A 144179-nucleotide genomic window follows, 5' to 3' on the forward strand; every position below is an offset into this window, starting at 1 on the left:
TTGTTTACATATAAGAACAGAACTCATGTTTGTATAGTTTTTATAAACTGACACATTACTGAACTGATTTTTTTTATTTATCTTAGTATTGGAGACTTTAGAGTTTTTTAAGTTATTATGTTAATTACAAATAATTACAGTATTATTTCTTCCCCAATTTGGATTCCTCTTATATTCTTATCTTTACTAAGTTCTCTCATTATTTTTTCCCATATTATGTTGACTAGTAATAGAGGAAGTGGGCATCCTTGTCTAATACCAGATCTCAGTGTGAAATCCTTTTTATTAACTTTGAAATTATATTTTTACATTGCTTTCATAACGTGGCACATTCCTGACCCGATGTGTTTCATTAATTTCTTTATTGGAATCTTTTGGATATTCTATGTATATCATCATGTCATCTGTAAATAGTGATAGTTTTACATCTGTTTTTCCCATGTCAACTATATTTACATACTTTTTCTCGACTAATTGCTTTAGTTATGACTTCCAATACTATTTTGAATAGTAGTAGTGGTTTTAGACACCCTTGTCTTGTACCACATCATAGTGGGAAATGTGTCAGTGTTGTTTTGCTTGCTTTTGTTTTTACCGTTGAGAATACTGTGTGTTTGACATTCATGACCTTTGCTATGTTTAGCTATGTTCCAACTATCTCCATTTATTAGAGGTTTTAATCATAAATGGATGTTGGATCTCATCAAATATTTTCTTAACCTTAATTTATATGATTTTTGTCTTTCTATTTGTTGATTATTGAGTTACATTGATTATTATCTTCAAATATTAAGCCATTCTTGGGTTTCTAGAATAAATCATCCTTGATCATGGTGTCTGGTCATTGAATAAGGGTTTGTCATAGAATTTTACATTTATGTTCTTCATAGAAATTGACCTGTAGCTTTTTTTTTTTTTTTTGGGTTGGGGTGTGTGTGTGTGTGTATGTGTGTGTGTGTGTGTGTGGTGTTTTTGTCTGTTTTTGGTATCAGAGTAATGTTGGCCTTATAATGTCTGTTTTTAAGTAATTCCTTTTCTCTTAATTTTTGAGTGATTTTAATAAGGATTGGTATTATCTGAACTTTGAAGATTTAGTATTGCTTACTAGTTAAAACATGTGATCCTGGACTTTATTTTTAGGAAACTTTTGATTGCTGATTCAATTTAATTGCTTGTGATGGTCTGCATTTATATACTGTTTCTTACTCATTCGGTCAGAAAGTTTGTATATATTTTATTTATTTAAATATTTATTTATTTATTCATACAAGAACTGGGGTACAAGCCAGAGGTGCGGGGAGGGAGAGGATTTACCAGAATTGCAGTAAATTTTGCTACCCACTCTGTCTTTGGTGAATCGTTTCACACTTTCCCACCTGCATTTCTGGTCTCTATCTTAGTTCTTCTATGTAAAAATAAATATAAAAATAAGACTGTATCCCTATCTTCTAGAATATTGAATTTGTTCACATAACAATATTCATAGTAATGTTTTATGAACCTCTGAATTTCTAAGAAGTCTGTTGCACCCTCTCATCTTCCACTCCTGATTCTTTTTTTCTTTTTTTTTTTTTCATTATGAATCTAGCTAGGGTTTTGTCTTTTATTTTTTCAAACAGGTTTTCTTATTTTATTGATATTTTGGTGTGACTTTTTCATTTCTATTTGCATACATTCTTACATGTCCAGATGTCAACCATGAAAATATGAATGGTCTTTATTTTGCATCATATAAGAGTTCAGAATTGCCATTATAAGAAAATTCATAGAGATGTAGGAAAACACAGAAGAGAATCAAATGTATATAAGAAAACTCAAAAAAACAAATGAGTGGTCAGAGAAATAAAATAAATGAGCAGAAAATAGAAGCTGAATATTAAAGTAAGAATATCACTGAGATGCATATAAAGTGATTAATTGAGATTTTAAAAAGTTGTACAGTAAACTAGGGAAGTAGAAAATAACAAACGGAAGATCATATCACAACTACAGAGATAGAAATGCACAAATAATATAGGTAGAAGATGAAATACAATGAAATAACAATGAAGACGCTGTTAAAGAATTATTTGGCTCCAAGAGTAAAGACTTTAAGAAAACAACGGGCACTCCAAGAAAGAATGAATAGAACATAGAACTTATTCCAACAAATGACAGAGGAAAACATCTCAAAATAAAAGAAAAAATACAATTCCATGAAGCTATAAGAATACCTGATTACCAAGGAGAAAGAGGGAAAAGGAGCGAGAGACCTACATTAAGACACATATTCATTAAACTTTCAAGCATTCAAATCAGAGCCTCCCTGGTAGTGCAAGGGGTTATGTCTCAGCATTATGAAGTCTATCAGCAGCCAATGCAGCAGGAGTTCAATCCCTTACCAGGAGCTAACCCACATGGTGCAGCAAACCTCTCCTGCCTTACCTGCTGTTCCCCTCAGCAGTGTATTTCAATCAGTATGTTCTGCTCCTCACTCTGTCTCTGGTGAATCATCTCATCCCTTGCACCACTGGCTTACACCCCAGTTCTTGTTTACATAAATAAATGAAAGAAATCTTTAAAAAAATGAAAGTTCAATCCAAAGAAAAATATTAAAACTGGCTAAGGGGGAAGGAGCAGATAAAATAAAGGTATCCCTATCAGAATTATATATGACACTGTCATGAAGGAGCAAATGCAAAAATGTGATCAAAATAATTAAAGACAAAATAATTAAAGGCTCCTTCAGCCATTAGTGAAAAATAAATTATTTTTAGTTAAACACAATCTGAAGCAATTTGCAAACACTAGACCTACCTTCCAGGAAATGTTTAGAGTGCTTGCATCTAAATTAAAGAGAAGAACATCCACAAAGAACTAAGCACAGAAATATATAAAACCAGAAAAGTATTGACAAAATGAAAATACCAGACCCTCATGTATCAATACTCACCTTAAATGTAATTATGTTGAACTCACCAATCAAAATACACAGAGAACTTAGTTGGATGAGAAAATAGACTCCAACTCTATGCTGGCTCCAAAAAAAAAAAAAAAAAAAAAAACTGAGCTCCAAATACAAATATAAGCTCAGAGTAAATGTTTGGAGAAAACCCTTAAAGAAAATGAGACCTAAAAGAAGACAGTGGTAGTTATGCTTATATCATATAAGATAGCATTCCAGCCAAAAGACCATAAGATACAAGGATGGACAGCATACAATGATTAATGAAATTACATATCAACAAGATATAACAATCAGGAGTATATATTTATGAGTGACGGAACATCAAAATATATAGGGCACTTAATATCAAATCTCAAAACAGACATTGAGAAAACTATATTTGTGACTGGGGAATTCACCACTCTACTTTCATCAATGGACATATTGACAAGACAGAAAACAAACACAGACACAATTGCTTTAAACAAAGATTTAGGCCGCATGGGCTTAATGGGCAGTTGCTCACTCAAAATGCTGAATATATATTCTTCTCAAATGTACATCGGACATGCTCCATGATTGATCACATATGGTCAGTCAATGAACATTATGCATCAATAAATTAATGAAAATTGAAATCATAGTAAGTTTTTCCCTGATTATAGTGATATCAACCTAGAAATCAAACACAACAAGAAAGTAGGGAAACAACTCTAACATGTGGAGACTAAATGACACAGTAGTGAATGACTGTTGGGGTAAAGAGAATGTCAAATAAGACAAAGAAATTAAAAAAAAATGGGAAAAAAAAAGTATGCCATTAAGCCTATTCCCTTTCAGTTTTATTAACAATTTTATTTTCGTGTTACGTCTACTCCATTTTTTTTAAATTTTAACATATACAACTTTAACATATAAAGGGTATAGTATTTTATGTGATAGCTTACTAGCTACAGGGTTGGAACATGTAGCCCTACCTACTCTGTGTATGTATGTGTGTGAATATGTGTATACACACACACACACATATATGTATAATAAGAACAAACCTAAAATGGCTTCTTTTAACCACTCTGAATGCTGACACATGCATTGCACATTAAATAAACTAGAAACAAAACTGATTATTTGTTGCTTCAAGACTGGGAGTAGAAGTTGTTTTCTAACATCGTTTAGAGAGTTTTAATTATTCGTACTTTGATCTTATGGTCCACAGTCTGAATTAGAAAGAAATAGAAAAAAAAAAATCCCTCATTAAAAAAAAGAAAATCCAGGTGAAATGTTTAAAAGTAACACTGAATAATTTCCTATCACTGCAAAGGGAACTTTTTTTTTTTAGTTCTTTCCCACTAAATCCTCCTCCCCTGACTTTAAAGAGCATTAATTACTATTCAGAAAATTTAGTTTAATTTGGCTGATTTTCCTCTTGCATTTCACTTTGAACCATGAATACAGATTCTTCATATCTTAAAAGTAAATTTCTGATCAAATATAAATGATGTTTGTAGTATTTTTCTAGGCTAATATAATAAAACACCTCATTATTGGAATTTAAAATAATAGAAAGTTATTATCTAAATTCCATAAGCCAAAAATCTAAAAGATGTTGGCAGACACAATCACTTCTGGAATTTATAGGAAGTAATACATTACCTCTTTCATTCAGATTCTGGTGTCTCCAGATTTTCTGATATTTGTAACAACATAATAATAAGCTCTCATCACTCTTCACATTGCCTTTTCCCCGTGTCTTCTTCTCCTTTTTTATAAGGGTACATAACACTGAATTAAAGGTACACTGAATTAATCTGCTTTGAGCTCACTTTGATTTCATGAAATGAATTATATCAGATGTATTTCCAAATAAGGTCACATTTTCATATTTTGCGTAGTCATTTTTTTTTTTTGTAAGCTCCTTCCAGCCCACTATATTGCTAAGATATGATAGGGGAAAAAAAAAACTTAGATTAAAATTTTGCTTATGCAAAGTTTATTATACTTAAAGTGATGCAAAATTTTACTCTTATTTTATGTTATAGTAGATTTACAGAGGAAGAGGGTATGCATGGTAAATGAAATCCAGTGTTATTTTTCTCATTTCAAGACAAAAATGACTATGTTTTATTATTATTATTTTTTATGTATTTTACATCATTTTTATTTTTGCACAATGTATGCATTTTCATCTTGGTTATAGTCCCCATACAATTCCCACCACCCTTGTTTTGATCTACTCCCTTCTCCCACTTCTGTAGTATTTCTCTGGTTTAGATTTGCTTGTTGATTTTGCTTTTTATTTTATTATAATTAGTCTAAAAAAGACTATGTTAATATGCTGTGAGATTCAGCTCAGACAACACTCTACAAATTATGTGTAGAGATTTTTTTTTTTAAGCATAGGACTTTGTTATTAAAAAAAAAAAAAGTGTGTTTCCAATTGATGGGAAATCTAAATCAACTTTCCCACACTATATCATATCATGAAACATCTTTAATAGTAAAGTGTTAAAAAAAAAAGTCTAGATTAGCAGAAACGGAAGTGTTTTGCCAACACTAGTTCTCCACTACAATAAATGTTGAAAGCAGCTATCTTATAAAATTTGTATAGAAGAAAAACCATGAAGGGGGCGGAGCAACATGGCGGCGAGGAGACGCTGCGAGTAAGATCTCCCATTAAAAAAAGTTAATAGGGAGGAAAAGCGGCAGGTCCCAGTGAGAACTGGGACACGGAAGATAAACAGACGACTCCAGCAAACTGCCCGAAGAAGAAAGTGGCCATAAAAGAGGACGAGAAGGGAGGGAAGCGCAGAACCCTGCTCCCCTCCCCCGCCCACAGAGGCGGCACTCTCCGACCGCAGAGAAGAGGAAAACAACAAACCAAAACGCCCAACAAGAAAAACGGACGCAGCAAGTGGGACTGTGAGTGGAAAGGAACTATTTCAGCCACCACACCCCGTGAACGGGAGCTGAGGCGAACCCTGCAGGATCCGCTGCGAGGTGACCTCCAGGCGCCATTAAAGAGCCCCGCCCCCCAGGAGGAGACCAGCACCAGCACACAGCCCCGGCCGCCCAGTAAGCTTGCGCGAAAGTGGCGCTCGGATTGCAGCTGCCCAGGTCCCCGCGCCTGCGACCTAGGCTTGCGGGGAGACCGCGGAGGCCCTCCCTGAGTGAGCAGGAACAAGGTGCCCAGGCAGGGGAGCGGGATTCAAAAGGCGCCATTCCTGCGCCACTGATCTGGGCTACAGCCCGCGTCCTGGAACTGAGGGCTTTGGAACTGAGACCCGGGCGGAGGCCCTCCCTGAGTGAGCAAGAACAAGGCGCCCAGGCAGGGGAGCGGGATTCAAAAGGCGCCATTCCCGCGCCACTGATCTGGGCTACAGCCCGCATCCTGGAACTGAGGGCTTTGGAACTGAGACCCGGGGCACGAAATTAGGGGCGTGGGTTCCCCACGACGGTGGGGCACAAGGCAGACACAGCACCCCAAAGCCGTTGAGGTGTACCCTACCATCCCCGCTCTGCTCCCTGTCCCATGGGGTGGAAAATCAGCTCCCCAAGGGCTCTAGGAGAGATCTCTGGCGCCACCTAGCGACTTGACCCCAGCACAGGCTCCTGAAGGAGCTAGTGGCCAGCTGGGGAGTTAGCCCACACAGGGCCCCTTCCGAACAAGGAGTCTGAGCCCACAGGGAGAGCGAGCACCCACAGCCGGGGCAGACCAGGCACGCAGAAGAGTGTGCCTGAGACCAGAAGCGCAGGGAGTGTGTCCCACATCACCATTTTAGAACAGGGACATTTCTTCAGTAAAGACTACCTGCAGAAGGCTTCCTCAGGAGCCAGAGGTGAGCGGGGGAAGTTCGCCCACGCCAGACCCCCTCTGGCCTGCAGTCCAAGCCCAGAGGGGAGCAGGAACCCACCGCCGGGGCAGACCAGGTGCACAGGGGAGTGTGTCCCCACATCGGCATTTTAGAACAGGGACCTTTCTCCAGTAAAGGCTGCTTGAAACTGACAGATGACTCCTGGAAGAACCAGAGGGGAACAGAGAAGCCCACCCAAGATGCCGGCCAGTCCCAACAACACAGTGTCCCAAAGCATACGGCAAATTAGAAAACAGACAGTAGGGAGGAGAAGAACCACACGCAACCTAGCAACTCTCCAGAGAAAAAGCACACCACAAAAAGAAAGCCAGCCCCCAGATTGCAACGACAATAACTTGGAAGAATTTCTGAGCCTTCCAGAAAGAGAATTTAAAATTGCCGTGATTAAAAAACTGACAGAAGTCATAAAGGAAAACAATGATAAGGGAAAAATAATCAACGATCAGAAGAATGCAATTGAGTCCCTAGAGAGGGAAAACAATGGTCAGAAGAAAGAAATTGAGTCCCTAAAGAGGGAAGTAAAAGAAATGCAGGAGATCAAAGAATTAATGGAAGAACTAAAGAATTCTGGGAAAAGCAATGAAAGCAGAATAGATGAAATGGAAGAACGAATAAGTAATCTTGAAGACACAGAAATAAAAAGAACCAAAACAGAAAAGGAAAGAGAAGTACGAAGGAAAAAGAACGAAGAAAGACTTCGGGAACTATCTGACTCCATGAGGAAAGGAAATATAAGAGTTATAGGAATACCAGAAGGAGAGGAGAGAGATGTAGGAACAGAGAAAATATTCAAAGAGATAATTGAAGAGAACTTCCCAAATGTGAAGAAGGAGCTGAAAATTGATATACAAGAAGCAAGAAGAACACCAAACTTCCACGACGAAAGGAAAAATACAGCAAGACACATAATAGTAAAGCTCCCAAGAATCCAGGACAAGGAAAAAATAATGAAGCTGGCAAGCGGGAAGAAACAGATAACATTCAAAGGAAAACCAATCAGGCTGACATCAGACTTCTCCGAAGAAACACTATGGGCAAGGAGAGAGTGGAGGGACATAGTCAACAGACTCCAAGAAAACAGATGCCAACCAAGAATACTCTATCCCGCAAAGCTCTCCTTCCTCTTTGAAGAAAGAATATGGACCTTCCCAGACAAACAGAAACTCCGGAATTTCATTGCAACTAAACCCCCACTCCAAAAAATACTACAAGGAGTCCTAAAGCCAGAACCTCAGAGGGACGAATAACAATGAAAGAAGGCCAAAAAAAAAAAGTTATTAAAAGAATAAATAAATAAAATCAAAGGAAAGACAAACACAATGGCAAATACAGATGTTAACATATCAATATTAACTCTAAATGTAAATGGACTAAACTCTTCAATAAAAAGACACAGAGTTGCAGCCTGGATTAAAAAACAAAACCCAACCTTTTGCTGTATCCAGGAAACACATTTAGCTACAAAAGATAAAAATAGGCTCAAAGTTAAAGGATGGAAAACAATCCTACAAGCAAATGGACCAAAAAAGAAAGCAGGAACAGCTATACTTATATCAGATAAAACAGATTTCAAACTCAAAAAGATAAAAAGAGACCCCAATGGTCACTACATTATAATCAAGGGGACAATACTTCAAGAAGAAATAACACTCATTAACATATACTCACCAAACGAAGGAGCACCAAATTATATCAGACAACTGTTGTCCTCTCTGAAAACAGACATCAGAGAAAACACATACGTAGTGGGAGACTTCAACACACCACTATCAACAATGGATAGATCAACAAGACAAAAAATAAGTAAAGAAACCAAAGCTCTAAATAAAGACCTAGAGCAATTGGGCTTAACAGACATCTATAGAACACTAAACCCCAAAAAAACGGAGTACACATTTTTCTCAAGCGCACACAGATCATTCTCCAGGATCGATCACATACTGGGGCACAAGACAAACATCAACAGATACACCAAGATTGAAATCATACCAACCATCTTTTCTGACCATGAAGGCATCAAACTAGAAATAAACCATAAAAAGAAGGCAAGGAACTTTCCTACCTCATGGAGATTAAAAACCACACTACTGGAAGACCAATGGACTAATGAGGAGATCAAAGAAGAAATTAAAAAATTTTTTGAATTGAACAACAAGGAGGACACCAATATCCTAAATGTATGGGATGCAGCAAAAGCAGTAATAAGAGGAAAATATATAGCAATAGAAGCTCACATCAAGAAACAAGAAAGAACGCAAAGAAACAACCTAATCTCGAAGCTCAAAGATCTAGAAAAAGAACAACAAAAAAACCCCAAAACCAGTAGAAGAAAAGAAATAATAAAAACCAAAGCAGAAATAAATGAAATTGAAACTAAAAAAACAATCCAAAAGATCAATGAAACCAAGAGCAGGTTCTTTGAAAAAAATCAATAAAATAGACAAACCCCTAGCCAGGCTCACAAAGGAAAAAAGGGAGAAAGCACAAATAAACAGGATCATCAATGAAAGAGGAGAAATCACAACGGACACAGCAGAAATCAAAAGAATAATCAGTAACTACTATGAACAGTTATATGGAAACAAGTTTAACAATCTAGAGGAGATGGACAAATTCCTACAACTCTAAAATCACCCAAAGCTAGATAAAGAAGAAATAGAACACCTAAACAGACCAATTACAATTAGCGAAATTGAAATGGTAATCAAAAACCTCCCCAAAAACAAAAGCCCAGGACCTGATGGATTTACAAATGAATTCTACCAAACATTCAGAGACGAATTAGTGCCTATCCTTCACAAACTCTTCCAAAAAATTGAGAAGGAAGGGACAATACCAAACACGTTCTATGAAGCCAACATTACACTAATACCAAAACCGAACAAGGACAACACAAAAAAGGAAAACTACAGGCCAATCTCCCTAATGAACACTGATGCAAAAATCCTCAATAAAATTTTAGCTATCAGAATCCAACAATGTATCCATAAGATAATTCACCACGACCAAGTTGGATTCATTCCAGGGGCACAAGGATGGTTTAACATCCGAAAATCAATCAACGTTATCCAACACATCAACAAAAAGAAATATAAAAACCATATGATAATATCAATAGATGCTGAGAAAGCTTTCGACAAAGTGCAACACCCATTCATGATAAAAGCCCTTGAAATTCTTGGGATACAAGGAACATACCTCAACATCATAAAGGCCATCTATGACAAGCCAACAGCCAGTATCATTCTCAATGGTGAAAAGCTGAAAGCAATTCCATTAAGATCTGGAACAAGACAAGGATGTCCACTCTCACCACTGCTTTTCAATATAATACTGGAAGTCCTAGCCAGGGCAATAAGACAAGAGAAAGACATCCAAGGAATCCAAATAGGAAAAGAAGAAGTCAAACTATCACTATTTGCAGACGATATGATATTATATATAGAGGACCCCAAAAACTCCACAGAAAAGCTAATTCAACTCATCAATCAGTTCAGTAAAGTGGCAGGATACAAAATCAACACGCAAAAGTCAGTAGCCTTCCTATACACAAACAATAAATCTGAAGAAGAAGAAATCAAAAAGACCATCCCTTTTGTTATTGAAACAAAAAAAATCAAATATTTGGGAATAAATCTAACAAAAGAGGTAAAGGACCTATACAAAGAAAACTATAAAACACTGTTTAAAGAAATAGAAGAAGACACAAAGAAATGGAGAGACATCCCCTGCTCATGGATTGGAAGAATAAACATTATTAAAATGGCCATCCTTCCAAAAGCAATATACAGATTCAATGCTATTCCAATCAAAATTTCAATGTCATTCTTCAAAGAAATAGAACAATTATTGATGAAATTCATATGGAATCACAAAAAACCCCGAATAGCCAAAGCTCTCCTGAAAAAAAAAAGAAGGGAATGGAGGCATCACACTCCCAGACTTCAAACTATACTACAAAGCCATAATCATCAAAACTGCATGGTATTGGAACAAGAACAGACATACAGACCAATGGAATCGAATAGAAAATCCAGAAATAAACCCACAGATTTATGGTCAACTAATCTTTGACAAAGGAGCAAAGAATATGCATTGGAGCAAAGAAAGTTTGTTCAATAAATGGTGCTGGGAAAACTGGGTCGCTACATGCAAAAGAATGAAGCTTGACCACCACCTCACACCATACACAAAAATCAACTCAAAATGGATTAAAGAACTAGACATAAGACCTGAAACCATAAAATATATAGAAGGAAATATAGGCGAAACACTACGTGATTTGCACATCAAAGACATCTTTACAGACACATCACCCAAAGCAGTGATAGTGAAGGCAAAGATAAACAGCTGGGACTACATCAAATTAAAGAGCTTTTGCACAGCAAAAGAGACAATAACAAAAACAAAGAGAAACCCCACCAACTGGGAGAACATTTTTGCACCCAACACTAATGATAAAGGACTGATCACAAAAATCTGCAAAGAGCTGATGAGACTCAACAACAACAAAGAAAATAATCCAGTCAAAAAATGGGCAGAAGAGCTTAAAAGAAACTTCTCTGAAGAGGAAATGCAAATGGCCAACAGGCATATGAAAAAATGTTCAACATCACTTGTCATCAGGGAAATGCAAATCAAAACTACCATGAGATACCATCTTACACCAGTGAGAATGGCACATATTAAAAAAACTAGCAACAACAAATGTTGGCGAGGGTGTGGCGAAAAAGGAACTCTTCTGCACTGTTGGTGGGAGTGCAAACTGGTCCAACCACTGTGGAAAGCTGTGTGGAGATTTCTGGACCTACTAAACATAGAGCTTCCATATGATCCAGCAATTCCACTCCTAGGTATTTACCCAAAGGACACAGAAACATCAATTCCAAAGAACACCTGCACCCCTATGTTTATAGCAGCACTGTTTACAATATCTAAGCTTTGGAAACAACCCAAATGCCCAAAAATAGATGACTGGATCAAGAAGATGTGGTACATATATACCATGGAATATTACTCAGCATTCAAAAAAGATAAACACATGCAATTTGCTGCAACATGGATGGCGCTGGAAGGGATCATGCTCAGCGAAATAAGCCAAAAAGAAAAAGAAAAATACCGGATGGTCTCACTCACAGCAGGAATCTAGAAAACTTAAATAAGGGACCAGGAAAATGAATAACTATAAGAAAGTGAAAATCAAAATCAACAAAAAATTATGAACCAGAGACACTTTTAGGGGGGCGGGGCGGGAGGGGAAGGATTGGGGTCAGAATGGGGGGCTGCAATTGTATGGGGAATATAACAATAAAATTTATAAAAAAAAATAAATAAATAAATAACAATTATCAGAAAAAAAAAAGTTAAAAAAAAAAAAAGAAGAAAAACCATGAAAAGTACAGAAAAGAAAATATATAGCACCAGAAAGCTAAAGACAAAATGGAAGCAGGTAATCCTCATATGTCAATGACAACTTTAAATGTAAGTGAACTGAATCCACTGATAAAATAGAACAGAGTGACTGGTTTAATCAGTAAACAAAACTCAACTTTCTGGTGTCTCCAATATATACACCTGTGCTCCATAGATAAACATAGGCTCAACGTAAAAGGTTGGAAAGCAATCCAAAAAGAAAATGGGACACTCCCCCCAAAAAATTAAAGGAACAGAGATAACCATACTTATATCAAATAAAATAGATCCAATTAAAATAGTGAATAGAGAGTGATGGAAATTATATAATAAAGGATCTATAAGATTTGTCCATCAGGAATACTTTTCACCTCTCTCTCTCTCCCTCTCCACACACACACACACACACACACACACACACACACACACACAAACACACATGAGCACACACACACATCAAATGTCAGCACATCTCATGTACGTTTGTGTGCATATATATATGCAAATTTAACAATCTGAAAACAGTTATTGGCAACAGCACAAAAGTATTAGGGGCTGCAACACCTCACTTTCACTAGCAGATCAAGCAAAAAAGTAAATAATAGATTTAAACAAGGAATTCGAGCAGATAAGCATAATAGGTATTTATGGAACCCTGTACTCCCCCCAAAATGCTGAGAAAACATTCTTATCACATTCAATTCAATTCAGAGTGCCTGCTTGTGATTGTGGTACCAGCAATTTTTATCCTCTCTAGAGTTATAAACATGAGACTCTAAAGTCTGTGTTTTCTCAGTACACAAGGTCATCCAGTCCTAGGAATTTGTAGAAGGAGAGTGCAGTCCAAAGTACCATCTCTGATCTAATCAAATTTAAAAAGAAAAAGAAAATCTTATATACTGTGAAATAAATTATCTCTAAACTAAATGGGACCCTATTAAGTGCCAGAAAATATTTGCACATCATACATCTGACAAAGGGTTGATATCAAAGAATGTCAAAGAACTCACATGACCCAACACAAATAATGAAAATGTCCCATAAAATGGGCAGAAGAGCCAAAGAAACACTCCTCCAAAGAAGGCATACAGGTGGCCAAAATGTGCATGAAATATGTTCATTATCATTTATGATCAGGGACATGCAAATCAAATCTATAATGAGATATCACCTCACTCCTATGTAATGGTCCATAACCAAAGACCAGAGTCTAGTGCTGGCAAAGATATGGAGAAAAAGGTACATTTTTACACTGTTGCTGAATGGGCCAACACTTTGGAAATCAATATGGAAGTTTCTCCAAACATTAAAAGTGGGTCTACCATATGACTCAGCAATTTCACTCCTAAGTAAATACCTAAATGATTAAAAAAAAGTACTAATTTGAAAGGAAATATTCATACCCACTTTCATTGCAGTCATATTTACAATGACCATGCAATAACAACATAGCAGGAGATATGCCACTTTTTTTTCTCTTACATAATACCCACACATATACACACACAGACAGAAATAAAAAAAAGGCATAGTTACACTTATGAGGCATATATTTAAGCTTCTGAAAACAGTTGCTGGCAACAACACAAAGTAAAGTATTAGGGTATTCAACTCCCTACTTTCAATAATAGATCAAATAGAAATAAAATCAATAACAAAGCAATAGACTTAAACAAGGAATTTGAGCAGATGAGTTTAATAGATATTTATAGAACCCTGCCACCCCTGAAAAGCTGTGTTAATATTCTTCTTACCTGCACATAGATGATTGTCCAAGGCAGACCACATTTTGTATCACAAAACGAGTGTCAGTAAATACAGGAAGATGGAAAGTATTATCAACTATTTCTTTTAAGATTTATTTATTTATACAAGAACCAGGATACAGGCCAGATGTGCAGGAGGGTGAGAGGATTAACCAGAGACAGATCAGGGAACAGAACAGGCAGACTGACTGAATTACATTACTAAGGGGAGCAACGGGCGCAACAGGAAAGGTCTGCCTTGCCATGTGGGTTGCTCTGTGGCCAGCAGGATCAAAACAGCACTGCAGTGGCTGCAGACAGCTTCACAGTGCTGTGCTCAACTGCCTGCACCACTAGGGAGGCCCGGAAGTGTATCAAGTATTGTCACATATCACTATGGCATTAATCTAAAAATCAAACACAATACGAAAGTTAGAAAAGCTCTATTAAAGAAATGGGGACCTCTCTGGTAACACAAAGGGCTAAGATGCAACCTGTGAAGCTATCCACAACCACTGTAACACAAGTTTGATCCCTGGCCAGGGATTTAAACACATGGCACAGAGGACCTCTCCTAACTCGTCCGCTGCTCCCCCCAGCAGTGTTTGTCAGTCAGTCTGCCTGTTCTGTTCCCTGATCAGTCTCTGGTGAATCATCTCACCCCCCACACCTCTGGCCTGTACCCCAGTTCTTGTATGCATAAATAAATAAAACTTAAATATATATACACACATATATATGTATGTATTTATATATGGAGAAAAATTAAAATAAAGACACACCCAGCAGAAACTATGGAACACTGCTAAAATAGAGAACCAAACAGGGAATTATATAGCAATACAGGCTCTCATCAGAAATAAGAAAGCTCAACTAAGTAATCTTGCCACCCATTTTAGGAACTTTCACCAACAGACAGATCAAGTAGACAAAAAATCACTAAGAAAACAATAGACTTAAACAAGGAATTTGAGGAACTAGAAAAAATAAAATACAAAAATAAAATTTAATTGTAGAAAGGAAATAATAAAAACTTGAGAAAAATAAATGAAATATATATGAAAAAGAGGGTCAACAATATCAATACAATGAAATATGTGGCGTTAAAATTAAAGAACTGCTTTTAAATAACTAAGAAGTCTAACTGGGCTAATAAAGATAGAAAGGTTAAAAAAAGCTAATAAGGGCCTCGCCGGTGGCGCAGCGGTTGAAAGCTGGGTTGCGAAGCTGCCCGCAGCCTCTGCGGCACCGGTTCGATCCCTGGCTGCTCCCTGGCCACCAGAGGAGGGTCCCACATTGCGCGCAGACCTCTCCTGCCGCCCGCTGCTCCCCTCAGCAGTGTACTTCGGTCCTTCTGCCTGCTCTGCTCCCTGTTCTGGCTCTGGTGAATTCTCTCACCCTCCGCTTCTGACTGTACCCAGTGCATGTATAAACAAAACAAACAAACAAACAAATAAATAAATAAAACATGCCTTTATTAAAAAAAATTTTAAAAAAGCTAATAAATAGAATAAACAGAACAAGATAATTTTCAACAGAAATCTCAGAAATATAGATGACTAAAAGGGATAACTATGAAAATCTAGTTTTCTAGTAAGTTAGATAAACTAGAAAAAAATGGACAAATTATTAACAGTATATAACCATCACAGACTGAATCAGGAAAAATCAAAAACCTGAACAGGTTCATTATAGACAAGGAAATTGAAAGTAATCAAAGGTAATCCCCCAAACAGAAACCCAAACACATTGTTTACTACTGAGTTCTGCCAAACCATCAAAGAACACTGAAACCTACCCTTCTCAAACACCTCGAAACTTTGAGAAAGGGGGATAGCTTTAATACCCATGTGATACATTCACTATCAGCCTAATAACAATAATAATAGAAAAGGGCATCACAAAGAGAGAAAATGCATGGTTGTGACTAATGAACTTAGATCCAAAAAAATATATATTAGAAAACCAAATTTTTTTTTGAAAGATTTATTTATTTATGCATAAAAGAACTAGGGTCCAGGCCAGTGATGTGGGGTTTGAGAATATTCACCAGAGACTGATTGGGGAACATAATAGGCAGACTGACTGAAATACACTGCTGAAGGGAACAAGCAGACGAGACAGGAGAGGTCTGCTGCACCATTTGGGTAGCTCCCTGGCCAGCCAGGGATTGAACTCATGCTGCAGAGGCTGCAGATAGGTTCACAGTCCTGTGCTTAACCCCTTGTGCCACCAGGGAGGCACAAAAACCAAATTGAACAATGCATTAAAATGTTCATAAGAATGAAGCTTGACCACTACCTCACACCATACACAAAAATCAACTCAAAATGGATTAAAGAACTAGACATAAGACCTGAAACCATAAAATACATAGAAGGAAATATAGGCGAAACACTACGGGATTTGCACATCAAAGACATCTTTACAGACACATCACCCAAAGCAGTGATAGTGAAGGCAAAGATAAACAGCTGGGACTACATCAAATTAAAGAGCTTCTGCACAGCAAAAGAGACAATAACAAAAACAAAGAGAAACCCCACCAACTGGGAGAACATTTTTGCACCCAACACTAATGATAAAGGACTGATCACAAAAATCTGCAAAGAGCTGATGAGACTCAGCAACAACAAAGAAAATAATCCAGTCAAAAAATGGGCAGAAGAGCTAAAAAGAAACTTCTCTGAAGAGGAAATGCAAATGGCCAACAGGCATATGAAAAAATGTTCAACATCACTTGTAATCAGGGAAATGCAAATCAAAACTACCATGAGATACCATCTCACACCAGTGAGAATGGCACATATTAAAAAAACTAGCAACAACAAATGTTGGCGAGGGTGTGGAGAAAAAGGAACTCTTCTGCACTGTTGGTGGGAGTGCAAACTGGTACAACCACTATGGAGAGCTGTGTGGAGATTTCTGGACCTACTAAACATAGAGCTTCCATATGATCCAGCAATTCCACTCCTAGGTATTTACCCAAAGGACACAGAAACATCCATTCCAAAGAGCACCTGCACCCCTATGTTTATAGCAGCACTGTTTACAATAGCTAAGCTTTGGAAACAACCCAAATGCCCAAAAATAGATGACTGGATCAAGAAGATGTGGTACATATATACCATGGAATATTACTCAGCATTCAAAAAAGATAAACACATGCAATTTGCAGCAACATGGATGGCGCTGGAAGGGAGTATGCTCAGCGAAATAAGCCAAAAAGAAAAAGGAAAATACCGGATGGTCTCACTCATAGCAGGAATCTAGAAAACTTAAATAAGGGACCAGGAAAATGAATATAAGAAAGTGAAAATCAAAATCAACAAAAAACTATGAACCAGAGACACTTTTTGGGGAGTGGGGGGCGGGAGGGGAAGGATTGGGGTCAGAATGGGTCGTTTGCAATTGTATGGGGGAATATAAAAATAAAATTTATTATTTAAAAAAAAATTAAAAAAAATAATAAAATAAAATGTTCATACATCATGATAAAGTAAGATTTATTTCAGGCATAAGGGTAATAAAACATCTTAAAATTGGTAAATGTAATTCACTTCATTAACAAAAATCATATGATTACATAAATAGCTGCAGTGATAAGTTCAGTGTCATTTATGAAAATCTTAAAATACATTAAAGTGGTGTTAGATGGAGCATACTTCAATATAATAAAGTCCACATATTAGAAACCACAGCTAACATAAATTCAATGGTGAAAAAAACGAAATAGTTTCCTCTAAGTTCAGCTACAAGACAATTATATCCACTTTTGCTAACATAATATTGGAAGTCCTGCCTGGTCAATTAAGCAAAACAAAAGTATAAAAGGAATCCAAATTGGGAAAGATGCAGTAAAATTATCACTATTGTAGATCACATGAGTGTGCACTTAGAAAATCCTAAAGCCTCCTAAAAAAAAAAAAAAACCTAATTGAACAACAAACCAGTATAATAATATACATTTACAAAAATCCATTGCAGTCTTATATGCAAATAAACTAGAAAAAGGAAAAAAAAATCTCAAAAACAAAAATCACCTATTTGCAATAGTATCAAAGAATTCAAATTCTTAGGTGTAAACATAAAAAAGGAGATGCAGGGTCTGTATAGTGAAATCTAAAAGGCATTGATAAAAGAAGTAGAAGACACAAAGAAATTGAAATACTTTCTCTGCTAATCAGTTGAGAGATTTACCATTGTTAAAAGTGCCATCTTACCCAAAGCAATAATATATATATTTATATATATATATTCAATGTAATCCTTATCAATGTTTCAATGAGATTTTTCAGTGAAATATATAAAAGATTTCAAATTTCTTTTGAAGTAGTTAAAGCACTCCTGACCTCCCCGCCGCAAAAAAAAAAAAAAAAAAAAAAAAGGTGATAGGACATGACCAGGCTTTGAAATATTCTACAAAGCTAAAACTTTGGGACCAGACCACTGCTCAATAAAAATAGACATACATGTGTTTATCTTTTTTGAATGCTGAGTAATATTCCATGGTATATATGTACCACATCTTATTGATCCAGTCATCTATTTTTGGGCATTTGGGCTGTTTCCAAAGCTTAGCTATTGTAAATAGTGCTGCTATAAACATAGGGGTGCAGGTGTTCTTTGGAATTGATGTTTCTGTGTCCTTTGGGTAAATACCTAGGAGTGGAATTGCTGGATCATATGGAAACTCTATGTTTAGTAGGTCCAGAAATCTCCACACAGCTCTCCATAGTGGTTGGACCAGTTTGCACTCTCACCAGCAGTGCAGGAGAGTTCCTTTTTCTCCACACCCTCGCCAGCATTTGTTGTTGCTAGTTTTTTTAATATGTGCCATTCTCACTGGTGTGAGATGGTATCTCATGGTAGTTTTGATTTGCATTTCCCTGATTACAAGTGATGTTGAACATTTTTTCATATGCCTGTTGGCCATTAGCATTTCCTCTTCAGAGAAGTTTCTTTTTAGCTCTTCTGCCCATTTTTTGACTGGATTATTTTCTTTGTTGTTGCTGAGTCTCATCAGCTCTTTGCAGATTTTTGTGATCAGTCTTTTATCATTAGTGTTGGGTGCAAAAATGTTCTCCCAGTTGGTGGGGTTTCTCTTTGTTTTTGTTATTGTTCTTTTGCTGTGCAGAAGCTCTTTAATTTGATTACTCAGCATTCAAAAAGATAAACACATGCAATTTGCAGCAACATGGATGGCACTGGAAGGGATCATGCTCAGCGAAATAAGCCAAAAAGAAAAAGAACACACCGGATGGTCTCACTCATAGCAGGAATCTAGAAAACTTAAATAAGGGACCAGGAAAATGAATAACTATAAGAAAGTGAAAATCAAAATCAACAAAAAACTATGAAACAGAGACACTTTTTGGGGGGTTGCAATTGTGTGGGGAATATAAAAATAAAATTTATTATTTAAAAAATAAATAAATAAATAAAACTGCTAACATGAAAAAAAAATATAGACACACAGACCAACGGAATAGAATTGAGTGCTCAGAAATAAACCCTCTCTTGTATAAACAGGAAAGCTACAACAATGAGCCAAGCATATACTTTGGAGAAGGAAATTCTTTTCAACAAATGTTGAAAGTTGGCAGCCACTTTCCAAATAATGAAAGTAGAGTACTATATCATACTATATTTATTTACATTTAACTTGTAAGTGGTGCAGTTATTATTTTTAAAATTGAATCAACCATTTTACCAACCATTACTATTTAGAATATATAATTGTTTTTAAAAATAAGCAATATTTATAAATATTATATAATCACAGAGAAATTGAAACTTCATGTAAAATTTGAGTTCTTTAACTATGTTCTCTTTTTTTAAAAGATTTATTTATTTATTTATTTATACAAGCACTGGGTACTGTCAGAAATGCAGGTTGAGAGAATTCACCAGAATCAGAGCAGGGAACAGAACAGGCAGACTAATGAAATACACTGCTGAGGGGAGCAGCAGGAGGGGCAGGAGAGGTCTCTCATGCCAAGTGGGACCCTTGCCAGCGGCCAGGGATTGAGCCAGCACTGCAGAGGCTGCGGGCAGCTTTGCAGCCCAGCACTCAACTGCTGCGCCACCAGGGGAGGCCCACTATGTTCCCATTTTATAGATGTATATAAGAAGCAATTATAAGGATTGAAGGAAATAATTCTTACTACTAACCCCATAGAACTTAAGTGAAAATGAGAAGGAAATTTTCAGTGGAGGGACTGCTCAGATCCACTTTGTAACAAAAACATAACTACCTCACCTACTGTCCTCTTGTTCTCTTTATGATTTCCTTGGGCTCAGAAGTGGGGCAATCACTTCTTTATGGATAAAAAGCAGCTATTAAAATGTTTAATTTTTGAGCCTCCACAGTTGTGCAGCGGTTGAGTGCTGGGCTGCGAAGCTATCCGCAGCCTCTGCAGCACTGGTTTGATCCCCGGGACCAGCGAGGGTCTCACATGGTGTGCAGACCTCTACCTCTCCTGCTGTGCCCACTGCTCCCCTCAGCAGTGTACTTCAGCCCTTCTGCCTGTTCTGCTCCCCGCTCTGGTCTGGTGAATTCTCTCACCCTCCTGCGATTCTGACTGTACCCAGTGCTTGTATAAATAAACAAATAAATCTTTAAAAGAATGTTTAATTTTTATGGTCTTTTTGTATTATTTCTCTGTTAAGTGGAGATATTCTTCCATGTCCATATTATCTGGTTCTAGAGATGACTTTCTGTAGTGTATTGTTCCCAGAACAGTCTGTTTGATCATTTGGAATTTTCTTTCTTATCATTGTTAGCCTTTGGCTTTGTTCTGTTTGTAGTGCCCCTGTACTGCTGGTGCTGGTGGGCATGAATTCTAATTTCTCCTTTTGAGGCATGCATGTGTCTGCTTAGTGTCTGAGCTCCTGTATAATCAAAGCAATGAAAGAGTTAAGAGAAAATATGGAAAGAGATAAGAATATAATCAATGAACTGAAGAAGAAAGTAGAGCACTTGAGAGTATTCAGAGATAAGCAGAGTACCTCAAGAATTCTGGGAAAAGCCAAGAAAATAGAATGGAAGAAATGGAAGAATGAATCAGTACTGTCAAAGATACAGACTTAAAAATAACCAAAAAAGAATGGGAAAGAGAAGTACAAAGAAAAAAAAATGAATGAGCACCTCAAGGACTATTTGGCGCCATTAGGAAAGGAAATATAAGAGCCATAGGAATCCCAGAAGATGAGGAGAGAAACAAAGGAACCAATGAACTATTCAAGGAGAAAATTGAAGAGAACATCCCAAGCATGAAGAAGGAAGTGAAAATAGACAGGAAGCTGGAAGAACACCAAATGACCACCTTGAAAGGAAAACTACAGCAAGACACATAATAGTGAAGTTTCCAAAGGTCCAAGACAAGGAAAAAAAAATAATGAAACTGACAAGGGCAATGAAAATGTTAACCTTTAAAGGAAAACCAATCAGGCTAACATCTCCAAAGACTTCTCTGAAGAAACACTCAGGGCAAGAAGAAAATGGAGTGTCATATTTAACATTCCAAGTCAACAAATGCCAACCAAGAATACTCTACCCCACAAAGCTCTCCTTCATCTATGAAGGAAAAATAAAAACATTCTCAGACAAAGAAAATCTCCAGGAATTCATTATTACTAAACCCCCCATTCCAGCAAATATTACAAGAAACCCTAAAGACAAAACCAACAGAGGAATGAATAGGAAGAAGAGACTAAGTTAAAGAAAAGAATCACAAAAAGACAAACAAAATGGCTAATATGGATGCCAGTGTATCAATATTAACTCTAAATGTAAATGGACTAAACTCATTGATAAAAAGACACTGAGTAACAGACTGGATTAAAAAAACAGAATCCAGCCTTTTGCTGTCTACAGGAAACATATTTCACTACAAAACATCAACATAAATTGAAAGAAAAAGGTTAGAAAACAATCCTACAAGCAAACAGGCCAAAATAGAAGGGAAGAACAGCTACGCTTATGTTAGATAAAATAGATTTCAAAATTAAAAAAAGGAAAAAGATAATTAAATGATCACAATATTATGTATCAGGAACAACACATGAGGAAGACATAACACTCATCAACATATATATAATAAATGAAGGGGCACAGAAATATATCAGACAATTATTTTCATCTCTAAAGCAGACATTAGGGCCTCCCCGGTGGCGCAGCGGTTGAGCGCTGGAATGTGAAGCTGCCAGCAGCTTCTGCAACGCAGGCTCAATCCCCGGCTGCTCCCCAGCCACCAGAGGAGGGCCCCACATGGCACGCAGACCTCTCCTGCTGCCCGCTGCTCCCCTCAGCAATGTACTTTGGTCCTTCTGCCTGCTCTGCTCCCTGCTCTGGCTCTGGTGAATTCTCTCACCCTCCCGCACTTCTGACTGTACCCAGTGCTTGTATAAATAAATAAATAAATAAATAAATAAATAAATAAATAAATAAATAAATCTTAAAAAAAAATAAAAGCAGATATTAGAAGAAGTAGTAGGAGACTTCAACAAAACATTTTCAGCAATGGGCAGATCAATGAGACAAAAATAAGGACACAGAGCTCTAACTAAGAATCTAGACCTCATGGGCTTAAGAGACAACATACTACAAAAAATCTGGGACACAAGACAAATATTCACAGATACATTAAGTTCAAAATCATACCAATTTATTTTTTTCTGATCATAAATGCATCAAACTAGAAATAAACCATAAAAAGGAAGTAAGGAACCCTCCCACTTCATGGAGATTGAAACCCACACTACTAGAATACAAATACCATTGGATCAACAAGGAGATCAAATAAATTAAAAAATACCTTGAGATGAATGACAATGAGCACACAACTCTCCAGAATATATGGGACACAGAAAAGGCAATTATAAAAGGAAATATATATATAGCAATACAGGCTCACATGAAGAAACAAGAAAGAACTTAAAGAAACAACCTAATTTCCCACCTTAAAGAACAGGAAAAAGAACATCAACAAAACCAAAATTTGTTTTTTATGAAAAAATAAACAAATTTGACAAACCTTTAGACAAGCTCATGAAGAAAAAACAGGAGAATGCACAAATAAATAGGATCATAAATAAAAAAAGGAGAAATTACAACAGACACGGTAGAAATCAAAAGAATAATCAGAGATTACAATGAACAGTTATATGTAAATAAGTTCATCAATCTAGAGGAGATGGACAAATTCCTAGAACTAAACAATCACCCAAAGCTAGATAAAGAAGAAATGAAACACATAAACAGACAAACTATAAGCAGTGAAATTGAAACAGTAATCAAAACTCTCCCCAATATCCAAAGCCCAGTACCAGCTGGCTTCACAAATGAATTCTACCAAATACTGAGAAATGAACTAGTGCCTATTTCACAAAATCTTTCAAAAAAATGAGAAGGAAGGAATACTACCAAATACATTTTATAAAGCCAACATTACACTAATACCAAAACCAAATAAGGGCAACACACAAAAAGGAAAGCTATAGGCCAATCTCTCTAATGAACATTGATGCAAAAATCCTCAATAAAACCCTAGCTTACAGACTGCAAGTTCATCAAAAAGAAAATGCACCAGGACCAAGTGGGATTTATTTCAGGGCCACAAGAATGGTTCAGCATCCAAAAATCAACTAATGTAATCCAACACATCAATGAAAAGAATAACCAAAACCATATGTTCATATCAATAGATGCTAAGAAAAGCATTAGACAAAATTCAACATCCATTTATAATAAAGGCCCTCGAAATTCTTGGGATAGAAGGAAATTACCTTAAATAATAAAAGGCAAAAGCGAGTATAATTCTCAATGGTGAAAATCTGAAAGCCTTTCCCTTAAGATCTGGAACAAGACAAAGATGTCTACCCTCACCACTGCATTTCAATACAATACTGAAAGTTCCAGGGAGAGCAATAACAAGAGAAAATCATACAAAGAATCCACATAAGGAAAGAAGAAGTAAAGCTATCATTATTTGTAAACACTATGATGTGCAAAGAGAAACCTAAAAATTCCACAGAAAAACTAATCAAAATTACAGACCAATTTAGTAAAGTAACAGGATACAAAATCAACACACTAATATAAGTGGCCTTCCTATATGAAAATAATCTATCTGAAGAAAAAAAATCAAGAAAATTGTCCCTTTAATAATTCAAATGAAAGAAAACCAAATATCTGAGAATAAACATAACAAAAGAGATAAAGGACCAATACAAATAAAATTATAGTACTTTGTTAAAAGAAATAGAAGAAGACACAAAGAAATGGGAGGACATCCTCTGCTCATGAATCAGAAGAAATAACATTATCAAAATGGCCATCCTACTGAAAGCAATTTACAGATTCAATGCTTGTCAACAAAAATTTCAACAATATTCTTAAAAGAGATAGAACAAATATTGATGAAATTCATATGTAACCACAAAAAACCCTCAAGTAGCCAAAGATCTCCTGACCAAAAAGAAGAAGAATGAAGGTATCACACACCCAGACTTTATACTACAAAGCCATAATCATTAAAACTGTATGGTTCTGGAACAAAAACAGACACAGACCAATGGAATTGAATACAAATCCCAGAAATAAACCCACATATACATGGACAACTAATCTTTGACAGATAGGTGCAAAGAATATGCAATGGAACAAGAACACTTTATTCAATAAATGATTCTGGAAAAATTTAACTGCTACATGCAAAAACAATGATGCAAAATTACTACCTTACACCATGCACAAAAAACAAAATGGATAAACGGCTTGGACATAAGACCTGAAACCATAAAAGATATACAAGAAAATATAGGCAAAACACTACATGACATACATCTCAGTGACATTTTTTTTAAAGATTTATTTATGCATACAAGAACCGGATTAAAGGCCAGAGGTGTGGAGGGTGATAGGATTCACCAGAGGCAGAGTGGGGGACAAAACAGGCAGATCGACTGAAATACACATCTGAGGGGAGCAGTGGGCGAGTCAGGAGAGGTCTGCTGCTCCATGTGGGTAGCTCCCTGGCTGGGGATCAAACTCATGCTACAGTGGCTGTGGATAAATTCGTAAGTTGCATCTTTTTTTAAGATTTATTTATTTATGCATACAAGAACTGGGGTACAGGCCAGAGGGGTGGGGGATGTCTCTGTCTTCACCAGAGACAGAATGGGAAACAGAACAGGCAGATTTCTGAACTACAGTGCTGAGGGGAACAGCGGGCGAGTCAGGAGAGGTCTGCTGTGCCATGTGGGTAGCTCCCTGGCCAGAGATCAAACTCTAGCTGCAGTAACTGTGGATAGTGTCATAGGTTGTGTCCTAACCTCTTGTGCCACCAGGGAGATCCTCAGTAACATCCTTAGAACAAATTCCCTAAAACAGAGAATGTGAAGGAGAAGATGAATAGTTGGGATTACATCAAATTAAAAATGTTCTGTACAGCAAAAGAGACATTAACCAAAACCAAGAGACACCCTACTGATTGGGGGAAAAAAATTGCACACAGTACAACTCATAAGGGACTGATCACAAAGATCTAGAAAGAAGCTGATGAGACTCAAGAAAAGCAAATAAACCAGTCAAAAAATATGCAGAAGAGCTAAAAAGACACTTTTCCAAAGCAGAAATGCAAATGGCCAATAGTTATAAGAAAACATGTACCACATCACTAGTAATAAGAGAAATGCAAATCAAAACCATATGAGATACCACCTTACACCAGCGAGAAGGGCACCTATTAAAAAAATAGGAAGCAACAAATGTTGGTGAGGATATGGAGAAGAAGGAACTCTCCTACACTGCTGGTGGGAATGCAAACTGGTCCAGCCACTATGAAAAGCTGTGTGGAGTTTCCTCAAACTACTAAAAATAGAGCTTCCATATGACCCAGCAATTCCATGCATAGGAATCTACCCAAAGGACACAAAAACATTAATTCAGAAAGATACCTGTACCTCTATGTTTATTGCAGCATTATTTACCATAGGTAAGATATGGTAACAACCCAAGTTCCAAAAAAATAGATCACTGGATCAAGAAAATGTGGTACACACACACACACACACACACACAATGGGATACTATTCAGCAATCAAAAAAGATAAATTCATGCTATTTATAGCAACATGGATGGAGCTGGAATAGATCAGACTCAGTGAAATAAACCAGAAAGTAAAAGAAAGGTATCAAATAATTTCACTTATAGAAGAAATGTGAGGGAAGCAAATAGCGGATTTGTTAAAAAATAATTATAATAAATTAAAAAACAAAATTAATAGGAAATTATTAATCAAAGACACTCTGCAGGGGAGAGAAAAGGATCAAAACAGGGGAGGGAAGAACCCAAGGGACTAGGGTGACAGTGCACAAGTGAATTGGTGGTGGGATTACAATGGGGACTAGACCAGAGAGGAAAAAACATGCATGTAAAATACACACACACACACACAGGTATATATAATAAAACAAATTTTAAAAAATGTTTACTTTTATATACAAAAGTAAAATCTTATATGTTATTTGCTTTTATCAATTATCATTCTACAAACAAGTAATATTTATTTAAAATTAGACCTAAAAGTTATTTTTTGAAGGAAAATTGAAATAAGGATATTTTGAAGTGATTCCCTAACAACTAAAACTGATTACACAAAGTTCTTTATTAGTGACCTCAATAAAAATTATATTTTTACATCTACTCTGTACTAGAAAAATGATCGTTGATATAATGACTATTACCTCAGCTACCTTGGATTTAGAATACAAAGAATTATTTTTTTTAATGGAATGTGAGCCCCAAACCAGTTCACATCTGTGGTGTATTGCTTGGTTGCCTATTTCAAGATTCATTTTATAATTCAGTCTCAGGTTTTTTAATCACCAAATACTTATTTTCATAGCAGATTTAGATGTTTGGGAAACTAGTCAAATGTTTGCTCTGGATTTTTTCTTCATAACTGGTTTTTTTTTTTTCAGTAACAAGAAATCAATTCACACAATTGAGTAAGGAAATTTCTTCACCTGTAATAGCCTTATAAAATAATACCACCACCACACACATATAAAATGAAACTTGCAATACCTCTAAATTGCCAAAATGCTTTTGGCTTTTATTATTGTTGTGATATTTTTAGTGATCTCTCTAGAAATGGAACAGATGGCTTCATGTTATAATGGAAGAACAATTACCATTAAATAGGTAATGATCTACAGCATGTGAGAAAGAAGGAAAAAGTCTTTTTATAGGTTTCCAAAAGATGTGTCTCTCATGTATAGGTAATAATTCTGTGCACTTCTCTACACTTCTTTGAAGCAAAAAAGGCAAAAATACAAATAAAAATGCATGCATACACAGGAATTTGTCCAGCTGTACATCCCTTCCTCCCACCTTCTCACACTCTATGACACTCTCCCTCCAATTGGCATGACAAAAAATCATGCAAACCAACCACTATAGGACAGTGTGATCATGTCTGAAAATTCTTGTACAATGTGTAGCACACAAGAAAAATTTAACTCTCTGAGAGATTTCTGGCTGGAACAAACTGAAGGGTAAACTTTCGAAGGCATTTGGTAGCAGCAGGATAAAATAAGTCAGCTAAAGAACATTTGATCAAATCATTCTCAGCTACTGCAAATAACCAGATATTGACATTAGAACACAAAAAGTATTTCTGAAAGAAAATATTTGGGGGAAAGTGAGATAATGGCATAGACACAGTTTGCTTTTCCAAATTTCTCTGGGTTTAGTGATAACATTTGGTCACCTGCCTCAGCAGAGATTATCTCTTTGGCTAAGTCTCAACTCCCTAAATACAGCTGGGACATCATCAAAGGGTGTCTCAGCACCTACTACAGATCATGAAAACTATAGCTCATTCTTTCTTATTCAGAAAGAAGAAGAGATGATTAATGGAGCCAGAAAAAAAAAATGATTAGATTTATTCTAGTGTTTTGTTTTTTTTTAAGGTCATGTTTCTTATGACTGTCCTCGGTTACCATTATAATAATTAAATATTCCTCCAAGACTACTAATTTTATCCTCATGTTAATCTCTAGGTATAACCCTATTTCTCATTTCCCACCTATATACAAACCTTTCAAATTATATTGTGCCTTCTACAATGCCCACCCCACTAAATAAAAACTTCTACAGCCTTTCACCACTTTGGCAAACACTCACCAAAGCTCCTCACTTTAGCTTTCACATTATTTTGACTAAAAATACTTGAAATGAATGTGCATTATCTCACTCTTCAGATACCGTGTGGTTGGGAAGTGGCACTGGATGCTAGTAAGTGGCTCTTGACATAGTTAAAATGTGTCAGTTGAGCTCATGCAGAAATACTACCTTCTCGCACAACCCATCTTACTTTGTTCCTATACTATTTTTCTCTCAGTTATTTCCCCATAGCCAAATTTTTCCTCTGTACCTTTGCTTTTTTTCGCTTAAATATTCATTATCTCCAGCTTTCAGAATTCCTAAAATTATGCTTCAGAAACTCTTCCTTAATCCATATTCTGAAACTTGTCATTCTAACAGAGTTTCACTTATTGGCTCTTTGATTCCTAAGAATTTCAGTTCTCTAATAATTTTATTTTCATCCTTCAAAACTCTAATCGTATGTTGACCACTGTGGGAACTTACTATTTTTTTTTAATTTTTTTTTTTAAGATTTATTTATTTATACAAGAACTGGGGTAGGCCAGAGGTGTGAGAGGGTGAGAGAATCCACCAGAGACAGGGTGGGGAGCAGAACAGGTAGACTGACCAAAAGCACTGCTGAGGGGAGCAGCGGGTGAGATAGGAGAGGTCTGCCTCACCATGTGGGCATCTCCCTGGCCAGCCAGGGTTCAAACTCATGCTGCGGAGGCTGTTAATAGCTTCACAGTGCTGTGCTTAACTCCTTTAACCACTAGGGAGGCTCTCATTTGTTTTGCTATAGTCCACATATGTATAAAATCTCATGGTATTTTTCTTTGTCTGATTTATTTATCTTAGAATTATCCCCTCCAATTCTATTCAGGACGTCACAAATGCGGAATAGCATTTTATTGTGATATATACCATGTTTTCTTAACCCATTCATCGGTTTTTGGGTACCAGGTCAGTGAGAGAAAACACGGGCCTTCAGGAGTATACAGGAAATGACAAGGTCCCTTCTAATTCATCTCATACTACTCAACCTTCTTTGAAACAAACACAAAGAAAATCTGCAAACACCAGGCCTTAGGCTAAAAAAAGTATAGTAGCACCAAATCTATTAGCAAGAAATATTTAACTTGGGAGCCAACTTGGGAGCCATAAGACAAATGAAGTGCAGTTATTACCATGTAAAATTCCATCTGGGCCTCCCCGGTGGCGCAGCGGTTGAGCGCTGGGTTGCGACGCTGCCCGCAGCCTCTGCAGCGCCGGTTCGATCCCCGGCTGCTCCCCGGCCACTGGAGGAGGGTCCCACATGACGTGCAGACCTCTCCTGCCACCCGCTGCTCCCCTTAGCAGTGTACTTCGGTCCTTCTGCCTGCTCTGCTCCCCGCTCTGGCTCTGGTGAATTCTCTCACCCTCCCGTGCTTCTGACTGTACCCAGTGCTTGTAAAAATAAATAAATAAATGAATGAATGAATGAACAAACAAACAAACAAATAAATAAATAAATATATAAATAAATAAATCTTTAAAAATAAATAAATAAAATAAAATAAAATAAAATAAAATTCCATCTGATGCTTTAAAAATAGATATACTGGGAATTGTGAGCTATGCTTCTTCCACAAAGTAGGTAGTGAATTACCCTGGAGAGTGTTAACCATGAATGCATGAAGGGTTAAGTGGACTGGAGCTTGAGTTCTGGAAAGTTTAAGAATATTCTGTTTTTCTATCACAACCCATCAGCTAGCTTTCTGACTCTTGGCACTATTTGTCTACCAACAATCCTAAGCACCCTTCCTGTTGTCTGTTGTGCTTTACATCACTCAGCCAGTAGTGACATTCAATATTCGGTGCATTTGCTAATGTTTACCTGTAGTCACAAGCTGTCAATGCTGTCACCTCTGTCCTCAGATATTATTTATTCTTTGAAGGTTTAGACAAATTAGAATGCAGATAAATAATGCTTTATTTATAAAAAGTTTCAATATTTTGTCATTGTGGTAGAAAAAAAAAACAATGTAGGAAGATGCTATGTATTTGCCAAATTTCAAATCTCTTATGATAAATGCAGAGAAAAAATGAATTCTGAATTTGAATGATATCCCAAGTTTCTGTATAGTAGAAACTTACTCAATGGTGTTAGGGGAATTACCATGTTCTCTGCCCCCCACCCATACATCCAGTCACCTTGGACAATGGTCCCCAGTAGGCTATTGGGAATGAGGAGAGGAGCTGAACAGTTAGGTGAAACTATGTAACATGGACCACAGGCAAGCTAAAAAGAAGGCTCTTGCTTCTCTGGCTTTGACTTGCATGCAGGGACTTGGGGGACTTGGAGGAGAAAAGGGGAGGAGAGACATCAGGTAGAAATACTTGAAAGAGACACATGGGTGGGAGATATGTGGGAAGGCTGTCCTTGAAGGCACACTGGCAGCCATTATATTTATTTGTACTTTTATTTTGCTACTTTTGTCACAGACTTATCTGACTCCTTTCACCACTTTCTCTTGCTTCTTTTCTAGAAGTGATCTTAGACTTAATGGCAAGATTTGGGGCCTTAGCATCCCCATTTCTGGCTGACCCTATTTGTCAAGGCACTTGCCCATAAGGGGATGGGTCATTTTGTGTTTTATTCATTTTTTTTAATAAAAACTTGGGTGTAAGCCAGAGGTGAGGGGATGGAGAGGATTCACCAGAGAGAGTAGGGAGCAGAACAGGCAGACTGAGTGAAATACACTGCTGAGGGCAGGAGGAGCACGCGAGACAGGAGAAGTCTGATGCACCATGTGGGTCAGCTCCTTGGCTGGGTATTTTTTTTTTTTTTTTTTTTTAGAGGCATGCTTTATTTATTTATTTGTTTGTTTGTTTTTGTTTATACATGCACTGGGCACAGTCAGAAGCGCGGGAGGGTGAGAGAATTCACCAGAGCCAGAGCGGGGAGCAGAGCAGGCAGAAGGACCGAAGTACACTGCTGAGGGGAGCAGCGGGCGGCAGGAGAGGTCTGCGAGCCATGTGGGACCCTCCTCCGGTGGCCGGGGTGCAGCCGGGGATCGAACCGGCGCCGCAGAGGTCGCGGGCAGCTTCGCAACCCAGCGCTCAACCACTGCGCCACCAGGGAGGCCCTCCTTGGCTGGGTATTGAACTTGTGCTACAGTGATTGGTAACTGAGCTACCAGAGAGACCCCCCATTTTGTGTTTTATTGGATAACACTTAAATAGGAATATATTCTCTTCCCTTCCCTGTCTATGCATGCTAACTCAAAGCTCTATCATATGAATGAGTCTGCTTCCTTTGTCATTATGTGGCAGATGCCAGGACCCTATTTTAGAGCATGCACCCATTTTTTGCGATGCTTGAGTTTTCCCTTGGTCACATGCAAATAAGAAGACACTAGGGCAGCTACATATGCTGTTTCTTTAATTTGGCTATTGTACATAAATCTTCAATGAACATAAGAACATGTAAATCTTTTCATATTAGTGGCTTTGCATTTAGTTGATAGATACCTATGGGTATGTTTATTGAATCATATGGTGGGTAGATTATTGTTAATAATTTAAGAAAACTCCATCTGCTTTCCAGAGTGACTGTACAAGTCTACATTCTCACTAACAGTGAAGAAGGTATCATTTTTCCCCATGTCCTTGCCAATACTTGTTTTTAGTCTTTCTGACATGCACTATTCTCAAAGGTGTAATGTCATATCTCCTTGTGGTATTGTTTTGAGTTGCTTCCTGCAAGGTTTCTGACGGATGGCTTCACCCTCCTCACCTTATCAGTGGTCTTACTGGGGGATGTGCTGCTGCTGCTGCTGCTGGCCACTTTCTTCTGGACCTGGTGAGGTTTATTCAAGTTTCCATTCCTTCTTGTTTCTTCTCTGAAGGTTACATGCATTTAGAAACTTGTCCATTTTTTCCCAGGTGATCAAATTTATTGGATTAAATATATTCATAGCACTTTATTATCATTCAAAAATATTTAAATTAATTCTTTCACAGACTTTGAAATTAAAAATATGACAAAATTTCTCAAATTAGGAAACTAAATAATTAACAACTCATTTCAAATGATATAAATTAGGGCTGCCTTGGTGGTGCAGGGGTTAAAATCTCAGCACTATTGCAATCTCCAGCCACTGTGGCATGAGTTCAGTCCCCAGCCAGGGAGCAAACCCACACGGCACAGCAGACCCCTCCTGTCTTGCCAGATGCTCCCCTCAGCAGTGTATTTCAGTAGATCTGCCTGTTCTGGTCCCTACTCTGTCTCTGGTGAATCCTCGTACCCCCCTGAACCTCTGGCCTACACCCCAGTTCTTGTATGTATAAAGAAATGAAAATAAATCTTTAAAAAAATGATATGAATTAGAAAGTAGATATATATTTTCATATTAATAACTTACTAATATTTTATTTTATTTAATTAATTTATTTTTTAAAGATTTATTTTTATTATACAAGAGCTGGGATACAGGCCAGAGGTGTGGGAGGGTGAGAGGATTCACCAGAGACAGAGTGGGGAGCAGAACTGGCAGACAGACCGAAATATGCTGCTGAGGGGAGCAGTGGGTAAGACAGGAGAGGTGTGCAGCGCCAGGTGGGAATCTCCCTGGCCAGCCTGGAATCGAACCCGCACTGCAGAAGCTGCTCACAGCTTAACAGTGCTGCGCTCAAAAGGCTGCACCACTGGAGAGGCCCCTTACCAATATTTTAACACAAGAAAATATAAATTTGAGTAATTATTGCTATATACATTGTGATAAGAATAAAATTTATACAATTAATTAATCACCTCTTTAAGTTTATTTGTTTAATTTACCTAAGCAGCATTTCTGTTTGAGCTCTTATCACTCCTCTCTCCTCCTTAGTGGCACTTCCAAGAAATTTGTGATGAAATATCTTGAAGCTGGGCTCAGTGAAATGGTGGATAATATAGGAGTATAAAATTGTAGACCAATATACCTGGTGAAGAGAGATGAACAAATTCTCAAAAAAATTCTAGCAAGCCAAATATAACAAACATCACAATGAAAAATTAATTTATCACTGGTTTGTAAGTATGGTACAGTAAATGCAAATAAATTAATGTGATATCCCATGTTAAGAGAATGAGGATAAAAGTCATATGATCATTTCAAGAGATTGAAAAAAAACAATTGACGAAATTCAACTTTCTTTTTATGATAAACATTTAATAAATTCAGAATACAAGGAGTACACCTCAACATAATTAAGGGCATATGTGACAAGCACACAGTTAACATCATACTCAATGATCAAAATATTATTAAAATTGCCTCTGATTACAGATAACATGTCATGGACAAACTTGAGTGAAAAAATAAAGCTGTTGGAATAAATAACAAATTAAGTAAAATTACATGATAAAAATCAACATGCGTACATTAATTTTGTTTCTATCCACAAAAAAATGGACCACCCAGAGGCCTCCCTGTTGGCACAGCGAGTTGAGCACAGTGCTGTGAAGCTATCCGCAGACTCTGCAGCATGGGTTGGATTCCAGGCTGGCCAGGGAGATTCCCACATGGCACTGCAGACCTCTCCTGCACCCACTACTCCCCTCAGCAGTGCTTTTGGTCTATCGGCCTGTTCTGCTCCCCACTCTGCCTCTGGTAAATGCTCTCACCCTCCCACGCCTCTGGCCTGTAACCCAGCTATTGTATATATAAAATATTTATTTTTTTTAAAAATGGACCACCCAAAATATAAATTAGAAAATCTATCCCATTCACAATAATACCAAATATAATCACATATATTTAATCAAGATGGTGAATGGTCTGAACACTGGAAACTCTAAGACTGTTGAAAAGTATAAAGAAGATATTAATAAGTAAAAACTGTCCCATGTTCAATAATTGGAATAATTGATACTGATATTATTTAAATTTCCGTATTAACAGAAGCAAGTTGTTGATTCAATGCAATCACTATTAACTTTTCAAATGAAAATATCATTCAGTGTCACGTGCAACAACAGCAACAAAAAAAAGTCTTGGCAACTATGTAGAGAAATGGAAATCCTTATACACTGTGGAAATATAAATGGAATGGTTACAATAACTGCAGAAAACTGTATGGCATTTCCTTAAGAATTTAAAAATGGAACTAATATTTGACCCCAAAATGCATCACCATATCTACAATGTAACTGCATTTTGATGTTTGTTGTACCATTGCTTTTAATAGCCAAGGTATGGAAAATTATATGTGAAATAAATAATTTTAATTTAATTGCAGGTCCTGCTATTTGCACCAATATGAATGAAAATGGGGAATGGGGTTGGGACATTATGTTAAGTAAAATAAAACAGACAGAGAAAGACAAGTAGCGTATGATATCAACTATATGCAGAATCTAAAAATAATACAGGGCCTCCCCTGGTGGTGCAGTGGTTGAGCGCTGGGCTGCAAAGCTGCCTGCAGTCTCCACCGGCAAGGGTCCCACATGGCGTGACAGACCTCTCCTGCAGTGCCCACTGCTCCCCTTAGTAATGTATTTCGTCAGTCTGCCTGTTCCGTTCCCCGCTCTGGCTCTGGTAAATTTTCTCACCCTCCCACGCTTATGACTGTACCCAGTGCTTGTATAAATAAATGAATAAATCTTAAAAAAAAGTAAAATCAAAATAATACAAATCAAAACTGATAAAAAGAAACTGGAATTGTTGCCAGAGACTTGAATATGATGAAAACAGGGAGAAATTGGTAAAATGCTACAAATTTTCAGTTATATGATGAAAATTCATAGAAGTGAATAAATTTAATTCATGTTGATTATAGTTAATAATATTATATTGTATATTTGAAAATTGATAAAAGAGTATACCTTGATAGTTCTCAAAAGAAATAAAAAGCAACTCTATGAGGTGAGGTAGGAATTAAATTAGATTATGGTAATAATTTTACAATGTATGAATATATCAAGTTATTACAATGTATAACTTAACATTTATAATTTTTGATTTTTTCAGTTATTCCTCAATAAAGTTGGAAGATAATAAATAAAATGACATAAAAGTAAAATAAAATAAAAAGCTTATATATATGAATAACAAACAAAATGATTACAGCATTTTTTCAATATTTTATTTTATATAATTCTTACATCAATTTTCATTTTTGCATAATGTGTGCATTTTCATTTTGGTTATATTCCCCATACAATTGCACCCCCCCCTTATTTTGACCCTAGTCCTTCCTCTCCCCACCCCTCCTCCCACTCCCCCTTTCCCCAGGTAGTATGTCTCTGATTTATAGTTGCTTGTTGATTTTAATTTTTACTTTGTATTAATTAGTCTGTTTCCTGGTGGCTTATTTAGGTTTTCTAAATTCCTGCTATGAGTGAGACCATCTGGTACCTTTCTTTTTATTTCTGACTTATTTCGCTGAGCATGATCCCTTTCAGCTCCATTCATGTTGCTGCAAACTGCATGTGTTTATCTTTTTTTGATTGCTGAGCAATATTCCATTGAGTATATGTACCACATTTTCTTGATCCAGTCTTCTATTTTGGGGCATTTAGGTTGTTTCCATAGCTTAGCTATTGTAAATAGTGCTGCTATAAACATAGGGATGCAGGTGCCCTTTGGAATGAATGTTTCTGTGTCCTTTGGGTCAATACCAAGGAGTGGAATTTCTGGATTATATGGAAGCTCTATATTTATTAGGTCAAGAAATCTCCACACAACTCTCCATAGTGGCTGGACCAGTTTGCACTCCCACCAGCAATGCAAGAGAATTCCTTTTTCTCCACAACCTCGCCAACATTTGTTGTTGCTAGTTTTTTTTTTTTAATATGTGCCATTCTCACTGGTGTAAGATGGTATCTCATTGTAGTTTTGATTTGCATTTCCCTGATTACATGTGATGTTGAACCTTTTTTCAATGCCTGTTGTCCATTTGCATTTCCTCTTTGGAGAAGTTTCTTTTTAGCTCTTGTGCCCATTTTTTGACTGCATTATTTTCTTTGTTTTTGTTGAATCTTGTCAGCTCATTGTAGATTTTTGTGATCAGTCCTTTACCATTAGTGTTGTGTGCAAAAATGTTCTCCCAGTTGGCAGGGTTTCTCTGTGTTTTGGTTTTTGTCTCTTTTGTTGTACAGAAGCTCTTGAATTTGATGAAGTCCCAGCTGTTTATCTTTGCCTTCACTATCACTGCTTTGGGTGATGTCTTTGAGGTGCATGCCATGTAGTGTTTTGCCTATTTTTCCTTCTATGTATTTTATGGTTTCAGGTCTTATGTCTAGTTCTTTAAATCATTTTGAGTTGGTTTTTGTGCATGGTGTGCGGTAGTAGTCAAGCTTCATTATTTTGCATGTGGTGACCCAGTTTTCCCAGCACCATTTTGAACAAACTTTCTTTGATCCAGTGCACATTTTTTGCATATTTGTCAAAAATTAGTTGACCATAAGTCTGTGGGTTTATTTCTGGATTTTCTATCAAGTTCCATTGGTCCATGTGTTTTGATGCAGTTTTGATGATTATTCCAATACCATGCAGTTTTGATGATTATTGCTTTGTAGTATAGTTTGAAATCTGGGCATGTGGTGCCTCCATTCCCTTTTTTTTTTTTTAGGAGAGCTTTGACTATTCAGGGTTTTTGGTCATTCCATATGACTTTCATCAATAATTGTTCTATTTCTTTGAAGAATGTCATTGAAATTTTTATTGGCATAACATTGAATCTGTTAATTGCTTTTGGTAGGACGGACATTTTAATAATGTTAATTCTTCCAATCCATGAGCAGGGGATGTCTTTCCAATTCTTTGTGTCTGTGTATACATAAGATAATTCACCATGACCAAGTAGGATTTAGTCCAGGGACACAAGGAAGGTTCAACATCTGAAAATCAATCAATGTTATCCAACACATCAACAAAAAGAAATATAAAAACAATATGATAATATCAATAGATGCTATGAAAGCTTTCGACAAAGTACAACACCCATTTATGATAAAGTCCCTTGAAATTCTCGGGATACAAGAGAATCAACATCATAAAGGCCATATATGACAAGCCTATAGCCAGTATCATTCTCTAAAGATTTATTTATTTATTTATACAAGCACTGAGTACAGTCAGAAGCACGGAAGGGGCAGAGAATTCACCAGAGCCAGAGCGGGGAACAGAACAGGCATACCGACAAAATACACTGCTGAGGGGAGCAGCAGGCGAGACAGGATAGGTCTGTCATGCCATGTGGGACCCTTGCTAGTGGCCAGGGATCGAACCGGCGCTGCAGAGGCTGCAGGCAGCTTCACAGCCCAGCACTCAACAGCTGTACCACCAGGGGAGGCCCACCAGTATCATTCTCAATGGCGAAAAGCTGAAAGAATTTTCTTAAGATCTGGAACAAAATAAGGATCCACTCTCACCACTTCTTTTCAATATAATACTGGAAGTCCTAGCCAGAGCAATAAGACGAAAGAAAGATGTGCAAGGAATCCAAATAGGGAAGGAAGAAGTTAAACTATCACTATTCACAGATGATATGATAATATACATACAGAACCCCAAAAACTCCACAGAAAAAAATAATTAAACTAATCAATCAATTTAGCAAAGTGGCAGGATACAAAATCAACATGCAAAAATCAGCAGCCTTCCTATACACGAACACTAAATCTGAAGAAGAAGAAATAAAAAAAAAAAAACCCTTTTATTATTGAAACAAAAAAAATCAAATACTTGGGAATAAACCTAACAAAAGAGGTAAAGGGCCTATACAAAGAAAACTGTAAAACACTGTTATTACAGCATTTTTAAGATCAAAGAAATGAAACACACAATCTGAAGCCACTCTCCAACCTTCATGGTTTGATTTACTTCATCCAATTTTCAGTCAAATTGCCAATTCAGTTTAGACACAATTGTTACTTGATGGACCATGTAACTGGCAATAGCACACATCTTAAATAATTTTGTTTTTAATTGATAATGTCTTCAGGATATAGTTTTTTTTTCCCAAAAATCTCAGTCTTAGTATGAATAAACCATGTAATTTCTTCACAATTAGACTGAAGAAAAAAAATGAATATTCTACTGACCGTTTTGCAGTCCTCAATACAAACCATCATCACTTCTACTTCTTTACACTTTGGCCTGTTTGGAAATATCAGCATTTTTTTTTTTTTTGCAAAACCAATTAATTCCAATGTTGGAACAATTTGTAATTATTGTTCAGTACAACTTTAGTCAAAATTAAATATTACATTAATGAATTTCAGAACCCATTTTTTTTTCTTTGACTTGAATTGCATTTTCCTTTTTTTTTTAAAGATTTATTTATTCAGTTATACAAGAATTGGGGTACAAGCCAGATGCACAGGAGGGTGAGAGGATTCACCAGAGACAGAGTGGGGAACAGAACAGATAGACTGATGAAACACACTGCTGAGGGGAGCAGCAGGAGAGGCAGGAGAGGTCTGCCACGCCATGTGGGACCCTCGCTGGCCAGCTGCGATTGAAACGTTTCTGCATAGACTTGGGACAGCTTCTCAGCATGGTGCTCAACTGCCTGCACCACCAGGAGAGGCCCACATTGTATTTTCCTTTAATCTAACTTTTGTCAGCTTTCTTTTACCTATTTAAGTTTGTTATGTTTACCTGTATTTATATTTGCCAAAAAAAATTAATTTTTTGATTGATGAGTTATAATAGTGAGATATAGTCAGATATTGACATCATTTAATTCACTTAAATTTCACAACATATTCTAATAAGATTTTCTAATCAGCTCTTTTTTGTTCTGAGAAAGTCACAAGTAAAATATCTAATTAAGAAGTTAATTTAGTTCCCTAAGACTGTTTCATGGGCCAGTGGTACCCACTTTAATGTTATGGACTTAGATATTCAAGATTAGTTTTCAAGGAGATGGCTTTTTATCATTCTGGCTACATTGTGAGTAATAAGAACTAAGCAATGATTTTGTGCCATAAGTGAGCAGAAAAAAGAATATTTAGAAATTCCCATGAAATTAGAATTCTAGAAAGATGAAAACATAAATTATAAAGACAAAATGGTGCATATAGCTAAAACATTTATTTTATTCTGTTAAACACACTTTTCACTAGTACGTAATTAAGACTTGGTGATAGAAAGATAGGAGTTCAGATTTAGGAATCTGCTTTCAGTTATTGGTACTTCTGTACAATTCCACTTATACATAGCCTTGTCATTATAAGTAATACATGAAATTCATTATGTGATTCACTGTGTGGTACTAAGACATATGAGCAATTAATTACTCTTTCTCCATCAATACTGATTAGTATCATCAGTCTGCTTTTTACCTGAAAAGACAGCCTTTCAATTTTCTTTGAACAGTGTCTGATTTTCCTACATCATGGTTCACCGAGTATCAGGAAGTTTTACATTTGTTAAAATATCATACCCTACAGTTGACATTGTGATTACTAGAGAAATTATTTATGGTTTTACCATTTAACACTATTCCAAATATTCTAGCATGAAAGGTAAAATAAAGCAATAAAACAATTAAAAATAAGAGAGGATATTAGGAAAGAAATAAAGTCATTATTATTTCCTGTGATAAAAGCTTTACTTCCCTACTGCTGAATAACAATAGTTCGAAACAATGAGTTAAGGGGTGGCTGTGAAAACAAGGTCTGACATGGCATCTTTTTCTATCCCTTAGTAAACTCAGATTGTACCTGGTAGTCTTCGCCATCCCAGGTTATCGTATAAAGGAATACAAGGTTATATTATAAAATATATAATAAAATAAAATATTTGTAGGCAGAAAAGATTGTGACTTAGGAAATGCTTTTGGCAAATATAATATTCTGCCAAAAAAAAGATACATTGAAATGTTAATAGATCTTTTATACGGACTTTGCTATCACAGATATAAAATAGACAAACTTCAATAATTTTCTTGCTAACCCGGAATAATCAAGTAATCTATAATAGAGAGGAAGGAATCCAATTTTATCATAACTAAAACTGAATATATGTGAGCATTATTCATGAATATTATGATACATTCATATATATATATGCATACATATGTACATATATGTGTAATTATATTCATATCATGATGAAAAACAAAATTATTATTGAAATAATTTTCCTTTTTTGGAAGTAGAATTTGTACACAGGCAAAAACACACCACGTTTCTAAATGAAATATTTGCGTACAAATGCACATATTTCATGATGGTCAGTGAATTTCAAAGGATATTTAATTGTTTAATGAGTCAAATTATTCTAAACTACATTCACAACAAAGCTATGTGCAGAATGAATAAGATCTCCTTTTCAAAAAGACTTTGATGACGCAGAATATGTATTATCACATAATAAATGTAAGCTAAAACTAAAATTATTAAAATTATGCAATATCTGTTAAGGAAATGTTCAGCTACCCAGAATAAAAAAAAATGCATGCACAGATGCAAGTGCATGTGAGAATTTGATATATGATAGAAATGGCATTTGTAATCAATAGGGAATTGAAGGGATTATGCAACAAACCATTTAATGTATTATAAAATAAAGTTTACTATTTGTAAAAAAATATACAGAGATGTCCTTCTGCAGTAAATCTAAAAAAGCAAATGTTATTTTATAAAGATAAGAATATAGAGAGGGAAATACAATAAATAGCATAATATCTGTATATGTGTTGAGGCAATCACAAAAGTGTAGTCACTTTAAAGGAAAACAATGATTACTTAAATAATAGGTTTTACAGACAATTATTAATCAGAGACACACTGCAGGGGAGGAGGAAGATGAGTGATCAAAGGGAAGGAGGAGCACAGGGGACTGTGGTGATGGAGCATGGGCGCACTGCTGAAGGAAATTCTATGGGGACTACAACTGAGGGGGTGAGGGGAAGCAAATATTGTTTAAAAATGAACAATGGTGTAAAACATAAAAATTAAAAAATATGGTTTAGGAAAATATCTATGTAAAATTAAAATATAAGAAAAAGAGAGATAAAATGAAAAGATTAAGAATATTTAATGTCATAAGAAGTCTTAAGGGCCTCTCTGGTGGCACAAATGGTTAAGTAGTAGCACTATGAAGCTATGGGCAGCCACTGCAGCACTCTAATCCCTGGCCAGCAAGCTAATGCACATGGCACAGCAGACCTCTCCTGTCTTGCCCTCTGTCCCCCCTCAGCAGTGTATTTCAGTCAGTTTGCTTGTTCTGCTCTCCACTCTCTCTCTTTTGAATCCTCTCACTCCCCTGCACCTCTGACCTATACCCCAGCTCTTGTATGCATAAATAAATAAAAATAAGTCTTTTCTTTTTTTAAAAAAAAAAAGAAGTCTTAAAAGTAAGATAGAAAATAATAGTAAAGCTCCCAAGAATCCAAGACAAGGAAAAAATAATGAAATTAACAAGAAGGAAGAAACAGATAACATTCAAAGGGAAACCAATCAGACTGACATCAGACTTCTCTGAAGAAACACTACAGGCAAGGAGAGAGTGGAGGGAAACTCCACTCCACAGATGCCAACCAAGAATACTCTATCCCGCAAAGCTCTCCTTCCTCTTTGAAGAAAGAATAAGGAACTTCCCAGACAAACAGAAACTCTGGAATTTTATTACGACTAAACCCCCACTCCAAAAAATACTACAAGGAGTCCTAAAGCCAGAACCTCAGAAGGACGAATAACAACAAAAGAAGGCCAAAGAAAGTTATTAAAAGAATAAATAAATAAAATCAAAGGAAAGACAAAAACAATGGCAAATACAGATGCTAACATATCAATACTAACTCTAAATGTAAATGGACTAAACTCTTCAATAAAAAGACACAGAGTTGCAGGCTGGATTAAGAAACAAAACCCAAACTTTTGCTGTCTCCAGGAAACACATTTAGCTACAAAAGATAAAAATAGACTCAAAGTTAAAGGATGGAAAACAATTCTACAAGCAAATGGACCAAAAAAGAAGGAAGGAACAGCTATACTCATATCAGATAAAACAGATTTCAAACTTAAAAAGATAAAAAGAAACCCCAGTGGTCATTACATTATGATCAAGGGGACAATACTTCAAGAAGAAATAACACTCATTAACATATATTCACCAAACGAAGGAGCACCAAAATATATCAGACAACTATTGGCATCTCTGAAAACAGACATCAGAGAAAACACATACGTAGTGGGAGACTTCAACACACCACTATCAACAATGGATATATCAACAAGACAAAAAATAAGTAAAGACACTAAGGCTCTAAATAAGGATCTAGAGTGCTTGGACTTAACAGACATATATAGAACACTAAACCCAAAAAAATCTGAGTGTACATTTTTCTCAAGCGCACACGGATCATTCTCTAGGATCGATCATATACTGGGGCACAAGACAAACATCAACAGATACACCAAGATTGAAATCATACCAACCATCTTTTCTGACCATGAAGGCATCAACCTAGAAATAAACCATAAAAAGAAGGCAAGTTACTCTCCTACCTCATGGAGATTGAAACCCACACGACTGGAAGTCCACTGGACTAACGAGGAGATAAAAGAAGAAATTAAAAAATTTCTTTGAATTGAATGACAAGGAGGACACCAATTTTGTAAATGTATGGGATACAGCAAAAGCAGTAATATGAGGAAAATATATAGCAATAGATGCTCACATTAAGAAACAAGAAAGAACTCAAAGAAACAACCTAATCTCGAAGCTCAAAGATCTAGAAAAAGAACAACAAAAAAACCCCAAAACCAGTAGAAGAAAAGAAATAATAAAAACCAAAGCAGAAATAAATGAAATTGAAACTAAAAAAACAATCCAAAAGATCAATGAAACCAAGAGCTGGTTCTTCGAAAAACTAAATAAAATAGATAAACCCCTAGCCAGGCTCACAAGGGCAAAAAGGGAGAAAGCACAAATAAATAGGATAATAAATGAAAGAGGAGAAATCACAACGGACACAGCAGAAATCAAAAGAATAATTAATAACTACTATGAACAGTTATATGGAAACAAGTTCAACAATCTAGAGGAGATGGACAAATTCCTACAACTCTACAATCACCCAAAGCTAGATAAAGAAGAAATAGAACACCTAAACAGACCAATTACAATGAGCGAAATAGAAATGGTAATCAAAAACCTCCCCAAAAACAAAAGCCCAGGACCTGATGGATTTACAAATGAATTCTACCAAACATTCAGAGACTAATTGGTGCCTATCCTTCACAAACTCTTCCAAAAAATTGAGAAGGAAGGGATAATGCCAAACACGTTCTATGAAGCCAACATTACACTAATACCAAAACTGAACAATGACAACACAAAAAAAGAAAACTATAGGCCAATCTCCCTAATGAACACTGATGCAAAAATCCTCAATAAAATTTTAGCTATCAGAATCCAACAGTGTATCCATAAGGTAATTCACCACGACCAAGTAGGATTCATTCCAGGGACACAAGGATGGTTCAACATCCGAAAATCAATCAACGTTATCCAACACATCAACAAAAAGAAATATAATGATAATATCAATAGATGCTGAGAAAGCTTTCGACAAAGTGCAACACCCATTCATGATAAAAAGCCCTTGAAAGTCTTGGGATACAAGGAACGTACCTCAACATCATAAAGTCCATATATGACAAGCCAACAGCCAGTATCATTCTCAATGGTGAAAAGCTGAAAGCAATTCCATTAAAATCTGGAACAAGACAAGGATGTCGACTTTCACCACTGCTTTTCAATATAATACTGGAAGTCCTAGTCAGAGCAATAAGACAAGAGAAAGATATCCAAGGAATCCAAATAGGAAAAGAAGAAGTCAAACTATCACTCTTTGCAGATGATATGATAATATACATAGAGAACCCCAAAAACTCCACAGAAAAACTAATTCAACTCATCAATCAGTTCAGTAAAGTGGCAGGATACAAAATCAACACGCAAAAGTCAGTAGCCTTCCTATATACAAACAATAAATCTGAGGAAGAAGAAATCAAAAAAACCATCCCTTTTATTATTGAAACAAAAAAAATCAAATATTTGGGAATAAATCTAAAAAAGAGGTAAAGGACCTATACAAAGAAAACTATAAAACACTGTTAAAAGAAATAGAAGAAGACACAAAGAAATGGAAAAACATCCCCTGCTCATGGATTGGGAGAATAAACATTATTAAAATGGCCATCCTACCAAAAGCAATATACAGATTCAATGCTATTCCAATCAAAATTTCAATGTCATTCTTCAAAGAAATAGAACAATTATTGATGAAATTCATATGGAATCACAAAAAAACCCGAATAGCCAAAGCTCTCCTGAAAAAAAAAGAAGGGAATGGAGGCATCACACTCCCAGACTTCAAACTATACTACAAAGCCATAATCATCAAAACTGCATGGTATTGGAACAAGAACAGACATACAGACCAATGGAATCGAATAGAAAATCCAGAAATAAACCCATAGATTTATGGTCAACTAATCTTTGACAAAGGAGCAAAGACTATGCATTGGAGCAAAGAAAATTTGTTCAATAAATGGTGCTGGGAAAACTGGGTCGCTACATGCAAAAGAATGAAGCTTGACCACTATCTCACACCATATACAAAAATCAACTCAAAATGGATTAAAGAACTAGACATAAGACCTGAAACCATAAAATACATAGAAGGAAATATAGGTGAAACACTACGTGATTTGCCTATCAAAGACATCTTTACAGACACATCACCCAAAGCAGTGATAGTGAAGGCAAAGATAAACAGATGGGACTACATCAAATTAAAGAGCTTCTGCACAGCAAAAGAGACAATAACAAAAACAAAGAGAAACCCCACCAACTGGGAGAACATTTTTGCACACAACACTAATGATAAAGGACTGATCACAAAAATCTGCAAAGAGCTGATGAGACTCAACAACAACAAAGAAAATAATCCAGTCAAAAAATGGACAGAGGAGCTAAAAAGAAACTTCTCTGAAGAGGAAAGGCGAATGGCCAACAGGCATATGAAAAAATGTTCAACATCACTTTTCATCAGGGAAATGCAAATCAAAACTACCATGAGATACCATCTTACACCAGTGAGTATGGCACATATTAAAAAAACTAGCAACAACAAATGTTGGCGAGGTTGTGGAGAAAAAGGAACTCTTCTGCACTGTTGGTGGGAGTGCAAACTGGTTCAACCACTATGGAGAGCTGTGTGGAGATTTCTGGACCTACTAGACATAGAGCATCCACAGGATCTAGCAATTCCACTCCTAGTTATTTACCCAAAGAACACAGAAACCTCAATTCCAAAGAACACCTGCACCCCTATGTTTATAGCAGCACTATTTACAATAGCTAAGCTTTGGAAACAGCCCAAATGTCCAAAAATAGATGACTGGATCAAGAAGATGTGGTACATATATACCATGGAATATTACTCAGCATTCAAAAAAGATAAACACATGCAATTTGCAGCAACATGGATGGCGCTGGAAGGGATCATGCTCAGCGAAATAAGCCAAAAAGAAAAAGAAAAATACCGGATGGTCTCACTCATAGCAGGAATCTAGAAAACTTAAATAATGAACCAGGAAAATGAATAACTATAAGAAAGTGAAAATCAAAATCAACAAAAAACTATGAACTAGAGACACTTTTAGGGGGTGGGGGTGGGAGGGGAGGGATTGGGGTCAGAATGGGGGGGCTGCAATTGTATGGGGAATATAACAATAAAATTTATAAAAAAAAAAAAAGATTTATTCACTTATGCATATAAGAACTGGGGTAGAAGTCGGAGGTGTGGGGTGAGAGGATTCACCAGACATTGAGTGGGTAATAGAACAGGCAGACTAACTGAAGTATACTGCTGAGGGGAGCAGCAGGCAAGACAAGAAAGGTCTGCTGCACCATGTGGGTACCTCCCTGGCAAGATGGGAAATGAGCTCATGCTGCAGAGTCTGCGGATAGCTTCACAATGCTAAGCTTAACCCTTCGCACCACCAGGGAATCCTACACTTCTATAATGAAAACTATCCAAACCAATATTAACTCAAAAATAGTATTAAAAAAGCATTAGCATGGATAGAACAAAATCATTCACCTAGAAAAGGTTAAAGAGTCAAGATGTAATATAGAAAGAGTTTATTTTTCTATAAATTAACTATATATTTTTATTTACCTAGAAACTCTGGGTAGTGCATATTTTACATTTTTAGTATTTTCAATAAAGTAAAATTGCTATTGAGTAATACAGTTAATGATCTCTTATGTGCCAGTCCCCCTGGACCTTTTGTTATTAAACATACATAATTACTCACCAGTATGAGTCTTCATTCTACATTATAAGTTGACAGGTATGGATGTTTCTTCAATTCTACATTTTATTTCATTCTCTCCAAAGATCATTTATATTTTTATGTTAACATAATAAAAATTATGCACATCTAATAGTGTTAAAAAGTTAGTGGAATGGACATTTCACTAAAATCAAACTTACTGTATCTAGGGCTGATTTACATAAATAAAGGCAGATGAGAACACATTGACAATTTACAATTAGTTGAAAGCTTTATATCACAAACAAAATAATGCAGTTATAATTACAATGCAGAGTGGTTAAATATGCTGGGTGGAATGTAAATTTTAACACATACTATATTAATTTCCTATTGCTACTATACAAAGTTACCACAGATTTAATGGCTTAGCACAACACTAATTTATAGTTTTTAAATTCAGAAATCTAAAATTGGCCTCATGGGCTAAAATAATGGTTCTGAGCAAGCTGTAGTTTTCTGAAGACTAGGGTGACTTTTCTAGTTGCTGGTGACTCCAGCATTCCTTGGCAGGTGACCCCTCCTCACATCACCCTAATATCTGATTCCATCATCAACTCTTCTATGCAGATGTCACCCTATGCCTCTCTCTCATAAGGACACTGATGGATTACACAGGAGTCATTCATAATTCAGGGAAATCTATGTCAAAATTTTTAGATTGGTCGCATCTATGAAGTCTCTATTGTTATGACATATTCACATGTTCTATGCATTAGGGATGGGCAACCTGGGGGTCATTATTAAGTCTACTAAAAATTACCAGCATATATATTCCCATTTAACAGTTAAGTGATATCTTAAGGACTGGTTTGTATGGGCTTATCATTGGTGACAATGGCATGACAATCAGGAAATAAATCAATCATGTATGCATATATTCATTTCAAACTACCTACCATTATTATTATTTTACATAGTTTATTTACTCTTTCTTAAATTTAGACATTTAATTTATAATATAAATGATGTGCAGGTCTTAAGATCTATAAATGTTTCACATTTGTCATATCATAAATGAAAATAAAGTACAATGAACATAAATTTATCAGTTATAAAATGTATAATATCAGTAACTCCATGATTGCTGAACTTATCATTAATTTGTAATTCACCAAGGTTGCATGTGCTAGTATCACTTTTACATTGAAAGTGGATAGAAGCTAAATTATAATGAATTATTTATTTATTTTTGATGATACTGATTTAGTTATTTGTTACTATTTTGATGTATATATTTTTAATTTTATTTTCAAAGCAATAATCATTTAAATGAGCTAAACTTTATTTGATTTACTCTTTGTTTATTCATCCTTCAGGACTTAGCATAGTGCCTTCTACATCCCAAATGGTCAATTATCTGTTTGAGAACAATGAATATGAGTTCTCCAAAGATTTTGGCCTCCTTCTTCCCACCCCTAACCCTTCATTGCTTTAATTCAGATGTAATCACTGTTGCGCTTCCACCACCAGAATACCCACCGTCCTCCACCAAAGTGTGCTGGGCTCTGGCAACCACAACTATCCTGCCATCCTCAACTATTTCCATCCACCTCTCCTCTCTGAAAACCAGACAACTACAGTCAGTTTTCAAGGGTTGATTTTAAATTTTATCTTCATCTGACCTTTATTTATTCATTCATTTTAACTATACTTTACTTATAAGTGACACCATCTAGTATGTAGTTCTCCCTTTCTGATTTATTTCACTTAGCATAATCACTTCAACTCCATCCAGGCAGGCCCCTAATGATATATTGTTTGATTACTGAGCAGTAGCCTGTTGTGTACATATACTACATCTTCTTGATCCACTCATCTGTTTTTGGATCCTTAGGTTATTTCCATATCTTGGCTATTGCAAATAGTTCCGTTGTGAACATAAGAGTACAGGAATTATGCATTTTGGGATACATAGGAGTGCAGATACTGGGTCATTGGGAAGATCTATTTTTAGTTTTTTGCAATCTCCACACTACTTTCCATAGGAGATGCACCACTTGATATAACCAGAAAAAAATGTAAGTAGTTTCCTTTTCCTGCACACCCTTACCAGCAGATGTTTCTGGTATTTTTGATATGGATCATGCTCTCACATGATAGGTGGTAACTCAATGTGTTTTGATTTGTATTTCCCTGATGACAAATGATAATGGACATTCTTTTCATATCTTACTGCCCATCTGTATCTCTTTTGGGGAAGTACCTATTTAGGCACTCTGGCCATTTTTTGATTGGGTGATTCCTTTTAGTTGAGTTGTAAGTGTATTTTGTAGATCTTTGATAGCTTTCCCTTGTCAGATGAATAGTGTGCAAATATATTTTTCTCATCCAGGAGAGTGTCTTTCATTATACTTAAAGTAATTTTCACTGTACATATGCTTTTTAATTTAATGTAGTCCAGTTTTTTATATTCCCTTTTGTTTTCCTTGAGGCTGGGATAAATCCTCAAAGATATCTCTGAATCTTTTGTCATGGAGTATTTTACCTATGTTTTCTTCTATGTATTTTATGATTTCAAGTCTTACATCCAAATCTTATTCATTTTGAGTGGATCGTTGTGTATGATGTGAGATAGTTTCCTAGTTTCATTTTTTTGCATGTGGCAGTTCAATTTTCCCAACTCTATTTAATAAAGAGACATTCCTCAATTCATGGTATATGCCTTACTCTCCTATGTCATAAATATATGTGTGATTTTATTTTTGGATTTTTAATTCTATTCCATTGGTTTGTATGTCTGTTTTTGTTCCAATACCATGCTATTTTAACTATTATGGTTTTATAATACAATTTGAAAATTTGAAGTGTAATAGCACCAATTTTCTCCTTTTATGTAGGGATGGCTTTGATTACTTGGAGTCTTTTATGGTTCCATATGAATTTCAGTAAACATTTTCTCAATTTACTTCAAGAATTCCATTGAAATTTTTGTTGGAATTACATTGAATACATAAATTACCTCATGTGTATATAATGTTGATTCTTTCAATCCATGAGCAGGGAATCTCTGCATTTCATTGGGTTTTCTTTTATTCACTTTAACAATGCCTGGTAGTTTTCCTTTTATAGGTATTTCAACTTCTTTATTAGGTTTACTCTGAAGTAATGTGTGTGTGTGTGTGTGTGTGAGATTGCAAAATGGATGCTTTTTTAATGTCTTTTTTAAAAAGATTTATTTATTTATGCATATAAGAACTGGGGTACAGGCCAGAGGTGTGGGGGGTGAGAGGACTCATCAGAGACAGAGTGGGGAACAGAACAGGCAGATTGACTGAAATACACTGCTGAGGGGAGCAGCGGGCGAGTCAGGAGAGGTCTGCTGAGCCATGTGGGTTGCTCCCTGGCTGGCCAGGGGGTCAAATTTTTGCTGCAGAGGCTGCAGACAGCTTCATAGATTGTGTCTTAACCCCTGCACCACCAGGGATGCCCCCTAAATGTCTTCTTCTTATAACTTATTGTTTTCATGTAAGAAGGCAACTGAATTTTGCACATTGCTTTTCTAATCTGAACTGGCTTATTGTTTTAATTAATTTTTCTGTTGAGATTTTAAGGTTACCTATCTTCAAATAATGATATTTTTGCTTCTTCTTTCCCAATATGGATTCCTTTCACATATTTCTCTTGTTTAATTACTCCAGCTAGGACTTCCAAAATCATGTTGAATAGTAAGAGGGATATCCTTGTCTTGTTCTGGATGTTAGAGGAACAGCTTTCAGTTTTTCTTCAGTAAGAATGATGTTAGCTGTGGGTTTGTCATCTAAGGCTTTTACTATGTTAATGTATGTTCCATTTATTACACACTTTTTCAATGGTTTTCATAATAATTTCTTTCTTTTTTTTAAAGGAGAACTCTTATTTTTTTGTTTATTTATTTATACAAGCACTGGGTCCAGTCAGAAGAGCGGGAGGGTGAGAGAATTCACCAGAGCCAGAGCGGGGAGCAGAGCAGGCAGAAGGACCGAAGTACACTCCTGAGGGGAGCAGCGGGCGGCAGGAGAGGTCTGCGCGCCATGTGGGACCCTCCTCCGGTGGCCGGGGATCGAACCAGCGCCGTAGAGGCCGCGGGCAGCTTCGCAACCCAGCGCTCAACCGCTGTGCCACCGGGGAGGCCCTCATTATGTATAATCCTTTTAAAGTATTGTTGGATTCAGTTTGGTAAGTTTATGGTGAGGATTTTTGTTATCTGTATTCATTAAGGAGATTATTCTGTGCCTTTTTTTTTCTTTCTTTTTTGTCTTTGTTTTGTTTTGGTAGTAGAGTGATGTTGGACTCATAAAATGTTTTCAGAAATCTTCATTCTTTTTCATGTTTTGAAAGTTTTCGAGCAGTATAAGAATTATTTCATCTTTGAAAGTTTAACAGAACTCTTACAAAGCAACTTGGTGCTGGAATTTTGTTTTTGGAAAAGATTTGGTTTTTGTTTCAGTTCCCTTGCCTATGATAGGAACAGTCCCATTTATAACAACATCAAAAAATATTTATTACCTAGAAATAAAGTTACTAAAGGATCTGTACACTGAAAAACACAAGTTAGTGTTAACATAAATAGAAACCACAAAGAAATGGAAAAATATTTAATAGTCATAGATTGGAGGAATTATTATTGATAAAATGGTATTCTTTTTTTTTTATAGAGGCATGTTTTATTTATTTATTTATTTATTTATTTATTTGTTTGTTTGTTTGTTTGTTTTGTTTATACATGCACTGGGTACAGTCAGAAGCGTGGGAGGGTGAGAGAATTCACCAGAGCCAGAGCAGGGAGCAGAACAGGCAGACTGACGAAATACACTGCTGAGGAGAGCAGCGGGCGTGGCAGGAGAGGTCTGTGCGCCATGTGGGACCCTCCTCCGGTGGCCGGGGAGCAGCCGGGGATCGAACCTGCGCCGCAGAGGCCACACGGGGGCAGCTTCACAACCCAGTGTTCAACAGCTGCGCCACCGGGGAGGCCCATAAAATGGTGTTCTTTCCCAAGGCAATATAGAGAGTCAATGCAATTTATATCAATGTTTTAATGTCATTATTCAACAAAATAGAAAAAAATATTACTGAATTTATATTAGTGTTTCAATGTTCTTGATTGAGACTGATTTAAGTTTTCTATTTCTTATTCACCCTTGGATTATTATATAATTCTAAAAATTTGATTTGATTCTAAGAATTTGATCATCTGATGTAGGTTGTTGAACTAATTTCCATATAAATTTTCATAGTAATCCTATATCCTCTGGATTTCTGTGTTGTCTTCTGCAAATTCTCTTTTAATTTTGATTCTTTTTAATTTGTGTTTTCTGTCATATATTCTTGGTTAGGCTAGCTAGATGTTGGTCCATTTTTTTTTAATTTTTTTTTTCAAACAACCAACTTCTGGTTGCATTATTCTTTTTACTACATTTTTTAAAGATTTATTTATTTATTTATACAAGAACCGGGGTATAGTACGGATGTGTGGGAGGGTGAGACGATTCACCAGAGACAGAGCGGGGAAAGGAACAGGCAGATTGACGAAATACACTGCTTAGGGGAGCAGCGGGTGAGACAGGAGAGGTCTGCCTGCCCATGTGGGTATCTCCACTACTGGCCGGGATCAAACCTGCACTACAGAGACTGTAGTGCCTACATACAGCTACATAGAATAAACAAATCCTTGGTATACCGTTTACCTATCTAGTTGAACACATCTTGCTGCCTGAAATCATAAAAAGTATCTTCACTGACTATAAACATTGCATTAGAAATCAAATAAAATAAGAAAGCAAGAATACCTGCTAATACATGGAGACTGAACAACACGCAACTGAAAGGCCACTGGATCAATGTGGATATTGATGGGAAAAAAAAATATCAATAATGATATTAATGATCAGTAATGATATCAATTCTCCTACAAACAAAACACCGGGATGTGGACTTTTGACACATTGAGGAAATAAGGAAATAAATGGTTTTCATGATGCCAGATAAAAGAGACTGTCCCAATACATACCTATCTTCTCATGAAAACATGTTTTTATCCCAAAAAGACAGCCAGCAAAGTTTTACTTTTTTCCATTCAAAGAATAGACTATAAATCAGTACCTAGACTGTGAGATGTTTCACAATAACCCTATGATATATAAAATTATTAAAGTCCTTACTACAAAAAAATCAGATTATATATCACATAATGCACTCACACACATAAGCCATGTTGAGATTTCTTGATGTAACAAAATCAGCATACTGAATGCTTTTTTAAGTCTTAAATGACAAGGTTAAATGCTGAGGGGAGCAGCAGGTGAGTCAGGAGAGGTCTGCTGCGGCATGTGGGTAGCTCCCCGGCCAGGGATCAAACTTGGTCCGCAGTCTGTGGACAGCTCCACAGAGCTGAGCTCAACCCCTTGCGCCACCAGGGAGGCCCCTCAGCAGTGTATTTCAGTAGATTTGTCTGTTCTGTTTCCCACTCTGTCTCTGGTGAATCCTCTCACCCCCACACTTCTGGCCTGTATCCCAGTTCTTGTATGCATAAATAAATAAATCTTAAAAAAATAAAAGCATGGTAGTAACTGAATAAGTAGAAAATGTGGTATACTTCCGTTAACTCAGTAGAAATGTAATTATGTATACTTAACTGAATAAGATTGTTGTGTATCTTTTAGTAAATTCAGTATGTATTAATATATTTATTAATAACCCACAATATTCAAATATGAAACAGAATGTTAAAGTGTGTTTCAGTAAGATGCAAAATAAAATTGATACAATGGCTCCTTAAAACAACGTATGATGAGCCTCCCTGGTGGCACAGGGGTTAAAGACACAGTGCTATCCAGTTATCGCCAGCTACTGCAGCACAAGTTCAATCCCTGGCCTGCCAGAGAAATATCCTGTATGTCACAGCAGACCTCTTCTGTCTCACCCACTGCTCCCCTCAACAGTGTATTTCAGTAAATCTGCCTGCTCTGCTCCCCATTATGTCTCTGGTGAATCCTCTCATCCCCTCAGCTCCTCTGGCCTACACTTCATTTCTTGTATGCATAAATAAATATTTTTAAAGTATAATATAACATAACAAAAATCAGATGTTAGGTGACTTCTGTGTGTGTGTGTGTGTGTGTGTGTGTTTAAGATTTATTCATTTATGCACACAAGAGCTGAATACAGGCCAGAGATGCGGGTGGTGAGAGGATTCACCAGAGACAGAGAGGGGAACAGAACAGGCAGATCTACCAAAGTACACTGCTGAGGGGAGCAGCAGGCGAGCCAGGAGAGGTCTACTCCACCATGTGGGTTGCTTTTTGGTGGGCCAGGGATGGAATTCGTGCTGCAGAGGCTGCGGGTTGCTTCATAATGCAGGGCTTAACCCCTTGCACCACTACCATACCACACCCACCACCAAAAAGTTAATATCTGTAAGGAAAATGAGTTAAAATCAGGCTATTTTTTGCCCTCCTCACAATAGACATTAGTACCTTGAAACGCTGTATTTTCCACCATTTGGACTACTAGCAAACAACAGATGGGCCTTGCATTTGCAACCATGTTCCACTTGTGTGGCTATTAGCACAGGCGGGTGGCCTTGAGGAGAGCTGCCTCCGCTGAGGGAGGTCGGTAAAGGGAAGTCATGGCATAGTTCAGGTCACAAGCAGGCAGGAAGGCTGCTGCCCTGCAGAGGGAGAGAGTTGGTGAAAAAAGCACCTGCAGAGTCACAGGTGGGCAGAAGGGCCACTGCCCCGTGCCAATGAAGAGGCTGCCCGGATATGGTATTCTTCTCTTCCACTTCTTTGTGGAGTGGCCTGTTTGCTCTTGATTTTGGATAACTATGTAGAATTTGACAGGGACTGGAGATTCTACAATGGCTCTCACTCTCCATATCTTCTCCTCCAGTCTGTGCCCTAAGACACTAACAGCAGTCTGACACCTGACACTTTGCTTGGGTCTGTGCCTTGGCACCTAAGGATTTTTAATTCCTATAGCTGGTTTAACAACTATGTTAATCACTTCTTCCCCCACCTCCATCTCCTGGCATTGTAAGAGCCAGGTTTCTGTAGTGCCTCCTTTCCAGCTTTTCTATCCTTATCCTCCATCAGTTCCAGGACTTTAAGCACCATCTCTATGCTGATGCCCCTGTGGGTATATCTCTAGTCCAGATCTTCTTTTGAATAACTGATTAGTACTGTATATCCAGGGACCTACTTGACATCTCAACTTAAAAGTCTCATAAGAATCCCAAAGACATGAAGCAGTTGACCAAAGATATGTAAGCTTGAAAAGAATTGTGTCCTCTGAGTTTAAACAAATCAGTCAAGGTGACTTCCAACTTTAGGATATCCCATGCTCTCCCCAATTTACACACACACACACACACACACTTATTCACAATTAATCAAAATTTTATGGTTATAGTTTGAATCAACTAACTCCATAATTCCCTGCTTCTCAGAGATAGTTTCTTTTAACAGATATAGTTGATTCTATTAATATTTATTCCTGTATTTGTAAATAACATGGTTATAAAGCTACTTCTTTGACTTCTCAGTTTTACTGACTTCCAAATACGAAGAATGAAGATTGAGTCCTCTTTTGCTATCTCTCAAAATACACTCCCTATTCTCTACTTTATCAGTATAGCTATATCTTATTATTTCAGTTCTGTCAAAATCATTTCACATCACTGGCAATAAAGGTTTTGCTCTTAGAGTTGATAGAAAATTCATGGATGTGGTAAAAACCACTGAGAAGGGATACAAAACAAAAATCTGCTATTGGATGAGCCTTGGAACTGCATTATTTAAGGCTAAAGCAGATGAAATACAATCATCAACAAAAATACTAAATATTAACATTTTGAGAAAAATATAGCAAAAAAAATTAGAAGCAAAAATAAAAGAGGAAAAAAAAGTGTGTAAAAAGACTATAATATTTAGTAGGGTCAAATATTGCAGAATGAACTATTAGCATGAAACCTCTCTCAGGAGACCAGTGTGTTTTTGATAATTATAAGGTCATTAAGAACATTTAATTTTGCTAGTCACCACATAAATTAACTAATGGAGGCAAAGATGTCTAATGCTCCCAGTGTACCATAATATCAGTCCTACATGAATTATAGTATCCACAGGGTAACACTTAATGATGAATCATATTATGATTAAATTATTATAGAATATCAATAGGAAAGCTCACTGCAACCCTTTACCAACAGAACAATAAATCCTCTAGAATAGACTCAAAAGCAAAGGACAGTGACTTGCTAGTTATATTACTGTCAAATTTTATGTGATTTTTGGGGGGTTTATTGGTGTGAAATGAAGTAATTTACTCAAATAGAATTAATTCTGCTTCATAAGAAATTTTTTAAAGTGGATGATTCATATGGGAGAAAAAGGAAATATTTTCTAATATTTGTGTTGTTGTTCTTCTGCAATTACCAAGACTTTTTTTTTTTGTAATTTGGAATATTTTTTAAAAGCACTATAATGAGGGCCTCCCTGGTGGTGCAGGTGGTTGAGCGCCACACCTTGAAGCTGTCCGCAGCCTCTGCAGCACAAGCGCAATCCTGGCTGGCCAGCGAGAATCCCACATGGCGCAGCAGACCTCTCCTGTCTCCCGCTGCTCCCCTCAGCAGTGTATTTCATCAGTCTGCCTGTTCTGTTCCCCGCTCTGTCTCTGATGAATCCTCTCACCCTCCCGTGCATCTGGCCTGTACCCCAGTTCTTGTATAAAAATAAATTTAAAAAATAAAAAAGAATGCTTATAAAAAAAAATCACTAGAATAGAAACTGGCAGATGACAACAGACCTTTATAAAAGGTTACCATTTTCATCCCTTGCAGTAATATATACTATCACAGATACTTTCTATAGCATGGAGAAATTCAATTCTATGTAATTAAATGTATTTTCTCTTACTGGTATTATGAAAACCTATTTATAATTTTAAAAAAATCCATGTACTTCAGAATTTCCCAAACTACTTTACATTCATTCTCAAACTTTTAAAGAATAAATTATATATGTTAGACCCAGAGTATTCAGTTGTACAGTGTCAATAACTAATCTTAAAAAATTTGCTTTACATATACAGAGGAGTGTGTGTGTTTGTGTGTGTTAAGGTTATAGTTGACAAGTGGTTTATGTTTGGGGGAAAGATAGTAAACAATGTAAACTTTATAAATCACAAGAACTGCCACATATATTCTCTGAAATTTTAGTGAGAAAAGTCATTGACACTATGTAAGCAAGTAAGCACAACTGTGTTCTAAACTTAATTTACAAAAACAGGAATTGAGAGGCACATTTGGCATGGGAAACTAGTTTGTGAACATTTATAAAAACATTGTGGCTTATTATTGGCATCACAGTTATTCAGATTAAGATTGAATCAAGTATCTTTAAGGAAAATTGAAAATTTTAAATGAAGATATAATAAAATGTGTGCAATTTTCAAATTATATGATGAGTCAGAAAATAGTAAATGATTTCTATAGCAAATTACCAACCAATAAGAATATAACACAGAAAGAATTCAAAATGGTGATAAAATTGATTATTATATCTCTTTATTAATGGCTTAGCATGTTTTATTACAAAACAAAAATTTCAGTACATTATTTATTTATTTATTTATTTTTAAGATTTATTTTATTTATACCAGCACTGGGTACAGTCAGAAGAGCGGGAGGGTGAGAGAATTCACCAGAACCAGAGCGGGGAGCAGAGCAGGTAGAAGGACTGAAGTACACTGCTGAGGGGAGCAGTGGGCGGCAGGAGAGGTCTGCGTGCCATGTGGGACCCTTGCCTGGTGGCCGGGGAGCAGCCGGAGATTGAACCGGCGCTGCAGAGGCGGCAGGCAGCTTCGCAACCCAGCGCTCAACTGCTGTGCCACCGGGGAGGCCCCAGTACATTTTTTTAAAGATTTATTTATTTATGCATACAGAAGCTGGGGTACATGCCAGAGATGTGGGGGGTGAGCAGATTCACTAGAGACAGAGTGGGGAACAGAATGGGCAGATTAACTATAAACTACACTGCTGAGGGGAGCAGAGGGTGAGACAGGAGAGGTCTGCTGCACCAGAGTATCTCCCTGGCCTGCGGGAATTGAACCTGAGCTGCAGAGGCTGTGGACAGCTTCATAGTGAGGTGCTCAACCCCTTGTGCCACCAGGGAGGCCCAAATTTCAGTACATTTAAAAAATATATTTATTTTACTTATTTATGTATACAGGAGCTGGGATGTAGGCCAGAGTGAGAGGATTCACCAGAGACAGAGTGGGGAGCAAAACAGGAGGATCTACTGAAATACACTGTTGAGGGGAGCAGTGGGCAAGAAAGGAGAGGACTGCTGTGCCATGTGGGTCACCTCCCTGGACAGGGATCAAACTTGTGCTGCAGTGGCTGCTAAAAGCTTCATAGTGCGGAGACTTAACCCCTTGTGCCACCAGGGAGGCCCAAATTTTAGTACATTTTTTTACATCAAGTAAATTTTTGGGCAATATATGATTTTCCCCTTTTTATGTAGTCACTGTAGTACTCCCACCCTTAGTGCATCGCCAAATCACCCTTAGTGCATCGCCATATTTCCCTGTGCTCTCACTTCCTTCTCCCCACATACATGCCTCACTCATATTTATGGTCAGCTGTCAAGGTTTGTTTTTGACCCTCTGGTTTTGTTATATTTCACATATAAGTGAAACCTGATACATATCTATTTCATTCTCACTCCATTTTTCATGAACACTTTCAGCTTGGTCATGGCATGAGTGTATCATTTTTTGAATGTTGAGTAGTAATCCATTGTGTGGATATTCCACATCTTCCATTCCTCTGTCTGAGTGCAATTAGATTGTTTCCATAATTTGGCTAGTGTAAAAACAGAGAATGCAGGCTTCCTTTTTAATTAGTGTTTTTATGTGTTTGGAAATATTCCTAGCAGTGAAATAGCTGGGTCAAATGGCAGATCCATTTCTATTGTTTTGAGGAAACTACACGCAGTTTTCCATAGTGGTTGGACTAGTTTTCATTCCCACCAGCAGTGTAAATGTGTTCCTTTTACTATACATCATTTTCTGCAATGTTGTTTCTGTATCTATATATATATATATTTTATTTTATTTTTATTTTTTTTTTTTTATAGAGGCATGCTTTATTTATTTGTTTGCTGGTTTGTTTGTTTGTTTTGTTTATGCATGCACTGGGTACAGTCAGAAGCACGGGAGGGTGAGAGAATTCACCAGAGCCAGAGCGGGGAGCAGAGCAGGCAGAAGGACCGAAGTACACTGCTGAGGGGAGCAGCGGGCGGCAGGAGAGGTCTGCACGCCATGTGGAACCCTCCTCTGGTGGCCGGGGAGCAGCCGGGGATCGAACCGGCGCCGCAGAGGCCGCGCGCAGTTTCGCAACCCAGCGCTCAACCGCTGCGCCACCAGGGAGGCCCTATATATATATATATTTTAATATGAGCTATTCTCACAGTTGTAAGATGCATCTCATTGTGGTTTTGATTTACAGTTCTCTGATAAATGGTGAACATTTTTTCCATATGCCTGTTGGCCATTTAATTTCTTATTTGGAAAATTGTCTATTTAGTCCTTCTTCCCATTTATTGATTAATTTGATTTTGTTGAACTGTTTGGGTTATTTATAGAACTTCTATATCAACCCCTTATCAGAAGTATTGTGTGTAAATATTTTCTTCCCATCGAGTGCGATACCTCTTCATTTTGGATACTGTCTCTTTTGTTGCTCAGATTTTCTTCCTTTGATATAGTAGCAGCTCTTTTTTTGTTTGTTTGCTTCTGGACATGGGTTATCAAATGTGTTTCTGAAGTTTTTGTCATGGAATGTTTTACCTATGTTTTTTGATTTCAGATCTTATGCCAAATTCTTTAATCCATTTTGAGTTGATTTTTCTATTTTGTGTAAGACAGTAGTTTAATTTTTTTATACTTTTTTGCACATAGCAGTCTCATTTTCCCAGCACCATTTTTGAAAGAAAACTTCCTTGCCCCAGTGTATAGTGTTTGCTCCTTTGTGATAGATTAGTTTACCATATATGTGTTGTTCTGTTTCTGGGTTTTCAACAGTGGTTTGTGTCTTTTTATTTTGCAGTATCATGTTGTTTTAATAATTATGGGTTTGTAATATAACTTTAAGTCTGGAAGTGTAATATCCCTTTCATCCCCTTTCCAGGAAGGAGAATTTTGGCTTTCTGGGATATATTGTGATACCATATGAATTTCAGCAATATTTGTTTTATTTCTTTGAAAAACACCATTGAGATTTTAATTGGAATTACACTGAATCTGTAAATTGCTTTGGATAGGATGATCATTTTGATAATGTTGTTTCTTCCAATCCATAAGTAGGGAAAATCTTTCCATATCTTTGTCTCTTCTTTTGCTTTTAACAATATCTTGTAATTTTCCTTGTATAGATACTTCACTTCCTTTGTTATGTTTATTCCCAGGGATTTCATTTTTTTGTACGTTTGCAAATGGGATCATTTTCTTAATTGCTCCCTCTTCTGGCTGATTATTTTTATATAGGAAGGCTACTGATTTTTTCATATTGATTTTTTCCTCTACTGCTTTACTGAACAGGCTTATTCTTTTAATTGATTTTTTCCCTGAAATTTTTAGGATTCCCTCTATGTACTATCATATCATCAGCAGCAATGTTTATTTTACTTCTTTCCTTTTATTGTTTTATGTTTAAAATTGACCTAGTTAGTATATTCAGTACCATGTCAAATAGTAATGGTGAGAGTGAACAACCTTGTCTCCTTGTCTTATACAGCATCTTAGTGGAAAAGCTTTCAGTTTTTCTCCATTGAGAGTGAACTAGCTGTGGTTTTGTCATATATGAATTTTATTATGTTGAGATATGTTCCTTTTATCCCAGTTTTTCATTTTAAATGGATGCTGAATTTAATCAAATTCTTTCTGTGTCTATTGATATGATCATATGATTTTCCCATTTATTTTTGTTTATGTGGTGAGTTACATTAATTGACTTGTAGATGTCAAACCATTCTTGTTTCCCTGGAATTAATCACACTTGGTCATGGAATCCTCTTCATGCATTGTTGGATTTGATTTGCTAAGATTTTTATTGAGTGGTTTGTTTGTTTGTTTGTTGTTTTTTAAGATTTATTTATTTAGGGCCTCCCCTGGTGGCACACCGGTTGAGCGCTGTACTGCGAAGATGTCCTCAGCCTCTACAGCACCAGTCTGATGCCCGGCTGCAGGGGAGGGATGCACATGGCTCCACAGACCTCTCCTGCTGTGCACACTGCTCCCCTCAGCAGTGTATTTCGTCGGTCTGCCTGTTCTGTTCCCCTCTCTGGCTCTGGTGAATTCTCTCACCCTCCAGCGCTTCTGACTGTACCCAGTGCTTATATAAATAAAATAAATAAATAAATCTTTTTAAAAAGAAAGATTTATTTATTTATACAAGAACCGGGGTACAGGCCAGATGCGTGGGAGGGTGAGAGGATTCACCAGAGCCAGAGAGGGGAACAGAACAGGCAGACCGACAAAATACACTGCTGAGGGAGCAGTGGATGAGACAGGAGAGGTCTGCTGCGTCATGTGGGATTCTCACAGGCTTCCAACCCATGCTGCAGAGACTGCAGACAGCTTCACATGCAGCACTCAACTGCTGTGCCACCAGGGAGGTCCAGATTTTTATTGAGTGTTTTAGGGTCCATGTTCACTAGGTAGATTTTCCTACAGCTTTCTATTTTGTTGTTCTTTTTATTTGGTTTCAGTATTAGTGTAATTTGGTTCTCATAAAATGTATTTGGAAATATCCCTTCTTTCTCATTTTTATTAGAGATTTTGTGTGGAATGTGTATTTAGTTCTCCATCTTTGAATGTTCAGTTGAACTCACATCTGAAACCATCTGGTCCTAGACTTTTGGTTTTTGGGAGTGTTTTGATAACTGTTTCAATTTCCTTGCTTATAATTATTTTAGTTTGTTCGAGTATTCTATCTCTTCCTTACTCAGGCTTGGATGATTCTATAAATCTAAGAATTTGCCCATCACACATAGATTGTTGAACTTTGCATATAAGTGTTCATAGTAATTTCTAATTATCCTCTGGATTTTCACTGTCTGTTGTAATTTCTCCTCTTTCATTGATGATTCAATGTATTTGAGTTTTCACCCTCTTTTCCCTTGTGATTATATCTAGGGATTGTCTACTTTGTTTATTTTATTTAAAAAAACAGCTTTTGGTTTCATTGATCTTCTAGACTGTCTTTTTCAGTTCCTTTTTTTTTTTTTTTGCTTTAATTTTTATAATTTCCTTCCTTCTAGCTCCTCTTGGGTCTTTTTGTTGTTGTTGTTGTTCTTCTTCTTCTTCTTCTTCTTTTTCTCTTTCCTTGAGATGTGAGATTAGATATTTCCTTTGGGTTCTTTCTTGTTACTTGATTGGACCTGTATTGCTATAAACCTTTTTTTAGTACTACTTTCATTGTGTCCTATGTGTACTGGAAGTTTCTCTCCTTACTGTCTCTTGCCTCAAGGTATTTTTTTTTTATTTTTCTTCTTTGAATTGTTCATTTTTCCAGTGGCTTTTCAGTAGTGTGTTGTTCATCTGCATGTATTGGAGTATTTCCTTACTTTCATTTATGTTGTTGATTTCTAGTTTGATACCTTTATAGTCAGAGAAAATACTTGGTATGTCTTCTATCTTCATGCACTTGTTAATACGTGTCTTGTGTCTGAGCATGTGGTTAATCCTGAAGAATGATCCAGCATAGGGGCTCCCAGGTGACCTGATGGATAAGTCTCAGCACTATCACTACAATGGCCTAAGTTTGATCCCCAGGCAGGGAAATGATACAGGGCACAACAGACCCCTCTGCTCCCCTTTGCAGTGTATTTCACTAAAATCCACCTGCTCGCTTCCCTCCTTTGTCTCTTGTGAATCCTCTCACCACTACTCCCACCTCTGGCCTACACCCCAGTTCTTCCACACAAAAATAAATACATATTTCCTCTTTGGATAAGTTTCTTTTTACCTCTTCTGCCCATTTTTTGACTGGATTATTTTCTTTGTTTTTGTTGAGTCTCATCAGCTCTTTGCAGATTTTTGTGATCAGTCCTTTATCATTAATGTTGGGTGCAAAAATTTTCTCCCAGTCAGTGGGGTTTCTCTTTGTTTTGGTTATTGGCCACCAGGCATATGAAAAAATGTTCACCATCACTTGCAATCAGGGAAATACAAATCAAAACTACAATGAGATACCATCTCACACCAGTGAGAATGGCACATATTAAAAAACTAGCAAGAACAAATGTTGGCGAGGATGTGGAGAGAAAGGAACTCTCCTGCACTGTTGGTGGGAGTGCAAACTGGTGTGGAGATTCCTCAGTCTACTAAAGATAGAGCTTCCATATGAACCAGCAATTCCACTCCTAGGTATTTACCCAAAGGACACAGAAACATTAATTCCAAAGGGCACCTGCACCCCTATGTTTATAGCAGCACTATTTACAATAGCTAAGCTTTGGAAACAACCCAAATGCCCAAAAAGAGATGACTGGATCAAGAAGATGTGGTACATATACACAATGGAATATTACTCAGCGTTCAAAAAAAGATAAACACATGCAATTTGTAGCAATATGGATGGAGCTGGAAGGGATCATGCTCAGCAAAATAAGCCAGAAAGAAAAAGACCAGATGGTCTCACACATAACAGGAATCTAGAGAACCTAAATATGGACCAGGAAAAAGTATAACTATAAGAAAGAAAAAAATCAAAATCAACAAACAACTATGAACCAGAGACACTCTTTGGGTGAGGGAGAGATTGGGGTCAAAATTGGGGTTGCAATTGTATGGGGAATATAAAAATAAAAATTTAAAAAATAAAAAATAAAAAATACATAAATAAAAATATTTTTAAAAATAAAGAATGATCCAAGCACAGTTGAGAAGGATGTGTATTTTTATTGAGGGGGTGGTCCAGTGCCCTATAAAATATTTAAGGTCCATGTAATGTAGATCTTTGTGTCCTTGTTGTTCTGTCCATTGGCCCGAGTGAGGTATTGAATGGGGTACCTACCTCATATACATTTTTTCCAAAGTCTTTTTTTTTTTTCAGATTAAGAGTAATTTTGTAATGTATTTTGGTGCTCCTTTGTTTGGTTATTATATAGAGATGAGTCATATCCTCCTGATATATTGTCCATTTGATATGTTGCCCTTGTCTCTTGTCACATAATTTTTAAGCTGTCATTCTATTTTGTGATATAATTATCACTGTCCCTGCCTTATTTTGGTTGCCATTTGCCCAGAATTGTTTTCCAAACTTGTATTTCAGTCTATTTTTCCTTGGAAGTTAGGTACATTTCTTAGAGGAAGCATTTTATTTTTCCCTAATCCAACATAATATTCTGTGTCTTTTTATTGGTGTGTTCATTCCATTGATGTTTAGAGTAGTTGCTGTGGGTTTATCTTGCGGATTATATAGAAGTCTTTCACTGCCCTTCTGTTCATGATTTTTGTGGTTCTGTTTGATTTTTTGTTCAGTTCTTTGGGCTCATCTCTCTCTTTGGTTGAATTCATGAAGCTCTTTTCAACAGTTTTTTGGGGGAATTTAGTGGTTGAAAATTCCCAAAGATTTTGTTTGTCTGAGAAGGTCCTTATTTCTCTATCATGGAAAGAAAGAGCATTTTGTAGTATGAAGTAATCTTGTCTGACATTTATTTGAATTATTTTGAAAATATCACTCCTTTCTTTGGTTGCCATAGTGTTTCTTCATAGAGGACCTACGATAGTCTATTTGGTATTCCTTTTGTATTTTTATTTCTTCTGCCTAGTCAGCTTCATTTTTCCTTTGTATAGGACTTCGGGAGATTTCTACCCTATATATCACTACATATTTTCTTTTATGTAGGTAATTTGGTGTCTTCTTATTTCCTGTATTCCTATGTTCATTTCCTTATTAATGTTTGATAATTTTTTTTTGATAATTTCCTAGAAAGTTTTTCAGCTCTTCTCCTTCTTCTGGGATTTCTATTACTCATATTTATTTTCCTCATGTTTTCAGATAATTCTCAAAGTTTTTCTTCATTCTTTTTTCTTTGTATATCTTTTACTTTTTCTATCTTGGTTCTTTTCATATCTGCACTTTTGAGTAGACTAATTCATTCATCCATTCGGTCTATTCTACTTTCATGACTTCTTGCAGAATTTTATTATCTCCTTCTTTGAACTTTTTATATCCTGCAGTTCTGTTATTTTTTTATTTAAGGACTTAAACTCATTTTGTTTAATATTTCTCATAGCTTTCTTTTCCTTTTCTGAGTTCTCTCATATATATCTGGTCTATTTTTCTTAGTTTTCTTAGTATTGTTCTCATTCTTGTTATAATGGTTTGATTTTCTTGGTTATGGTGGTTTGCGATTCTTTATCTGATAGGAAGATATGCTCTTCCACAGCTCTGTTGTTGTTGAACCCTGGACATGTGTTCTCTTTCTGTAGTGTATTTTTACCCTGAGGAGTTCCTTGGCCATTTGTATTTTTTTCCTCCACAGTAGAAGACTGCTTTAGATGGGTATTCTATTGTTTGTGGGCCTTCCTCTTCTATTTTTTTCTGGAAATTTGCCAGGTGGTGGGTACAGTAGATGGGCCCTCCTCAGAACAAATCTGAACATTCAGCTTGTTGATGATCCTGGTCGGGGTGGTTGAAGCCACATGGCAGGACCTTTGGCCAGGTTACTGCCTACTCCCCATGCAGACCAGGGCATGCAGCATGGTGGCAGTCTTGGCTATCTGGGTGACCAGCTGGCAAGGTCTCATGGGATTTTGTGAGGCCATTGGTCACTCTGCCTTTCTCCCTAATACAGAGGTATGGTTTTACCAGTCAGTGTAGGTACTGGGGAGATATTGTGTGAGATGACAAAGCTTCTGTAGGTCCAAGTGGGCACTGGTGGAGTCCTGAGGAGACTGTCAGGACTCTGCAAGTGTGGGCAGGCAGAGTATCACAAAAATTTGTGAACCCTCTGTTTGCCTGGGTAGGGTTTTCAGGGTCTCACAGGAGATTGTGAAGCCTCTGGTCACCCTAGCACCGTCCTCAATGGAGGCTTGTGGATTCACTGTTTTGGGGGGCACAGGCTCAGTCTCACAGAGTCATTAAGTCTCTGCTAGTCTGGGTGGTACTGGCATAGTCTCCCAGAATGTCACAAGGTCTCTGCCAGTTCAGGCTGGCATTGGCAGTGTCTTGTGGTTGGTCTTGAGAACTCTGGCTGCTCTAGAACCCTCCCTGACATATACCTAGGGACTCACTAGTCCGAGCAGGCACTGGCAAGGTCTCACAGAATCTCAAGGGCTCTGTCAGTCTGATACTGACATCTACAGTTAGGAGAATAAATGCAAATGTGCACATTTCACCAAGGAAAGAGAAAATCAGGATGGATTTTTGTTTTAATATAAAAATTATTTCTAAGAATCTCATACATGGAAAAGAGAGACATATCAACTGCAAAATATAGAGACATCAGATGCATATGGCCAGATAAAAGATTAAATTACAAATGAAATAAACCAATATTATATGGAATAGCAAAGAATGAAAAGATGGAACAAAGGAAAATTTACTACAGAGCAAAATGTCAATGGGAAATTTCCAACAAGAATATTAGTGTAGGGCCTCCCCGGTGGCACAGCGGTTGAGCGCTGGGTTGCGAAGCTGCTCGCGGCCTCTGCGGCGTCGGTTGGATCCCCGGCTGCTCCCCGGCCACCAGAGGAGGGTCCCACATGGCGCGCAGACCTCTCCTGCCGCCCGCTGCTCCCCTCAGCAGTGTACTTCGGTCCTTCTGCCTGCTCTGATCCCTGCTCTGGCTCTGGTGAATTCTCTCACCCTCCCGCGCTACTGACTGTACCCAGTGCGTGTATAAACAAAAACAAACAAACAAACAAATAAATAAAAAACATGCCTCTATAAAAAAAAAAAAAGAATATTAGTGTAACAAGTTGTGTAAGTGCTAATAATTTTTAAATATGAAATATAGGAGAAGTACAATGTAAAATTGATAAGAAATAAAACAAATAATAAGAGGACTGATAATTTTCTTTTACCTCTAAGAGTATACTCAAAAATTTATATTTATTATTTACAAGAATAGAGTTTTTACTATACCAGCATGAAGTTAATTAACAATTGAACAAAATTCAATTTGGTGTTGTTTTTCACTGATAAATGGTTTATCTGTCTCCTCATCTGATCTTTATTTCTGCCTGAATTTAGACCCAAAATCTGGAGTGGGCCCCTTACCTTGAAAGCATATTATGATCATGAAATAGAGGAGCAGAAACGTAGAAACTTGAACATGTTTTGAAGTCAATTTTTAATTACTTTTATATCCATTTCAGCTATTTTTTTAAATATCCACTTATTTATTTATACAAGATCGGGCCACAGACCAGATGCACGGGAGGGTGAGAGGAGTCACCAGAGACAGAGGGAACAGAACAGGCGGACAGAGGAAATACACTGCTAAGGGGAGCATCAGTCAAGACAGGAGAGGTCTGCCTGGCCATGTGGGACCCTTGCCTGCCAGCAGGGATCAAAACAGTGCTACAGAGGCTGTAGACAGCTTCACAGTGCAGAGCTCAACCACCTGTGCCACCAGGGGATTATGCAAGTATTTTGTTATACAAAACAACCAAGTAAATAATCAAACAATAGCAAGGATTGTTGGTTGATCTATGTCAGTGTGATTATGTGTTACCTACTACAAATTGATCTACAATAATAATGCTGAGCCTTTTTTTTTGCTTAAGTTCGATTTTGCAGTTGGAGATAGAATATTTTATTACCACTGTATATTTATGATATTTAATGTTTTAGCACAGAAATACTTTGAGTCTACAGATCTTCCTGACCCTGATTCTGTATACATTGAATGGATTTGTCCTCTGTTAGAACACAATCCCCTAGCATCATGCACCGTCATTCTTTTTTGGGTTTCCAGACAGATCAGTAGCTTAAAAAAAATACATAGATATGGACAACAAATTGATAAATTCTTGTTATTTTTGGCTTTTTATGTATTTTTTTTACAGTCTCATTCAAACTCATCTAAGGGACATGAATAAAAATGGTCAGCTTTGCCTGATAAGACAGCATTCTAAATTTAGTATATGTTCTATCAATTCTATTCTTAGAAATGGAAGAAAACATTCCGTTTCTAATGGAAAGGCAACATGTTCCTGAAAAAAAAAATGAAATGTTTATAACTGAATTGTTTATAATATTCAAAAATGTGGAACCTATCGTGGTGAATGGACAGCTAAAATGTGCTAGCTATACCCATACAGAATGACAGGTAAAAGAAACCACATGCAAAAGATCACAGATTATATGATTTCATTCATTCAAAATGTCAGAAAAGGAAAATCTACACATAAAAAGTAAATTTTTGTTAGCCAAGAGTTGACAGTGAAACAAAGATATGACTGTGCATGGTCACAAGGTAACTTTGAGTTTGTAAGATTCTAATCTAAAACTGGAATGCAAAAATAGTTGCACAATACATTTGTATGTTTACTAATAGTCTTTGAATTGTGTATTTAGAAATGCCATTTTTTAGTATACAATTATATTTCAACATAGTTTTTAAAATATATAGATGTAAACTTTTTAAAATGCACCTATGGGGTCTCCCTGGTAATGCAAGAGGTTAAGACATAACCTATGAAGCTATCCACAGCCACTGCAGCATGAGTTCAATCCCCAGCCAGGGAGCTACCCACATGGTGCAGCAGATCTCTCCTGTCTCGCCTGCTGCTCCCGTCAGTAGTGTATTTTGTCAGTCTGCCTGTTCCGTTCCCCACTCTGACTCTGGTGAATCCTCTCACCCTCCTGTACATCTGGCCTGTACCCTGGTTCTTGAATAAATAAATAAATCTTAAAAAAAAATAATGTAAGTTTCCTATACACTGTCAACTACATCACTGTTTGGATGCTTTTCTATATTGCAAGTAAACATTTCAATGTGAACAAATCTTACCGGGAATGATATGTCCTCTTTGAGACAATAGATTTCAAGCAAGAATTCTTTTTTTTTTTTAAGATTTATTTATTTTTATACAAGAACCGGGGTACAGGCCAGATGTGCAGGAGGGTGAGATGATTCACTGGAGACAGAGTGGGGAACAGAGCAGGCAGACTAAAGAAACATACTGATGAGGGGAGAAGCAGGCAAGACAGGAGAGGTCTGCTGCGTCAGGTGGGATTCTCGCCAACTGGCCAGGATCAAATCCGTACTGCAGAGGCTGTGGACAGCTTCACAGTGCTGCACTCAACTGCCTGTGCCACCAGGGAGGCCCTTCAAGCAAGAATGCTGAGATGCATTGAGATATTTCATGTTCATGCCTTCTATAAAACAGTAATAAAAACATAGTAGTATAAAACATAGTGTAAACAAGTTTATACTTGTTTATAACATAGAACAAATATAAAACATAATAGTCTCTATAATTGCCCCTCACTATTTGTGGATGAATGAATTATAGCATTCTCTCCCTGGGATGGAGAGAATTATAGCACACTGACAGCATTCTAATGTAGGTTCAGACAAGTAGGAAAACTGGGTGATAATCACCAGAAACTCAAATAGATTTTTTTTTAAGATTTATTTATTTATTCATACAAGCACTGGGTACAGACAGAAGTGCGGGAGATGTGAGAGATTTCACCAGAGCCAGAGTGGGGAACAGAACAGGCAGACTGACGACTGACGAAGTACACTGCTAAGGGGAGCAGCAGGTGGCAGGAGAGGTCTGCACGCCATGCGGGACCCTCGCTAAGCGGCCAGGGATTGAACAGGCGCTGCAGAGGCTGCGGGAAGCTTCCCAACCCAGAGTTCAACCGCTGTGCCACCGGGGAGGCCCCAAACTCAAATAGATTTTAACAAAAATTATAAGGCTAAATAAAAATATGGCATCTTAATTTGAAGTAAATCCTAAGATACATTATAATAATGGTATGCTGGTAGGTGAGAGTCAAAATTTAGCTTTGCAGGGATAGGATTGTGTGAGAGAAAGAAACATACGATGGTCAGTGCAGTAACTAGTAATCATGTTTGTGATTGACTGTTAGACCTAAGTGAGCCAGGCAGTCTTTGTGGGTTCTTGCCGCAGACCAGCACAGCAGTAGACGATGAGGCCACCTCAGGGTTGAGAGAAGCGTGCAGGGTGGTCAGGGAGTCGGCGAAAGAAATGACAAACAGATACACTTCAAGAGTGAAAATCTGAGTGTAATTTTCTTTAAGTTTGTGACTAGTATATATATGTTTTCTAAAAGCACAGGAATGAATATCAAAGAAATTAGCTTGCTTGCTGGCTCAGTCTATCACTATCAGGGAGGTGATCTACATAACAAGCAATGACCATTATAGAAGAAAGGAGGAAGTTTAGAAAGACAGATAAGGGATTAAAGTTTGTAGTTCTAGAAAGACAGGATAAGATTTTTAGCATTCTTGTAGTGGTTCTTGGTGGTCGTTAGTTATCTTTTGATAAGCTTCTGCCTTTTCAGGGAACTTCCGTTGCACTTCCTCTGCTTCAGGCTGTTCTCCCCCCCCCCCCCCCCCCCGCGCGCTGTTGCCCAGCCGGATCTAGGGACCATGGCGAAAGCCATTCCTAAAGATCACTGCCGGGGGAGGTGCAGCAGGTAGGGTTTTGCTGTTCTCCCCCTGCGCGCTGGTTGCCCAGCCGGACCTAGGGACGGTTAGCCCTAAAGGTCACTGCAGGGGGAGGTGCAGCAGGTTCTGGGTATCAACTATAAAAAATGTGATTAAAGGGCATAATTTATTCAAGTGTTGCGAGCCAGCCGCAGCAGTCTGGGTGTCAGGGGTTCCTGAAGGTTGGGAAGGCGTCTGCGCAATTGTAGAGAAAATGGTAAGGGAGGGGGAAGGGAGCATGAGGAGAGCAGACACTTGATCAGGGTGCTGACATCATCCTGCTGAGGGTCTCAGCAGCCCTTTATTTATACTAAGCAAATCCTGAGTACGCAAGCATAAGGTAGGAAGGTAATAATCATCACATGTTCTTTTTAAGGAGCAGCCAAGGGTCTGTTTGCCTTCCGGCAGAGGTGTAACGTTTATTATTCTTTGTCTTAAAGAAGGCACAGTTGTTAAACAAATGTTTTCAAAGTAGTTATTTACAATCCAACAGTTATTGTATTACTAGCAAAAAAGCCTATGTGTCTGCAACTAACATTTCTAAGTTTGCCATGGTGAACAATTAACTAAGGGCTGAGGGAAACACAGGGCAGGAAGTTACCTGGGGAAGGGAGACAAAGAGATTATTTCTAACTAACCTATAAAGTTTAGACTAACATATAACTAATTGATTAAAGTAAAAAACAGAAGGCTTTTATATAGAAATCATCATCTATAGTATATTGTTTTAATATTGATTTGATATTAAGGAACCAAGGGCCTGGAGGGCATTAATGCCAGGCAAGCCACACTGACTCTTCCCTAGCCCCCAGCTCTCAATTAAGGGAGGAATTCTCCTAATCTAAACAAAGAGTTTTCTACCTATCACTCCTCTACTATCTAGTCAGCCTAGTTTCCATATTTAACTTTCAGATCAAGGGGTAATTTCCTCTTCCATAAGGTTGCTGGTTTTTGTTCTAAAGAACTACAAATATTTCATCAGGGGTAGGGGCGGAGATGGTTATAGCCTTTGAATCTCAAAAAATGGTCAATATGTGACATATCAGTAGTTGTAACATTGACCATTTCTGAGTGCGTTATTTGTGCTGCCATGATTACTAGCTCAACCATTCACAAATTGCTGTTGACTTGTTACCGAAAGCTGGCCTCAGTTTCCCTCAGCCAATAAAAGGAAACTGAGCTTGAGGAAAAGGAAAGCGGTTTTATTTGTCGACAAATGAGGAGGGCGGCAGACTCATGTCCGAAAGACCACCGTCCTGCTCTCTGGCAGTGGGCAGGGGTATTTATACAGGGGGAGGTGGGCAGGGGTCCGCGAAGGGAAGGAGGAAGGGTCCGCACAGAGACAAGTGGGCGCCAGCTCAATAGGGAGCTGGATGGGTACCAGCTGGTTTTCATCAAGGGGAGGGGGAAAGTGTCAGCACAGAGACGGGTAAGGGGAGGGGATCTTCACAGAGGCCTATGGGTGTCAACTCATTCATCTTCAGGGAAGGGGAAGGTGTCAGCACAGAGATGGGTGGTTGCCAGCTTGTTTTCCTTAGGGGGAGGGGGAAGGGTCTGCACGAAACCAGTGGGCACCAGCTTGGTTTTCTTCTCAAGGGGAGGGGGAGGCTGCAACAAATGGGAAAGACAAGTTATTCATCCTGTTAATGCTAGATAAGGGGAATTGCAAGAAAGGGGGAAAAGACAAACTTGTTAACTGTATCAGACTTATTCTTGAATGCATACTCTAACAGCTATCATACCAATTGTCACATCTTAGGGAATTAGCCCTAAACAAACAGGAAGAATTTAGCAGGAGTCAACTATGGCCTCTCCTGGTTTATCAGGAATTTTCTTATACTTGGAGCATGGCTCACCTCTGCCACCCAACTGTTATCTTTAACTCTAAAGTAAAGGAATTTCTTTCTCCAATTAGCTCTTGACTCAAAAAACCACATCTCTATATCAAAGACTTGGCCGATAGATGTTTATAACCTTTTGTTTCCAGAAGTTTTTTCACTGGTTAATGTAAAGCCAAATGTTGAATTACTGCCTTTTTGGCAGAGGACTACTAATTTTATGAAAAATGTAATATTTGTATCATGCAGTGCCATTTGTCATCAAATTGGTTATTCAGTGATTGATCAGTATTTGCAGTTTTACTTTTAAATGCGTATTTTAGCAATGGTAGAAACTAGACATAAATAAATGAGGAGAATCTTGGAGTCAGCTAACGAGATTCCTGATTTTTCAGAAATCTGCCCCATGCCCGGACTTTTGTCAGACGACATGAGTAGCATGGCTCTCCATATTCAAGGACAACAATTCTGATCCTAGGAACTAGGTATGAATTCTATGACCAGATTTTTTATTTATTTTTCATGTTTTATTTTATTTATGTATATATATTCTATATCATTGTTCATTTTTAAACAATGTTTGCATCCCCCCACACCCAGTCCCCTTAGAATTTCCTTCGCCAATTCACTCAAACACCATCACCACCACCCCTTGTGCTCCTCCCTCCCTCCCTCTGATCTCTCTCCCTCTTCCTCTCCTACAGGATGTCTCTGGTTTATAATTGTCTATTTGATTTTGTTACGTATTGTTATTATTTTTCCTCTGGTGTCTTATTTGTTTCCTCTATATTCCTCCTATAAGTGAAATGATCAACATTTTTCTTTTTCCTTCTGACTTATTTCACTGAGCATAATTCCTTCTAACTTCATCCATGTTGCTGCAAATGGCATGAGTTTATTTTTTGATTGCTGAGTAGTATTCCATTGTGTATATATACCACATCTTCTTGATCTAGTCATCAATTTTGGGGCATTTGTGTTGTTTCCATGTTTTGCCTATTATAAATAATTCTGCAATAAACATAGGGGTGCAAGTATCCTATTGAATTAATGTTTTTGTGTCCTTTGGGTAGATCCCAGGTAGTGGAATTGCCAGGTTATATAGTAGCTCCATTTTTAGTAGTTTGAGGAATCTTCACACAGTTTTCCATAGTGGTTTTACTCTTCTATACACTATTAAGACTTTTTATACAAATGAAAAAGAATTTAAAATTATGGTACATAATAAATAATAATAAAAGTGATATGTTTTACCAACATAGTGGAATAATATCCAGCCACAAGGAAAGATGAAATGTTGCCATTTACAGTAAAATGAAAGGAATTTGAGGGAATTATGTGTAGTGAAGCAGGTCAGAATGATATAGAGAAATATTAGACATTTACATAGTTAACAATTGAATGAAGCACAATGCTTATACAAATTAGTGCACACTAATTTCTGAGCTTAAAGGGAGGGGAAGGAAGAAAGGAGTATAATGAGATCAAAATGTGTATAAGGGGGGATGATGATAAAAAAGAAAATAATAATAAATAATAAAAGAAACCTGGTAATTGAAGCAACAAATTGGCTTATATCCTGGACTTAATTTTTCTCATTTGTTATAGAGAATAGCAGTACAATTAGCCACATTTTATTTTTTATTATCTTTTAAAGATTTATTTTTATTTATGCATATAAGAACTGGGGTGTAGGCCAGAGGTGAAAGGGATGAGAAGATTCACCAGAGACAGAGTGGGGAGCAGAACAGGTGGAGCTACTGAAATACACTGCTGAGGGCAGTAGCGGATGAGACAGGAGAGGTCTGCTGCACCATGTGGGTAGCTCCTTTGTCAAGGCTTGATATCACTGAGATATCAATGCTTGATATCACTTTTAATCCCTGAGTCACCAGTGAGGCCCAATTAACCACATTTTAAATAAGATCTGTTGGTATTAATAATTATGCAGTATAATATCAGTATAATATCTGAGTTTTAGGAGCTATAAGTAGAAGTGTGTAAGAGTAAAAGGCAACAAATCTGCAATTTAATCTCAGGTGATTCAAATAAAATAATGTGTGTATGTATGTTTGTAGATAGATAGACACAGAGAGAACAGATAAAATGTTAACATTTGGTTGGTCTGGGTAACGGATATACGCGTATTCTTTGTATAATATTTACAATATTTCTGTAATATTGAGATCTCAAAATAAAATGTTTATTTAAAACTATGGCTTATGACACCCCTGGTAGAGCCCAAAATTTCCTCTACCCTATATAGATCTGCACATCCTCTTGGCCTAGCAGAACAAAAGACCCAGTTTAGCCTGCTCAGAGGGTGGCCAGCTTCAGCATTGCTACAGAGGCAATGGACACACACTGGCTCACTGTTCCATCTTTCCTCCAAATGAGCAGAGTCGAATGTCACCCAAACCAGTACCAATCTCCTTGTGTTGAAGTACAAGATCACAGGTCCCAACCTCTGACTATATGATACACCTAAGCACTCATATTATTGTTCAACCTGAACACTGACGTCAAAGCAATTTCTATAAAGTAAAACTGTTAAGAAAAGCAAGCACCAGAAGTATCATTTCACCTGCTGTAACTCTTTCAAGGGATACCATTTATCTGAATGTGTAAGTGTTATGATTATTTAACAATCAAGTCTCATTGGTGATAAAGCAAAGCAAAATAAGAATTCTTTGGCATTAGGCAAGCTATGTGTCTCATCTGTATGTTGTAGGTAAAAGCTAATTCGGGCCAAATTCACTGTTAATTTCCCAATGTAAGATGACAAAAAATAATTTGGAGAGAGAATTAAAGCAAGTAATAAATGTAATTGGAAAAATGGGATAGATTAGTAAGATGTGATTTGTTTGACTCAAAAAAATGTCCAAGGAGTAGAAAAGTTGTCTCTGTTATTATTCTCAAATAAAGGAAACACTCATTTACAGCTTGTATATACAGTGATGACTTCTTTAGCATTTTTGTACAGTACATACATTTTATTTTCTACATTTTCTACAGTCTTGTGTTGCCCCATCATTGTGAACAAGAGAAGCAGAACAGACACATGCACACACACATACATATGCGCATGAGTACACACACACACACACACAGACCGGCATTTATGAACATACACACTTGTGCATATATCAACATATAAATGAATGCAAACACATTTGTGCACACGTTTACAGATATAACTGATCTCAGGATGCAAAGACTGAGGAATAGATTTAGGTCAACACAGTAGAACTCTGAGGTGAATTGACTTATTAATAGTCATATTTGAAATTCTTTTCCTAGAAGAATAAAATCTCACATGATACTCCACAGAAAAGGAATTTGGGACAGATAGGAAGCTTCACACTAATGCCTTTATTAAAGTTAAATAGTATTACAGCATTGCACTCCTAAACAATTTTATGACCCATATCAGTTTCCTGTGGCTTCCTTAACAAGTTACCATATTTTGGTGGTTTAAAGTAAAATATATTTTGTTTTCTATGAATCAGGGTTCAATCTTTACATTTGTTCATTTGGTATATTTTAAATTTTTTGTCAAAATTAAAAAAAAATACCATCACAGCACAAAGTACTTTCTCAAAAAATACCAAATATTTATTTCTAGTATGGAAGGATTGAAATTTAATTTGGAACAAAGGCAAAGTATATGAAGACAAAATACCAACACATTTCAGGCTATTTTTTCTGGGAAAGTTAATTTTGTGGTACCAGTGAATATTTGTGGTACCAGCTCTCTGATGCCTAGAGAACAGGTCTTGACTGAGGGTATAAGTTGATGAATGTCAGCAAAGAGGTGATATTTAAGAACAGAAATATCATAATTGTAAGTGGATTTGCCAACAAAATTAATTAGAAGTGAACATGCAAAGTATGGGGGAAATCAGGAAAGCAATCTATCAAGGAAGCCCAAATTAGATTGCTTGGAGCATTAATCTTTTATACTCCAAGGAGTTAAAAAAAAAAAGCTGGATGTCCTTCTTTTGGCATAAAGAAGAAAGAATCTCTGTTAGCAGACAAAACCCAGAGACTCTCTTCCCGTCAGAGACTGCCAGATTGTTCCCTCATTGTACAAGTTGAAAAAGGAGTCATAGATTTTATGCAGTTTTTTTCTGGGAGACTGAGTGGCACAGACATCCCTCACAAATTCCTATTTGAACCACTGACTTGATGAAAGACCTGTATTATCTTCATTCTCCTCCCTTCTTGGATGACTTACATCAATGATCAGTTTTTAAAGTTCGGTTTTAGTATGTCTTTGTCTGACCCTTTGTTTTTTCTATATTCCACATATAAGAGACACCATCCTATTTATCTTTCTTCTTCTGACTTATTTTGCTTAGCATAATCCCTTCCAGCTCCATCCATGTTTTACAAATGGCATGAATTCATCTGTTTTGATTGCTGAGTAGTATTGCATTGTGTATACATACCACATCTTCTTGATCCACTCATCCGTTTGGAGACTTTTAAAGTGGTTTCTATATCTTGGCTATTTTAAACAGTGCTGCAATAAAAATATGAGTGAAGGTTTCATTTTGAATTAGCATTTTTATATTTATTATTGTTACTATTATTATTATTATCATTATTATACTTGGGGTAAATATCTAGGAGTGGAATTGATGGATCCTATGGCAAATCCATTTGTAGTCTTTTGAGGAATCTCCACACTGCTTTCCAAAGGGACTGGACCCTTCTACATACCACCCACATTCTATTAGGGTTCTTTCTTCTCCAGACCTCACTAACACTTGTTTCTGGTCTTTCAATATGGCGATTTTCATTGGTTTCAGCTGGTATCTCATTGTGGTTTTGATTTGCATTTCCCTAGTGACAGGTGATAATGAACATTTTTTCACCTGTAGATAGATAGTATATTTTTTTTCTTAATGGAAAAGTTGGTATATGTTTTAACTATAGTAAATTTGTTTACTGGTACTTAAAGCCAACTATAGTCATCGCTTGTTAAATCTATCTTGGTGAGTTACAAATCAAGGTAATCACCTTAAAGTAGTTTCAGGGAAGGTGCTATTGAAGTTTTAAAAAGTGGAAAAAATTCTGTCATAATCAAGAGAGTGGAGATAAATGGACAAGGGAATATATGTTATAACTGTCATAAAGATCATATGAAAAGGGACCCCTCTGATGGTGTAGGCGGTTGAGCATAGCACTATAGAGCTCTCCTCAGCCTCTGCAGCACCAGTTAGATCCCAGCCTGCCGGCAAGGGTCCCACATGGCAAGGTGGACCTCTCCTGTCTTGCCCACTGCTCCCCTCAGCAGTGTATTTCAGTAGATCTTCCTGTTCTGCTCTTCATGCTGTCTCTGGTGAATCCTCTCACCCTACCGCAGATCTGGCTGTACCCCGGATCTTGTATGCATGAATAAATAAATCTTTAATCTATGAAGAGCCCTATAAACCTTTCTGATGACAATTTCAGAGGAAATTGACAAATATGACTTTTTTCCCAAATCAAAACACCTAGAACTAGGTTCTATACTAGGTATTACAATACTAACAAAATATTTCTATAAATTTATAAAATAAACATGACTACATCTGGCACTGGCAATGGTGGTTTCCTACTCTCTTTTCTAAATCATGTTATTAGGTTCTAGGATCATTTCATTTATTCTCTTTATGCATAACTAACAAAATAAAATGACAGTGAAAAAGATACCAACACCCCTGAATTAAATGTGAAATTTGATGGAGTTCCAATAAGATGTCAGAATAGTAAAGACAGTGGGTTAATCTATTCACATAGACAGTAAAATAATCTACAGATCAAAGCTACAATTCCTGGAGGACAACTGGAAGGACATAAATTTCAGAAAGAAAAACAAGAAAGCAGAAGATAGCAAAAATAACCATGTAGTTTTGCTTCAGATATTACTAAGGCTGTGTGACCCAAGAGAGGGAGGCACCACTACAGTATAGAACCTTAATTCTATTGGTAACTGACGGGTTACTCTCACATCGGGACTTCCGAACTTGAGGACTTGTAAGGACAGGAACTAGGCAATGAGCAGTTACCCTGATCCAATAGACTGGGTGAAGGAGGAGTCAGAGTCCTCAGTGGCTTTTGCAGGTCTTTTATTTAGATTTAGCAGGCATATGGCAGGCAGGGGTGGTGGTCCTCCTGTTAGGGGGAAAAGGATGTTCCAAAGCAAATTCTATATAGGCTTTGTGGACTCCACCCCCACCCCAGGTCAAAGCCAAAGACACTGGGAACTCCAAATCCCATCACCACCAAAGGGAAGGTGGCTGGGACCTGAGGGTGGGGTTAAGCAGCCAGGTGGATACAAAAGGCAGACACGTGGGCTTTGGGGCTCTCTCCATTTTGGGGCTCTCAGCCAGCTCGCAGCGTCCGGTCAGCTCTGAGAGTGACTTTGGGTTTCCAGGTCGTCGGATCGGGTAGGACGCATTAAAGACTTTATTTCCCTATTTTCTCCCTGAGTTGTACATTTTCCTTATTTCTTTTTCTCTTGTAAATAAACCTTTTATTAACCCTTTTGCGTGTGTCTGTAGTAGAGTATTCATAAGTCCCTTTAAAGCGCGCGGGTGAGGACCCACAGCCAGGAACCCGTTTAATATCGGGGTTGCTCTATAACACTCCCAGCCCCCAGCAAATCCTTACTCTATCTGGGCTCTCCAGCGTTCTGCTTCTCTTCTTCTCTCGGCTTCCGTTTGTTCTTGGCTTCTGCTGGCGTCCCCTTGATGCCACCCTCAGTCTCTCAGCCCAGGTGTACCCACTTCAGGTGCCCGCCATGAGGCATGCTTCAGGACCACAGGGTTCCCTCATCTATCCTAACAGCAGGAGGGCAGAAAAGCCTGATATTTTATCTTACCCTACAGGACTATACTGGAGAGGGGAAAAACAGAGCCAAGTGTGAAAAATAGAAATACCAGCCTCCAAAGATTGATGAGATTTGAGGAAAGAGTGATCAGCTGCTGAACACTGGGGAGGGCAGATGTCATATTGCCAGATAGCAACAAAGGAATTGGGGCCACGGAATGAAATACCCCATGCTCCCTGCCACTACAGGGGTGCTTGAAGCCACCAGAAAGCCCTGTGACTGCTGGCAGCAAAGTACTTATCTAAGGTCTAGACTGTCAGTAGGCAGTTGGGAATCAACCCTGTGTGGAAAACCTGGTTAGAGGAACTTGATATGTGTGAGATCAGTTCTACCTGTGAACCTTCACATAACTACAACTGGTTTCTTTACTTGAAGTACCTTTCCCACCCTTGCCTTAGGCCGTAGGGTTAACATACATCTATGCTGCCTGTTACCTCTAATCTGACTTTAAAACATTTGGAACCTGGAAGCAAATGTTGCACCTCAGGGGAAGTCTCAATAATGAGATTTACTGGGAACAGATCTAGATTGCTTTGTTCTTCCCTAATCCCAGCCCCCACTTGTTGCCACAACCTTCATTAGAGGACTGAGAGAGGTCTGTAAAGGAGGCAACCCCTGTGAAAAACCTCAGATTATAGAATCCATAAATCAGAGCAGGGCCATGCTCAGAGTTCAGGTTAGCCTGAGACTATTGGGGAAGCTCTGACTAAATGACCTAAGGGACAAGGTCAATGGTTACAGAAAACCCCCTCATCTTATGCAAAGGAAGATACTTAGGAGATTTGAACTCTTGATACTGTAACAGCAGCCTCACAGCTCCTCACTGTCTCAGCCCTACTCTATTAGCACTAGACCCTAGACATCCAAACAGGGGAAGAGGCATCAGTCTCTAAAGCAACAACCTCTGTAGGGACAGGAATGGCACTGCGCATGTTTTCTGATCCAGCAGACAGGATAAAGGAGAAGAGAGAGTCCTCAGTGGCTTTTGCAGGCTTTTATTGGGATTTCCCAGGCAATGTTGTGGGTAGAAGCCAGGAAACCCATTCCGGGTAGATTTATTAAAGGTTCTAGCAGCCACATGCTCTTCGCAGTTGTTTGTAGTCGCCTGCTCCTCAGTACACTCCATTGCACTCCTCCATCCTCGACACTGCACCACCGCACCACACTCTGCTTTGCCACCCTTATAAACCAGTCTCTCAGCCCAGGGGTACCCACCTACGCATGCCCACACCCTACTCCAGGTGCCCGCCATCAGGCATGCACTCAGGACCACAGGGTTCCATCATCTATCCTAATGGCAGAGGGCAGAAATGCCTGATACATTTTACCTACCCTACAACCCCCTTCCCCCCAAGATCTTGAGCAAACACCCAAGGATTACATCATGAAATCTCTCCACACTTATTGTTTGTAGACTTTTTTTTTTTTTTTTTTTGGTGGGACCCTCGCCAGCGGCCGGGGAACAAACCGGCTGCTGGCAGCCTCGCAGCCCAGCGCTCAACCGCTGCGCCACCAGGGGTGGCCCTGTTTGTAGACTTTTTTTTAAATTATTTTTTGCACAGAAAACTGGGATAGAGGCTAGCAGTGTGGGGGGGAGAGAATTCACCAGAGACAGAGTGGGGAGCAGAACAGTCAGATTTACTGAAATACACTGCTAAGGGGAACAGCTGGCGAGATAGGAGAGGTCTGCTGTGCCAAAAGTGGGATAGCCCCGCTGGGGCTGGAACTCAGGCTGTAGCTAATTAAGACTTAACTGGAGCATTCCTGGTGGCACAAGGGGTTAAGATGCAACCTATGAATCTCTCCACAGCTGCTGCAGCATGAGTTAAATCCCCAGCCACTAGAATGGTGCTGTTTTCAGTCTTTTTGATGTATACCTTTATAAAAGGTTTGAGATGGTATCTCACTTTGTTTTTGATTTGTATTTCCCTAACAAGAAATTATGAAAATTTTTCTTATGTTTGCTGACTATTTGCATATTCTTGTAGAAGAATGTCTATTCAGATCATCTATCATTTTTAAAGTGGATTGTTTGCTTTTAGTTGTTAAATTGGATTAGTTTTATCCCATGGTGTATATGTACTACATCTTCTTGATCCAGTCATCTATTTTTGGGCATTTGGGTTGTTTCCAAAGCTTAGCTGTTGTAAACAGTGCTGCTATAAACATAGGGGTGCAGGTTTTCTTTGGAATTGATGTTTCTGTGTCCTTTGGGTAAATACCTAGGAGTGGAATTGCTGGATCATATGGAAGCTCTATGTTAAGTAGGTCAAGAAATCTTCACACAGCTCTCCATAGTGGTTGGACCAGTTTGCACTCCCACCAACAGTGCAGGAGAGTTCCTTTTTCTCCACATCCTTGCCAACATTTGTTGTTGATACTTTTTTTAATATGTGCCATTCTCACTGGTGTAAGATGGTATCTCATGATAGTTTTGATTTGCATTTCCCTGATTGCAAGTGATGTTGAACATTTTTTCATATGCCTGTTGGCCATTTGCATTTCCTCTTCAGAGAAGTTTCTTTTTAGCTCTTCTGCCCATTTTTTCACTGGATTATTTTCTTTGTTGTTGTTGAGTCTCATCAGCTCTTTGCAGATTTTTGTGCTCAGTCCTTTATCATTAGTGCCATGTGCAAAAATGTTCTCCCCATTGGTGGGGTTTCTCTTTGTTTTGGTTATTGTCTCTTTTACTGTGCAGAAGCTCTTTAATTTGATGTAGTCCCGGCTGTTTATCTTTGCCTTCACTATCACTGTTTTGGGTGTCTGTAAAGATGTCTTTGAGGTGCATGTCATGTAGTGTTTTGCCTATATTTCCTTCTATGTATTTTATGGTTTCAGGTCTTATGTCTAGTTCTTTAATCTATTTTGAGTTGGTTTTTGTGCATGGTGCTAGGTAGTAGTCAAGCTTCATTCTTTTGCTTGTAGTGACCCTGTTTTCCCAGCACCATTTATTGAACAAACTATCTTTGCTCCAGTGCATATTCTTTGCTCCTTTGTCAAAGATTAGTTGACCATAAATCTGTGGGTTTATTTCTGGATTTTCTATTCAATTCTATTACTCAGCATTCAGAAAAGATGAACACATGCAATTTGCAGCAACATGGATAGAGCTGGAAGGGATCATGCTCAGCGAAATAAACCAGAAAGAAAAAGAAAATTACCGGATGGTCTCACTCATAGCAGGAATCTAGAAATCTTAAATAAGAGACCATGAAAAAGAATAACTATAAGAAAGAAAAAATCAAAATCAACAAACAACTATGAACCAGAGACACTCTATCGGGGGTGGCGGGCGGGGAAAGGAGGGCTTGGGGTCAAAATAAGGGGGTTGTAATTGTATGGGGAATATAAAAATAAAATTTAAATAATAAAAAAATAAACTATACACAAAAAAATTGGATTCGTTTTTATATATACTAGATATTAACTTGTTATTTGATATGTAAAGGCTATCCCTTCCATTCATTAGATAGTCTTTTAAATCTGCTGATACTTTCTTTCACTGTGGAAAAAGTATTGGGTATTTATTTAATACGGTCTCAATTATTTATTTTTGCTTTAATTGCTCTTATTGTTTGCTTTTCTATAACAGATGTCATATTTTATTCTATGTATTTTATTTTTTAAAGATTTATTTATACAAGAGGGCCTCCCCGATGGCGCAGTGATTGAGCGCTGGTTTATGAGGTTGCCCGCAGCCTCTGCAGTGCCGGTTCGATCCCCGTCTGCAGTGCGAGGGTCCCACATGGCGTGCAGACCTCTCCTGCTGCCTGCTGCTCCCCTCAGCAGTGTATTTCATCAGTCTGCCTGTTCTGTTCCCCGCTCTGGCTCTGGTGAAATCTCTCACCCTCCCGTGCTTCTGACTGTACCCAGTACTTGTATAAATAAATAAATAAATCTTAAAAAAAAACTGGGGTACAGCCCAGAGGTGCGGGAGGGTGAGAGAATTCACCAGAGACAAAACAGGTAGCAGAATAGGCAGACCGACCAAAAACACAGCTGAGGAGATCAGCGGGTGAGACAAGAGGTCTGCTGTGCCATATGGTATCTCCCTGGCTGATTGGGAATTGAAGCTGCACTGCAGAGGCTGTGGACAGCTTCACAGTGCTGCGCTCAACCTGCTGCTCCACTGGGGAGGCCTTCTATGTATTTTATTGTTTCATACCTTATTTTCAAGTATTTAAATTTATTTTTGTATATGGAGTTAGGGAGTGATCTATTTTTTTCTCTTACATGTGGCTATCCAACTTTGTCAATACCATTTGTGAAAAGAATTTTTTTTCATTATATTATTGTGACTCCTTTGTCATAAATAAGTATCTGCATATATGTGCATTTGTTTCTGGACTTTTGATTTTATTCCAGTAACCCATGTACCTGTTTTTATTTCAATACCATGTTGTTTTAATTACTATTAGTTTATGATATAGTTTAAAATTAAAAAAATTTGAGTTTTAAAATATTGAAGTAACAAAATACCTCAATATTTTCTTAATATTGCTTTCACTGTTTGGGATCTGTTCTTTTCCCATTTAATTTGTACACTGTTGGTAGGGAGGTACAATGGTGCAGCCATTTTGAAGAGTGGCATGGACCTTCCTCAAAAGAATTACCATTTCATTCAGCAGTACCAATTCTGGACACTTACCTGAAGGATATGAAATAATCAAATCAAAAAGTTAGATGTACCACAATGTTTACTGCAGCATTATTCACCATAGCTAATTATGGAAACAACCTAAGAGCACACTGGTAGAAAATGGGATGGATTTTCTAGAAAAGTGCCCACTGATAGAAAAGTGGATGAATTTTCTATCGGTAGTATATATAGACAATGAACTACTATTCATCTATGAGGAAATAAAAATGTTGGCATTTACAGCAAAATGGAAGGAACCTGTGGGGGTGATGTGAAGCAAAATTAGTCATAAAGATAAATTAAATTTAAAAAATATACCTATAAGTACAAATTAAGTAAACTATGCAGATGAACGGTCTAAACAAAGTAAGCATATATTAATGGACACTAAAAGCCTAAATAAGGTTACCAGAGTTGAAGAAGGTTGGAAATGGAAGAGTGAAGGGGGGTAAAATGGATTGTGGTGGGTGTTTTGTTTAGTTTTTAAGGTCACTGTAAATTTTCCTATAAAATTCAATTCAACCTTAAAATATTATGTTAAAATGCATACGTTAAAGGTAAAAGAAATCTTGGGGGCCTCCCCTGGTGGCGCAGGCGGTTGAACAAAGCGCTGTAAAGCTGTCCGGAGCCTCTGCAGTGCTGGTTCAATTTCTGCCAGTCGGAGAGAGTCCCACATGGCAAGGCACAACTCTCCTGTCTCGCCTGCTGCTCCCCTCAGCAGTGTATTTCATCAGTCTGCCTGTTCTATTCCCTGCTCTGTCTCTGATGAATCTCTCACCCTCCCACACATCTGGTCTGCACCCAGCTTCTTGTATAAATACATAAATTGATCTTTAAAAAAAAAAGAAATCTTGGTATTGAGCTTGCTTTACAAAGAGCTGTGGGAACATGGAATAAATTCCCATACAAAGCTACTCAGGTCTCTTTATTACTCATCTGTTTACTATTAGATCACAAAGTAATTGTTCATTGCTTTCAGAAACTAGAGAACTACATTTTGAGATCTAAATTCAGTTACATTAAACTTAACAAAAAAATATTGTTAAGAGAAATATAAACTAAAGATAAGCCAGAATGGTTGGTAGAATTTGGCTACAAAGATGTCTGAGGGTGGGGCTTTCCTAGTGGCTTCAGGGGTTACTTTGAAACTATCCACAGCCACTGCAGCATGAGTTCAATCCCAAACTGGCTAAGGAGCTAACCCACATGATACAGCAGACCTCTCCTGTCTCACCTACTGCTCCACTCAGCAGTATATTTCAGTCAATCCACCTGTTCTGTTCCCTACTCTGTCTCTGGTGAATCCTCTCACCACCCACAACTGTGGCTGTACCCCAGTCTTGTGTGCATAAATAAATAATTTTAAAAAAAGAGATCTGAGGGAATTATGGTTTTGATTAGTACCATCATTTTATTAATATTTTATGAATTATTGACATGTTGTTGTCTCAGAAGACTTGACCTATTGAGAGGAAATTGTCTCCATTGATGAGCTTCAAGATGTTACTAATTACAGAAGTAATAACAGTAATATTATTATATAAATTTATTTGCCTACTGGTGCCTCATTGTTTTTGCTAACCCATTACCTTCACACTCACCTCTACTTTTCCCATTTCTTTCTTTGTTTATGACCTATCCTAATGAAATTCATTCTTCCTTCAATCTGCATATGCAAATCTTAACTTCCATGATTTCATATGAAACTTTCTTCATAAAGTCATTTTTATTTTTTTTTAAAGATATTTTTATTCACACAAGCACTGGGTACAGTCAGAAGTACAGGAGGGTGAGAGAATTCACCAGAGCCAGAGCGGGGAACAGAACAGGCAGACTGATGAAATACACTGCTGAGGGGAGCAGCAGGCATGGCAGAAGTCTGTTGCGCCATGTGGGACCCTCACTGGCAACCGGTGATTGAACCGGCACTGCAGAGGCTGCCGGCAGTCCCGCAGCCCAGCGCCCAACCACTGCACCACCAAGGGAGGCCCATAAAGTCATTTTTATTTATTTTTTTATATTTAATATTATTATTTTTTTTTGAAAATATTTTATTTTATATAATTCTTACATCTTTTTCATCTTTGCACAATGTATGCATTTTCATTTAGGTTATATTCCCCATACAATTGCACCCCCCTTATTTTGACTCTAGTCCTTCCTTTCCTTGCCTCCCTCCCCCGCCCCCCATGGTGTGTCTCTGGTTTATAGTTGCTTGTTGATTTTGATTTTTACTTTGTATTGATTAGTCTTTTTCCTGGTCTCTTATTTAGGTTTTCATAAAGTCATTTTTAAAAATTTTTTTCTATAATGAAGTAACCTCTATTTACAACATTATATAGGTTAAAAAAGGAGTCAAGTTTAAGGTGGTGGATGAAAACTAGACTTTTGGTGGTAAACAGATACATACAGATGATTTCTAAGGCTGAGGGGGTTCATTTTTGGATAATGAAATGCTCGTGTATCTTGTTTGTATTTATGGTTTCATGAACTGTATATCTTTGATAACACTCAACTTCAGTAAAATCTGTGAATTTTACCCTGTGTACATTTTATTTCAGTAAAACTGACTGAAAATCACTTGTTTGAAAGTTAAAAAGGCAGTCTTAATAATGAATTTAATAAAGAATTAATATTGCAAAATATTTACAATTGCGCATAAAAGTAACACATATGCCAACTTGTGGGATGATTCTAAAATACTGATAGTCAGTATATTTATTTTTTAACACTATATTGAAGAAAATTATGAGAAGGTATCAAATTAGAAGTCATAAATTTTGTTGGATATCAAGTTGCTGTTTCAAGATGAACAGATATACCAGCAATAACTAATTTTAAGAAGGAAGATAATCAAGGGAAAAGGACAGCTAATATGAATAAAAACTAAATAAGATGGCAGAATTTGCCTTTTCATATTTCAAAAATTGTGACTATTAAAATGCTGTTCATTGGGGCAGCATGAACTAATAAATCAGAGGAATGCACTAAGGAGTCCAGAAGTAGCCTCGCACCTATAAGACACTTGGTGTATGTGCAAGACTGATCACAAATCAGTATGAATTTAAGGATTATTCAACAAGAGTTATCAATTTTCAATATGATCTCCCCAAATAAATATAAACTATAAAATTAGTTTGGATATATTTAGTTAGATAAAATTTAGATAAATTAGAAATTAAAAAATGAAAAAGAGAATAATATGTCTTACAGAATTATAAAGAAAATGATAAAGTGACTCATACAAATGTAAATCATTATATAAAAATATATACAAATTAATTTTATATAAAGGGCAACAACCTGTAAGAAAAATTTCATTAAATACACATCAGAGATGTAAAATAGATAACAAAATATGAAAATGAACCTTAAACAAAGGCTTAAAACCTAACATGTGGCTAAGTATGTGAAAAATTCATGGAAGAGGAAATTAAAATCTCCAGTATATGAAAATGTGTCAATGTAATAATAATCTCATAAATGCAAATGCAATTTTTAAATAACTTTTTCTGCTATTTCAATACATATGTTATCTAGTGTACATTTATATAGAATGTTTTGTCTTTTAGCAAAATTGGTCAGGATTTCTAGATTAATCACGCCTCTCACATTTATTAGCAAATATTTCAAATGTCTGATTATAATATATGTTGTTAGTCTGTTGGAAGAAAGTGAATGCATACTCAGAGTGATACTAGAAATGTATTCACTTTTTTCCAGCAGAAGGTGTCTCTGACAACTCTTCCTGGTAAACGGTGCTGACTAACACTACTGGTCAGTAACCAGCACTCTGTCTAACCACATCTGAGATTTTTCCACTGCATCTGGCTCTCTGGTAACTTTTCCCAGTGCTGTTGAGTAGTTGTTGTCTGGACCGACATCCAAAACTGTCCAGCCCAATCTTCAGACTGTGGTTGTGGGTTGTGTCACTCTATGGGCTCTACCTATGAGTGCTTCCATCTGCCACCTTGAGTTAGACTCTAGAAAACTGCTGAGAAGTGTACCACCAATTCCAGGCCTTCATTGATGAGACAATACCCTCTGGCTTGAGTGGTGCTTGTTTGAAACTACTGGACTATGCAGACATTACATGGGATAAGACAGCCAGCAACTTCTGGCCTTAGAAACTTTCCATTTCCCAATCTCTTGTTTGTTAAATAAACTCTGTTGTTGGACCCTGAGGCTAAATGGTGTTGAGTTGAGTGTGCAGGTGAGAACCAGTGAATAGTGACCTGTCTGCCACCTTGGCACTGTACTTTGTCACTGTTTTAGCTTTCTACTGACTCATGAAGAAGCTACTAGCAAAATACATTAGGTTTAGGAGGCTAGGGATTATTGTATATTAAATAACTTTTAAAGAATAAGCTATACAGGGCCTCCCTGGTGGTGCAGGTGGTTGAGCGCCACACTGTGAAGCTATCTGCAGCCCCTGCAGTGCGGGTTCTATTCCAGCTGACCAGGGAGAAACCCACATGGCTCAGCAGGCCTCTTCTGTCTCACCCACTGATTCCCTCAGCAGTGTATTTTGTCAAACTGCCTGTTCTGTTCCCTGATCCATCTCTGGTGAATCCTCTCACCCTCCTGCACATCTGGCCTTTATCCAGATTCTTGTATAAATAAATAAATCTTAAAAAAAAAAGAAAAAGGATAAGCTATACAAGTAAAATATTTTCTTTCTTTTTTTTTTAAAGATCTATTTATTTATGCATACAAGAATGGGGGTACAGGCCAGAGGTGCAGGGGGTGAGAGGATTCACCAGAGACAGAGTGGGGAGCAGAACAGACAGACTGATGAAATACACTGCTGAGGGGAGCAGCGGGCGGCAGGAGAGGTCTACACGCTATGTGGGACCCTCGCCGGCAGCCGGGGATCGAACTGGCCCTGCATAGGCTGCGGGCAGCTTCGCAGCCCAGCGCTCAAGCGCTGTGCCACAGGGGAGGTCCGACAATTAAATAAATTTTAAAGCAAGTAGTAAATGAACATCTTCTTAAAGCTGACAGCCAAATGTAAAGACAACAACAAGGCTTACTCCTCATCCTCCATAACATATAATCTCAGTTCACACCATTGTTTCACTTGTTCCCATTCATGTATGAATCATATCCATGGCAAAAGTAAATCACCAGGACCAGAGCAGACATCCATATATATCTGTGGCAAAACAAATATTTGCCAGCAGCTACCATACTGAGTTTGCAAACTAAAGAGATTTTATTTGAAAGATTTATTTATTTATGCATACAAGAACTGTGGTACAGGCCAGAGGTGCGGGGGTGGTGGGGCAGGAGTAGAGTATTCACCAGATACAGAGTGGGGAACATCACAGGTGGATTAAATGAAATGCACTGCTGAGGGGAGCATCAGGCAAGGCAGGAGAGGTCTGTGTGCCATGTGGGTTAGCTCCCTGGCCGGGGATTGAACTCATGCTGCAGTAGTTGGGGATAGCTTCATAGTGCTGAGACTTAATCCCTTGTGCTAGTAGGGTGTCCCACTGAAAGGATTTTTTTTTTGCATGGAAGAACTGGGGTGCAGGCCAGAGGTGCAGGGGGTTGGTGAGAGGATTAAGAGTGACAGAGTGAGAGCAGAACAGGCAGAGTACTGACATACTCTGCTGAGGGGAGCAGCAGGGGAAACAGGAAAGGTCTGCTGTGCCATGTGGGTTAGCTCCCTGGCTGGGGAATCAAACTCAGGTCTTCACCATGAGCCTTCATGGTGGTAATGCTGAGACTTAACACTTTGGCTACTAGGAATGCCTAATTTTTTTTTTTTTCTTTTAAAGGGGACTTTGTTTCTTTTAAAAAGTTTTAAATGCAAGCTAATAAATAAAAGCCCTTATTCAGTTTTTTTAAGGACAGTATATAAACCATATAACAACTGCTGAGATAATGGAAGTTTTAATGACCCATTAGAAGAATAAAAAAAAAAAATCATGTTCTACCACCAGATAATCAAATCTCTTTTTATCTTTCATTTTACAATAATTTCACAAAATTACTTTTCCATATCTTTCCCCAACATCCTCTAATGCTATTATACTTAATGGCTATGGTGCAATGACCAGAGTGAGGACACTTAACCTAATCTCCCCTGTTGAATTAATGTTTTAAAAGACACCCTTCATTTTTTTCTGTTTTTAGGGGACTCTGTCTGAAGATGCTTATTTAGAAAATAAACCTATTACTCCCTTCAGTTTAAATTATATTTTGATAAATATTTTTTGTAAATATTTGATATGAATATTGTGGTACATTATTATTTTCTTAATTTGAGTAATTATGTTTAGAGATTTTTAAATAATATAGTATGTTGAATAATAAACTTCCACGAATTCCATACCCTAATCCCAGAAACCTATTAAGATGTTAATGACAGTTTACATAGTGACAGATAATTTGCAAATATGATTAAGATAAAGATTTTGAGATGCAAAATAATTCAAAATTTTCTAGATTGTTTCAATACAATCACAAAGCTCTTGATGAAAGGAAAGAACGGATACCAGAGGATTGAAGCAAAATTCAGAGAGAAGATGCTATTTTGTTGACCTTGAAGGAGAAAAGTGCAACAAGTCAAGAAGTTCAGGTGACTTCTGGAATCTGGATAAGATGAGGAAACAGATAATTCAAGATAACTTAAAAGAGAAACTCAATCCTTTAGAACCATTTTAGATTTATAATTTTAATAAATGTGAAGTAACAAATGTGGTATTATTATTCTGAGTTTATATAATAATATATGTTTTAGCAACAATAGGAAGTGATACAAATAATACAGTTACCCTTTCCAGTGATCTCCATCATTTTGTGATTCAAACATATTACTGGCATATTGAAAGTATACTACTAATGAATTATGTCAGCCATGTTTTATGCCTGAGTATTTCTCTGTGTCACCTTCACTTTTTTTTTTTTAAAGATTTATTTATTTGTACAAGCACTGGGTACAATCAGAAGCACAGGAAAGTGAGAGAATTCACCAGAGCCACAGCAGGGAACAGAACAGGCAGACTGACGAAGTACACTGCTGAGGGGAGCAGTGGGCGCGGCAGAAAAGGCCTGCGTGCCATGTGGGACCCTCGCCAGCAGCCAGGGATCGAGCTGGCGCTGCAGAGGCTGTGGGCAGCTTTGCAGCCCAGCGTTCAACTGCTGCATCACCAGGGGAGGCCCTGTGTCACCTTCACTTTTGAAGATATAATGGGTATGGAATTGTAGGTTGATGGTTTAGTTTTTCATCTCAATATCTTAATGACATTACTGTCTTTTCATATAATTTGTAATGAAAAAGTACCATTTTTGCTAATAATTTTACTATTTTACCTTTATTGATGTTTTCAAGCTGTTTGAATATGATGTGGTTGGTGTAAATTTCATATCTCCCATAATTAGCATTCACTGAGCATCTGTGGTTTATAGTCTTTGATAAGTTTGGAAATTTTTAGTCCATTATGTTTTCAAATATATTTTGTATTTCCCTTCTTCAGAGACTATAGCCATATAATATTAGGATAACTGAAGTTTTTCCACAGCTCACTGATAGACATTTAATATTTTTCTTCTTTCTGATTTCATGTAAGTTCTATTTCCTATTTCCATAAATTTGAGCTTTCCAATCTTTTTACTTTGATGTCTAATCTGCCATTAGTTTCATCCAGTGGATTTTTCATTTCAGACATCATAATTCAATCTCTAGAAGTTCAAATCAGGTCTTTATTTAATACCTCCATGTCTCTACTTACAATTTTTAACATAAATATATTGTAATATTTTTAAGCCCTACTTTCTATTTCTATCATCAACATCAGTTTGGGTTAATTTTGATTGATCTTATTTTACTTGATTTAATCTTCTTGTTATGTGAAGCCTTTTCTATTCCCTACCTGCCTGCTAATAATGACCCAGAGGTTATGAATCTAATCAATCTGTTTGACAGAATCTAAGAGTTTCCTGAGCCCAGACGGTATTCCTATAATCCATTTCTGGTGATACTTTCTTTGGTCTCAGATAGCTTATTGACATGCATATGCTTATGCTGAGTCACTTAGGATTTTTTTGTCTCCTGCACTGATTACAATAACATCCTTAAACTGTCGCTATCATCTTGGAATTAATATTGCACCAATTTATGTGGAACCTAACTTGAAATTATTTAGTTACATTTATTCAGAACTTTTGATTTTTTTTTTTAATTTGCTTGGTTCTTCTAGCATTTTCCATGTGTTATTCAGTTTTCTTCTGTTCTCTTCTTTTTATTCTGTAATGTGAATACTTATTTATCACTGATCCTTTATTGTTTAATATGGGCTTCTAACAGTGGTACCTTGATGCATGTAAGTGTGGTTTTCTTTTCACCCATCACCCTTGGACATTGTGGAGTTATTTATGGTTGTAATTTGAGATTTTCAGCATAATTTTGAATTTTTTATCAATTACTATTTTTTTCTGATTAATGGTATCTCTTCTTTTCTACTAGGACTTTAATTGTTATTACATGCATTTTAGACCATTTGACCATCAGACATACTCACACAAACCACTCTTTCTGTTTTCTCTTTTATTCTGTCTTTCAAATTAGTTTCCATCCATAATATGATAGCTAAGAAATTTATCATTCTAGTAATTTACATTTAAAATCTAATTTTCCTTTGGTTGTTTTATAGCATTTATATCTCTTCACTGATTTCCCAGTAATTTATTCTTCATGGAATGCTTAAAAAATCTCAAGTATACTTTTAATGATAGTTTTTAAAAAATATTTATTTATTTGTTAATTTATTTAAAGATTGATTTATTTATTTATACAAGCACTGGGTAAAGTCAGAAGCGCAGGAGGGTGAGAAAATTCACTAGAGCCAGAGGGGAGAGCAGAGCAGGCAGACTGACAAAGTACACTTCTGAGGGGAGCAGCGGGCTGGCAGGAGAGGTCTGCGTGCCATATGGGACCCTTGCCCGGTGGCTGGGGATCGAACCAGTGCTTCAGAGGTTGCAGGCAGATTTGCAACCCAGCACCCAGCTGCTGCGCCACTGGGGAGGCCCCTAAAAATATTTATTTTTTAATTGAGGTAATATTGGTAATGATAAATTTGTAAACAGCTTTTTCTGCTATTTCAATACATTTGTTATCTAGTATTCATTTATGTAGAATGTTTTGTCTTTTAACAAAATTGGCCAGGATTTCTAGATTAATCACTCTTCTATTGATGTGCATTATATATTGAACATTGTGAACCATGTTATATAATTATGTGTCATTTGATTTTCTATTGAAGAGTGCTGTGTTTTGTTCTAGTTCAAAAGTAAGCTTTTTCAACTGTAAATCAAAACTCTGTCTCTACTGTGTTGAACAAAAGTACAGTAATTTCAGTATCTCATTCTGCTTTTGATTTTATTTCATATTGTAGAGGTCAAAGGCTTAGAGTTTGGCCAAATACTTGGGTGAGGTTTATTTGCATATCTTGGACTTTGCCTTGTGATAGAATAATTTCTGGAATCTCAATATATATTTTTTCTGTCATTCTGAATAATTTAATCTCAAGTCAGAGGAGAGTGAGATATTTTATGAAATTTCTAGTCCAACGTAGAGAATTAAGAGGCACCATCTGGTGAAGAACACATGAACACAATCCTCAGTGTCATAACTTTAATTTTCTACTCCCCTTTGCTTCTTCCATGTGTTGTAACTTTGCAATGTATTTCGTACAGTTACATTTTTTTTAAGAATGCGCCACTATTGTCTATTAGAGAATGCTAATCCAACATAACCTCTATTGTTATTAGCAAAAGCAGAACCCCATTCTGCAAAATTTATAAATTCAGTTCAATTTTCAGCAAGTCTTTCCTGCATTTTTTTTTCTGCTACACTTCCTTAGATGAGCCATTTCTTTATATGAAGTACCAATAGCATTTATGGACTTTGTAACAATAACATATTGAGCCATATCTTATATTTCTATGAAACTATTTATTTATTGGTCTATTTTTCCTTCCTAAACACCCAACTGAGCTATATGTTCTCTACAATTTTGAAGTCATACTCAGAGCTATAAGCAATGTAAACAGGAATGCCAATGAATCATTCACCCCTCTGAATCTAACATCTCCTATGTTCTAAAAACTGCTTCACACTTTGCACAATGCTTTACATCAGCTTCAGAGATTTATAAACCTTGCACATACTGTTAAGCAACTGACATGACTAATGGATGAGAGAACAACCCCAAATAAAATAGCAAATGCATAAAAGTGTTAAACTTCATTTATCTTCTAAATATTACCAGTATTTAATCTATGGTATTACATGTTAAATTAGTTCATATATTTCCTATGAGATACAATTTACTAGAGGTAGAATGAACATCAAGCAATCTTTATTGACATTCTAACAAAATTCATGGTCTCTGTGTGTGTGTGTGTGTGTGCATGTATACATTTTTTTGATGTCTAATCTGCTACACATATACAGAGAGTGATATCACTTGGTGATGTAGATAGCATATTTTTTTTAATTTCATACTGGGGATTTAACAGCTATCACTCCTGAGTATATGCAATAAAGTATTCAACGAGTGATGTATTTGAAATTATATTGTAGTTGTGTGCACCTACCTCAAACTCACATGGGTTTGAAACCTACTAGTGCAGTAGAAGCTGTGAAAGATTTTTTTATAAAGACCAATAGCATCTGAAAAGTGGTTCGCAGAGCTGTTTTCTGTTCTCAAATGTAGATTCAGCTGTTACCCACAAGATTCCAAGTGTTGTATAGTTTCTGTTCTTTGAAAAGAGGAAGTAGTTGAGCATGGAAATTATATTAACAACATTGTCATTAATATATACAATATCCAGTTGAGGGAGGGTGTGTGCTTCAAGTTCTGATCACATAAACCACTTTCAAAGTCACCTAAACTGGCTTAATTTGTCTATAGTTTATACAATGTCTGAGCTACAGTTCCTCCTTTAGTAAAGTAAAAGAAAGATCAGATTGTGAATATCTGTAAACCAACTATTCATTTATGTTTATGAATTTTATGCCAGCCTTTATAAGAATGGTTAATCTGCCAGTTTATGAAATGAGGCTTAAAGCATTTAATTCACCCAAAACCTGAAAATGGATGTTTACTTCCTCCTACACAAAGAAATATAAAGAAACACTTGGTTATCTTTAATGGCCTTATTTTCTCCAGTTTTGCATAACCAATACACTTGGTGATAGTTTTTATTCTGAGAAAAACAGTTAATAGTGCACAGACACAGTAGGAAACAAGAATTAGTCAGGCAAACCCATCTTCTCAGAGGCTCTTAAAGGAATGAATTTTCAAGTATCTTGCTGGATATCACGAAGGTCAAAAATTTTTCTTGTGTCAACTCTTCTGCTATAACTTTCTTACAAAAGTGTTTTTGTTAAATTTACATCCAGTTTTGAACATAATACAATATTAAATGTGCTTTATCATTGTATTTATATTTTATCCAATATAATGCTTGAAATGCAGATTAAAAGCACTGCTTTAATATTTAAATGTAGGGCTCCCGTGGTGGCACAGAGCACAGCACTATGAAGCTCTCTGCAGCCTCTGCAGCATGAGTTCAAGCTCACCCAGCTGGCGAGATACGCACATGGTGCCGCAGACCTCTCCTGTCTCACCCGCTGCTCCCCTGAGCGGTGTATTTCCGTCAGTCTGCCTGTTCTGTTCCCCATTCTGTCTCTGGTGAATTCTAAAAAAAATAATTAATTAATTAATTAATTAATTAAATCTAAACTTAGTGAAAGATACAAAAATTATATATTCTAATGTAATTATTTCATAGGATAATTCTAAGTTCTTGTTTATATGCAAAAGTTTTTGTGCTTTGGTCACCTGTGAATTTACAACTTTAAACAAATAAACAAACGATACATATTATTTTCCATTCTGATTTTCCTATATTTACAAACCAGACACCATCATACAGAATCAAACTCTTGAAATATTCTTTCATATTTTTATAATGTTACTCATATATAATATAATCAGATATCATGTGTGTAAATATGTCTGTATTTGTTTGTGTCCTTGTATAAATCTGTACTGTGAATTTTGAACATGTATAAATAGTAAAACAGTGCATTGCATTATTGTCATATAAATTAACAAAAAAATAATTTGAGGTTAAATTGTGAGTTTCATAATCTAGTGCAATCATTTTAGATGCTCTCTAGAAGCTGTGTTCAAACTTTGGGTAGTAGATACTACTGAAGAAATGTCCTGGATACTCAGTATCATTATTATGTGGTTAATTTAAGTCAAGACTTCATTTTGTCAATCATCTTCCTCCTACTTTACAAAAGAATTGTAACTGATACTTCATTGTTCTATTCAACAACATTGAAAGAGGAACTATTTAAGCTGTCAGTTATTAGTCATTAAAAGTAATGATTGATGATAAACCACTGTGTCATTTTGACATATGTCTCAGAAGACATCTAAAGAACGAATGAGAAAAACTCCTCACCTGTTCTTCTATTGATTTGTAACAGTCTCTCTATCTAGACAAGTGGTACTGAACATTAACTCATTCAAACATCAAATAGTATTCATTCAAAGGTATAATATAAAATAAGTCATGGTACTGCTCATTTAAATATGCATGTCAAGTTAAATTTGAGTTTCCATTTTTATGTTTAAGAATTATTAAAATTTCTAATATACTTATATAGTTTGGTCAACTGTTAATACTAGTTATTGTGGTAAATTAGTCCAGACTTGGAAACATACAGTGATAGAGAATTTGCTTTGTCAATTTTCATGCATAATTTTGGGGTAGAGACATGATGGAGTAATTAATAAAATAATTCAAATATAAAATATAATAAATTAGGATAAAATTCCATGGAAGAAGCAGAGTGAAATCTTACTGAAAGGGTAAAGTGCAACATAAAATTTCGGACTTGTAAAGAAATGTTTGCACAGTAAAAAGGTAACAAATCGTTACATTATTTTGATTTTCTAGGAATGATTTCAAAAATCAATGCAAAGTATTTATTTTTAAATGTTTAATGATCATGTTAGAAATTTCATGTTGGGATGCAATTTTTGATGAAATGTTATTTCTCAACTGAGAAGATCCATGATGCCAAATAGATATTTAAAAATTCTTTTACTTATATAAAACCTACAGAAAACAGTTTCATAGTATTTTTTTAAAGGTTTATTTATTTATGCATACAAGAACTGGGGTGTAAGCCAGAAGTGCAGTGAGTGGGACATGAGAGGATTCACCAGAAAGAGTAGGGAGAAGAACAGGCAGATCTACTGAAATACACTGCTGAGGGGATCAGCAGGCAAGACAGGAGAGGTCAGCTGTGCCATGCGGGTTACTCCCTAGTCAATGGGGACTAGAACTCATGCTGCAGTGTCTGGTGATAGCTTGATAGCACTGTCTTTAATCCCTGCGCCACCAGGGAGGAACAGTTTCATAGTATTCTTGTTCATATTTTTAGTATATTCTGACAAGTATCCAAGTATTTTTTTTAAAGATTTATTTATTTATTTATACAAGCACTGGGTACAGTCAGAAGTGCGGGAGGGTGAGCGAATTCACCAGAGCCAGAGCAGGGAACAGAACAGGCAGACTGACGAAGTACACTGCTGAGGGGGGCAGCGCGTGGCAGGACTGGTCTGCTCACCAGGTGGGAACCTTGTAGGCGACTGGGGATCGAATTTGTGCTGTAGAGGCTGCGGACAGCTTTGCAGCCCAGCTCTCAACTGCTGCGCCACCAGGGAGGCCCATAGCCAAGTTATTTTTAACATTTCATTATTTCCCTGTTCCTGATAAAATTACCCTCTAGAATATTTCAATTTCCCATTCTGATGTTGGTTTCTTACTAAGGTCAACAGTTTTAATTGACCTCATTTTTATATTTCCATACCAAAAACATGATATTTTATTTTTACAGTCTCAATTTGTGCCAGGTCAAATTATATTTCTTTCTTCCTTTTAAACCATTTTGTACACTCTTTTCATTGCTGAAGTTATCCAAATTAAGTTCTCTTAAAATTTTGATTGAATTTTGAATACATTTAAGAAAGACTAATTCTGATACATATTGTTATTCCTTCAGTGGATATAATTTACCTTTTCTCTTTAATTAGTTGTTTTAGACATTTCATTAATTCCTGTAGTGTACTCTAAACTCATTTATTGGATTCATTCATCAAAATTTAGAGTTTGGTTACTATTGTGATTAAGGGGTTGAAAATACTAGCTTTGCCTCATTGTCTGATCATCCTTACTACAAAGTTCTGTGTATTGTTCTCCATTCTCACCTGTGGTTATCTTGAATTGATTTTTTTTAATTTCTTTTTCTTTAAGATTTTATTTTTATTTATTTATGCATATAAGAACCGGGGGTAAGAGGATTAGCCAGAGAGAGTGGGGAGTAGAACTGGAGAACCTACTGAAATACACTGCTGAGGGGAGTAGCAGTCAAGACAGGAGAGGCCTGCTGCACCATGTGGTGGGCCTGGGATCAAATTCATGCTGCAGTGGCTGGCAATAGCTTGATGGTGCTGAGACTTAATGCCTTGTGCCACCAGGGAAAAAAATGAGGGATCAGGGGAAAAATAACAACAATCTGAAAAAAACCACTTCAAAACTAAACACAAATGATCAGACAACTATAAAACAGAGACACTCTGCAGGAGTGGGGAGAGGGATCAAAACAAGGGTGTGAAGAGCACAAGAGATTAAGGTGATGATGCACAAGTGAATTGGTGGTGGTAATTTTATGGGGACTACACCTGATGTAAAATAGATACAAATAAAGAAATTAGTTTAAATATATATTTTTCTTTTGTAATGTTAAAATTGTCAGGTATTTTGGTGCTCCATTATTTGGTGCATATTCATTCAAAAATTTTATTTTTCTTGATTTTGTATACCATTAGTCAATGTAATGTCACTCTCTTTATCATTTTTTTTTTAAAGATTTATTTATTTATTTATACAAGCACTGGGTATAGTCAGAAGCGCAGGAGGGTGAGAGAATTCACCAGAGCCAGAGCAGGGAGCAGAGCAGGCAGAAGGACCGAAGTACACTGCTGAGGGGAGCAGCGGGCGGCAGGAGAGGTCTGTGCGCCATGTGATACCCTCCTCAGGTGGCCGGGGAGCAGCCGGGGATCCAACCGGCGCTGCAGAGGCTGAGGGCAGCGTCGCAACCCAGCGCTCAAACGCTGCGCTACCGGAGAGCCCCTCTTTATCATTTTAGATTGGAAATCTATTTTGTTTAATATTAAGTTAGCTTTCCTTCATTTTTTTATTACCGTTTGCTTATAGGCTTTTCTTGTAGTCTTTAATAATACTTATCTTTCTTAGTATGAAAGGTTTCATAAAAACAAGAGAAGTTTCAGCTTTGTTTTGAAATCCGGGCCTCCTCTGGTGGTGCAGGCAGTTGAATGCGGAGCTGTGAAGCTGTCCACAGCCGGCCTATGAGGGTCCCGCGTGGCTCCGTGGACCTTTCCTGTCTCCCCCTCGGCTCCACTCAGCAGTGTATTTAGTTAGTCAGCTGTTCTGTTCCCTGCTCTGTCTCTGGTAAATCTTCTCACCCTCCCACCTTCTGGCCTGAACCCCAGTGCTTGTATAAATAAATAAACAAAACTTAACAAAAACAACTTTGGGCCTTCCCAGTGGCACAGCGGTTGAGCACTGGGTTGAGAAGCTGCCTGCAGCCTCTGCAGCGCCGCTTTGATCCCCGGCCGCAGGTGAGGGTCCCACATGGTGCAACAGACCTCTCCTGCTGCCTGCTGCTCCCCTCAGCAGTGTACTTTGGACCTTCTGCCTGTTCTGCACCCGTTTCTGGCTCTGGCGAATTCTCTCACCCTCCCGAGCTTCTGACTATACCCAGTGCTTGTATAAATAAATAAATAAATAAATAAATAAATAAATAAATAAATAAATAAATAAATAAATAAATAAATAAATAGATAGATAGATAAATAGATAAATAGATAAATAAATAAACAAACAAACAAACAAATAAATAAATAAATAACTTTGTTTTGAAATCCATTCAGTCATTAAATTGGTGAATCCAGACCATTTACACGTAAGGTGATTATTGAGACAAATTCTTACTGACATTTTGTTATTTTAAAATTTGTTAGTTATTTTTAATATCTTCCTTTTATGTTTTCCTTAGGTTTCACTTCCATTTTCTTATGTTATTTCTGTTGATTTTTGTTTGATTCTTCTGCTGACATTAGTATATGATGGATCATTTTGTGTCCTATTACCAGAGTCGTGTCTCAAGCTCATTGTGATGAGAGAGACTTTTGCTGTCCTCCTTCACCATGAAGAATTTAGATATCTGTTAGCTCTATTTGTTTTTGTTTGTTTATGACAGCCCCCTTAGTACTTCTTCCATGTCAAACTTGGTGTTAGTAAATTATTTATTTATTTTTGTATTTCAGTAACTCTCCTTACCATTCCTTCTGTCTTAAATGATAATCTTGAAGACCATAGATTTGGGCTAGAAATCTCTTTCTTTGAGTACTTTAAATATCCCTTTCTAATCACTTCTTACCTGTAAGTTTTCCATGGAGAAATTTGCAATTATTCTATATGGTATTCCCTTAGAGTTTAGACTTCTGTCTCTCAAATATTTTAAATTCTATCCTTGACATTGTTTTTAGCAGTTTTATGATGGTCTGCCTTCAAATATGTTGTTCTGGTACTTTTTCTTTGGAACTCTTTGGTCTTCTTGTATCAGGATGCCTGGCTTATATCTGAGCATGAGCTGACTGAAATTTTTTTTAATATATTTTTTTTAGATTTATTTATTTATTTATACAAGCACTGGGTACAGTCAGAAGCACAGGAGGGTGAGAGAATTCACCAGAGCCAGAGCAGGGAACAGAACAGCAGACTGACGAAGTACACTGCTGAGGGGAGCAGCGGGCAGCAGGAGAGTTCTGCGCACTATGTGGGACCCTCCTCCAGTGGTGGGGAGCAGCCGGGGATTGAACCGGCGCTGCAGAGGCTGCGGGCAGCTTTGCAACCCAGCTCTCAACTGCTGCGCCACCAATGAGGCCCAGAGCTGATTGAAATTGAGGTGATTCTTCAGGTGGGAAGTGGGGCTCCTAGGGTGCGAAAAGTTTGTAGGGTGTGAAAAGGTTCCTGGGGCAGGTAGAGGGTTCTTTGTCTTAGAAGAGACTAGTAGGGGGAGGAGGGAGGCTCACTGCCTGAATCCTCCAGGCAGGTATCTGCATTCCTGACCCGCAGGTGGGCTTCCTGGTTGGCTTCTGCATTCAGGCCTCCTGCATGGACCTTTCAAGTTGTGGGTTGTAAACTTTGGCTAGTAGGTACCTGTACATTTAGCTGTTGCCACCATTGTGGCCTTGGGTCAAGGCAATTGTATCCTATTTTGTGAGGAGATAGAGGTGGTCCAGTTGATATCTTTCCACTGGTTCAGGCTCCAAAATATTCTATCTTGGGAATCATAGGACCACGCTAGTAATCGTGTCTGCACACTTATCACTCTAGTTTTCCAGTAGTGAGTCCTCTGTCCTGAAAAATAATTCTGTGCACTCCATTCTGCAGCACAGTTCAACATTTCCATTTATTTGTGTATATAAGAATTAGGGGGCCTCCCCGGTGGCGCAGCGGTTGAGCGCTGGGTTGGGAAGCTGCCGGCAGCCTCTGCAGCGCTGGTTCGATCCCCGGCTGCTCCGCAGCACCGGAGGAGGGTCCCGCATGGTGCACAGACCTCTCCTGCCGCCCGCTGCTCCCCTCAGCAGTGTACTTCAGTCCTTCTGCCTGCTCTGCTCCCCGCTCTGGCTCTGGTGAATTCTCTCACCCCCTCTCCCCCCCCCCCCCCGCGCTTCTGACTGTACCCAGTGCTTGTATAAATAAATAAATAAATCTTAAAAAAAAAAAAAAAAGAATTAGGGTACAGGACAGAGCTGTGGGGGTGAGATGATTCACCAGAGACAGAGTAGAGAACAGAACAGGCAGATCTACTGAAATACACAGCTGAGGGGAGCAGTGGGATAGTCAGGAGAGGTTTGCTGCCAGAGTCACCTCCCTGGCCGGGGATTGAACTTGTGGTGCAATGGCTGTGGATAGTTTCATAGTGTTGCGCCTTAACCCCCTGCACCATCAGGGAGGCCCCATATCTCCTTTAACTTAATTACATTTTTATAGATCCTTTCTTCAATGCAAACACATTCTGAGTTCTTGAAGTTTGGAATGGGGGCCACGTTTCACCTTAAAACATCTAAAAATAAAATTAAAAAAAAAATCCTAGATCTAATATGTGTGTACAAATAATTCACAAAACAAAAGAACAATACTCATCAGCCAACAATATTACTATACAGTAACAATAAATATGTAGAAATAAAAATTAAAAACAAAATGCAATTTAAAATCATACCAAATAATAAAAATACTTAAATTTATACTTACTAAAGCATGAAATTATGTGTATGCAGAAAGTTACAAAAAGTGTATGAAAGAAATAAAAGGACTTAATAAGTGGAGAGGCATACTGTGATCATGGATTAGCAGCATAAACATAGGATAGCTATTAATTATTCCTAATTGATATTTTAATTAAATGTACCCTTTATTAAAGGGTTTCTTATAGATATGGGCAGAGGATTATGTAAGATTGTATACTGAAAGCAAAATAGATAAAATGTTTTTTTTTCAAAATAAAATGAAATGGGAGGAATAAATCTCTCCAGATTTATGACTAGTTATAATTAAAACAATCAGTACTGTTCAGAAAACACAGATACATATATGCAACTGATTTCTGGTAAAGGTGAAAAAGCAACTCTGTAGTAAAAGTAAAATATTTTCAACAAATAATGCTGCATGAATTAACCATATGGAGGAAAAGAATCTCTAACAGTAACTCATACCTTAAATAAAAATTAACTTGAAATATTTAATGGACTGTGGTGATAAAATTTTTTGTATCATCTTTTCTGGACTGTGATGTGTAGATATTAGGTCAAACATTATTGTGAGTGAGAATTTCGGGAATGTGATTTTTATTTAAATAAGTGAATATTGACTAAAGCAGATAGCTTTCCATACCATGAGTAGATCACATCCAATCAACTGGAAGCCTAAACAGAATAAAGAATGACATATTCTGAGAAAAAGCAAATTCTAAATTTACAATCTTTAAACTTGAACTGCTATGACAACTCTTTCCTAAGTATCCAGTTGGTGGTCCACCATATAGATATTGGGTTTTTCAAATTTACAAATTTGAATGACTTCTTTAAAATGAATATGTTTATAATTATTCTCTTAATTCTGTTTTTCTGGACAACCATTACTAATAAATGTAATTAAATGCAAAACATATATTTTTAGACAAAACAGGAGAAATTTTCTGGGTCTGAGCTAGGAAGAGATTTCACAGACTTGCTACTAAATTTATTATCTAAAAAAGAAAGAAATTATAAGCCAGACCTCATGAAGTTAAAAGATCTTTAATAGACAAGTGACAAACTGGAAGAAAATATTTTCAAATCACTTATCTGACACAGTAATTGTGTTAAGTCTGTATTAAGAACTCTCAGAAGAAGAAAAACAAATACCACATGCTATCACTTATACGCAAAATATAGAGGAACAAAACAAGGCTTATTTAAAGCTAAATCAAAGCAAGCCCTAGGAATTTGACTATAGAACAGAGGTTTCCAGAATGGAGGCTTAGAGTTGGATACTAAACTTGGGAATTTATCCAACTGTAGTAGTTGATTATGGGTATTTTGTTGGTGAATTTGGTATAGTATCATTTATAGTATCATTTATCATGAATTTGGTATAGAAAAAGTGTGAACTTATACCTATAAATTATATACAGTATTGTAAACCTCAATAAAAAATAAATAAAAATAATCTCAAACTTTACCATAAATACAAACACATATTAATAGAAATCTTAGAATAATACCAACACCAGAGGTTACTGAAGATGTGAAAGAAGTAGTCACTCTTAAATAGCTGTTGGAAACTAAAAATAACAATTTTATAAAGTGTATAAATGTACTAAAAGTGAACATGGAATGAGCATATGACCACAAGATTACTAAATAATATTTATGTCTTAGAAATTAAAACTTAAGTACACACATTCATTTTCGATGGAGCTTCCATATGATACAGCAATTCCACTCCTAGGTATTTACCTAAAGGACACAGAAACATTAATTCAAAAGGGCACCTGCACCCCTATGTTTATAGCAGCACTATTTACAATAGTTAAGCTATGAAAACAACCCAAATGCCCAAAAATAGATGACTGGATCAAGAAGATGAGGAATATATATACACGGGAATATTACTCAGCAATCAAAAAAGATCAGCTCATGCAATTTGCAGCAACATGGATGGACCTGGAAGGGCTCATGCTCAGTGAAATAAGCCAGAAAGGAAAAGAAAAATTCTGGATAGTCTCACTAATAGCAGGAATTTAGAAAACCTAAATAAAAGACTAAGAAAAAGACTAATTCTAATAAAGTAAAAATCAAAATCAACAAGCAACTATAAACCACAGACACACTACAGGGAGAGATAGGGAGGAGGGATTAGGGTCAAAATAATGGGTGGGGGTGGGAGATGTATGGGGAATATAACCAAGGTGAAAATGCATACATTGTGCAAAAATGAAAAATGATGCAAAAGATATATAAAATAAATAATAAAATAAAATCATGCTAAAAATATACTTTAAATTGGAAGAAAAGATTATCTCAAAAGGTGAATAAACTGCTGTGTTTCCATGTGATGGAGTACTATTCAACAACTACAATAAAGGGAATAGAAGGGAATAGGACATTGGCACAGGGGGTTAGGTGGAGGGTGAGTGAAGCGAGTGTAAGTATAGAGGAGAAATAATGTAACCTTAAATTTATACAGATATACAAATTATTGAGAAATTTAATGATAATAAAAAAGGACTTAAATAAGTTTCTAGAAAATTGTGCTGTGCAGTTTAAAAAAATATATCACGAAAGGTCACATAATGAATTATTTCATTGACATGATTATTGAAATGTCAAATATAATTATCACTAAGTGTCAGAGAAGGGGGAAAAAATGGAGTAGATGGAGTTGTGAAATGGCAACACTGAAGTCATCACAGGTATAGAAATGCTCTGTGTCTTCACTGTTTGAATACAAATATACTGGTTTTAATATTGTAATATATTGTCTTGCAAGTTACTAGTTTGGAGGAAACTGGATAAATGAATGACAAATTAAATCTTCACTTTAAAAATTTAATGTGGATATTATACTTCATCAAAATTAAAATTTTAATGAAAACATATTGAAAAAGTGTAGTTTCCAAGATTTTACTCATCAACATATTGAAACTTCACTTCCAATTAAAATGCAGTAGAAGAACATTAGGGAAAAACATTGATTTTGGTAATGACACAAGTTTCTTTCACTGTATCATGGAAACACCTAGAGGAAAACATCCTTAGTAAAATAAGCCAGATAGAAAAAAGATAAATACCATATGGTTTCACTTATATGTGTCATATACAGAAAACAAACTGATAAACTAAATATAACAAAAAATATACTTTGGACTATTGAAATCAGTTACTAATTACCAGAAGGGTAGGTGGGTGGTATGGATAAACTGGGAAAATGTTGACAATGTTATGATGATGGATAGATTTGGACTAGTAGCAGTAACCTTAATATAGTATAAATATTCATATTCATTCTCAGCAATGACCACCTGAAATTTGTATAAAGTTATAATGCAATGTTACTTCAGCAATAATTAAGCGAATACATAAATACTTGTGTTACTTTGATTGCAAAAAATGTCTTTCTGGGAAAAATTAAGTGCATTTTAGATGAGTGAAAATCTTAGCTATAATAAACCACATAATAATGTTTGGGGAGATGATAGAACATAATATCATTTGGGAATGCAGAGTTGAAAATAATTTTTTAAAAATTATACAAAATTATAAATTGAGTGAGAAAAAATGATGTAAGTACATTAAATTTGTAACTTTCTGCTTATGAAAATACAATATTAAATTACCAAAGACAAGTGACAAAGGTGAAGATCTTTATAATGCATATTGTAACAGGGATATCATAGCCATGATTTGTTAGGAACATGTGCACACTGATAAGAAAAAAAAAATCATAGTAAAGTTGTGATTAGAAAACATATTTCTCAAGAGACATTCATATATCAAAAATGATTATGAAATAGGTGTTCAGAATCATAATCATAGGAAATCAAACATAAAATAAAATTGATACTTCTACACATTAAACTGAATGTCTACAAGGAAATGATTACAAATACCAAGTGTGAGTGGCTATTAACTTGATGCAATTATTCTAGAATGAATTTACTAGTATCTACAAAAGTGGGAGCAATACACTTTGCATGTCAATTTGTCTTTTCTTTGGCATATATTCAACATAAATGTGTATATATGTGCAACAAAATATATGTATAACATTTTATGGAAGCGTTATTTTAGAAATACACAAGCAGGAAATGACCGAAATATTCATCAAAGTATAGTGCATGAACAAATTATGGTATATATATTTGCACAACAGAATGCTACATAGCAATAAATATCACTGCTTGTAAAATATGGTGGAACTAAAGTCCTCATGTTGAGTGAAAGAGGCCAGATAAACCAGAATACCCCAAATATACATAGCTATAAATTTTAAACAAATTTATAAATTATAATGTATAGGTCTGAATGGAAAACCTATTAATTTACTAAGAAATTAATAACTTCCAAATGTTAAAAATAGGTTATTTTAATGAAATTAGTGAGTTACGATTATGGAAGTATATATTGTATGTTTCTGGTGTGCTGATAAATTCTATTCATCTGAAGAGTGATTATGTGAGCAATGTATAGTAGTTCTTTAAGATACATGGCTTAGTTTTATGTACTTTCCTTTATAAAGCACATATTTAAAATTTCCAAATTTTAAAAGAATTGGTAAATAAAAAGAGTAGTCTTTAAATAATTTACGAATCCTTCTTTCCCTCCTTCCTTCCTTCCCCCTCCCTCCCTCCCAAAGGAGAAAGATAAATACAAAGGATCAGGTGAAGACAAAGTAAGACTTTGCAGCTATTGTGAGTCATATTTTTTCCATTTCACTTCCTAAATGTATTTATTTATTTTTTAAAGATTTATTTATTTGTTTGTTTATTTATTTGTTTGTTTGTTTATACAAGCACTGGGTACAGTCAGTAGCATGGAAGGGTGAGAGAATTCACCAGAGCCAGAGCATGGAGCAGAGTAGGCAGAGTGATGAAGTACACTGCTGAGGGGAGCAGGGGGCGGCAGGTGAGGTCTGTGCATCATGCTGGATCCTCGCCTGGCGGCTGGGGATCCGACCAGCACTGCAGAAGCTGTGGGCAGCTTCGCAACCCAGAGCTCAACTGCTGCGCCACCGGGGAGGCCCTCACTTCCTAAATTTAATACATTTTTAAAAGCAGTTTTTGCATTTTGTCTTCTATATAGTTTACTAACTTTACTCTCATTTTATATTTAGGAAATTTAATTTCTTAGAATTATGATAAATACTTTAATTTTTCTATTAATTAATTATAAATTATGTTACTTGTCTCATTTCTTCAAGTAGAAATTAAAAATGACAATGTCCTTCCTTGCTTTCTCTTTGATTTTTAAATGCATTTAATTCGATTATAAATTTGTTTGTTGGTATTTGTATCACTTCAACATACTAAGAAATTTCTTCCTCAGTTTCTTGGGCATGTTTTCAGTAACTTAAGATAGTCATCTATTCCTATTACACTAAGAATCCCCCCACCTTGCCCCAAAAACAATTTAAATGATGAAAGAAATGTCTTCCTCAAAGATAGATTTCATCTTAACATTTTGTGTGTGTGTGTGGTGTGAATTCATTCTCAACAACAACTGAAAAGAGAATATATGAACAGTTGGGACTACATCACATTAAAAAAAAAAAAAAACACTTCTGAAAGAATTCTGTGATGGATACCATTTTAGTGTCCTCAGTTTCTCAGTTTGAATTTTTGACTTCATTATATATTTGTAGGTCCCCTTTTCTTGAATATAGTCAAAAGAATAATTAATTGTGAATATCTTTCACAATATCTTTTCCATATATGCATCTTCGATTGGCCAACATTGTCAAGCTTTTTCTCAACTGTCAATCCAAATGTTCCCCAAATAGTCTGACTTCTTTATGAAGATAGCCCTTTTTCCCACAAGCAATTATCGTGCAAAATGTTAAATAATATTTATTTACTGTTATAAGTTTTGGTTTACTTGTTTGTTTCTTTGTTTTGTTTATTAGCCTTAAAGCCCTCTTATCTTTATAATAGTATGCACCTAGAGGGGAAGGGCCATGTATTGTGGTACTGAATATTTATCCCTCTAAAGTAGAAATGATATGGGTAGGAATAATTGTAAGTTGTTTTTTTTTTTTTTTTAAAGATTTATTTATTTATTTATTTATACAAGCACTGGGTACAGTCAGAAGTGCGGGAGGTTGAGAGAATTCACCAGAGTCAGAGCAGGGAACAGAACAGGCAGACTGACAAAATACACTGCTTAGGGGAGCAGCGGGTGGCAGGAGAGGTCTGTCGCGCCATGTGGGACCCTCGCCAGGGGCCAGGGATGGATGGAACCAGTGCTGCAGAGGCTGCGGGCAGCTTTGCAGCCCAGCGCTCAACCGATGCGCCACCAGGGGAGGCCCAATAATTGTAAATTCTTGAACCAACTTCCAGGAATTGATAACAATATTAAATCTCTGATAAAGTGGATGAGTTGAGGCACCTCCCTACCTACCCTAGGCTGCATCAAAATTTTGAAGTCCTTCTTAGATCCATTTTTTTCAAAAGATTGATTTAATTTTTCATGATTACAAGAACTGGGGTACAGGCCAGAGGTGTGGGAAATGAGAGGATTCACCACAGACAGAGCGGGGAACAGAATAGGCACATATACCAAAGTATACTGCTAGGGGAGCAGCAGGCAAGTCAGGAGAGGTCTGCTGCGCCATGTGGGTAGCTCCTTGGCCCGGGATCAAACTCGCTCTGCAGAGGCTGCTAACAGCTTCACAGCGCTGCGTTCAACACCTTGCTGGCCAGGGAGGCCCTCTTAGAGCTATTTCTAATAAACATAGTTGCTTCTATGTTCCTCTAAATTCTTCCAAACTAAAAGTATTGCTTTGGAGAATTTTGAATTTTGCAAATATAGGGAACAGACGAAGTATTTTATTTTTTCATTCTACACAAACAGGTACTAACTCATAATCTTCAAGTGTTACTTGTTTTTTAAATTTAATTTACTTTTATATTTATATCTATTTTCTTATACTGATATTAATTTTTGGAAAGTGTTAGTTTCATTCATTCAGGTGTAGTCCCTGTAGTTGTCCTATCACCAAAGGAACCCTGATCCATCACCATAGTGCTGTGCTCTTCCCTCCCCTGTTTTGACCCCTCTATCCATGTTGCTGCAAATGAAGTTTATTTTTTTGATCACTGAATAGTATTGAATTGTGTATATATACCACATTTTCTTGATTTGGTCAACTGTTTTGAGGCATTTAAGTTGTTTCCATATTGTGGGTATTGCAAATAGTGCTACATTAAGTATAGGAGTGCCAGTTTAGTTTTTGTGTGTGTGTTGGATAGATCAATGTAGGGCATTGTTATAGGGCAGCTTGGTCTGGAGTGGGGTTGGGGTCCACAAAGCCTGTATGGGATTAGCTCAGAACATCCTTTCCCCCTAACAGAATCACTGGGTCATATGGTAGATACATTTTGAGTGTTTTGAGGAATCTCCACACAGCTTTCCAACGTGGCTGGACCAATTTACATTCACACCAGCAAAGAGGGATCCCTTTTCACCATATCCTCACCAGCATTTGATGTTTCTAGTTTTTTTCATTTTTTTTTAAAGACTTATTTATTTATTTATACAAGCACTGGGTACAGTCAGAAGCACGGGAGGGTGAGAGAATTCACCAGAGCCAGAGTGGAGAAGAGTACAGGCAGACTGAAAATACACTGCTGAGGGAAGCAGCGGTTGAGGCAGGAGAGGTCTGTCACGCCATGCAGGACCCTCGCCGGTGGCCGGGGATCTAACCAGAGCTGTAGAGGCTGCGGGCAGCTTCCCAACCCAGCACTCAACCGCTGCGCCACCAGGGGAGACCCTAGCTTTTTTCATTTTCTTTTGTTTTTTTAATATTGGCCATTCTCACAGGAGTAAGGTGGAACCTCATTGTGGTTTTGAATTGCATTTCTCTGATAACAAGATATGTAGAACATTTTTTTTACATATGCTTGTTGGCCATTTGCATTTCTTCTTTAGAGAAGTGTCTTTTAATCTCTCCAACCCATTTTTTGATTGGGTTGTTTGCATTTTGTTGTTTTGGCTCTTTAGTTGTGTAAGCTCTTTGTAAATCTCTAAGATTAGTCCCTTATACTTTGTATAATGTGCAAATATGTTCTCCCATTCTGTAGGATGTCTTTTCATATGGTCGCTGTCTTTTTGCTGTGTAGAAAGTGTAGAAGCTTTTTAGTTTGATGTAGCCCTGGTCTTTATATTCTCCTTTGTTTTCCCTTTTTTATTTTTTTTGTATTCTCCTTTGGTTTTACTCTGGTGTTGAGTCCTCAAAGACTTCTGTGAAGGGCCTCCCTGGTGGTGCAGCAGGTTGAGCACAGTGTTGTGAAGTTGTCTGCAGCCTCTGCAGCGTGGGATTGATTCCTGGCTGGCCAGGGAGATACCCACATGGCGGGGCGGACCTCTCCTGTCTTGCCCGCTGCTCCCCTCAGGAGTATTTTTGGTTGTCTGTCTGTTCTTCTCCCCACTCTGCCTCTGGTGAATTTTCATACCCTCCCACGCTTCTGGACTGTACCCCGGTTCTTTTTTTTTAAGATTTATTTATTTATACAAGAACCAGGGTACAGGCCAGATGCACGGGAGGGTGAAACAGGCAGACTGACGAAATATACTGCTGAGGGGAGCAGCGGGCGGCAGGAGAGGTCTGTGCGCCATGTGGGACCCTCGCCCGATGGCCAGGGATCGAACCAGTGCTGCAGAGGCTGTGGGCAGCTTCACAACCCAGAGCTCAACCCTGCGCCACAGAGGAGGCCCTGTACCCCAGTTCTTGGATAAATAAATAAATCTTTTTTTAAAGATGTTTGTGAAGTTTATGTCATCAATAGTTTTGCCTATGTTTTCCTCTATATATTTTATGGTTTTGTTAGGGGGAACAGGATGTCCTAAAGCTAATTTCCATACAGGCTTTGTGGACTCCACCCCCACCCCAGGCCAAAGCCAAAGACACTGGGAACTCCAAATCCCATCACCACCAAAGGGAAGGTGGCTGGGACCTGAGGGTGGGGTTAAGCAGTCAGGTTGATATAAAAGCAGACACGTGGGCTTTGGGGATCCCCCATTTTGGCTCTCCACCAACTCACAGCTTCTGGCCAACTCACAGTGTCCGGCTGCAACAGGGTGGTCCCCAGGAAAGGGGGAGGTTCCCTGCCCCACCCAAGGGAGGGTGGAGCTGAGCAGGAAGAGGAGAAGCTGAAGAAGAGACTGAGGAAGGAAGCAGGATGGAGCCAGGAGACCTGGAGGAGGCGCATGGAGCCTAGAGACACGTGAAGAAACTGCACTTGTCTTTTGGTCGTGGACTGGGTGACACAGATGTGGGTGAGACCCGTGGGGAGGTGACCATGGCAGCTTTTATCTGGATGTTGATTTTGCTCTTTTCCTTCCGGGCTTGTCTGGTTGTTTGTGACCCTTTTCTGTGGGTCCCCACTGGAAGATGCTTTAGACTTGTGGCAGGCTTTGGGGCCTTGTTCTGGGCCGATCCCATTTGGATGGAGTTTTACCCACGAGGGGACGGGTAACTTTGGGTGCTTCATTTAGAAACTAGACTCTTTGCCTTACCTGGATTGTTTCCTAGTTTTATTAAAGTTCCTTCCCATTAAAGTCTCCTATGTTTTGTGTTGATGCGGCGGATGGCAGAACCCATTTAGAATAGGCAGGTTTGCGGGGTTTGGGCTGCCCCTCTCCCTGTCCTATAACACGGCCAGCTCTGAGAGTGACTTTGGGTTTCCAGGTCGGCTGATCGGGTAGGACGCATTAAAGACTTTATTTCCCTATTTTCTCCCTGAGTTGTACATTTTCCTTATTTCCTTTTCCCTTGTAAATAAACCTTTTATTAACCTTTTGTGTGTGCCTGTAGTGGAGTATTAATAAGTCCCTTTTAAGCGCGCGGGTGAGGACCCACAGCCAGGAACCCGTTCAATATAGGGGCTGCTCTATAACAGCTTCAGATCTTATCCACCCTGAGTGATTTTTGTGTGTGGTGTGAGATAGTAGTCTAAACTCATTCTTTTAGATGTGGCAGTCCAGTTTTCCTAGCGCTATTTATTGAAGAGGTTTTCCTTGTTCCAGTGTGTATTCTTTGTCATAAATTAGGTGACCATATATGTGTGGTGTTATTCCTGAGCTTTTAACTTGATTCAGTTGTCTGTGTATCTGTTTGTTCTAGATCCATAGAATGTTTAATATCAACATGGTAATTTTTATTATGGTTTTGTAATATAGTTTGAGGTCTGGGAGTATAATACTTTCATTCTCCCCCTTTAAGTCAGAACTTTGGCTTTTTTTTTTTTTTTGTGATTCTTTTGTGCCCAGCGTCGACCAGTGCAGCCCCCAAGGACACACAGACAACCGCTGTAAGAGCACAAAGGAGTTTATTACGGGCTCGAGACCGGGCCCTCGACACGCACCGATGTAACGGTGGAGGTCGGGAGCCCTGAACAAAGGAGACAGGGATTTTATATAGGGATACAAGTAGACTTCTAAAAATTAAATCATGTTGGCAGTCATTCATTAGTTACATAGGTGTATCATTCATTGATTACACAGGTGCATTTCTTAATAATGGTGGGTACACAGTTATTTTATGGCTAGTTTGACCCCATCAGTGGCCTGCATTGCTCAGTTCTATTTTATGGCCAATTAGACCCATTACTGGGCTCCACTGTGGCTGGCCATCAGAGATAAGACCAGAGTGGGGTGGGGGTCATAAACCCTCTTTGGAATGCAGGCTAATTAGTCTTGAGTAAGCAAAACTTGAAATACCAAGATGGCGGTTATACACAAGATGGAGGAATAGTGGCTAAGTCTCACAATTCCATATGAATTTCAGCAATATTTGTTCTATTTCCTTGAAGAATGCTATTGAGATTTTTACTGGAATTGCACTGAATCTGTAAAATGTTTTTGGTAGGATGATCATTTTAATAATGTTATTTTTTCCAATCTATTAGCAAGGAATGTCTTTTCATTCCTTTGTGTTTTCTTGTATTTCTTTTAACGGTGCTTTGTAATTTTCCTTGTGTAGGGTTTTCACCCACCTCCTTTGTTAGATTCACTCCTAGGTATTTATTGTAATTTTGTTTTTGGTACAATTGTAAATGGGTTACTTTTATTAATCCCTTCCCCTTCAGACTGATTGTTTGCATATAGGAAAGCTACTAATTTTAGGGTATTGATTTTGTCATCTGCTACTCTACTAAACTTGTTTGTTTAGTTAGTTTTTCTGTAGATTTTTTTAGGGTTCTCTACAAATAAGGATAGCTTTACCTTGTCCTTCCTATTTACCTTATTTTTATGTCTTTCTTTTGCCTATAGCTAGGACTTCCAAGATTATGTTGAAAAGCACTGGACACTGTGGATATTCTGGTCTTGTTCCAGATTTAGTGAAGATGCTTTAAGTTTTCACCACTGAGAATGATGTTTGCTGTGCATGTGTCATATATGACTTTTATAATGTTAGACTATGTTCCTTTTTTAAAAAGATTTATTTATTTATACAAGAACTGGGGTACAGGTCAGAGGTGCGGGAGGGTGAAAGAATACCAGAGACAGAGCAGGGAACAGAACAGACAGACTGACTGAAATACACTGCTGAGGGGAGCAGCAGGTGAGGCAGGAGAGGTCTGCTGCGCCATGGGACTTTCTCCCTGGCTGGCCGGGAATCGAACCCATGCTACAGAGGCTGCAGACAGCTTCACAGCACTGTGCTCAACCCCCTGGGAGACCCCAGGCTAGGCTCTGTTCCTTTTATCCCAAGTTTTTTGAGGACCTTCAACATGTGTGGATATTGAGTTTATCAAATGTTTTCATAGAAGCTATTGATAATATGCTAATTGTCTTTCTTTTCGTTGATGTGGTGAGTTGCATTAATTGACTATCAAATATTGAATCATCCTTGTGTCCATGGAATAAGCCCAACTTGGTCATGTTGTATAATCCTTTTGATGGATTGTTGGATTCAGTTTGTAAGATTTTATTGAGGATTTTTCATCTGTGTATTAGAGAAATTGTTCTGCAACTTCCTTGCTGTGTGTCATCTTTGTATTAGTGTGATACTGGCCTTGTAGAATGTATTTGGTAATATTATTTTTTCTCAATTTCTTGTGAGGCGTTTTAGCAGGGTAACCATTAGTTTATCTTTGAAACTCATTTGTGAAACCATCTGACCTGGGCTTTTTTTTTTTAATTTATGTATTTATACATACAAGAACAGGGGTGTAGGCAGAGGTGTGGTGGTGAGAGGATTCACCAGACAGAGTGGGGAGCAGAACAGGCAGATCTACTAAAATACACTGCTGAGGGGAGTAGCGGGCAAGGCATGAGAGGTCTGATGAGCCATATGGGTTAGCTCCCTAGCTGGGAATCAAACTCATGTTTCAGTGGCTGGCAATAGCTTGATAGCACTGTGTCTTTAACCCCTGTGCCAACAGGAAGGCCCTGGGCTCTTGGTTTTTATGGGAGTATTTTGATTATTTTCTAGTATCCTACCTTCTTCTAATTGGTTTGTTCAAGTTTTCTATGTCTTCTTTGTTCAGCCTTGGGTGATTGTATAATAATGAGAATTTGTTCTTCTCATCTAGATTGTTGAACTTGTTTTCATATAAATGATCATAGTAATTTCTGGTTATCCTCTGAATTGCTGTGTCTGTTGTAATTTTCCTCTTATATTTATGATCCTACTTATTTGAGTTTTATTCCTCTGTTCCTTTGTGAGTCTGGCTAGAGGTTTTTCTATTTTGTTCATGTTTTATTTTTCAAAAAAACATCTTTTAGGATTCTATCTTTTGGATTTTTTTTTATATTTCATTTAATTGTGCTTTTTTTGTATTATTTCATTTCTTCTAATGTGTTTTGTTCTTGTTGTTATTCTTTTTTCTAGTTCCTGGAGATGGGAGGTTATGTTGAATTTTGTGTTCTTTCTTGTTTCTTGATGTGGGCCTGTATTGCTATATACTTTCCCCTTAATAGTGATTTTGTTGTGTCCCATATGTTCTGGAAAGTTGTATCCTCATTATCATTTGTATCAAGGTATTATGCTTATTCCTTCCTTGATTTCCTCATTAAACCAGTGGTCTTTCAGTACTGTGCTGTTGAGTCTCCACATAGTCATGTTTCTCCTTGCTTACTTTTTGTAGTTACTTACTGGTTTGATACCATTAAGATCAGAGAAGATATCTGGAGTGATTTCAGTCCTTATGCATTTGTTGATGTTTGTCTTTTGATCCAGTTTGTGGTTGATACTGGAGAATGACCCATGTGCTCTTGAGAAAAATGCATATTCAGTATTTTTTGGGGGGAGGTGCAGCATCCTATAGACATCTCATGTGGTCTAGTCTTTTGTTTAATGATACTGGGTCTGTGTTTATTGTCTGTCTCATTGCTCTTGTTCAGTGGTGAGAGTGAGGTGTTGAAATCTACCACACATGTATTTTCTCCAATGTTTCTTTTCAGAGAGGATAGTCATTTTCTAATGTATTTTTGTGCTCCCTCATTTGGTCAGTTTATATTCATGAGTTTTATGTCTTCCTGGTGTATTGCCTCTTTGACAGCGTCCATTTATGTGTTTTGTCACCTTTTCTATCTGGAAGCCTACTTTATTTGATATATAAAATGTATCTTGCCTTCTTTTGGGTACCTTCTTTTGGATGCTATTTGCTTGTAGGACTTTTTTTCCAACCCTGTATTTTTCAATCTAGATTAATCTCTGGAACTCAGTTTTAATTCCTGTAGACGACAGAAGGTGAATACTGTTCTCTAACACAACATGCTACTCCGTGGGGTTTTTTTTTGTTTGTTTGTTTGTTTGTTTTTATTGGTGATTTTAGTATATCGACATTTAAGGTGTGTATTTGTCTCCTTGCAGGGTGGCAGCATTGGTAGTGGCACAGGATGGAGGAAAAACAACTTGAAGTTGAAGGAGAGAGAGAGAGAGAGAGAGACTTAAAGGGGCTTATACCTCAGGAAATGCAGGGAGTGCAGCACCTTTTTTCCAGGGCAGTCTCACATTTATTTGGAATCAGGTTCAGGGGAGGTAGACAAGTATGTGCAGGAATGTGTGTGATAAGGATGTGAATTGGATATGCATAATAATCTATATGTGGTAGAGATATATATTGGCATTGCATAAATGTCTGGCACAAGCTAGAGGAGAGTGAATAAGCACTGTTGCCTAGGGAGCTCCATTTCTCCCACTGATCAAAACATCCTATCTCTAGTTCCTGTTTACATTTAACTTTCTAAAAAGGTGGTCTAGCTTGTTATGCTAATCTGGCCATTATTTCTGCCTGCTGTTTTCAGCAGATACCAGTTTCCCAGTGTGTTGCTCATACCAAGACTTTTGTGCTAGTGAGAGGCCCCTGCCTGTCTGCCTTTTAGCTTGAGCAGCAAGAACTCTGGGCGCAAAGACAATATCCCAAGAACAAAGGGGCTGGAGAATCCACAAATATTAATACATGGGAATCTATTATTTTCATTTTGTTGATCAATTTTTGGTTTTATTCAATTCCCTGATCAGTTCTTTGCATGAATTTCTCTTTGCTTTTGATCCTAAGGCTTTTTTTTTTATTAATAGTACTTGGAATGAGGGCTTAGTTGTAGGGAATTTGTGAAGGTTTTGTTTGTCTGAGAAGGTCTTTACATTTTTCTCATATCAGAAGAAGAGATTTGTAGTATACAGTATTCTTTGTTGACATTTTTTTTTTTTGTCTTGGAATTTTTTGAATGCCATACCATTCTTGTCTTGTCCACATTGGTTCTTCAGAGAAGTCTGATGTGAGCCTGATCAGGTTTCTTTTACATATTAATTGGTTCTTCCCCATGTCATATCCATTATATTTTCTTTGTCTTGGACTCTTGCAAGTTTTATGACTACAGATTTTGTTGTAGATCTCTGTTCATTAAAATAGTTCAATGTCCCTTTAGCTTTCTGTATGTCTATTATCATTAACTTCTTCAAGTTTGGGAAGTTTTCTTCAATTATGTTCTTGAATAACTTTTCAACTCCCTTCTCTCTTCTCCTTCTGGAATTTCTATGACTCATATTTTCTTTCCTTGAGGTGTCAGATATTTCTTAAAGTGTTTCTTAATTTTTTTTTCTCTCATTATCTTATTTTTTTCTTTTTCTTCCTGGTTCTTATCATGTCTGTGTCATGTGCCTGTACCTTGGAGATTATTGAGTTGTCCATCCATATCTTTTCTATGTCCATCGCTTTCTCCAGCATGTTTTAACTCCTCCCTTGATATTTTACATAAGTTATTTCATTTTATTGTTTGAAGTTGCAATTCTAATCTAATTTTTTTTAATTGTATTATGTTTTTCAAAACATTCTTAGGAAAATATTTTAAGAGTAAGTGGATACTTTACCAAAAAAAAAAAAAAAAAATCCAATAGGGAGACTCAAGCCTACTTTCTGGTTGGGACACACCACTGATTTCTGAAATTAGATGTGGAAATTGCTCAGGAAAGCAGAAGTTAAAAAAAAAAAAGTGGAAACATGCTTATTTTCAATTATATGTAATGCTGATTTTGTCAGCATCAGTTGTTGCCTGTGGCTTTATATTCATTTAAATATGTCATGCATTTATGACAAAATTGCTCCAAGTTTATCAATTGATTCTTATATTTTTTTTTGTCTGTTTTGGCTTTTCACCTTCCACACCCTAAAGGACAACTTATGGGAAAGGATTAGGCATAGACTTAGACATTACCTTAACAGTTCATTTGTACTGACATTTTAGTCCAGACCAAGCAACTATATACATACAAAGAATCCTTTAAACATTTAAATTAATGTACATACATAGTTTTCATACAATAAAGGCAAGAAAACATTTTATATATTAATCTACCAATTTTAAAAGATACCACAACCATTAATAAAACTTCTAACATAATTAAAACCAACCATTATTTTTACTTTCTCAATGAATATAGCATCTTTGTCTTTCTTTTGAGTAAACAATTCAAGGTTCATTGCTCGGTTGACCATCTTTAAATAATATTGTTTGTAACTATGACTGAGAGGTACCTAGGAGCCCAAGATATTAAGGGGCACATACTGTAAAAAGGATTCTTCCATCCATTGCACAAACATAGAGGAAATAAATTATTAGTGATAAGGCATTAATAGAATTAGTGTGAATAGAGATAGGAGAAGAAAGACTAATTCTAATCAAATATTTCCAAAAATAAACCACCCAAACTTACAAATCCTCGCATTGACAAATGCATAACCAAGGAGGATGGGCCTGAAAAGGTATTGCTAAGACATAAAATTTTGCCATATGTGCAAGGCACTGTTAGCAGAGAACTTGAAAGGGTTGGAAGGCAGGTCTCAGAAATCTAGGGATGACAGTGTAAAAACAAATCACAAATAAAAGAAAGGGTATTGTCTCTGCCAAAGATTAGGAACAGCTTCTCCATGTCTTTTCCAAATATCTCTATATATCTTTCCTCTAGGTCTGTATGTATCCCTTTCTATGTCTCTCATTCCAAGTACCTGGGTACAAGTCAAAGTTAGAGAAGCAAAAGCCCTAGAGCCCACAGTGTTATATGACTTCATTGGACTGCTCAGTATTGCCCCTACTTCCCAGTAGTTTCCCCACTCCAGAAGTCAGAATCATGACCTATTGATACTTATAGCCCAAGTAATTGCATGTAAATGGGGGCAGGGATAATGGTGCCTCCTTTTCATGGAAGTCTATCTGTAGCACTATCATTATTATTATTACCTTTTTTATTAATGTATGGCAAATTGTTTAATTTAAAGTGGGAATATGATTGGTGTCAGAAAAAATTGAATAGCTGGAAATCATAAGCTAAATGATGGTGGAGTGGCACAAGGGGTTAGGACCCAGCATATGAATCTGTCCTCAGCCACTGTAGTGCGAGTTTGATCCCTGTTCAGGGAGCTATCCACATGGCACAGCAGACTTCTCCTGTCTAGCTCGCTACTCCCCTCAGCAGTGTATTTCAGTGGATCTGCCTGATCTGCTCCCCATTCTATCTCTGGTGAATCCTCTCACCCCCACACTTCTGGCCTGTACCCCAGTTCTTGAAAGCATAAATAAATAAATCTTTCAAAAATAATAATATCATGCTGCTTAAATTATGTTACAAAATAATTTAGCTCCATTCTATACAGCTATAAATGCCACACAAATTTGTTTAATTTTATGCAACCTTGATATCTAAACAGAGATGTTTGAAAATTCTTTATCAATAGAAATGTTTCCAAGACATAAAATGAGTTTCGGAATACAAACACATTTTATTAACTGTGAATTTACACAGATGAGCACTGGGTAATGCCAATAAAGTATTAATAATTTTCTGAAAGAGTACCCAAAACTATGAAGAGAAAAATGAAGGTCATGATAACTTTTAACAATTAAAATGTGTTTCATATAAAAGCAAGTATCTAAGTGAAAATATGCAATATTCTTAAACTTTTAATCCTGAGGAAATGTTAGATTTACATGCAATTGTAAGAAATAATACACATAGATCATATACTGCTTTCCAAGTTTCCCCCAAAGATAACAAATTACAAAATTATATCATAATAGCACAATCAGAACACTTACATTGATACAGTGAATTTACTGAACATTTCCATCCCCACAGGAGACTTCATGTGATCTGTATAGAGACGACCAAGTTCATTTCCCCATCCCATCTCTGACCCCTAGTAAACACTAGTATTCTTCATAGTTTTGACATTTCACGACTGCCATATATATGAAATCATATGTATGCAACATTCTTGTGCTTGACTTTTTTCACTCGTAATTATCTGGAGACACATTGAGGTTGTAATATATATATAAAATGTGTTACTTTCTATTCTATTACATTTCTTTTTTTTACGATTTATTTATTCATGCACACAAGAGCTGGGGTACAGGCCAGAGATGCAGGAGGTGAGAGGATTCACCAGAGACAGAGTGAGGAACAGGGCAGGCAGACTGACTGAAACACACTGCTGAGGGGAGCAGCAGGTGAGACAGGAGAGGTCTGCTGTGCCTTGCGTGTATCTCCCTGGATGGTCAGGGATCAAACTCACTCATGCTGCAGAGGCTGCGGATTGCTTCATAGTGCGGGCTCAACCCCTTACGCCACCAGGGAGGCCCCTTTCTATTACATTTCATTCCATGTATTTCATTCAACATTTTATTGGCATCTGGACTATTTCCAGTTTTGAATTATTACCACAGAATGGGTATACTTTTCTAATCCTTGCCTTCTGTAGATGTTGGGCCTGAGAGCCATTCTTTGCTGTCAGGTGGTAAAAGTCCTGATTCCCCACTAGGTTTCAAGTGGAGATGAAATTCATTACTGTCAGTGGAAATGAAACTTCCAGCTCCCCATTTGGATCTGACCAATATCATTTCAGTAGAGCTTGGGTTTCCTTGTAATAGGATGAGGGTGGAATAAGTTTCCAACCTGGCTGTTGCTGGCATGGGGCAAATTGAGTCCTCCATACTCATTCTGTAGTGCTTAAGTGGAAGAGATTGGTAATTTCATACATTATCTGTCTTGCTGTGATGAACCTTTCCTGGTCGTTTGGCTAGAGAACATACTTTGGTTGGGTCTTTGTTTTTGTCTGTTCCTACTTCATTTTTAGTTTGCTGAATTTAGACTTTCCAAGTTTGGGTTAGTAAGTACATGAAAAAGCCTGGAGATCACTACCTAGTTTTTCTTTGGATTTTAAGTCATAGTTGATATTCAAGTCTGTCTTCTTGCCACCATTCAGAGTCATATTAGGTTTATTTGATACATACTATCTACTTTTAATAGTTTGTATTCTTTTGGCACTAAGGACAACTAGAAAATGTATGTTTACTTCATCATCTTTGAAGAGTAAATCCCAATGTGTGATGTCTTTTAACTTCAATGACTTTTTTAAAAATTGATTTTAATTGTGGCAAAACATATATAGCATTACATTTACCATTTTAACCACTTTAGGTGCATAGATCTATAACAATAATTATATTCACACAGTTGTATAACTAGTACTGCTATTTCCAGAATGTTTTTATCATCCTTAATATAAACTCTGTACCCTTTGAACAATCCCTGTTGTCTCTTCCCCTCAACCACTGGGAACTCAACTTTATATATCTATGAATTTGAATAAGCTAGACACTTCATAAAAATGGAATAATAATATATGTGACCCTTTGTGTCTGAATGTTTTCAAGTTTCAACCATATTGTAGCAAGTGTTTTATTTTATTCATTTTTATGGATGAATAATATTCCATTGCATGAATATACATACATACATATGTATATATTTGTGTGTGTGTGTGTGTGTGTGTGCCATTCTATTTACCTATCCATCTGTTTATGGAAAGGAGTTGTGTCTACATTTTGGGTATTGTGAATAATGCTGCTATGAATTTTGAGTTAGAAGTATTTTCTTCAGTCTCTCTATTCAATTCTTTTGGGTGTATATAAGAAATGAAATTGCAGGAACAGTATTTTATGTTTCAGTTTTTGATAAATAACCAAAATGGTTTCCATAGTGACTGTACTTTTATTATTACAGAAGTGTACAGTGTTCAAATTTCTCCATATCTTTTGAGTTTTTATTTATTTTATTTATACATAGAAGGACTGTGGTACTGAGAGGTGAGAGGATTCACTAGAGACAGAGTGGGGAGCAAAACAGGTGAATCCACTGAAATATACTGCTGAGGGGAGTAGCTGGTGAGACATGAGGTCTGCTGCTCCATGTGGGTCAGCTCCCTGACTGGGGATCAAACTCATGCTGCAGTGGCTGGCAATATATTCATAGTGCTGAGACTTAACCCCTTGTGCCACCAGGGAGGCCCAAGTTGTTTTTTTTTTTATGTAATGTATTCTCATTGTGGATTTGGTGTGCATCTGTAACACTAGTTGAACACATATTTTTATGTGCTTATTGACCATTTATATATATTCCTTGGAGACAAGTTTTTATGGGTTGAATTATAACCTACCAAAAAATATGCTGAAGGCCTGATATTCAATAAATCAGAATGTGAACTTATTTGGAAATAAGATATTCAGGAAGTAATTAAAACGATGTCAATAGTGTGACACTTAATTCACTTTGACTTGTATCTTCATCTAGAGGGTAAATTTGGTACACAGAGGCAGATGCCCAGAGATTCAGAGAGACAGTCATGTGACTGGGATAATGTATATATAAGCCAAAGAACGCCGAGGATTGGGCCTCCCTGGTGGTGCAGCGTGTTGAGTGGAGTGTCATGGGGCTATCCAGCCTCTGCAGCATGGGTTTGATGCCTGGCCGGCCAGGGAGATTCCCACATGGCACAACAGACCTCTCCCGTCTCTGTCTCTCACGCTGCTCCCCTCAGCAGTATATTTCGGTCCTTCTGCCTACTCTGCTCCCTGCTCTGTCTCTGGTAGATTCTCTTGCCCTCCCACACCTCTGGCCTATACCCCAGGGCTTGTAAAAAAAAAAAAAAAATACCAAGGATTGCCAGTAAACATCAGACACTGAAAATGGCAAAAGATTCTCTCAAAGCCCTCAGAAAAAGCACATTACTGCTACATGTTGAAATTGAACTTCTAACATCTAGAAATCCTAGTAAATTTCTGTTACTTTAAGCTACCGATTTTTTTGTTAAGCGCCTATGTCAATCTTAGGAAACCAAGATTTTTCATACAAAGAATGGTTCTAGAGGAATAGATTATTAAGGATGACTTTTCTGAATTAATTAGTTTCTGGAATTGCTTCTCTAATTTGATTAGCTGTAAAGGCACCAATAGCTTTATTGTCAATTCTAAAGAAGCATCTGTGATAAGGAAATGGAGATGTGCAAATTACTATAATTAAATACTCATAATCATAAACACACATTTGACAAGATTATGAGTGACCATCTATTTAATAACTTGCCTCATTTTTTGTTGAACTAATGAGCATAAGAAGGAAAGGATAAGTTCCAGATCCAAATTTCTAGTTCAAGTGTAATGCAAATGACTTAAACATTCCTATTATGTTTGCCCTAAAATTAACCTTTCTCTCTTGAAGTCACAGTACTGAGGATGGTGAGAATCTCAAGTCCCATTCAGTGGTGGTAGAATTAAAACATACAGAATACCCAATCTTTCACAGTGTCTGCATTCAAATGAATGCATTGATGGGAAGGAATGGGGTCCTCAGAACTACAATGTGTACATATGGCTGGATTTTAATGAAGTTAGGGACATTGATCCTCTAAATTCTGCAGTACTTACCAGTAGAAGCAGCATTTTTACCTTCAGAAGGTCAGTATATTCCCCCACCCCTTAGGAGACTGGAATGGTATCCTCTGAAATAGTTTCCTAGATGACATGACTGGTTCTCTTCAGGGTGCCCCAATCACCCATTTTTGATTGCAAACTTGGAACATTTGGGAGTGGCACAAGGAACACACTTTTTACCATGACTATGAGGAATAAATTTGGAAAGGTATACTCAGCATCCTTTAAGACCTCTGTCATTATTTCTGTAGTCAGAAATTACAGAAACTGCTGTCATGGAACTGGAGACTTTAAATGCAATGGTAATGTTTGAATTCTGAGATGGCAGTGGCCAAAAGGCAAGACTTAATCACCAAAGACAAGGCAGAAGTCATTACAATGGAAGGAAGCAGAGTCAAAGCAGTTATCAGAATAGTATGATTTTCAGAAACCTATAATCTTATCTTGTTAATCACATGTGCTAGTAGTAAAATAATCATATACTCTAGTGAATTATTTATTTTTTTAAAGATTTATGTAAATATGCTTACAAGAGCTGGGGTAGAGGCCAGAGGTGTCAGGGGTGAGAGGATTCACCAGAGACAGAGTGGGAAACAAACAGGCAGATTGACCAAAAACACTGCTGAGGGGAGCGGCAGGCGAGACAGGAGAGGTCTGCAGTGCCATGTGGGTATCTCCCTGGCCGGCTGGGAATGGAGCTGGTGCTACAGAGGTTGCAGACAGCTTCAGGGCGCTGTGCTCAACCTGCTGCACCACTGGGGAGGCCCTAAATTGTATTTTCTTTGTTTTTCTATAAACTTTATTGTTTTTCAATTTTTATTATTGTTATGTTTTAGCCTCCACCAAACCACTAATGCTCATACATAATCTGCTTTCATTTTTCATCTTTACTCTCAAGATTGTTTTGGTTATTTAGGGCCTTTTGTTGTTCTATATACATTTGATATTTGTTCTATTTCCTTTAAAAAATCATTGATATTATGATAGGTATTGCATTAAAAATGTAAATTGCTTTGGATACTATGACCATTTCAATGATGTTAATTATTCCTATCCATGAATACAGGGTATATTTTCATTTCATTGTGTCTTATTTCCTTTATTAGAGTTTCATAGTTTTCATTGTTCAGGGTCTACACCTCATTTGGTAAGTTGATTCAGAGGTATTTCATTCTTTTTGGCATGATTATAAATCAAACTATATTCCTTATAGCCCTTTCTTCTCATACTTTGTTCACATACGAAAATGTCACTGATTTTTGTGTATTTATTTTATATCTTGCCACCTTACTGTATTCATTTACTATATCCTGAAGTATATTTTTTGTTGTGGAATCTTTTGATTTCTCTAAGTATATTATCATGTCATCTACAACTAGTGACAGTTTGACTATTTCTACTATTTCTTTCCCAGTTTGGATTCCCTTTTATTTTAAGATTTATTTATTTATGCATTCAAGAACTGGCATACACGCTAGGGAGGCGGGTGAGAAGATTCACTAGAGACAGAGTGGGGAACAGAACTAGGCAAAGCTACTGAAATACACTACAGAGGGGAGCAGCAGGCAAGACAGGAGAGGTCTGTTGTGCCTTGTGGGTCACCTCCCTGACCAGGGATGGAACTTGTGCGGCAGAGGCTGCAGATAGCTTCACAGGGTTTTGCTTAACCCCTTGCACCACCAGGGAGGCCCCTTGTTTGTTTTTTCTTTTTTATTTCTTTTATATATTTTTCGATATCATTTTCATTTTTGCACAATGTATGCATTTTCATTTTGGTTATATTCCCGATACAATTCCCACCCCCCTTGATTTGATCCCCCCCCCCATAGTAGGTCTCTGGTTTATAGTTGCTTGTTGATTTTGATTTTTTTCTTTATTATAATTAGTCATTTTCCTAGTCCCTTATTTAGGTTTTCTAAATTCCTGCTGTTAGTGAGACCATCTGGTATTTTTCTTTTTCTTTCTGGCTAATTTGGCTGAGCATGATCCCTTCCAGCTCCATCCATGTTTGTTTGATTTTACCAAACTGTTTCAGCTATGACTCCCAGGTATATGTTGAATAGAGTGCTGATAGTGGGCATCCATCTTTTTCCTTATCTTTGTGGAAATGCTTTCAGGTTTTGACCACGGAGGATGATATTTGTTGTGCGTTTGTCATTTTTGGCTTTTATAAGATATAGATAGGTTCCATTTAGTCCCATTTTTGGAGGGATTTTATCACAAATGGATGTTGGATCTTGTTCAAAGTTTTCTTTGACATTTACTGAGATGGTCATATGATTTGTGTTTCCTTTTCTTGATCTGATACGTGGCATTGATTGATTTACATATGTTAAACCAACCTTAACACTGGGTTGGAATCTACTTGATCATGGTGACAATTTTCTTGACACATTTCTGTATCTGGTTTGCTAAGATTCTGATGACAATTTTTAGACCTATGATCTCCAGAGATATTGGTTTATAATTTTCCGGTTTTTATATCATCTTTTGTTTGGTTTTAGGAACTGGGTAATGTAGGTCTCAAGGAATATATTGGGGAGATTTCCTCCTTCTTCACTTTTATTTTTTTTAAGTGTGAGCAGGATAGGTATTAGACATTAAATAGATTGTTACAATTCACTGGTGAAGTCATTTGTTACTGAGTTTTTATTATTGGGGAGTCTTTTTATTACTCTTTGAATTTCAGCCCTAGTGATTAGACTGTTTAAGCTGTTTATTTCATCATCCACTCAGTAGGTTATAGGAGTCTAAGAATTTTTTTTTTCCATTTCTTCTAGGATGTTCAATTTGTTTACATAGAGACTTTTATAATAGGTTATCATGATCTTGTGTATTCCTGCAGTATCTGGTTGTTTTAATTACATTTCATTCATTTCTGTTTCTATTAATTTGGGTTTTCTCTCTTCTTCATGGACATAGCTAATGGCTCGTCAATTTATTTTATTTTTTTCAAAGAACCAAATCTTGGTTTCACTGATCTTTTGGAATGTCTTTTTTTCCCCTCTATTTCATTCACTCTATTATAATTTTTATTATTTCTTGTCTTATACTGGTTTTTGGGTGCTTTTGTTGTTCTTTTTCTGATTTCTCCAACTGTAGAGTTAGATTGTTAAATTGAGATTTTTCTTGCTTTTTCAAATTTATTTTTATATGGGATTGTATTGCTATGAACATCCCACATGATACTGTTTTCAATACATCCCATAGAATCTGGTAGCTTGTCTCTCAATTTTCATTCATTCTATATTTTTTCTTTTATCAGTTCTTTGATTTCTCCATTGATCCAAGAGTTGTTCAAAAGCATTTTGTTTAGCCTTGGCATATTTTGGTTTGTTTTGGGATTCCTTTTATGTTTAATTTATAGCTTTATAGCATTTTGACCTCTGAAGGTGCTTATATAATTTCTGTATCTGAATATTTTTGAGGCTTGTGTTTGTCCTAGTATATGATCTATTCTTGAAATTGTTTAATGTCACTGAGGGATGTATTCATTGAATTTAGTATGGAAAACTATAGATGTCTAGTAAAACCATCTGATCTAATACTTCATTTAATACCTTTATTTCGTTGTTAATTTTGTGTCTGGATTATCTATCTCTTTGTGTAAATGGCATGGTGAATTTTCTGACAATGTTTGAATTTTTTGATAAGATTTATGTCTGTTAATAATTGACTGATAAAGCTAGGTGCTCCTGTATTTGGAGCATACATTTTAATAAAACTTCTTGGGGATCTGTTCACTTGATCATTATATAGTGGCCATCACAGTCACTGATTACTTTTTTTAGTTGAAAGTGTAGCTTATTGGATATGAGACCAGTAGTTCCTGATTTACTCCTTGAAATATTAGCATGTATGATTTTTTCTAAACTATTATTTTTTTAAATATTTATTTATTTATTTATTTATTTATTTCTATATACGAGAACTGGGGTATAGACCAGAGGTGCAGGAGGTGAGAGGATTCACCAGAGAGAGTGGGGAGCAGAACAGGCAGATCTACTGAAATACACTGCTGAGGGGAGCAGCAGACAAGTCAGGAGAGGTCTGCTGCACCATGTGGGTTGTTTCCTGGCCAGCCAGGATCAAACTCAGCTGTAGTCATTTTTTTTTATTGTTTTATTTTTCTATTGTTTCATTTTCCCATTATTTACTCTTTTTAAATGACTTTCCTTTGTATTTGTATCTCTTTGTTTGTTTGATTGTTTGTCTATGGGTGTTTTTTGTTAGTGGTTACCATAAAGGCTTTTTTAAAAAGATTTATTTATGCATGCAAGAACTAGGGTACAGGCCAGAGGTGCCAGAGGGTGAGAGGATTCACCAGAGACAGAGCAGGGAGCAGAACAGGCAGACTGAATGACATACATTGCTGAGGCCAGCTGTAAGAGAGACAGGAAATGTCTGCTGCACCATGTAGGTTGCTCCCTGGCCAGCCTGGGGATCAAACTAGTTCTGCAAAGGCTGCTGATAACTTCACAGTGCTGTGCTTAACCCTTGTACCACCAGGGAGGGTCTAACATAAAAGTTTTACTTAAATTTCTCTCTCATGTACTTTATGATCTGGTGTCTACTCTGACACTTAGCTTTACTGCTTCTATCCATTTCTTCCTCCTCTTTAGTATTTGTTTTTTTTTTTTTGACTCATAGTATTCTTACTCTTGGCATCGGTGTTATATTGCTCTTTTCACTTTGGTAAGGAATTTGAGTATGGCTTTTTTTTTTCTTGTAGAAGAATTCCTTTTAATATGATGTGAAGAATATACCTGATGGTGGCAAACCTCATTAGCTTCTGTTTATCTGAGAGCAATATTTATTTCCCTTTTCTACTTAATTAATAACATTTCAGGATAGAATATTGTTGACTGGCAATTCTTGTCTTTTAATATTGAGAAAATTTCTTTCTACTCACTTCTGAGATGAAATCTGGGAAAATTCTAACATTTTTTCTCTTGTAAATATTTTTCTTCTTCTTTACTATTTAATAATTTGACAATGATATTTCTGCATGTAAATCTTTTTGCATTTAAGAGTTTAGGTGTTGAGCTACCATATTTAATGCATGCTGTCTGTAGGGTAAGGTAAAAGTATCAGGCTTTTCTGCCCTCCCACCATTAGGATAGATGACAGAACCCTGAGGTCCTGAATGCATGCCTGATGGCGGGTACCTGGAGTAGGGTGTGGGCATGGCATGCATAGGTGATTACACCTGGGCTGAGAGACTGGGCTTATAAGGTCGTCGTCAAGGGGACACCAGCAGAAGCTGAGAGAGAAGGAGAAGCAGGAGAGCTGAGAGAATGCCAGAGAGCCCAGAAAGAGTGAAGACTTGCTGGGGGCTGGGAGGCCTGCACCCCTACCTGTCATATACCTGGTAAGTCCCAATAAAAGCCTGCAAAAGCCACCGAGGACTCTCTAGGACTCCTTCTTTACCCGGCCTGCTGGGATCATAGAAAACCTGCTCAGTGGCCTGTCCTGGCACTACACTGTCAGTTTGGGAGGTTTTTATTACTTTTTTTAATAGGGTTTCTACTATTATTTTTCTTCTTCTGGCTGCACAATTTCTTAGGTTTCCTCTTCTAATTGAGTCTAATATTTCTTGTAGAGTTTCCTCATTTTTCCTTTATCTTTATACTTTGAAATTTCAAAATAGTTTGACCACCCAATAAAGTCCCAGGGTTGAGCTAGTTTACAGATCAAATTCTCATGAACAAGGTAAAAACTGAGTCCCTTGATAAGTACCGGATGCAATGCAATATATATATATATTTATTATTATTAAATTCTTTTTATCTGCTCCAATTCTTCACAATAAGACTTGCAAATTTTTAACACAGTGACTTTTTTATCATCAACAAAAAATAAATAAATAATAAGACTTTTAGGGGATTAATGTGCATCAGCTCTGAACAGACACTAATTTCAAGAAACCCAAAACATCGTTGTGATTTCCCAATCGGAGAATCAGCTCATGTAGGCTGGGTAATCAATGGTGATTTAGCCATATCGTGGTTAGTCCCCCAAAGCTCAGGTTTGTGCAATTGGGATAGGCATGCTTGACAACTAGTGAATCCACACATTAGTTTTTTCACCTGTGGAATATGGCTAATTATGATAAGAATGAATCAAATAGAACTCACTCAATTAGGAAAATGACAAGGCAAAATCGATTCTGCTTTTTTGGAGTAACAATGTTTTGTGTGTCATAACCCAGAAATCATTGTTAAATTCTGTACCAAGAAGATTTTCTTCCATGTTTTCCTCTAAGAGTTAGCAATTTTAGTGTTTAAGTTTAGGTCCCTGATCAACTTTGGGAATTTACTACTTTGATTTCAATATTTTGAAAAAAAAGTTCAAAATGTTTTAAAGTGATTGTTTTTAAAATATTTTAAAATGATACTTTGCAATGAACAAAGTACACCAAGATCAATTAATAATTTTGATTTTAAGAGAATTTTTATAAATTAGTAAAAAAAATGGAGGCAATTCATAAAGAAATTAATTTCTAATAAACTCGAGGTATTGAATAAAAAAAAAAAACATATGTCATTTCCTCATTATTTGGAGAGAAAACTCTGTCCTGCCTATACCTGAAATAGAGCTACCTGTCTAATTAAGACTCAGATAGTTAAATGGGAGCATTTGTGTATTCATTACCAGTTTGTAAAAAGTACAAGGAAGCCCCTGAGGAAAATCTACAGCTTGTATGTAAGAAAAAAAAAACTCTTGGATGCAGATAACCAGGGAGATGACTGGGGTGACAGGAAATGTGGTGGATGCAATTATTTCTGTAATTATCTAAGCTATTTCTGTAATTTTATGATGAACATTATGAAGGCAATGAAAATGACTATTTAAATAATTGAACATACATTTAAGATCATAATAATATCTAGTGTGTTATAGTTAACCATGATTAAATAATATAGAATGGGGGTTGATATTAATATCTAACAGCTAATGATTAAGGACTCCATAGCTTGATTTTTTTTTTCTGGATATCAAAAATTTATTGTTTCCCTGTATCAGATACTATTCTTTTTATTTTATTTTATTTTATTTTATATTTTTTACATCACTTTTCATTTTTGCACAATGTATGCATTTTCATCTTGGTTATAGTCCCCATACAATTCCCATCCCCCTTGTTTAGGATCAGATGCTATTCTTTTTTCATGTCAAAGCTGTGACAATATGTATCTGGTTCTGTTCTCAAATTCTTTTAAGGTATTTACTCAAACTTCATTATTTTAAGGATTGATTAATTATGTTTTAAACAGTTCTTAATTTCCTTCCACATCCTCCAAAATTCTCATCACTGGTAATTTAAAATTAAACCTCCCCCCCCATTTTCCCTTTGGGGTCTCTCTTTGATATTATTGTTGTGAATCATAGGTTATTAGAGGAGGAGGCAGGTCAGACGATTCTTCTGTTGCTGGAGTATACCAATTTCTGTGAGGAAAAAAAAAGTTTTTGTCTAATTTTATGACTTCCCTAACCTAGAAACTGGGGAAATTTTAATTAGAATTCTTCTTATAAAATAATTTGTTTTTCATTAAGCAAACATTAAGCACTTATTCTGTGCACAACCCTTCTCCCCTCCGCCACCCAGGCCTTTTAGATGTTTATCTGCATCCAAGAGTTTTTTCCTACCGGGATCATAGAGATCCTGCTCTGTGCCTGCTGGCACTAAAAGTGGCATTGTATTTCAGACAAAATTTTTGATCATGATGGAGTTCTATAATATATTTGAACAAAGAAATTGTGTTGTAACCTTGAATTTCTTAGAACTGTTTAATTTAAAAAGCAAAACATAAATCAATACACTGACCACTGACCTTCATGATTGTAACTTAAATCTTTTTTTCATTAGGAATTGCCTTAATCCAGAAAATGGACTTGTAACTGGTGGCTGATGTCAGAAAACTGTTACAGGTGGTGCCCCCTGTGATGAGGATAGACAGCCTGAGGGAAAATGCTAAAAAGTATCACATTTTGGGGTAGAGCTATAGATAAGAAATATAAGGGACTATTAAAGTGAAGGTAGATTCATTCAGTCTTTGGAATTCAGCGTTTTTGATCTTCAGCATTTGGGTTCAGCAGATTCTGGCCCTCACCACGATGATCTTCCAGAAGGCTGTTGTGGGCTCCTGAAGGTGGAGGCCTCCAGCAGCCAACCTCAGAGAGGAAAAATGTGGAGGCTTTGCAATTAGCCAAGCAACTGAAACTGTTACCAGTTTTGCTGCTGTCAGAGCCTGGCAGAGAAGGCAAAGACCCCAAGGCAGCCACCTCACTGAGCTGAGTGAGTGGGGCTGTTTGTCAGGTTGTTCAGCCACTGCATCTGCTATTTTGAGTGTTACTTGCCTGGTGCTATGCTGGAGCATGCCGGCAGCTCCAGGAGCATCTCCCGTTGCATCTTCCGTTGTCTTCTTGTGCTGGAACCTGGCCTAGAGTCTGTCTGCTGAGTGCTCCAGGTCAACAGAGGCAGGAAGAAACATCTTGGACATGTGGCCTATTCAGGAGCAGACCTCTGTGTCATCAGTGGTGGGAAGATGCCATCTTAACTTCTTTTGTTTAGGAATAAAAAACATTGGGCACTGCTTTGGGTGACAGTAAATGACCATTCTTGGCCTCAGTAACTCTTTGTTTGTTAAATAAATCTCATTGTTGTTCCCTGAGCCTGAGTAGTCTTGCAATTGTGTTTGCAGGTAAAGAACTCAAGCAGTGACAAGTGATCTATCTGGGCAGTGTCCTTAACCAGTTTAATGTCCCTTACTGCCCTGTATCAGACTCTGCTATATGCAGTTCTCTTACCATCATTTCTCTTCTTTTCCATTCTCTTACTTTTGAACTTTCTATTTTGCAAATACATACAATTTATTTTATTCATAGGTACAATACCCCAACTGTGACATTATTGCTTACTTCTGTGAAACTTTGAGCCACAGATCTGATGACCCAGCTGTTTTCTTGCTAATATTCAAAACCTGTACAACCCAAAAGTGGAAATATGACCAGCATATATTTTACGTTTATACACCTCAAATTAAGAGTATTAAGAGAGGGCCTCCCCGGTGGCGCAGCGGTTGAGCTCTGGGTTGCAAAGCTGCCCACAGCTTCTGCAGCACCAGTTCGATCCCCGGCCACCAGGTGAGGGCCCCACATGGCGCGCAGACCTCTCCTGCCGCCCACTGCTCCCCTCAGCAGTGTATTTCGTCACTCTGCCTGCTGTGCTCTCCCCTCTGGCTCTGATGAATTCTCTCACCCTCCCACGCTTCTGACTGTACCCAGTGCTTGTATAAATAAATAAATAAATTTTTAAAATAATAAAAAAAAGAGTATTAAGAGAAAGTCACATGGTGTAAGAGATAAGTACTTTCATATATATCATATACAGACTTAGCTGAGGTCTTAATTATGATCAGGGATCTTGTTATGTAAGCTTATCTAGAAACTCCTTTTATAGCAACAGAAGGTACTTGAATCTTCTCATTATTTTCAAATCCAAATCCATTCTTACACCTTTTCATTTATCAAATCAATGGACATGGAAAATAATAAAGGAAGCTTAACCTACATTATATTCAAATGAATTATAAAAAAAATACTAAGGAAATTAAAATACATACAGTATAGGGATAGACAGATGAGTTGAAGTTAATACTTAGACAGTCCTAAAGAAAAAAACACATACATAAAAATCAAAGTGCAAAATAAAGAGGTCATTTTATAGTGATAGTGGCCTAAATGGATTATTCAATGCATGCTATGAGAACATTTAACAAGGTAAACATTTTCAGGTCACAGTCATATCTATACCCAAATAATTTCCCATAATTTATATCTCTGTGAATGTGTTTTTTTAAAAAAGATTTATTTATTTATACAAGATCCAGGGTATAGGTCAGATGTGTGGGAGGGTGAGAGGATTCACCAAAGACAGAGCAGGGAACAGAACAGGCAGACTGACAAAATATACTGCAGCGGGGAGCAGCAGGCAAGACAGGAGAGGTTTGCTGCACCATGTGGGATTCTCGCTGGCTGGCCAGGATTGAACCAGCGCTGCAGAGGCTGTGGACAGCTTCACAGTGCAGCGCTCAACCACCTGCGCCACCAGGGAGGCCCTCTGTGAATGTGGTTTTCAAGAAATCGTTGCCTATGTCATGTTTCTAGGCCATTGTATATTACAATCCTTGTGCCTGGAATTCCTTCCTATGATTTTTCCAAAATTTAGCCTAACTTTTTACCTCTAAAGTTGTTCTCAACAACACACACTGATTTATTTTCCTTCTGGAGTTCCACTAGTATATTTCTATATTTTTCCATTGTTTTTTTTTTATAATCTTGTTTATAATTTTCCATCAATGCATGAAATTCTCTCATCAAAACAATGTGCTGTGTCATTTTTATCTAAAAAATACCTTGTCCAGGCTATGATAAAAGCCAAACACTGTACTATAATCATAATTTAGAAATATTTCATTCTGCATTATTTATAAAATGTTTATTACAAATGTGAAGATAATGTGAATTATGAGAGACAGTGTGATGATATATAAAACACAAGGCCTCTCTGTAGTGGTTCAATTGCCCAGTAGTTTGTTCAATTTGCCCTGCAGGACACATTTATTATAAAAAAAGACTGGTTACACTTAGCCTATAAAACAGAACCATTAGCAATGATTTAATAACAGTGTGATCATATGAAGGTTAGAAAAGTAAATGCATTAAATAGTCATCTATCTTTCAGAAGAGCAAAAGGGACCATTAAATACTATATAAATCATATGTTTTTATAAATAGTCATTATAAATATGTAGTTAACTCAGGATATATCACCCTTATTTCTATTATTTCAAAATTTATTTATTTACTTATTTATTTATTTTATAGAGGCATGTTTTATTTATTTATGTGTTTGTTTGTTTTGTTTATACATGCACTGGGTACAGTCAGAAGCGCGGGAGGGTGAGAGAATTCACCAGAGCCAGAGCGGGGAGCAGAGCAGGCAGAAGGACCGAAGTACACTGCTGAGGGGAGCAGCGGGCGGCAGGAGAGGTCTGCGCGCCATGTGGGACCCGCCTCTGGTGGCAGGGGAGCAGCCGGGGATCGAACCGGCGCCGCTGAGGCCGCGGGCAGCTTGGCAACCCAGCGCTCAACCACTGCACCACCAGGGAGGTCCTATTTCAAAATTTAAATGAATCTTATTTCTATTATTTCAAAATTTAATTGTCTTCTGATTAAGGATTATGTGGACTTTTTTCTTTTGCATAATATTTTGTGCATATTTTATAGTTTTAATATTATAAGTGATTGATAATGGGTTCAAGAGGACATTTATTTGGCATAATCTTGATATTTAATGATACCAACTTGAAAGAGGATGATAACACATTGTAAGACACTTGAATAAAATATTTATGGGATTATAAAATAGATCTCATACATTTATGAGTATTCAAATGTTCTTGTTCAACTATTATACTAAAAATAACTGAGAATGTCTTTTCTATTCCAGAGAGTTATATGCATACTATCTTTGATACAAAGTCACACTTCAACAAACTAGATAAATCCAGATCTTTATAAGTTGTGACAATTGCATATAAATTTAAACTCTGCCCCTGAGCTGTAAGAATAAATTAATAATCCAATTTAAATACTTAACAGATATGTCTCATAAGAAATATGGCACAAAAAGTAGGACTATATTATTAAAAAGGCATTCTTTCTAATAACATTTAATTTTACTAAACCAAAATTAAGGCATACGGAGTCCATATAATTTGTATTATAGATCTAAAGTACACTCTTTAATGAAGGAATCTGCCATAAGGCAGAATTAACAGTCTCATTGACAATTAAGGTTAATTCATAAACACAGAGGAGAATAATTTTGTTTTAAAGAAAAACATTAGGAAAAAGACAATAAAGGAAAATACTAGCAACAATTTCTTTTTATGTAGGAAATTTTTAAAAAGTGTATGGCTATAACACAATTTAATTTGGATAGAGAACATTCTGGGTCAAGAAGTTAAAACTAATGTTCATTTTTTTTTTTAATTCACTCTCTAGATTACGGGAGGAGCCAATGTCTAAAATTATCTTCCTATCCTGAACTTGTTTTCTCAAAATAAATCTGATTGCATATAAGATATTAGTATGTTGTTTCATCATTTATATTTAAATGTAAATGCATGTGCTATTTAAATTCATATACTGTTTAAATAATTTCCATTTATTCCCATTTCATTGAATGTTTTTATCATAAATGGATGTCAAATATTGTTGAATTCTTTTTCTGCCTCTACTGAGATGGTCATGTAATTTGTATTTCTCTTTTGTTGATCTAGTCAATGACACTGATTGATTTGTATATGTTCACCCAGCCTTGCATCACTGGGATGAAGTTAACTTGATGAAGGTGGATGATTCTCAATATATTGCTATATCTGGTTTGTTGTGATTTTGTTGAGGGAGTTTTGCACCTATGCTCATATGACATCTCTCTCTATCTCTCTCTCTCTCTAACTCAAAAAAGTATTATATACTTATTTTTGGTATTGTTTTTAGCTTTTGTGATCAGGCTAATTTAGGCTTCATAGAATGTGCTGGGGATATTTCCTCTCTCTTTGATTTTTTTGAATAGCTTGTGTACGATGTTAGATTTTCTTTGAAGATTTGGTAGACTTAACTGGAGAAACCATTTTGGCTTGGGCTTTTGTCCTCAGGAATAATTTTTATTATTCTTTCAATATCAGTACTTGTGATTAGACTGTTTAAGTGATTCAATCTTGGGAGGTTGTATGAGTCTAAAAGTGAGTCAATTTTTTCTAGGTTTTCCAGTTATTCGCATACAGTTTCTTATGACCTTATATATATCTACAACTTGTGATATATTTTCACTTATTTTATTTCTGATTCTAATATTTTTTTCTTCTTTCCTTATAAGTCTAAGTAATGCTTTATTAGTTTTTTGGTAATTTTTTCAAGATTCTGAGTTTTTCTGATCTTTTATACTTTTTGTTTTCTGTTAACTTCTGCTCGGACTATTATTTCATTCCTTCTACTGTTTTATGACCCTTTGTTCTTATCTTTCTAGTTCCTTCAAGAGCAGAATGACTATTTGAAATTTTTATTTTGTTATTTGTGTTTATATTGCTATGGCCTTCCCATATAGTACTCATTTATGAATTCACATCATTCATATCTTGTGTTATTATTGACACATTCTGTTCATTATCATTTGTTTCGTGTTTATTTTATTTTTCTGTGTTCTTTTTGCATTTGTTTCTATCTGCTTTTTGTGGATGACTTTCCTTAGCTATTCCATCAATTTTGGGCCTCCTGGTGGCTCAGTGGGTTGAGTGCCATGCTGTGAAGCTGTCCGCAGCCTCTGCAGTGCAGGTTCAATCCCTGCCAGCTGGCGAGAATCCCACATGGTGTGGCAGACCTCTTCTGTCACGCCCGGTGCTCCCTTCAGCAGTGTATTTCTGTTGTCTACCTGTTCTGCTCTCTGTTCTCTGGTGAATCCTCTCACCGCCCCCACTGTGGACTGTACCCCAGCTCTTGTATAAAAATAAATAAATCTTAAAAAAAAAAGAAATTCTGGGCTTCTCCAGTGGCGCAGCAGTTGAGCGCTGGGCTGCGAAGCTGCCCACAGCCTCTGCAGTGCCGGTTCGATTCCCAGCTGCCTGTGAGGGTCCCACTTGGTGCACAGACCTCTCCTGCCATGCCCACTGCTCCCCTCAGCAGTGTATTTCGTCAGTCTGCCTGTTCTGTTCACTGCTCTGGCTCTGGTGAATTCTCTCACAATCCCGCACTTCTGACTGTACCCAGTGCTTGTATAAATAAATAAATAAGAAATTCTATTAATTTATTTTTTTCTTTTTCTATGGTCATCTATTCTGGGTTTTTGGTTTGTGCTTAGCATGGGGGTTTTACGTAAAATCCTTTGTGAGCTGGTGTCTGTTCTCCAAACTTTAACTATAGGTTTTGTATATTTCTATCTCTCTTTTAGTGTTTTGCTATTAACTCATAATATTCTTGATCATTCTTCTGGTTTTGTATTTCTGCTGTCATTTTCTCAGGAATTTGCATTTCACCTTTTTTTCTTTTCTTGTAAAAGACTTACTTTAAGCATTTATTGGCGAGCAGATCTGGTGGTGATTAACTGTCAAGTTCTGTTTGTCAGGAAATTTCTTAATTTTACATTCATACTTGAATGAGAATTTTATAGGATAAAATTTTCTTGGCTGGGAATTCTTGTCTATTAGAAATGTAGACATATCCATCCACTATGTTCTTTCCTGGAGAGTGTCTTGAAAAATCTAATTTGGGGATCTTTGTAAGTTATTTTATTTTTTTTTCATTCTTTTAATTTTTTTTTTCTTTGATTTCAGTTTTTGATAAATTACTAATGATGTGTCTGGATTTAAGTCTTCTGGATCAAAAAATTGGATACTCGCTCAGCTTCCCAAACAAGCGTATTTAATTCATTCTTGAGTTTTGGTGTAGTCTCACTTATTTACTTGAATAGGTTTTCCTTTCCCTTCTCTCTCTATCATCATCCTTTGGGAACCAATTTTTCTTAAGTTTCCTCTTCTAATTAAGCATGATGTTTCTCATAGAATTTCTAATTTTTCCTTTGTCCTGTCTCTCATGTCTAAATGGGTGATATGTTCATTTGAGTCTTCTGTTTCTGCAATCCTTTTTTCTGCCAGTTCAATTATATTTAAAACACTTTCTAAATGTGTCTTTATCTCATTCTGATCTCTTTTGTGTGTGTGATCTTTTAACATATTCAATCTCTTTGGTGAGGAGCTCTCTTTGTTCCTGGATATCCTTTCTAAGATTTTGAAGCTGCCTCTATGCTTTTGACTTATTTTCCAATAATTCATTTAATATTTTCAACATTGTTGTTTTGAAGTCTTGTCTGATATTTTATATTTGCCACAGGACTTCCATACTTTTGTTCTTTTTGCTTTGTTTTTCCATCTTGTGTTCAGAGATCCATTCCTTCCAAGGCATGTGTGTTATCTTATCTGTGTGTGTGTGCATGTGTGTGTGTGTGGTGCCAGGAGTTTAGTATTTCTTGTGCCTTTTCTCTTTTCTTTTTTTGTTTAAGATTTATTTATTTATTTTATTTATACAATAGCTGGGGACAGGCCAGAGGTGTGGAAGGGTGAGAGGATTCACCAGAGACAGAGTGGGGAGCAGAACAGGCAGATGGACCGAAAACTGCTGAGGGGAGCAATGGGTGTGGCAGGAGAGGTCTGCTGTGCCATGTGAGACTCTCCCTGGCTGGCTGGGAATCGAACCCGAGCTGCAGAGGCTGCAGACAGTTTCATGGCCCTGTGCTCAACCCACTGCCCCACCGCCACTGGAGAGGCCTTCTTTTTTTTTTTTTTTTTTAAATTCGTTTATTTATGCATACAAAAGCTGGGGTAGAGGCCAGAAGTGTGTGGGTGTGTGTGGGGTGGGGGGAGAGGATTCACTAGAGACAGAGTGGGGAACAAAACAGGCAGACTGACTGAAATACACTGCTGAGGGGAGCAGTGAGCAAGGCAGGAGAGGTCTGCTGTGCCACGTAGAGCCAGGGTATTAAACTTGTGCTGCAGAGGCTGTGCATTGCTTCATAGTGCTGTGCTTAACCACTTGTGCCCCCAGGAATACCATGCTTGTGACTTTTCTTAGTTTACATTTCTATAAGGTCAGGTAGGAGGGAAGTCCTTGGCTTTTATACTTGATCTCAGTTTGATTACTGAAGTTGGCCAACTCTATTTCCTCTTATTTTGCTCTTCAACATGCTGTATTTTGTGTTGATGTTATCTCCTTGTTTTTCCTTTCTACTGTGGGTTGTAATCTATGAAGCTTGAGCGTCATGGTGGGGGTATGGGGGGAGGAACTAACTCCAGACCATCAGGCTCATATCCCAGTGCTAAGTTCAGCTTGAAACACAAGAGAGATGACCAATTGTGGAGGGCGTGTACCATATTATTGCTATGGACACCAAGAGTGGCCTTTGCTGTCCTGCCCCGCTTCTGTTGTTGCTTCCATGGGGACTGAAAGTTCTGCATATCATTTGTATACTTTCCCAAGGGATTCATGAGTTATCTCACAAGTTCTCTGTGAGGTGAGCTTTTTATGGAATTCATACTGACTTAGCCTGGAATTTACTTGCTGTCTTCTGGGAGGAGGTTTGGTGCCAACAAATGCTGTGAATTGCCCAATTTTCTGTGTTAGAATTGTGCCAGAATTCTTATTGTTCCAGGCTGGTCCTCCACCTACACATGCATCTGAAGATTTCCTCCAGGAATTTCACAATACCCTAGGTTTTACCATCATGAATTGTATGGTTGACCTCCAATCTATTCTGCTGGCTGGTTTATCTATTCTCCCAGTCAAGCCCCACTTCACATCCTTGGTTCCTTCCCCTTAACATTTACAAACATAATTGGAGATCTTCACGGGAAAGTTCTCAGATTTTGTTGATGAAACAGAGCTTCCGGAACTTCCATTAAGCAAATATTATTTTAACATTGTTGCTTTTTAGGGAAGAGGATGACCCTATTCCTCTATGTTGCCTGTCAAGGAATTTGTTGATAGCTTAAATACCTTACAAAATGTATTTAACACATGCATCAATATGGGTAAATCAACCCTCTTATGAACAGATTTGCTCATATTGAAATAAAATTTATTCAGCTAGTGAGCCATTGAAGGAATCTCATATAATATAATTACAATGTAAGAATTTATATAAAATACAGGATTGTTATTTTAAAGACTCCAACATTTTTGTATTCATAAATATTTATGAAGTCTTGCTTGACTAGAATAGTGTACCTATGGATAGTAGATAGATTGATGGATAATCTCCTCATGCTGAACTTCACTTGCTTATTCAATATTATATAACAAAGCTTTTCATTTGTGTGTGAATGTGTGTGTGTTTATGCAAGGAAATTTGCCTATGTTATGCTAGCATTGATTTTTTTATTACTTTTGTGCTTTTTTTCCTTGTGTTCTCTATAGGTAGGCAAAATAACAAGTGAGATAAAATGAATCAATAGGAGTTTATTAAAATAGAAGTATCTTAGATAGGAGGAAACCACCATTTAAAATTATTTCCCTGGTCCTCCCTGGTGGTGCAGTGGTTGAGCGCTCGGTTGCGAAGCTGCCCACAGCCTCTGAACTGCTGGTTCCATCCCCTGCTGCGGGGCGAGGGTCCCACATGGCGCAAAGACCTCTCCTGCTGCCTGCTACTTCCCTCAGCAGTGTATTTCATCATTCTGACTGTTCTGCTCTCCGCTCTGGCTCTGGTGAATTCTCTCACCCTCCCGCACTTCTGACTGTATCCAGTGCTTGTCTAAATAAATAACTAAATCTTTTTAAAAAATAAATAAAATCATTTCCCAAATGCCTGTTATTTAACACTTGGGTTAATAAGTTTCCAATGTAAATACAAAACAAAATAATTAATTAATTTTTTTACTGTAAGTTACAATACCAAATTAATCAAACTGAACACATAGCAGAGAACTTAGTGAGTATACCATGGAATGGTGCGGATTGTGACTAATAAAACTGTGATAAAAGGACAAATATTGATCAATGATACATTGTGCCTAATTATACTGAATCTCACAAAGAAGCTACATTTTAGGCAAGTTAAGTACTTATTTTAAAATAGCCAATATTAAAAATTAATTAAAAGAAAAATAAAGTAGGGCCTCCCTGGTGGCGCAGAGGTTAAAGTCTCAGTGTTATCAAGCTTTCACCAGCCACTACAGCAGGAGTTTGATACCTGGCCAGGGAGCTAACACACATGGGGCAGCAGACATCTCCTGTCTCACCCACTGCTCCCCTCAGCTGCCTGGTCTGCTCCCCACTCTGTCTCTGGTGAATCCTCTTACCCCCTGCACCTCTGGCCTACACCCCAGATCTTGTATGCATAAATCAATAAGCAAATCTTTTATAATACACAAATTATAATAATAATTACTTAAGAAACAGATAATATCCAAATACAGTTTTACTTTATCATATTGACAATGATGTAAAAGAAAAATGAATCGTAGTATTGGCCTATGTCTGGGGAGTAATAGACAAATATACTGGTGAAATCTTTAATTTGACATTTTTATGAGTTAAAAATTAGTGTAAACTTTGATTCAAATATTCTGCAATAATAATTTAAACTTTGTTTTTTTTTTAAGATTTATTTATTCATGCATATAAGAACCGAGGTGCAGGCCAGATGCACGGGAGGGTGAGAAGATTCACTAGAGAGAGAGTGAGGAACAGAACAGGCAGACTGACTGAAACACACTGCTGAGGGGAGCAGAGGGCACAACAGGAGAGGTCTGCCGCTCCATGTGGGATTTTTGCGGGCTGGCCAGGATCAAGCCCACTCTGCAGAGGCTGCGACTGCTTCACAGCGCTGCACTCAACTGCCTGCGCCACCAGGGGAGGCCCTAAACTTTGTTTTGTTTTGTCACAAAATATTTTTCATAATAATTATGTAGAAGAGCCTAAAACAGCAGAAACTAACCTAATAATAAATCAATAACTAAATATCCAATGAAGTATTTTGTATTATGGATAACAGAAACATTTTATTCTTATAGATTTTAAAGCCTGTATTTTAAAACTTAATAATAGAAAATAATATGTATATTATACTTACATACATAGCTATTTTTCTTTATTTTATTTTATTTTTTAAAGATTTATTTATTTATGCATGCAAGAACTGGGGTACAGGCCAGAGGTGCGGGGGGTGAGAGGATTCACCAGAGACAGAGTGGGGAACAGAACAGGCAGATTGACTGCTGAGGGGAGCAACGGGTGAGTCAGGAGAGGTCTGCTGTGCCATGTGAGTAGCTCCCTGGCCCAGAAGGGGCTGTGGATAGCTTCATAGATTACATCTTAACACCTTATGCCACTAGGGAGGCCTGCTATTTTTCTTTTAATTACAAAATATCTCAATGTAAATGGAGATTGAAAGTGAATTGGATTATTATAATTCAAGGATTATTTACACATACATACATTTGTACTGTGGATATATATCAATCTCATCAACTTTTTACTATTTTTATTTTGGTAAATGTAGACAGATATAGGAAAATGTATATGAATGTTTATGCACGCTTGATTTAATTTTTTTTTTTTCCTTTAGATTCAACTACCAGTATATGCAGTCTAAGGACATCAATTATATAATCCCATTTGTCTAAGGTACCCCGACTTCATATAGGATAACTCAAGTCTTATATGAGCCCAGAGTATCATATAGTGTGTTGTGTGTTGGGTGCCCTATTACCAACAATGCCCAGAGAGTACTAAAATTCAGGGCAACTTAAAACCGTAACAGTCTATATGCAGATCCTGAGAAAAGGAACCTACAATAAGGAATATGAGATGTGAAAAAATTAGGAAATGAGTCAGAGAAAGGAAGCAGCCATCAAAAATATGTTCATGAGGTTTTTACACTGGAGGTAATTAAAATTTAATCTGTGTGTGTTTTGGGGGAGCCAATGTAGTCTCCCAGAGTAATACCAATTTAGATGTAAGGCATCAGGCTATTCAAAGAGCAACTAGTCATTCTTCCTGGCTGTTTCTGCCTGCCTTGCCATTTAGGTCAGCTCTCTTTGCTAGTTCTTGGAAGAGATGCTAATGCTAGAAATGGAAGTGTACCAGAGCATGCCGAATATGGCCCCAAGGATATAAACTGATACAGCCCAATTATTTTACATATTCTATAAAAAAATATCTAATGTAACAATTCAATAATGTGGGTTGATTTATTTTCAGCAATTATATGTTGCTATTTCAACTTTTGCACTAGATGATCATTGAATTATGATTAGATACATAGTTGATATTTGATGATTGATAGGTAGATATACAACATATATATACACACAAATATATGTATACACATAAAATAATAGACAGATAACCTCAAATATGTTGGCCCTCTGTAACATTTGATATTTTAATAGGACACAAGTCATGCAACAAACATCTTTCATAGATGTAATATACATTATTAGAACAGATTAACATTTGTACATAATACAGATCTTTTTAGCAAAATAAATTTGTTCAATTAATAAATAAAATAAACAAAACTCAAGTTTCTTTTTTTAAATATTTATTTAATCATGTATACAAGAGCTGGGCTATAGGCCAGTGTGTGGTGGGTTGAGCGGATTCACCAGAGACAGAGTGGGGAACAGAACAGGCAGATCTACTGAAATACACCGCTGAGGGGAGCAGCAGGTGAGACAGGAGAGGTCTGCTGTGCCATGTGGGTTTGTTCCCTGGCCAGGGATCAAACTCATGCTGAAGTGGCTGTGGATTGCTTCATAGTGCTGAGACTTAACCTCTTGCACCACGAGGGAGGGCCCCAAATTCTCAAAGGTGCATTTCTGCAGTGTTATTCTGAATTCTGTGGTGGTTTCTCAGACTTTCCTTCTCTTTTATAGGTTTGACAGTTTTGAAGGAAACTGTTCCAGTCTATTTTAGGGTGTCTATTATTAGAGTTTTTATATATTTTTCATAAGACTAGAGTGATGGGTTGGTGGATGAAAGATTGTAAACTGTGAGTATTGATGTTTGCCTTCCTATCCTCACAGCAATATTGCTTGTCAGATTTTTGACTCTAAGATGACTCTTTCCTCTACTTCCATACCTATGTTGTTTTTTACCTTTCTTTGCTGAGAGAAAATTGTTGGCGTACGTTAATTGGAATTATCTTGAATGTAAGTGTTATCTCTTCTTCCCCATATACTATTTATTTGATAGATTTTTATATTGGCACAGATTCATGAATATGTGTTAGATCAATATGTCCTAGACTTGTCTTGTATATGTATAGTCCCCATCCTAAAATTAGTTATTTAGTCAATAGAGAATGGTAGGGAAACTGAGATCTAGGAGTAAGGAGCCTTTCCTGGAAGTAAAGTCATTTTTTATGACCTCTCAATACATGTATATACTAAGCTATATATATACATGTATATGTAACAAT

The sequence above is a fragment of the Talpa europaea genome (genome assembly GCF_964194135.1).
Source record: "Talpa europaea genome assembly, chromosome: 11".
Taxonomy (NCBI): Eukaryota; Metazoa; Chordata; class Mammalia; order Eulipotyphla; family Talpidae; genus Talpa; species Talpa europaea.